Raw genomic sequence first — 144,179 nt, forward strand, 5'->3', positions numbered from 1 at the left:
CAATCACTAATAAAATGTAATAACCCCTAATCCACCATCCCCCACATCGCAAACACCTAATTAAAGTATTAGCGCCTAAACTGCCAACCCCTCACAATTATTAAACTAATAACTAAGCCCCCTTACCTAACACCCCTAACTTAAATCCAATTAAAATACACTTAAAAAAAAAATAAAGCAAATACCCCTAACATTGCAAACCCCCACACACACCCCAATCCCCCAGAATAAAAAAACTAAAAACTAAAAAAAAAGCCTAATCTACCCATTGCCTAGAAAAGGGCATTTGTATAGACATTGCTCTTAAAAGGGCATTAAGCTCTTTTTAAGCCCATCTAAAATAAAAATCTTTAAAAAAAAAAGCCCAAACCCCAAAAATAATAAAAATAGCCCAAAACTATCCCCAAAATCTGTACTCACCATTGCTGAAGTCCGGTGATCAATATTCATCCAATTGGCTTCATCTTCATCCATCGCAGGTCAATCTTCTATCTTCATGGCGGAGGCGGATTGGTTGGCAAAGGTTGAGTGGTTGGCAGAGGTCATCAGCGACACGAAGGTCCTCTTCATGCAATCGTCTGCCACACACTGAAGATTGAATGCAAGGTACCCCTTTTATATGGGGGTACCCTTGCATTCCTATTGGCTAACAAATTCAAATACGCCAATAGGATGAGAGCTGCTTACATCAAATTTTCGCATTACCCATTAAAGTCTATGGAGAAAAGAAAGTTTTACAAAAACCCAATACCCTAACTTAAGCCCCTAGTCTAGTAACCCATAAACTGCCTCCCCCCCCATCGCCAACACTAAATAAACCTATTAACCTCTAAACTGCCGTCACCACATCTCTAGAGGGGAATACGTGCATGAGAAAGCCGAATCGGAACTTGGATTTAGTGCGGTATGCGGCTTACCGCACTATACCGCACAAGAAAAGAAAGTATTATGGTGACTTGTAATGGCAAAGCAATGGAAATTGCAGTACAGCCTCATTGCATGTGGTGTGTACGCAACGGGTTTACCGCACAACTTGTAATCCGGGCCATGAAGAATTACTAATCTTACATCATGTTATTGAAATATTACATATTGTAATGTATCTGGGTATGCGCCTTTAAGGTAACGTCCTCCTCCTCCCTTTATCAAGTAAACTTAAATGTTTAATAGTTATTTAAGTTTACTTGATAAAGACCAGAGAGTGCTGTTATATTTTTATGTAATATTTCAATAACACAATGTAAGATTAGTGATTCTTCATGTGCGTTAACTCAACACCGCGTTAGACCTAAATTGCGAAACATGAATCAAGTTATGCATATTTTACATTCCTTTGTTCTTTACATAGAATTTTTTTATTTTTTTATTATTAAATATATATTTCTTTATATATATGTGATTCTATTAAGGTAAAATAGATATCTTTATCTATATTTCTATAGGAATAGATATACAGGTATAGGTATATAGAAATATGTATTTACAATAAAAAATATATTATCCTGTATGTGAAGAACATTGGAATGTTAAATATGTTCAGTAAAACACAAATACATATGTACACACATACGTATATATATATATATAAATTATAGCCATTTGCAGTCAAACAACTTGTTATATACAACATACAAATGCATTTATATCACAGCGTTTTCAGACACGCTAACTCAATGGCTGTGAAATGTGATTGCGTTCCTGTGATTGTGTTTTCTTTCAATGTGTAATACGCTCACTATCTCTGTCACATGCAAAATGATGAAAAAACCCAACATCACTCACACTTAAAAGTTATCTTGCCCCTTAATCTAATCCTAAGGGGTTATGAGCCCCAGAACTAATATAGAACATTAATAAAAGCATTTGCTTTCCTCAGTTACATGATGGACCACATAGCACCAGGCTCTGATACCCAGAAAACTACTAGCGCCCCCTGATTTGCTGATAATGAGACTGTAAGAATTATTTCTGTGCATTTAGTTATTCTATTTACATGTATATTTGCAAATAAAAAAAAACATTGCTCTGTGAGTTACTGGCAAAGCATGGGTTAAATTAGGGCTTTGTGTTAAACTGGCATATTTAGGTTTAACTCCCTGACCCAATCTGACATAGCCCATTGTACCGCATGCTGTATATATACGTTGTGTGGTACATAGCCCATCGTACCAGGTGCTTTATATATACATCATGTGGTGCATAGTCCATCGTACTGCGTACTGTATATATACATCATGTGGTACATAGCCCAACATACCGCATACTGTATATATACGTCATGTGGTACATAGCCCATCATACCACGTGCTTTATATATACATCATGTGGTGCATAGTCCATCGTACCACATGATGTATATATACGTCATATGGTACATAGCCCATCGTACCACGTACTGTATATATACATCATGTGGTACATAGCCCATCGTACCGTGTTCTGTATATATACGTCATGTGGTACATAGCCCATCGTACTGCATACTGTATATATACATCATGTGGTACATAGCCCATCATACCGCATGTTGTATATATACCTCATGTGGTACATAGCCCATCATACCACGTGATTTATATATACATCATGTGGTGCATAGTCCATTGTACTGCATGTTGTATATATACCTCATGTGGTACATAGCCCATCATACCACATGCTTTATATATACGTTATGTGGTGCATAGTCCATCGTACCGCATGTTGTATATATACGTCATGAGGTACATAGCCCATCGTACCGCATGCTGTAAATAAATGTCAGCCCTTCAGAAACTCCAGCAGTCTCGGTTGTCAAGTGACAAGAGATACAGTACATGATCTGCTGCAGATAACTGCCATTATATGGTACCAGAGCACAATCAGTGCTCTGTTACTGTTTGGGTGCAGACTGGCTGATCGTTACAGACAGTGATATGGTCAGTGTCACTGTCTGCAATGATCTCTGTTTATGCCAGTGGGAGGTTCAGGAGTGATGGAGGGAGGCGGGTGACCGGCACAGCGGTGGAGGGGGGAGCGAGTGGGAGAGAGGAGCGGAACCCTATTTTACAGAATATACTGTGGATGGGAGAGGGAGGGAAGGGACACTACACTATAGAAAAAAATGAGGAATCAGGGTGGGGGACCCTACAGTAGTTATCACAGGGAGGGGGGAGGTGGGGGTCCATACATTAGTGATCACAAAGAAGGGGGAAGTGGGGGACCACTACACTACATAAAATTGTAAAATATAATACATAAGAATAAATAAATATAAATCCATGAACTGGTTACTGGCTAACACCATTAGGAGAGCTATTTGGGAGAGATCAAGGAGGTAGGAGGGTAAGGGGGGATCCTACACTGCAGAAAATAAATAAATACATAGTATTTATTTAAAACAACAAATAAAGCAAACCGTAAAATGTAATACTGGCAGACTGTCTGCCAGTACCTAAGATGGTGGTCAGTGTTATGCAGTGGCGGCTGGTGAATTTTTAAGATGGTGGTGCACAAGACCCTGCGCCTTTGATAAAGTCCCATCCCTTTGAGAAAGCCACGTCCCTTTGAGAAAGCCACGCCCCTCAAATGGCAATATTCAGCCCCGGCATAACTTCAACTTGTAGGTAAGTAGCTTTGCAGCTGTTATAAAATATATAACTTGTAGGTGAGTAGCTTTGCAGCTGTTATAAAATATATAACTTGTAGGTAAGTAGCTTTGCAGCTGTTATAAAATATATAACTTGTAGGTAAGTAGCTTTGCAGCTGTTATCAAATATATAACTTGTAGGTAAGTAGCTTTGCAGCTGTTATGAGGTATACAACTTGTAGGTAAGTAGCTTTGCAGCTGTTATAAAATATATAACTTGCAGGTAAGTAGCTTGGCAGCTGTTATAAAATATATAACTTGTAGGTAAGTAGCTTTGCAGCTGTTATGAGGTATACAACTTGTAGGTAAGTAGCTTTGCAGCTGTTAAAAAAAGATTATGTCTAAGTATCTGCTAATTTAAAACTAAACTAAGGGCTCAATGATTGAAAGCTCTCTGGGCTGGCGTGATTATTAAAGAATGCTCGCCAGTCCTTCTATTTCCCTTGTGAAATGATCTAAAGCCATTTTTTACCCTGAAAACAGGGTGTCTCGCTAAGGGGCGTATACTGCATTTTCATATGAAATGTGCACAACAAAATTCGTATTTTAAACATTATACAAAACAAATATTTGAATCATTCACACAAAAATAAGCAGGGAAAAATTGTATTGTTAAGGTGCATCAAAAATCGTAACAAAATTCTTCACCAAAAATCATATGTTAACAAAAACGTAAAATTAGTATCTAATTTACACAGGAATAAATCAAATTAAATATTCACAGCGTAAATTGTAATTGTAGTACACTGAATGTGCAAAAATCAAACAGAAATTTGAATTTATAAATACAAAATGTAAAGCGTAATTGTTGTGTTTTTGTAAAATGGGCTGAACATAGGCGTTCCATGGGCGTATATAAAAATGTCTCAGTAATCCCAGCGTAATTCTATAAAGATTTTCGCACTGCAGATATCACAGTTTTTTCTCGCCAACTAAAAGGTGGCGAGCTTTTGTCAAAACAATACGAACACTTATAACCCCAATAGAAAAACAAATGCATACGAACATATAGGCGAATGTAAGATGCTATAAGCAGAAAGCAGCGTAATGTGAGTTATATTGGCTGCAGGATTTTAATTTTAAAGTGCTCCCCCTGCTCTCTGCTAACTTCGCACTAAGGAGCGAAGTTTCCCTATCCAGCGAGCTCCATTACTTTTAATAGGAGCCATCTCGCAACTCGCAGGGACTGCCCCTTTTTTACGATCATTGCACCGGGGCAGCCCGGCGAGTGTCAGCGAGAAAATAAGGTTTGAGCTGGCGAACAATATATCATCGAGCCCTGAGTCTTTTTGTAAATTGTCACTGTCTACTACAGTCTACTTTGACTCTGACTAACTGTTCAGGGCCCCAGGCATGCAGCCTCTCTCAAAATCAAAATAAACTAATTACTAAGCTAATTTTTTTTTTCAAAAAATTCTGCCCAAGTTCCAACTTCCTCCACTCCCTCTAATATGTTAATAATTTCAAAGCAAATCTGGATGGAATATATATTATATATATATATTAATATCTCTCTGGCAAGTGGCACTGAGCTCTTAGTATTAGCTCCTCTCCACTCAACGGCTATCTCCACAATGAGATTTTTGCGTTGTTGAGGGGGAAGTGCCTCGTGGCCATGACATTGTGCACTGTGCAGTGTATCACACAGAGACAAAGCACAGGCTGAAGTCCTACTCTCACAGTTCAGCCTGTGCGATGAAGCGTCTATAGGGATGGGATTTAGGCTGGGAGAAAAGCCTGCAGTGAGAACAATAGATCACTGTGACAGGCATAGGTGAAACTGGGACCTTCTGGTGTGGTGCCTGCGGGGGTGTGGTCAGGGGCATGGTCAAGGGGGCATTGTGATTGTCGATCGGAACTGATTTTCCAGAGAGGGTTGCTATACAGAGACAAATATGGTAAATAGCCCTACAATTAGTGATTAATCTTTGTGATCACTGCCTATCACAAAGGGCTGCTTTTGGTAAGCAGTTCCGCAGAATGTGATCTATCTGCACAAGCTCATTATTACACAGCATTGTACCATATAATATGCCAGGCGGGAAATGTCCCCATTACAGAGCAGCACCCAATGCACATATTACAGAGGTAATGCGTAACTTACAACAGGCACTTACCTAGTACACAGACTCCGCACACGTGTGAACACTTAACCCGGAAGTGATCTGCTAAGGCAAATGTCATAAATGGCGGCACTCTGTTACTGTTGCTATGGAAACGACTAAGCATACAGTGGAAATGTTTTCTAATGTTCACATAGCTTTATTGTAAACATAACACACCTGTGCACTGTACACACAATAAATAATGTTACATATATAGCTATTTACAAAGTGTCTGCTACTGAGTGCATCTAGCTGCTGCTATTGCAATGCCTGCACAGTGAACAGCAGTAGCCCTTGGCTTGCAGCCTGATGCTCATTATGTGACCGTAAAGTCATGTGGTCCAGGAAAAGAAAAGAAAAAGGGAAATACAAAAAACACTATTTCCATAGGGGGCACTTCCTCCAAACAAATCTTAAAAGAAATAAAACCCAAAAGCAATATATAGGTACACCTATCACATTGGTGTGAGCTACCAGAAGAGCTCAACAAGAGTATGTAAACAAACGCATAGAATACAGTAAGTCCTTATAATCAGCACTCTGTCAGAAGGATGGTCAGTATGTACACAGAGGCGCTAACATGGCCTATTAACGTCTATACACTAGAAAAACAAGTGAAGTAGAATGATACTCACTCAGTGAGCAGAGGAAGCCCAGAGAGACAGGACTGGGAGAATCCTGCAGTTTGCAAGCACACAATAATCTGTTTTATTCACACATCAGAAATAGCGCATGTATTATAAATTAACAATAAACCTGTTCAAACTAGTGCAATTGTGAATTGTGCTCATCGGGATAGCCTGACTGGAGAGCATGCATAAAGAATAGGATTTCTGTTTTTCATCTGAGCATATCCCCTGTGAGCATTCAGTGAGCTGTACCACTGCTAATTGAGCCAGTCTGCATGATTGGCACTTTTGGGTGCTCTTTATTTGTGAGTATCATTCTACTTCACATTGTTTTTCTAGTGTATAGACGTTACTAGGCCATGTTGGCACCTCTGTGTCTTCTTTTTGCCAGGAAAATACCCTGCCCTAGTCACTGGCACTGCTGGGGTTAATGTGTCACCCGGGGTGGATGTTTAGCATCTTGCTACCATGGCAACTGCATGTCCCATAGTGCTGTGTACCTCACATGATGCCTACCCTCACACTTGCCGCACATTATGTGACTGACGTCACTCACTTCTGCACTATTCAGCGCTACGCTACTTAGCTACTTAACTCTGTATTTTTATTTTTGGTGTTAAAAATAAAATATAATTTTTCTAATAGGGGGCTATTTGAAAAAATTAAATTTTATTTAGCAAAAAGTTTTTTTTTTCTCTTCTTGCCTGGGGGTTCACGTGCAGAAGTGCACAAATGGAGGAGCCTCCACTGGTGTTATGGAGTTATTGTGCATATACTGTGACTCTGTTTATGGTAACATTGCATTGCCTTATACTTCCTATTTCTTGTTCCTACCTCTGACCTGGATAAAGTTCTATAGTGCAACATGGTTCCTTACACTAACAACTTGCAGTGTTGTTATTTCTATACATGGAACATGGTGTCAGAGTGACTAGAATCAGGACTGAGCCTCTTATTTGGAGAACAGCAGCTTTTGGATAAAGCACAGCTTTGTGAGTTACAGCCTAAAAAGTTTTTTTGTGTGGATTTTCAGATATTTGAGAGCTTAGAGGCTTAAAGACAATATGACTGCCATGAATTACATACCTCCCCCAGAGGAAATGAGAATCAGTGAGGATTGCAGCAGCAATTGGGAAACTTTCAGAGCTGAATTTGAAGAATACTCCCTGGCTACAAGGTTAAATGAGAAATCTGCAGCAGTGCAGGCAGCAACTCTGAGAAGAGTCATGGTGGGATACTTATCAAGCTGTCAACCGCAAATACGCTGGAATTCCGCAGCATAATTGTGGTGAGCTTGATTCAACCTAGTTATCGGCAAAAGTTGAAATTTGTGACGTAACATACGATCCGCCGGCCTCAATCCGACAGAGATCGATGCTTTTGTCATTACAGATGTTCTGAATACAAATTTGGCAGTATTTGACACTTTTTCAAAGTTATCAAATAGTTAACTGGTATGTTGCGGCTATTCCGGACCAGCGTACCTGGTTTCAAATCCGCCACCCTGGTGGCCGCGGATGACATAGGACTCAATGGGAGTCTGAAAGCAGCGAAAGCTCATGTTCGATGCTGCCATATATCCCATTGATTTCTGTGGTAGAAAACCAGTAACGTTCACACCTAACATAAGCCCCAAGTCTAAACGTCCCTAATCTGCCGCCCAGACATCGCTGCCACCTACATAATGTTATGGGAAAAAAAAACCACAGTATCAAAAATAAAAACTAATTACATCTAATCTAATAGCCCTATCAAAATAAAAAGTCCCCCCCAAAATAAAAAAAACCTAGCCTACAATAAACTACCAATGGCCCTTAAAAGGACCTTTTGTGGGGCATTGCCCCAAAGAAATTAGCTCTTTAATCTGTAAAAAAAAATACAAACACCCCCCAACGGTAAAATCACCGACCCAGCCCTAGTGAGCTACTGGTGCAACGCGGCCCCCTGCAGATTTGCGGACAATCGGCCGCTAGCAGGGGGGAGTCAATCACCCCGATCATACTCGATCGGGTTGTTTTGTGGCGATGTCTGTCCGCCTGCTCAGAGCAGGTGGACAGGGTTATGGAGCAGCGGTATTTAGTGAAAACAGGTACGCTGGGCCGGAATAGTGGCGAGCGTACCTGTTAGATGTTTGATAAATGGCAAAAGTTGTCAGATAGTACTTTTGCCGGTCTGTAGGCTTTGATAAATGGATCAAATCAAGCTCGCCACAATTACGCTGTGGAATTCCAGCGTATTTGCGGTTGACGGCTTGATAAAAATCCCTCATGGGCAGTAAATGCAGCATGTGTATAAGCACAATATGATTCTCACAGCAGTGCACACAGCTGAGAAGAGTCATGGGCAGTGAATCCAGCATGTGTATAAGCACAATCTAATACTCACAGCAGTGCAGGCAGCTGAGAAGAGTCATGGGCAGTGAATGCCGCTTGTGTATAAGCACAATCTAATACTCAGAGCAGTGCAGGCAGCTGAGAAGAGTCATGGGCAGTGAATGCAGCATGTGTATAAGGACAATCTGATAGTCACAGCAGTGCAGGCAGCTGAGAAGAGTCATGGGCAGTGAATGCAGCATGTGTATAAGCACAATCTGATACTCACAGCAGTGCAGGCAGCTGAGAAGAGTCATGGGCAGTGAATGCAGCTTGTGTATAAGCACAATCTGATCCTCACAGCAGTGCACGTAGCTGAGAAGAGTCATGGGCAGTGAATGCAGCATGTGTATAAGCACAATCTAATACTCACAGCAGTGCAGGCAGCTGAGAAGAGTCATGGGCAGTGAATGCAGCATGTGTATAAGCACAATCTGATACTCACACCAGTGCAGGCAGCTGAGAAGAGTCATGGGCAGTGAATGCAGCTTGTGTATAAGCACAATCTAATACTCACAGCAGAGCAGGCAGCTGAGAAGAGTCATGGGCAGTGAATGCAGCATGTGTATAAGCACAATCTGACCCTCACAGCAGTGCACACAGCTGAGAAGAGTCATGGGCAGTGAATGCAGCTTGTGTATAAGCACAATCTGATCCTCACAGCAGTGCATGCAGCTGAGAAGAGTCATGGGCAGTGAATGCAGCATGTGTATAAGCACAATCTGATACTCACAGCAGTGCACGCAGCTGAGAAGAGTCATGGGCAGTGAATGCAGCATGTGTATAAGCACAATCTGACAATCACAGCAGTGCACACAGCTGAGAAGAGTCATTGGCAGTGAATGCAGCATGTGTATAAGCACAATCTGATACTCACAGCAGTGCACGCAGCTGACAAGAGTCATGGGCAGTAAATGCAGCATGTGTATAAGCACAATCTGATACTCACAGGAGTGCACGCAGCTGAGAAGAGTCATGGGCTGTGAATGCAGGCATGTGTATAAGCACAATCTGATTCTCACAGCAGTGCAGGTAGCTGAGAAGAGTCATGGGCAGTGAATGCAGCTTGTGTATAAGCACAATCTGATACTCACAGCAGTGCAGGCAGCTGAGAAGAGTCATAGGCAGTGAATGCAGCATGTGTATAAGCACAATCTGAAACTCACAGCAGTGCACGCAGCTGAGAAGAGTCATGGGCAGTGAATGCAGCATGTGTATAAGCACAATCTGATACTCACAGCAGTGCAGGCAGCTGAGAAGAGTCATGGGCAGTGAATGCAGCATGTGTATAAGCACGATATGATCCTCACAGCAGTGCACGCAGCTAAGAAGAGTCATGGGCAGTGAATGCAGCATGTGTATAAGCACAATCTGACCCTCACAGGAGTGCACGCAGCTGAGAAGAGTCATGGACAGTAAATGCAGCTTGTGTATAAGCACAATCTGATACTCACAGCAGTGCAGGCAGCTGAGAAGAGTCATGGGCAGTAAATGCAGCATGTGTATAAGCACAATCTGATCCTCACAGCAGTGCACGCAGATGAGAAGAGTCATGGGCAGTGAATGCAGCTTGTGTATAAGCACAATCTGATACTCACAGCAGTGCACGCAGCTGAGAAGAGTCATGGGCAGTGAATGCAGCATTTGTATAAGCACAATCTGATCCTCACAGCAGTGCAGCTGAGAAGAGTCATGGGCAGTGAATGCAGCATGTGTATAAGCACAATCTGATCCTCACAGCAGTGCACACAGCTGAGAAGAGTCATGGGCAGTAAATGCAGCTTGTGTATAAGCACAATCTGATACTCACAGCAGTGCACACAGCTGAGAAGAGTCATGGGCAGTGAATGCAGCTTGTGTATAAGCACAATCTGATACTCACAGCAGTGCACGCAGCTGAGAAGAGTCATGGGCAGTGAATGCAGCATGTGTATAAGCACAATCTGATACTTACAGCAGTGCACACAGCTGCGAAGAGTCATGGGCAGTGAATGCAGCATGTATAAGCACAATCTGATACTCACAGCAGTGCATGCAGCTGATAAGAGTCATGGGCAGTGAATGCAGCATGTGTATAAGCACAATCTGATACTCACAGCAGTGCACGCAGCTGACAAGAGTCATGGGCAGTGAATGCAGCATGTGTATAAGCACAATCTGATACTCACAGCAGTGCAGGCAGCTGAGAAGAGTCATGGGCAGAGAATGCAGCTTGTGTATAAGCACAATCTGATCCTCACAGCAGTGCACGCAGCTGACAAGAGTCATGGGCAGTGAATGCAGCATGTGTATAAGCACAATCTAATACTCACAGCAGAGCAGGCAGCTGAGAAGAGTCATGGGCAGTGAATGTAGCATGTGTATAAGCACAATCTGACACTCACAGCAGTGCACGCAGCTGAGAAGAGTCATGGGCAGTGAATGCAGCATGTGTATAAGCACAATCTGACCCTCACAGCAGTGCAGGCAGCTGAGAAGAGTCATGGGCAGTAAATGCAGCATGTGTATAAGCACAATCTGATCCTCACAGCAGTGCACGCAGCTGAGAAGAGTCATGGGCAGTGAATGCAGCTTGTGTATAAGCACAATCTGATACTCACAGCAGTGCATGCAGCTGAGAAGTCATGGGCAGTGAATGCAGCATGTGTATAAGCACAATCTGACCCTCACAGCAGTGCACGCAGCTGATAAGAGTCATGGGCAGTGAATGCAGCATGTGTATAAGCACAATCTGACCCTCACAGCAGTGCAGGCAGCTGAGAAGAGTCATGGACAGTGAATGCAGCATGTGTATAAGCACAATCTGATCCTCACAGCAGTGCACGCAGCTGAGAAGAGTCATGGGCAGTGAATGCAGCATGTGTATAAGCACAATCTGATCCTCACAGCAGTGCACGCAGCTGAGAAGAGTCATGGGCAGTGAATGCAGCATGTGTATAAGCACAATCTGATACTCACAGCAGTGCATGCAGCTGATAAGAGTCATGGGCAGTGAATGCAGCATGTGTATAAGCACAATCTGATACTCACAGCAGTGCACACAGCTGAGAAGAGTCATGGGCAGTAAATGCAGCTTGTGTATAAGCACAATCTGATACTCACAGCAGTGCACACAGCTGAGAAGAGTCATGGGCAGTGAATGCAGCTTGTGTATAAGCACAATCTGATACTCACAGCAGTGCACGCAGCTGAGAAGAGTCATGGGCAGTGAATGCAGCATGTGTATAAGCACAATCTGATACTTACAGCAGTGCACACAGCTGAGAAGAGTCATGGGCAGTGAATGCAGCATGTGTATAAGCACAATCTGATACTTACAGCAGTGCATGCAGCTGATAAGAGTCATGGGCAGTGAATGCAGCATGTGTATAAGCACAATCTGATCCTCACAGCAGTGCACGCAGCTGACAAGAGTCATGGGCAGTGAATGCAGCATGTGTATAAGCACAATCTGATCCTCACAGCAGTGCAGCTGAGAAGAGTTATGGGCAGTGAATGCAGCATGTGTATAAGCACAATCTGATCCTCACAGCAGTGCACACAGCTGAGAAGAGTCATGGGCAGTAAATGCAGCTTGTGTATAAGCACAATCTGATACTCACAGCAGTGCACACAGCTGAGAAGAGTCATGGGCAGTGAATGCAGCTTGTGTATAAGCACAATCTGATACTCACAGCAGTGCACGCAGCTGAGAAGAGTCATGGGCAGTGAATGCAGCATGTGTATAAGCACAATCTGATACTTACAGCAGTGCACACAGCTGAGAAGAGTCATGGGCAGTGAATGCAGCATGTGTATAAGCACAATCTGATACTTACAGCAGTGCATGCAGCTGATAAGAGTCATGGGCAGTGAATGCAGCATGTGTATAAGCACAATCTGATCCTCACAGCAGTGCACGCAGCTGACAAGAGTCATGGGCAGTGAATGCAGCATGTGTATAAGCACAATCTGATACTCACAGCAGTGCAGGCAGCTGAGAAGAGTCATGGGCAGAGAATGCAGCTTGTGTATAAGCACAATCTGATCCTCACAGCAGTGCACGCAGCTGACAAGAGTCATGGGCAGTGAATGCAGCATGTGTATAAGCACAATCTAATACTCACAGCAGAGCAGGCAGCTGAGAAGAGTCATGGGCAGTGAATGTAGCATGTGTATAAGCACAATCTGACACTCACAGCAGTGCACGCAGCTGAGAAGAGTCATGGGCAGTGAATGCAGCATGTGTATAAGCACAATCTGACCCTCACAGCAGTGCAGGCAGCTGAGAAGAGTCATGGGCAGTAAATGCAGCATGTGTATAAGCACAATCTGATCCTCACAGCAGTGCACGCAGCTGAGAAGAGTCATGGGCAGTGAATGCAGCTTGTGTATAAGCACAATCTGATACTCACAGCAGTGCATGCAGCTGAGAAGTCATGGGCAGTGAATGCAGCATGTGTATAAGCACAATCTGACCCTCACAGCAGTGCACGCAGCTGATAAGAGTCATGGGCAGTGAATGCAGCATGTGTATAAGCACAATCTGATCCTCACAGCAGTGCAGGCAGCTGAGAAGAGTCATGGACAGTGAATGCAGCATGTGTATAAGCACAATCTGATCCTCACAGCAGTGCACGCAGCTGAGAAGAGTCATGGGCAGTGAATGCAGCATGTGTATAAGCACAATCTGATCCTCACAGCAGTGCACGCAGCTGAGAAGAGTCATGGGCAGTGAATGCAGCATGTGTATAAGCACAATCTGATACTCACAGCAGTGCATGCAGCTGATAAGAGTCATGGGCAGTGAATGCAGCATGTGTATAAGCACAATCTGATACACCTATCACATTGGTGTGAGCTACCAGAAGAGCTCAACAAGAGTATGTAAACAAACGCATAGAATACAGTAAGTCCTTATAATCAGCACTCTGTCAGAAGGATGGTCAGTATGTACACAGAGGCGCTAACATGGCCTATTAACGTCTATACACTAGAAAAACAAGTGAAGTAGAATGATACTCACTCAGTGAGCAGAGGAAGCCCAGAGAGACAGGACTGGGAGAATCCTGCAGTTTGCAAGCACACAATAATCTGTTTTATTCACACATCAGAAATAGCGCATGTATTATAAATTAACAATAAACCTGTTCAAACTAGTGCAATTGTGAATTGTGCTCATCGGGATAGCCTGACTGGAGAGCATGCATAAAGAATAGGATTTCTGTTTTTCATCTGAGCATATCCCCTGTGAGCATTCAGTGAGCTGTACCACTGCTAATTGAGCCAGTCTGCATGATTGGCACTTTTGGGTGCTCTTTATTTGTGAGTATCATTCTACTTCACATTGTTTTTCTAGTGTATAGACGTTACTAGGCCATGTTGGCACCTCTGTGTCTTCTTTTTGCCAGGAAAATACCCTGCCCTAGTCACTGGCACTGCTGGGGTTAATGTGTCACCCGGGGTGGATGTTTAGCATCTTGCTACCATGGCAACTGCATGTCCCATAGTGCTGTGTACCTCACATGATGCCTACCCTCACACTTGCCGCACATTATGTGACTGACGTCACTCACTTCTGCACTATTCAGCGCTACGCTACTTAGCTACTTAACTCTGTATTTTTATTTTTGGTGTTAAAAATAAAATATAATTTTTCTAATAGGGGGCTATTTGAAAAAATTAAATTTTATTTAGCAAAAAGTTTTTTTTTTCTCTTCTTGCCTGGGGGTTCACGTGCAGAAGTGCACAAATGGAGGAGCCTCCACTGGTGTTATGGAGTTATTGTGCATATACTGTGACTCTGTTTATGGTAACATTGCATTGCCTTATACTTCCTATTTCTTGTTCCTACCTCTGACCTGGATAAAGTTCTATAGTGCAACATGGTTCCTTACACTAACAACTTGCAGTGTTGTTATTTCTATACATGGAACATGGTGTCAGAGTGACTAGAATCAGGACTGAGCCTCTTATTTGGAGAACAGCAGCTTTTGGATAAAGCACAGCTTTGTGAGTTACAGCCTAAAAAGTTTTTTTGTGTGGATTTTCAGATATTTGAGAGCTTAGAGGCTTAAAGACAATATGACTGCCATGAATTACATACCTCCCCCAGAGGAAATGAGAATCAGTGAGGATTGCAGCAGCAATTGGGAAACTTTCAGAGCTGAATTTGAAGAATACTCCCTGGCTACAAGGTTAAATGAGAAATCTGCAGCAGTGCAGGCAGCAACTCTGAGAAGAGTCATGGTGGGATACTTATCAAGCTGTCAACCGCAAATACGCTGGAATTCCGCAGCATAATTGTGGTGAGCTTGATTCAACCTAGTTATCGGCAAAAGTTGAAATTTGTGACGTAACATACGATCCGCCGGCCTCAATCCGACAGAGATCGATGCTTTTGTCATTACAGATGTTCTGAATACAAATTTGGCAGTATTTGACACTTTTTCAAAGTTATCAAATAGTTAACTGGTATGTTGCGGCTATTCCGGACCAGCGTACCTGGTTTCAAATCCGCCACCCTGGTGGCCGCGGATGACATAGGACTCAATGGGAGTCTGAAAGCAGCGAAAGCTCATGTTCGATGCTGCCATATATCCCATTGATTTCTGTGGTAGAAAACCAGTAACGTTCACACCTAACATAAGCCCCAAGTCTAAACGTCCCTAATCTGCCGCCCAGACATCGCTGCCACCTACATAATGTTATGGGAAAAAAAAACCACAGTATCAAAAATAAAAACTAATTACATCTAATCTAATAGCCCTATCAAAATAAAAAGTCCCCCCCAAAATAAAAAAAACCTAGCCTACAATAAACTACCAATGGCCCTTAAAAGGACCTTTTGTGGGGCATTGCCCCAAAGAAATTAGCTCTTTAATCTGTAAAAAAAAATACAAACACCCCCCAACGGTAAAATCACCGACCCAGCCCTAGTGAGCTACTGGTGCAACGCGGCCCCCTGCAGATTTGCGGACAATCGGCCGCTAGCAGGGGGGAGTCAATCACCCCGATCATACTCGATCGGGTTGTTTTGTGGCGATGTCTGTCCGCCTGCTCAGAGCAGGTGGACAGGGTTATGGAGCAGCGGTATTTAGTGAAAACAGGTACGCTGGGCCGGAATAGTGGCGAGCGTACCTGTTAGATGTTTGATAAATGGCAAAAGTTGTCAGATAGTACTTTTGCCGGTCTGTAGGCTTTGATAAATGGATCAAATCAAGCTCGCCACAATTACGCTGTGGAATTCCAGCGTATTTGCGGTTGACGGCTTGATAAAAATCCCTCATGGGCAGTAAATGCAGCATGTGTATAAGCACAATATGATTCTCACAGCAGTGCACACAGCTGAGAAGAGTCATGGGCAGTGAATCCAGCATGTGTATAAGCACAATCTAATACTCACAGCAGTGCAGGCAGCTGAGAAGAGTCATGGGCAGTGAATGCCGCTTGTGTATAAGCACAATCTAATACTCAGAGCAGTGCAGGCAGCTGAGAAGAGTCATGGGCAGTGAATGCAGCATGTGTATAAGGACAATCTGATAGTCACAGCAGTGCAGGCAGCTGAGAAGAGTCATGGGCAGTGAATGCAGCATGTGTATAAGCACAATCTGATACTCACAGCAGTGCAGGCAGCTGAGAAGAGTCATGGGCAGTGAATGCAGCTTGTGTATAAGCACAATCTGATCCTCACAGCAGTGCACGTAGCTGAGAAGAGTCATGGGCAGTGAATGCAGCATGTGTATAAGCACAATCTAATACTCACAGCAGTGCAGGCAGCTGAGAAGAGTCATGGGCAGTGAATGCAGCATGTGTATAAGCACAATCTGATACTCACACCAGTGCAGGCAGCTGAGAAGAGTCATGGGCAGTGAATGCAGCTTGTGTATAAGCACAATCTAATACTCACAGCAGAGCAGGCAGCTGAGAAGAGTCATGGGCAGTGAATGCAGCATGTGTATAAGCACAATCTGACACTCACAGCAGTGCACACAGCTGAGAAGAGTCATGGGCAGTGAATGCAGCTTGTGTATAAGCACAATCTGATCCTCACAGCAGTGCATGCAGCTGAGAAGAGTCATGGGCAGTGAATGCAGCATGTGTATAAGCACAATCTGATACTCACAGCAGTGCACGCAGCTGAGAAGAGTCATGGGCAGTGAATGCAGCATGTGTATAAGCACAATCTGACAATCACAGCAGTGCACACAGCTGAGAAGAGTCATTGGCAGTGAATGCAGCATGTGTATAAGCACAATCTGATACTCACAGCAGTGCACGCAGCTGACAAGAGTCATGGGCAGTAAATGCAGCATGTGTATAAGCACAATCTGATACTCACAGGAGTGCACGCAGCTGAGAAGAGTCATGGGCTGTGAATGCAGGCATGTGTATAAGCACAATCTGATTCTCACAGCAGTGCAGGTAGCTGAGAAGAGTCATGGGCAGTGAATGCAGCTTGTGTATAAGCACAATCTGATACTCACAGCAGTGCAGGCAGCTGAGAAGAGTCATAGGCAGTGAATGCAGCATGTGTATAAGCACAATCTGAAACTCACAGCAGTGCACGCAGCTGAGAAGAGTCATGGGCAGTGAATGCAGCATGTGTATAAGCACGATATGATCCTCACAGCAGTGCACGCAGCTAAGAAGAGTCATGGGCAGTGAATGCAGCATGTGTATAAGCACAATCTGACCCTCACAGGAGTGCACGCAGCTGAGAAGAGTCATGGACAGTAAATGCAGCTTGTGTATAAGCACAATCTGATACTCACAGCAGTGCAGGCAGCTGAGAAGAGTCATGGGCAGTAAATGCAGCATGTGTATAAGCACAATCTGATCCTCACAGCAGTGCACGCAGATGAGAAGAGTCATGGGCAGTGAATGCAGCTTGTGTATAAGCACAATCTGATACTCACAGCAGTGCACGCAGCTGAGAAGAGTCATGGGCAGTGAATGCAGCATTTGTATAAGCACAATCTGATCCTCACAGCAGTGCAGCTGAGAAGAGTCATGGGCAGTGAATGCAGCATGTGTATAAGCACAATCTGATCCTCACAGCAGTGCACACAGCTGAGAAGAGTCATGGGCAGTAAATGCAGCTTGTGTATAAGCACAATCTGATACTCACAGCAGTGCACACAGCTGAGAAGAGTCATGGGCAGTGAATGCAGCTTGTGTATAAGCACAATCTGATACTCACAGCAGTGCACGCAGCTGAGAAGAGTCATGGGCAGTGAATGCAGCATGTGTATAAGCACAATCTGATACTTACAGCAGTGCACACAGCTGAGAAGAGTCATGGGCAGTGAATGCAGCATGTGTATAAGCACAATCTGATACTTACAGCAGTGCACGCAGCTGATAAGAGTCATGGGCAGTGAATGCAGCATGTGTATAAGCACAATCTGATCCTCACAGCAGTGCACGCAGCTGACAAGAGTCATGGGCAGTGAATGCAGCATGTGTATAAGCACAATCTGATACTCACAGCAGTGCAGGCAGCTGAGAAGAGTCATGGGCAGAGAATGCAGCTTGTGTATAAGCACAATCTGATCCTCACAGCAGTGCACGCAGCTGACAAGAGTCATGGGCAGTGAATGCAGCATGTGTATAAGCACAATCTAATACTCACAGCAGAGCAGGCAGCTGAGAAGAGTCATGGGCAGTGAATGTAGCATGTGTATAAGCACAATCTGACACTCACAGCAGTGCACGCAGCTGAGAAGAGTCATGGGCAGTGAATGCAGCATGTGTATAAGCACAATCTGACCCTCACAGCAGTGCAGGCAGCTGAGAAGAGTCATGGGCAGTAAATGCAGCATGTGTATAAGCACAATCTGATCCTCACAGCAGTGCACGCAGCTGAGAAGAGTCATGGGCAGTGAATGCAGCTTGTGTATAAGCACAATCTGATACTCACAGCAGTGCATGCAGCTGAGAAGTCATGGGCAGTGAATGCAGCATGTGTATAAGCACAATCTGACCCTCACAGCAGTGCACGCAGCTGATAAGAGTCATGGGCAGTGAATGCAGCATGTGTATAAGCACAATCTGACCCTCACAGCAGTGCAGGCAGCTGAGAAGAGTCATGGACAGTGAATGCAGCATGTGTATAAGCACAATCTGATCCTCACAGCAGTGCACGCAGCTGAGAAGAGTCATGGGCAGTGAATGCAGCATGTGTATAAGCACAATCTGATCCTCACAGCAGTGCACGCAGCTGAGAAGAGTCATGGGCAGTGAATGCAGCATGTGTATAAGCACAATCTGATACTCACAGCAGTGCATGCAGCTGATAAGAGTCATGGGCAGTGAATGCAGCATGTGTATAAGCACAATCTGATACTCACAGCAGTGCACACAGCTGAGAAGAGTCATGGGCAGTAAATGCAGCTTGTGTATAAGCACAATCTGATACTCACAGCAGTGCACACAGCTGAGAAGAGTCATGGGCAGTGAATGCAGCTTGTGTATAAGCACAATCTGATACTCACAGCAGTGCACGCAGCTGAGAAGAGTCATGGGCAGTGAATGCAGCATGTGTATAAGCACAATCTGATACTTACAGCAGTGCACACAGCTGAGAAGAGTCATGGGCAGTGAATGCAGCATGTGTATAAGCACAATCTGATACTTACAGCAGTGCATGCAGCTGATAAGAGTCATGGGCAGTGAATGCAGCATGTGTATAAGCACAATCTGATCCTCACAGCAGTGCACGCAGCTGACAAGAGTCATGGGCAGTGAATGCAGCATGTGTATAAGCACAATCTGATCCTCACAGCAGTGCAGCTGAGAAGAGTTATGGGCAGTGAATGCAGCATGTGTATAAGCACAATCTGATCCTCACAGCAGTGCACACAGCTGAGAAGAGTCATGGGCAGTAAATGCAGCTTGTGTATAAGCACAATCTGATACTCACAGCAGTGCACACAGCTGAGAAGAGTCATGGGCAGTGAATGCAGCTTGTGTATAAGCACAATCTGATACTCACAGCAGTGCACGCAGCTGAGAAGAGTCATGGGCAGTGAATGCAGCATGTGTATAAGCACAATCTGATACTTACAGCAGTGCACACAGCTGAGAAGAGTCATGGGCAGTGAATGCAGCATGTGTATAAGCACAATCTGATACTTACAGCAGTGCATGCAGCTGATAAGAGTCATGGGCAGTGAATGCAGCATGTGTATAAGCACAATCTGATCCTCACAGCAGTGCACGCAGCTGACAAGAGTCATGGGCAGTGAATGCAGCATGTGTATAAGCACAATCTGATACTCACAGCAGTGCAGGCAGCTGAGAAGAGTCATGGGCAGAGAATGCAGCTTGTGTATAAGCACAATCTGATCCTCACAGCAGTGCACGCAGCTGACAAGAGTCATGGGCAGTGAATGCAGCATGTGTATAAGCACAATCTAATACTCACAGCAGAGCAGGCAGCTGAGAAGAGTCATGGGCAGTGAATGTAGCATGTGTATAAGCACAATCTGACACTCACAGCAGTGCACGCAGCTGAGAAGAGTCATGGGCAGTGAATGCAGCATGTGTATAAGCACAATCTGACCCTCACAGCAGTGCAGGCAGCTGAGAAGAGTCATGGGCAGTAAATGCAGCATGTGTATAAGCACAATCTGATCCTCACAGCAGTGCACGCAGCTGAGAAGAGTCATGGGCAGTGAATGCAGCTTGTGTATAAGCACAATCTGATACTCACAGCAGTGCATGCAGCTGAGAAGTCATGGGCAGTGAATGCAGCATGTGTATAAGCACAATCTGACCCTCACAGCAGTGCACGCAGCTGATAAGAGTCATGGGCAGTGAATGCAGCATGTGTATAAGCACAATCTGATCCTCACAGCAGTGCAGGCAGCTGAGAAGAGTCATGGACAGTGAATGCAGCATGTGTATAAGCACAATCTGATCCTCACAGCAGTGCACGCAGCTGAGAAGAGTCATGGGCAGTGAATACAGCATGTGTATAAGCACAATCTGATCCTCACAGCAGTGCACGCAGCTGAGAAGAGTCATGGGCAGTGAATGCAGCATGTGTATAAGCACAATCTGATACTCACAGCAGTGCATGCAGCTGATAAGAGTCATGGGCAGTGAATGCAGCATGTGTATAAGCACAATCTGATACTCACAGCAGTGCACACAGCTGACAAGAGTCATGGGCAGTGAATGCAGCATGTGTATAAGCACAATCTGATACTCACAGCAGTGCAGGCAGCTGAGAAGAGTCATGGGCAGTGAATGCAGCATGTGTATAAGCACAATCTGATACTCACAGCAGTGCAGGCAGCTGAGAAGAGTCATGGGCAGTGAATGCAGGGATGTGTATAAGCACAATCTGATACTCACAGGAGTGCACACAGCTGAGAAGAGTCATGGGCAGTGAATACAGCATGTGTATAAGCACAATCTGATCCTCACAGCAGTGCAGGCAGCTGAGAAGAGTCATTGGCAGTGAATGCAGCATGTGTATAAGCACAATCTGATCCTCACAGCAGTGCACGCAGCTGAGAAGAGTCATGGGCAGTGAATGCAGCATGTGTATAAGCACAATCTGATACTCACAGCAGTGCACGCAGCTGAAAAGAGTCATGGGCAGTGAATGCAGGGATGTGTATAAGCACAATCTGATACTCACAGCAGTGCACACAGCTGATAAGAGTCATGGGCAGTGAATGCAGCATGTGTATAAGCACAATCTGATACTCACAGCAGTGCACGCAGCTGAGAAGAGTCATGGACAGTAAATGCAGCTTGTGTATAAGCACAATCTGATCCTCACAGCAGTGCACGCAGCTGAGAAGAGTCATGGGCAGTGAATGCAGCATGTGTATAAGCACAATCTGACCCTCACAGGAGTGCACGCAGCTGAGAAGAGTCATGGGCAGTGAATGCAGCATGTGTATAAGCACAATCTGATCCTCACAGCAGTGTACGCAGCTGAGAAGAGTCATGGGCAGTGAATGCAGCATGTGTATAAGCACAATCTGATACTCACAGCAGTGCAGGCAGCTGAGAAGAGTCATGGGCAGTGAATGCAGCATGTGTATAAGCACAATCTGACCCTCACAGCAGTGCAGGCAGCTGAGAAGAGTCATGGGCAGTGAATCCAGCATGTGTATAAGCACAATCTGATCCTCACAGCAGTGCACGCAGCTGAGAAGAGTCATGGGCAGTGAATCCAGCATGTGTATAAGCACAATCTGACCCTTACAGCAGTGCAGGCAGCTGAGAAGAGTCATGGGCAGTGAATGTAGCATGTGTATAAGCACAATCTGACCCTCACAGCAGTGCAGGCAGCTGAGAAGAGTCATGGGCAGTGAATGTAGCATGTGTATAAGCACTATCTGATACTCACAGCAGTGCAGGTAGCTGAGAAGAGTCATGGGCAGTGAATGTAGCATGTGTATAAGCACTATCTGATACTCACAGCAGTGCAGGCAGCTGAGAAGAGTCATGGGCAGTGAATGCAGCATGTGTATAAGCACAATCTGATACTCACAGCAGTGCACGCAGCTGAGAAGAGTCATGGTCAGTGAATGCAGCATGTGTATAAGCACAATCTGATACTCACAGCAGTGCACGCAGCTGAGAAGAGTCATGGGCAGTGAATGCAGCATGTGTATAAGCACAATCTGATACTCACAGCAGTGCACACAGCTGAGAAGAGTCATGGGCAGTGAATGCAGCATGTGTATAAGCACAATCTGATCCTCACAGCAGTGCACGCAGCTGAGAAGAGTCATGGGCAGTGAATCCAGCATGTGTATAAGCACAATCTGATCCTCACAGCAGTGCACACAGCTGAGAAGAGTCATGGGCAGTGAATGCAGCTTGTGTATAAGCACAATCTGATACTCACAGCAGTGCACGCAGCTGAGAAGAGTCATGGGCAGTGAATGCAGCATGTGTATAAGCACAATCTGATACTTACAGCAGTGCACACAGCTGAGAAGAGTCATGGGCAGTGAATGCAGCATGTGTATAAGCACAATCTGATACTTACAGCAGTGCATGCAGCTGATAAGAGTCATGGGCAGAGAATGCAGCTTGTGTATAAGCACAATCTGATCCTCACAGCAGTGCACGCAGCTGACAAGAGTCATGGGCAGTGAATGCAGCATGTGTATAAGCACAATCTGATCCTCACAGCAGTGCACACAGCTGAGAAGAGTCATTGGCAGTGAATGTAGCATGTGTATAAGCACAATCTGACACTCACAGCAGTGCACGCAGCTGAGAAGAGTCATGGGCAGTGAATGCAGCATGTGTATAAGCACAATCTGACCCTCACAGCAGTGCACGCAGCTGAGAAGAGTCATGGGCAGTAAATGCAGCATGTGTATAAGCACAATCTGACCCTCACAGCAGTGCAGGCAGCGGAAAAGAGTCATGGGCAGTGAATGCAGCATGTGTATAAGCACAATCTAATACTCACAGCAGTGCACGCAGCTGAGAAGAGTCATGGGCAGTGAATGCAGCTTGTGTATAAGCACAATCTGATCCTCACAGCAGTGCACGCAGCTGAGAAGAGTCATGGGCAGTGAGTGCAGGCATGTGTATAAGCACAATCTGATACTCACAGCAGTGCACACAGCTGAGAAGAGTCATGGGCAGTGAATGCAGCATGTGTATAAGCACAATCTGATACTCACAGCAGTGCACACAGCTGAGAAGTGTCATGGGCAGTGAATGCATCTTGTGTATAAGCACAATCTGATCCTCACAGCAGTGCAGGCAGCTGATAAGAGTCATTGGCAGTGAATGCAGCATGTGTATAAGCACAATCTAATACTCACAGCAGTGCAGGCAGCTGAGAAGTGTCATGGGCAGTGAATGCAGCATGTGTATAAGCACAATCTAATACTCACAGCAGTGCACGCAGCTGAGAAGTCATGGGCAGTGAATGCAGCATGTGTATAAGCACAATCTGATCCTCACAGCAGTGCACGCAGCTGAGAAGAGTCATGGGCAGTGAATGCAGCATGTGTATAAGCACAATCTGATACTCACAGCAGTGCACGCAGCTGAGAAGAGTCATGGGCAGTGAATGCAGCATGTGTATAAGCACAATCTGATACTCACAGCAGTGCACGCAGCTGAGAAGAGTCATGGGCAGTGAATGCAGCTTGTGTATAAGCCCAATCTGATACTCACAGGAGTGCACGCAGCTGAGAAGAGTCATGGGCAGTGAATGCAGCATGTGTATAAGCACAATCTGATACTCACAGCAGTGCACGTAGCTGAGAAGAGTCATGGGCAGTGAATGCAGCATGTGTATAAGCACAATCTGATCCTCACAGCAGTGCAGGTAGCTGAGAAGAGTCATGGGCAGTAAATGCAGCATGTGTATAAGCACAATCTGATACTCACAGCAGTGCACGCAGCTGAGAAGAGTCATGGGCAGTGAATGCAGCATGTGTATAAGCACAATCTGATACTCACAGCAGTGCAGGCAGCTGAGAAGAGTCATGGGCAGTAAATGCAGCATGTGTATAAGCACAATCTGATCCTCACAGCAGTGCACGCAGCTGAGAAGAGTCATGGGCAGTGAATGCAGCATGTGTATAAGCACAATCTGATACTCACAGCAGTGCACGCAGCTGAGAAGAGTCATGGGCAGTGAATGCAGCTTGTGTATAAGCACAATCTGATACTCACAGCAGTGCACGCAGCTGAGAAGAGTCATGGGCAGTGAATGCAGCATGTGTATAAGCACAATCTGATACTCACAGCAGTGCAGGCAGCTGAGAAGAGTCATGGGCAGTGAATGCAGCATGTGTATAAGCACAATCTGATACTCACAGCAGTGCAGGCAGCTGAGAAGAGTCATGGGCAGTGAATGCAGCATGTGTATAAGCACAATCTGATCCTCACAGCAGTGCATGCAGCTGAGAAGAGTGATGGGCAGTGAATGCAGCTTGTGTATAAGCACAATCTGATACTCACAGCAGTGCACACAGCTGAGAAGAGTCATGGGCAGTGAATGCAGCATGTGTATAAGCACAATCTGATACTCACAGCAGTGCAGGCAGCTGAGAAGAGTCATGGGCAGTGAATGCAGCATGTGTATAAGCACAATCTGATCCTCACAGCAGTGCATGCAGCTGAGAAGAGTCATGGGCAGTAAATGCAGCATGTGTATAAGCACAATCTGATCCTCACAGCAGTGCATGCAGCTGAGAAGAGTCATGGGCAGTGAATGCAGCTTGTGTATAAGCACAATCTGATACTCACAGCAGTGCAGGCAGCTGAGAAGAGTCATAGGCAGTGAATGCAGCATGTGTATAAGCACAATCTGAAACTCACAGCAGTGCACGCAGCTGAGAAGAGTCATGGGCAGTGAATGCAGCATGTGTATAAGCACAATCTGATACTCACAGCAGTGCAGGCAGCTGAGAAGAGTCATGGGCAGTGAATGCAGCATGTGTATAAGCACGATATGATCCTCACAGCAGTGCACGCAGCTAAGAAGAGTCATGGGCAGTGAATGCAGCATGTGTATAAGCACAATCTGACCCTCACAGGAGTGCACGCAGCTGAGAAGAGTCATGGACAGTAAATGCAGCTTGTGTATAAGCACAATCTGATACTCACAGCAGTGCAGGCAGCTGAGAAGAGTCATGGGCAGTGAATGCAGCATGTGTATAAGCACAATCTGATCCTCACAGCAGTGCACGCAGCTGAGAAGAGTCATGGGCAGTGAATGCAGCTTGTGTATAAGCACAATCTGATACTCACAGCAGTGCACGCAGCTGAGAAGAGTCATGGGCAGTGAATGCAGCATTTGTATAAGCACAATCTGATCCTCACAGCAGTGCAGCTGAGAAGAGTTATGGGCAGTGAATGCAGCATGTGTATAAGCACAATCTGATACTCACAGCAGTGCAGGCAGCTGAGAAGAATCATGGGCAGTGAATGCAGCATGTGTATAAGCACAATCTGATCCTCACAGCAGTGCATGCAGCTGAGAAGAGTGATGGGCAGTGAATGCAGCATGTGTATAAGCACAATCTGACCCTCACAGCAGTGCACGCAGCTGAGAAAAGTCATGGGCAGTGAGTGCAGCATGTGTATAAGCATAATCTGTTACTCACAGCAGTGCAGGCAGCTGAGAAGAGTCATGGGCAGTGAATGCAGCTTGTGTATAAGCACAATCTGATACTCACAGCAGTGCACACAGCTGAGAAGAGTCATGGGCAGTGAATGCAGCTTGTGTATAAGCCCAATCTGATACTCACAGCAGTGCACGCAGCTGATAAGAGTCATGGGCAGTGAATGCAGCTTGTGTATAAGCACAATCTGATACTCACAGCAGTGCACACAGCTGAGAAGAGTCATGGGCAGTGAATGCAGCATGTGTATAAGCACAATCTGATACTCACAGCAGTGCACACAGCTGAGAAGAGTCATGGACAGTGAATGCAGCATGTGTATAAGCACAATCTGACCCTCACAGCAGTGCACGCAGCTGATAAGAGTCATGGGCAGTGAATGCAGCATGTGTATAAGCACAATCTGATCCTCACAGCAGTGCACGCAGCTGAGAAGAGTCATGGGCAGTGAATCCAGCATGTGTATAAGCACAATCTGATCCTCACAGCAGTGCAGGCAGCTGATAAGAGTCATGGGCAGTGAATGCAGCATGTGTATAAGCACAATCTGATACTCACAGGAGTGCACACAGCTGAGAAGAGTCATGGGCAGTGAATGCAGCATGTGTATAAGCACAATCTGATACTCACAGGAGTGCACGCAGCTGAGAAGAGTCATGGGCTGTGAATGCAGGCATGTGTATAAGCACAATCTGATCCTCACAGCAGTGCAGGTAGCTGAGAAGAGTCATGGGCAGTGAATACAGCATGTGTATAAGCACAATCTGATACTCACAGGAGTGCACGCAGCTGAGAAGAGTCATGGGCTGTGAATGCAGGCATGTGTATAAGCACAATCTGATCCTCACAGCAGTGCAGGTAGCTGAGAAGAGTCATGGGCAGTGAATGCAGCATGTGTATAAGCACAATCTGATCCTCACAGCAGTGCAGGTAGCTGAGAAGAGTCATGGGCAGTGAATGCAGCGTGTGTATAAGCACAATCTGATACTCACAGCAGTGCAAGCAGCTGAGAAGAGTCATGGGCAGTGAATACAGCATGTGTATAAGCACAATCTGATACTCACAGCAGTGCAGGCAGCTGATAAGAGTCATGGGCAGTGAATGCAGCTTGTGTATAAGCACAATCTGATACTCACAGCAGTGCAGGCAGCTGAGAAGAGTCATGGGCAGTGAATGCAGCATGTGTATAAGCACAATCTGATACTCACAGCAGTGCAGGCAGCTGATAAGAGTCATGGGCAGTGAATGCAGCATGTGTATAAGCACAATCTGATACTCACAGCAGTGCAGGCAGCTGAGAAGAGTCATGGGCAGTGAATGCAGCATGTGTATAAGCACAATCTGATACTCACAGCAGTGCACACAGCTGACAAGAGTCATGGGCAGTGAATCCAGCATGTGTATAAGCACAATCTGATCCTCACAGCAGTGCACGCAGCTGATAAGAGTCATGGGCAGTGAATGCAGCTTGTGTATAAGCACAATCTGATACTCACAGCAGTGCAGGCAGCTGATAAGAGTCATGGGCAGTGAATGCAGCATGTGTATAAGCCCAATCTGATACTCACAGACGTGCACGCAGCTGAGAAGAGTCATGGGCTTTAAATGCAGCATGTGTATAAGCACAATCTGATCCTCACAGCACACAGCTGAGAAGAGTCATGGAGGCCTATCTATCAAGCCATCAACTATGCTGCATTCGCCGGCACCAATACGCTCGCCTAACACAGCCGCGGACCTGAATACGCTCTCCATATTTATAAAAAAAGCCGTCAAAAAGCTGTGCACCAAGTACGGGGCAATGAGCAGTGAGCGGACTGTTGTTAACTAACAGTCATTGATCTCGCTGCTTTATTTATACCCTGTCACTAAGCACCGCCACTATACTAAAATGTTTAACCCCTATCCTGCCGCTCCCGGACCCCGCCGCAACTAAATAAAGTTATTAACCCCTATCCCGCTGCTCCCGGACCCCTCCGCAACTAAACAAAAGTATTAACCCCTATCCCGCCGCTCCCGGATACCGCTGCAACTGTAATAAAATTATTAACCCCTAAACCCCTGGCCTCCCACATCACTACCACTAACTAAACCGATTAACCCCTAAACCGTCAACCCCCCACATCACCATAAACTAAATTAAGCTATTAACCCCTACACCTAACAACCCGCTAACTTTACATTATAATTACCTCATCCCTATCTTATAATAAATTTAAACTTACCTTCAGAATTAATAAACTATATTAAACTATGAATGAACCTACCCTAACTATTATACTAAAATTACATTAAACTATATTAAACTATTAATTATCTACCCTAACTATTATACTAAAATTTCATTAAACTAACAATTAAATTAACTATACTACATATTTAAAAACCTAATCCTACTCAAATTATTTAAATCTACAATTAAAAATTACTAAATTACAAAAAAATAACAACTAAGTTACAAAAAATAAAAAATACTAAGTTACACAAAATAAAAAAGAAATTATCAAATATTTAAACTAATTACACCTAATCTAATAGCCTATCAAAATAAAAAAAGCCTCCCCAAATAAATAAAACCCTAGCCTACAATAAACTATTGGAATAGCCAATAGAATGCAAGCTCAATCCCATTGGCTGATTGGATCAGCCAATAGGATGTCTTGAAGATGGACCCGCTCCGCCCCGGATGGATGAAGATAGAAGATGCCGTGCCGTCTGGATGAAGACTTCAGCCCGCTTGGATGAAGACTTCTGCTGGCTTCGATGAGGACTTCTGCCGCTTGAATGAGGATGGATGTCCGTTCTTCGAAAACTGTAAGTGGATCTTCGGGGGTTAGTGTTAGGTTTTTTTAAGGGTTTATTGGGTGGGTTTTAATTTTAGCTTAGGGACTTTGGGCAGTAAAAGAGCTAAATGCCTTTTTAAGGGCGATGCCCATACAAATGCGCTTTTCAGTGTAATGGGAGCTTAAGTTTTTTAGATAGTTTTTTATTTGGGAGTTTTTGTTATGTGGGTGGTGGGTTTTACTGTTGGGGGAGAGTTTGTATTTTTTTTTACAGGTAAAAGAGCTGATTTCTTTTGGGCAATGCCCCGCAAAAGGCCCCTTTAAAGGCCATTGGTAGTTTATTGCAGGCTAGAAGTTTTTTTTTATTTTGATAGGGCTATTAAATTAGGTGTAATTAGTTTAAATATTTGATCATTTGTTTTTTATTTTGTTTAATTTAGCGTTTTTTATTTTTTGTAACTTATGGCTAGATTTCGAGTTGTGCGTTAGGGTAAAAAAGTTGCGTTAAGAGGTCCTAACGCTGCTTTTTTATGCCCACTGCTATTTTTTTTTTTTAAACAAACTTGAAAGGTGCTTTGACAATGAACAATGATGGTACATTGAATAAAAGTAGAGGAACACATATTTCTTGAGATACATCAATATAGAGATCTACTTGAAAACCTTAAGTTAGATAAAAGTTCCTATACTCAGAATAGCACCATATCTACTTTGCTTGCTTATAGCGAGAGCTCGGGGGCTCTCCGCTATACAATTATAATAAAGGATAACATTTATTAGATTAATTGTTGACATCAAACTGATAACATTTAACTCTTTCTTCCATCACAGCCTACTTAAATCACACAGCTGTGGCTTGATAATAGTTTGATATCTTCACCTTTATATGGGTAAGTAACAGAGTGGAATAATAAGAAGGTTAGTAAAAGTAGGAGAGAGGTAGGTAGAAAAGGAGTAAAGAAAAGGAGAGAAAAAAAAGGGGGTGGGGGGGAGGGGGGTAGATATGTCGCGGAACGACCCAGAGGCATACTCGTGTTAATCCCAATTTTAGTACCATTGCAAGATTCTTAAACGCCTTTCCCCTCCCACGTGAGAGACATCATCTCATGTGTTCCTATTTTCCCAGCTTTCAAATAGTGATATCTTTCAAGGCCCAGGAGTTTCCCTACCCTGGTTCTCCACTCTGCATAGCTTGGGACCTGCTGTTTCTTCCAATAAACTGGTATTAGGCCTTTTGCCCCGTTTAACATAAGGAGCAGGAGGAGATATTTATCCTCTCCCACAAGCTTTGGTAGGTCATGGTATATCAAGTAGCTGGGTTTGGGGGGAATTATAGTCTTAAGCAGATGGCTCATCTCTCCCAGAACTCTTTCCCAAAAGGGCATGATGAGTGGACATGTCCACCAAATGTGGACAAGAGTCCCCCTCCTCGCCGCATCCCCTCCAACATCTACCATTCGCCGTCGGATATATCCTATGCAGTCTCTGGGGGGTAAGATACCACCGACTCAACAATTTGTAATGTGTTTCTTGTAGCCGCATAGACACAGATGCCTTTTTAGCTTTTTGGAAGATTTTGAGCAATTCTTTTGGGTCAATCTCTAGTCCCAAATCCCTCTGCCAAGCAGAAGTGAATCCGGGGAGAGCATTTTCCTTGTTAGTCAGTAACAGTTTATATAGGTTCGAGACCAGACGTGGTGCGGTTTGTTTCGCCGTGCATGTGGTTTCGAATGGGGTTCTAGCTCTAAGTAGGTCGGTTATTTTTTTACATGAGTTAAAATAATGAGAGATCTGCACGTATCTGAACCAGGATGTGAAAACATCAGGGTTCCAGTTTATTAGGTCTGCATGTGTTAGAAGTCGGTCCTGGTGAGTTACATTACTAAAGGAGATGTCGGCTAGCGCGTGAGATTTGCCTGGGGTCCAAGCAAAGGTCCCCAATCCAAACTCAGCTCCGGGTTATCTCTGATTTGTGTCAGTGGAGAAATCTCAGTAGAGATACCAGAGTTCCCCTTTATCAGTCCATCCCAGGTCTGGAAAACATCCCCTATAATGGTATATTTTTTTATAACGTCCGGGCGCGCCGAGGGAGAGATCCACGCCAGGGACCCAACGTTACCCCTTCTCAGTATTTCCCCATCAATTTGTGTCCAAGCCTTAGTGCCCGAGTTTACACACCACTCAACCAATCTCTGTAATGAGATTGCCCTTTGATATTCCCTAAAGTGCGGTATTCCCAGTCCCACCCTGTCGCTAGGCAAATATGTAGTGCTTTTTTGAATTCTTGGTTTTTGTCCCTTCCATATATATGTCTCTATAGCCGTCTGTAAATGTTGGATATAATGGGAGGAGGGACGGATCGCTATTGTTTGCATTATGTATAAAAGTCTCGGCAAGATGTTCATTTTGACAACCCCGATCCGCCCCATCCATGATATTGTCTTATTATTCCAGTTGGCCAGATCCCTCTACACTTCATCCCTAATGTTTCTAAAGTTTAAATCTACCATTTCTGATACATTGGGTGTGGCAAGGATGCCTAGATATTTTATTGATGTCCTGGCTACTTTTATCGGGCAATCCTGCGCTAAGGCCTCAAAGCTATCTTGCGGCTCTGTTATATTTAAGATCTCGGATTTTGAGGGGTTCAATAAAAAGTTTGACACTTTACCAAAACTCGCAAATTCCTTCATCGCTTCCCCTAAGGATCTTGCGGAGTCAGATAATGTCAGCAGAAGGTCATCAGCATACATTGCGAGCTTGTGCTCAGTTTTCCCAATGGTGATACCTTTGATCGATGGGTTACTCCTAATTTTTTCAGCTAATACTTTTATTGTGATGGCGAACAAGAGGGGCGATAGGGGGCAGCCCTGCCTAGTCCCGTTGCTAATGTGAAACGCTTCTGATAGCGTTCCATTAACTCTCACCTTTGCATTAGGTGTTGAATATAATGACATCATATTATTAATAAAATTAGGGCCAAATCCGAATTTAACAAGAGTTTGCAGCATAAAAGAACAGCTAACCCGGTCGAATGCTTTTTCAGCATCTGTTGTGACCAATGACAATGGGGACCCACTAACGCAGGCGGGTGTTATAATCTGAATAACTTTAAGGGTATTATCCCTTGCTTCGTGTGTAGGGATGAATCCTACTTGATCCAATGAGATTATTTTTGGAAGGAGCTTGTTAAGTCGGTTAGCCAATGCCTTGGCCAGGATTTTGTCATCCGAATTCAGCAGGGATATGGGCCTATTCCTTCATCGCTTCCCCTAAGGATCTTGCGGAGTCAGATAATGTCAGCAGAAGGTCATCAGCATACATTGCAAGCTTGTGCTCAGTTTTCCCAATGGTGATAACTTTGATCGATGGGTTACTCCTAATTTTTTCAGCTAATACTTTTATAGTGATGGCGAACAAGAGGGGCGATAGGGGGCAGCCCTGCCTAGTCCCGTTGCTAATGTGAAACGCTTCTGATAGCGTTCCATTAACTCTCACCTTTGCATTAGGTGTTGAATATAATGACATCGTATTATTAATAAAATTAGGGCCAAATCTGAATTTAACAAGAGTTTGCAGCATAAAAGAACAGCTAACCCGGTCGAATGCTTTTTCAGCATCTGTTGTGACCAATGACAATGGGGACCCACTAACGCAGGCGGGTGTTATAATCTGAATAACTTTAAGGGTATTATCCCTTGCTTCGTGTGTAGGGATGAATCCTACTTGATCCAATGAGATTATTTTTGGAAGGAGCTTGTTAAGTCGGTTAGCCAATGCCTTGGCCAGGATTTTGTCATCCGAATTCAGCAGGGATATGGGCCTATAATTTTCAGGCTTATCCGGGGACTTTCCCGGTTTAGGAATCACCGCAATGTGTGCCTCCAACATGGTAGGAGGCAGACACAGGGACCTCGGCAAGTAATTAAAAATATTAACTTATTCTGGAGCTAGTATATAAGCAAACTTTCGATAATATTGCATCCCGAAGCCATCAGGGCCTGGGCTTTTACCTGCCGAAAGGTCTCTTATCGCTCATTTAATTTCCTCGATAGTGAAAGGGTCTCTAGGGATTCCCTATCAGATTCCGCAATTTCAGGCAGTTTGTATAATACAATTTTTAACCCATAATCTGCTGCTCCGGACACTGCCGCCACCTACATTATATTTATGAACCCCTAATCTGCTGCCCCCAACATCGTCAACACCTACATTATATTTATTAACCCCTAATCTGCCGCCCCCAATGTCACCGCCACCTACCTACACGTATTAAACCCTAATCTGCCGCCCCATCGCCACCACTATAATAATCATATTAACCCCTAAACCGATGCACTCCCGCCTTGCAAACATTAGTTAAATATTATTAACCCCTAATCTGCTTTCCGTAACATCGACCCCACCTACCTACATTTATTAACCCCTAATCTGCCGCCCCCAACATCGCCACCACTATACTAAATGTATTAACCCCTAAATCTAAGTCTAACCCTATCCCTAACACCCCCTAACTTATATATTATTTAAATAAGTCTAAATAAAATTCCTATCTTTAACTAAATTATACCTATATATACTATAAAACTAAATACTTACCTATAAATTAAACCCTAAGCTAGCTACAATATAACTAATAGTTACATTGTATCTAGCTTAGGGTTTATTTTTATTTTACAGGCAAGTTTGTATTTATTTTAACTAGGTAGAATAGTTATATATTAAATAGTTATTAACTATTTACTAACTACCTAGCTAAAATAAATACAAATTTACCTGTAAAATAAAACCTAAAATAAGTTACAATAACACCTAACATTACACTATAATTAAATAAAGTAACTAAATTAACAGCAATTAAATCAATTAAATTAAATTAGCTAAAGTACAAAAAAACCCCCACTAAATTACAGAAAATAATAAACAAATTACAATATATTTAAACTAATTACACCTAATCTAAAAGCCCTATCAAAATAAAAAAAAGCTCCACAAAATAAAAAACCCTAGCCTAAACTAAACTACAAATAGCCCTTAAAAGGGCCTTTTGCGGGGCATTGCCCCAAAGTAATCAGTTCTTTTACCTGAAAAAAACGGGAGAAGTCTTCATCCATGCCTGGCCGAAGTCCTCAACAAAGCCGGGAAAAGTCTTCATCCAAGTCGGGCGAAGTGGTCCTCCAGACGGGCAGAAGTCTTCATCCAGATGGCATCTTCTATCTTCATCCATCCGACGCGGAGCGGGTCCATCTTCAAGACATCCGGTGCGGAGCATCCTCTTCAATAAACTTCTTCATACTAAATGACGGTTCCTTTAAAGGGACACTCAAGTCAAAATTAAACTTCATGATTCAGAAAGAGCATGTAATTTTAAACAACTTTCCAATTTACTTCCATTAACACAATGTGCACAGTATTTTTATATTTACACTTTTTGAGTCACCAGCTCCTACTGAGCATGTGCAAGAATTCACAGCATATACGTATATGCATTTGTGATTGGCTGATGGCTGTCACATGATACAGGGGGAGTGGAAATAGACATAATTTTGCAAATTATTTAACAAAACTCTACTACTCATTTGAAGTTCAGACTAAGTGCTATTGCATTGTCTTCTTATCATGCATTTGTTGATTATGCAAATGTACAGTGTTGACTGGTCCTTTAACGTCATCCAAGATGGCGTCCCTTAGATTCCGATTGGCTGATAGAATTCTATCAGCCAATCGGAATTAAGGTAGAAATAATCCTATTGGCTTATGCAATCAGCCAATAGGATTGAGCTCGCTTTCTATTGACTTTTCCAATCAGCCAATAGAATGTGAGCTCAATCCTATTGGCTGATTGGATCAGCCAATAGGACTGAATTTCAATCCTATTGGCTGATTGCATCAGCCAATAGGATTTTTTCTACCTTAATTCTGATTGGCTGATAGAATTCTATCAGCCAATCAGAATTGAAGGGACGCCATCTTGGATGACGTTGCTTAAAGGAACCGTCATTTAGTAAGAAGACTTTGTTGGAAGAGGATGCTCCGCGCCGGATGTGTTGAAGATGGACCTGCTCGGCGCTGGATGGATGAATATAGAAGATGCCATCTGGATGAAGACTTCTGCCCATCTGGAGAACCACTTCTGCCCGGCTTGGATGAAGACTTCTGCCCGTCTGGAGGATCACTTCACCCGGCTTGGATGAAGACTTCTCCCGGCTTCGTTGAGGACTTCGGCCCAGTTGGATGAAGACTTCTCCCGGGAAGGTGATCTTCAAGGAGTTAGTGTTAGGTTTTTTAAGGGGGTATTGGGTGGGTTTTATAGTAGGGTTGGTTGTGTGGGTGGTGGATTTTAATGTTGGGGGGGATTTGTCTTTTTTTTACAGGTAAAAGAGCTGATTACTTTGGGGCAATGCCCCGCAAAAGGCCCTTTTGTAATTTAGTGTAGGGTAGGGCTTTTTTTATTTGGGGGGGCTTTTTTATTTTGTTAGGGGGATTTGATTAGGTGTAATTAGTTTAAAAATCTTGAAATTTGTTTATTATTTTCTGTAATTTAGTGTTTGTTTTTTTTGTACTTTAGATAATTTTATTTAATTGTGTTTAATTGTATTTAATTTAGGGAATTAATTTAATTATAGTGTAGTGTTAGGTGTAATTGTAACTTAGGTTAGGTTTTATTTTACAGGTACTTTTGTATTTATTTTATCTATGTAGTTATTAAATAGTTAATAACTATTTAATAACTATTCTACCTAGTTAAAACTTGCCTGTAAAATAAAAATAAACCCTAAGCTAGATACAATGTAACTATTAGTTATATTGTAGCTAGCTTAGGGTTTATTTTGTAGGTAAGTATTTAGTTTTAAATAGGAATTATGTAGTTAATGATAGTAATTTTATTTAGATTTATTTAAGTTGTATTTAAGTTAGGAGGTCTTAGAGTTAGACGGTTTAGGGGTTAATAAATTTAGAATAGTGGCGGCGATGTTGGGGGCGGCAGATTAGGGGTTAATAAATGTAGGTAGGTGGCGGCGATGTTAGGGATGGCAGATTAGGGGTTAATAATCTTTAACTAATGTTTGCGATGCGGGAGTGCGTTGGTTTAGGGGTTAATATGTTTATTATAGTGCCGGCGACGTTGGAGGCGGCAGATTAGGGGTTAAGAAGTGTAGGTAGGTTGCGGCGACATTGGGGAAGGCAGATTGGGGGTTAATAAATATAATGGAGGTGTCGGCGATGTTGGGGGCATCAGATTAGGGGTTCATAAGTATAATGTAGGTGGCGGCGGTGTCCGGAGCGGCAGATTAGGGGTTAATAATATAATGTAGGTTGCGGCGATGTTGGGGGCAGCAGATTAGGGGTTAATAAGTGTAATATTAGGGGTGTTTAGACTCGGGGTTCATGTTAGGGTGTTAGGTGTTACGTTAGTGTTAGGTGTTAACGTAAGCAGCGCTGGTATTGCAGTGTGGTAATGAGCTAAATTTAGCTCAACGCTCATTTTTTGTCTGGTTTGTAAGTGAGTGGTGAGCATTGTAACGGTACCAACCGGATACCAAGGGTTAACACCAGGGAACAATGTCCTGCATAGGGAATCAGCAGTTCACAACCCAGCCAGTTTTCAGGTTTTAAACAGAATGAATTTTATTAAGGCTCATATGCCCAGTATTTATGCAGGTCTGACCCCCCCCAGAAGGGGGGTTGAAAGAATGTTGTACATTAGATGGAGGGAACACGCCCTTTTACATGATACAATAGAATACCTTGCTCAAGCTGATAACAATTTAAACACAGACACACACTTGGCTTTCCTTATCATCTAGGGTCTGCTCTCTGAGGTTGATTAAACAATGGACTGTGTATCAATAACATTAATGACAGTGCATAATAGCTGAGGCTAAAGCTGAACACAGTTAACTCTTTCAGTGCTGACAGAAGGGTCTGTCACATCTACATAGCACAATATACAGCCTATAGACAACCTTTCTTACGTTATAGTCCAGAAGTGGCTAGGTTTGCCACAATGCTCCCCCAGAACCAAGCCGGCATACACAGTCTGATCCCAACGGATCGGCTTGGGGATGTCTGGGGCAACAACTTTCGGCTCAAGTAAGCTACGGGGTGTTCTCCGCCATCTGCTCCAACTTGGCTCAGTACTGCCCCCACCCCAAACATGGAAGCGTCTCTTCCCGGAGGGACTGGGCTTGGGTAGTCACAGGGTTAACATCAGCGGGATCCATGGGAGCATAGGCAGAAACAAGGGGGGCCAAGTCATTTCCAAGGAGAACATCAGCAGGTAAGTCCTTCTTGACCCCCACATTCACAAGTCTAGCGCCCACTCCCCAATCCAAATGTACCCTGGCAACAGGTAGGCGGAACACAGTGCCCCCTGCTACCCTCACAGCCACAGTGTCTCCAGTGTGCTGTTTCTCAGGCACCAAGTTCTCTTGAAGCAAGGTCATGGTAGCACCAGTATCCCGTAGACAACTGACCTCCTTCCCATTCACTTTAACCCGTTGCCGGTTATTCCGGTGGGCAGCTTGCACGGGGTCTGCTTCATGTAGGCTGCCCCAGCATTCTGGCGCCTCTACGTAGCGGGCCACAGGCTGAGGATTATGTGGGATTCCGCCAGCGGGTCTTCTCCAGGACTGTGCTTGATTCGCTGCGTTTAGGGGACACTCTGGTCTTTTGTGCCCTAGTTGCTTACATCCAAAGCACCGAATAGGTTGTGAGTAGCCCCGCGAATTGAACCGGGCTCTCTGAGGGTAGTTCGTGGCCGGAGGCCGTGTGGTATAGCGGTGCGCCGGGGGGTTGGTAACTGGCAGCTGCTGGGGTGACTGGGGGTCTGTACTCCACTCTAGCAGTGGGCAATCGGTATACTGCTCCCCCTGCCCCTCGTACTGCCACGGATCCGCCAGTGGGTGCTGTATCCGGCACCAAATGGGGAGCTATCAGGGTTAAAGTAGCTCCCGAATCCCGAAGTCCCCGGACCGACATCACCTCATGCAGAATTCCCAGGGGTTCCTCGGCTTGGGTGCTCAACACCTCATGAGCGGCTGGCTCCGTTTGGTAATGGTGAGCAGCCGCCCTTGGGGCCAGGTTCTGTCTGACCTGGTTCCAAGCTTGTCTGCTCCGATTTTGGGTGCACTCACGTGCCATATGTCCCCACTGCTTGCAGGTGTGGCATTGTATATTAGCCCGTCCGTTGTTAGGCTGTAGTCCATGGTGCCTCCTGGCATCAAAATGCTGGTCTGCTAATCTGGCTGCTTCGGTTAAGGTGAGGGGTTTTCGATCTCTCACCCATTCTTGGGCTTCTGGGGACAAGCCGTTAAAGAATTGCTCCAACAGCATCAGTTGTCGCAATTCTTCCATGGTGGTAGCTTGGCTGGCCTGTATCCACCCCTGAGATGCTTGATCCAGCTTGTGGGCCCACTCTGCATGGGAATCTCTTTCTGGCTTGCGCAGGCCTCTAAACTTGCGCCGGTATGCCTCTGAGGTAATGGCATATCTTTCCAAGATCGCTCTCTTCACTTTAGCGTAATCCTTGCTGTCCTCCCTGGGTACAGCGCGATACGCTTCCGCTGCCCTACCGGCTAGCTTGCCTGCTAGCACCGGCACCCATACGGACTGCTCCAAATCATGTAACTCGCACAGTCTCTCAAAATCCTGTAAATACCCATCAATCTCATCCTTCTCCTCACAAAACATTTTAAATGCATGGTATGGGATTTTGGGTCTTACTGGGTTGCTGAGTGCGTCCAAAATGGATTCTGCTCAGGAGGATGCATTCCGCGGACTGTGTGCCATCACGTACTCCTGCACATCTGCCATTACCACGGATAGCATATCCCGTGGTACAGGTTGGGGTAAAAATTCCAGCCTGGTCCTCATTTCCCTCTGGTATAGGGTCTCCTCCATGGCTGCTGGAGGCGTAGCGCTGCGAGCTCTGTCTCCCTCCATCAGCTCAGCAATTAATATAGCCTTGGGTTTGCTGCTGCCTATCTTTCCCCTGGCTTCTAGCAGTTCCTTTTACGTTTGTCTCTTTAGCTTAGAATAATCCATCTCCATTCACTTCGGTCCCTGGTACTCCTTCCATCTTAGTCAGTATTGTAGTAATCCCCCTCTTCCTGAGGTTACTGGCTTGTGTAGTTGCTCTTCTGGGCGATAAGGTTCATTCCGTCGCTTGCCACCAATTGTAACGGTACCAACCGGATACCAAGGGTTAACACCAGGGAACAATGTCCTGCATAGGGAATCAGCAGTTCACAACCCAGCCAGTTTTCAGGTTTTAAACAGAATGAATTTTATTAAGGCTCATATGCCCAGTATTTATGCAGGTCTGACCCCCCCCAGAAGGGGGGTTGAAAGAATGTTGTACATTAGATGGAGGGAACACGCCCTTTTACATGATACAATAGAATACCTTGCTCAAGCTGATAACAATTTAAACACAGACACACACTTGGCTTTCCTTATCATCTAGGGTCTGCTCTCTGAGGTTGATTAAACAATGGACTGTGTATCAATAACATTAATGACAGTGCATAATAGCTGAGGCTAAAGCTGAACACAGTTAACTCTTTCAGTGCTGACAGAAGGGTCTGTCACATCTACATAGCACAATATACAGCCTATAGACAACCTTTCTTACGTTATAGTCCAGAAGTGGCTAGGTTTGCCACAAGCATAAACTGCTCGTTAGCACTGCATAGCCTCTAACGCAAAACTCGTAACCTAGGTGTATGTATGATATTTGATTTTGTCTGACTCCTATTTTTTTTTTAAATGTATCATGAATTGGTTTATAATTAAATATAAATTAACTAAATAATTCCTATTTAAAACTAAATACAAACTTATTTGTAAAATAAAACCTTATGGCTAGATTTAGAGTTCTGCGGCCAAAGGGGTGCGTTAACTACGCGTGCTTTTTTCCCCCCGCACCTTTTAAATACCGCTGGTATTTAAAGTTCACAGAATGGCTGCGTTTAAAGGAACCGTCATTTGGCGAGTAGGCGTCGGTAGAAGAGGATGTTCCGCGTCGGCTGGAAGATGATGGCTCCGGAAGAAAGAAGATTGAAGATGCTGCTTCATAGAAGACTTCATCCCGATGATGGACTTCTTCAGCGCCCGCTTGGATCCAGACTTCAGCCTGAGGATGGACGTCACTCTTCAGCCCCCCGCTTGGGCTTGGATCAAGACATCGGAGGCTCTTCTGGACATATCGGGACCCGGTGTGGTGAAGACAAGGTAGGGAGATCTTCAGGGGCTTAGTGTTAGGTTTATTTAAGGGGGGTTTGGGTTAGATTTAGGGTATGTAGGTGGTGGGTTGTAATGTTGGGGGGGGTATTGTATGGTTTTTTTTTACAGGCAAAAGAGCTGAATTCTTTGGGGCATGCCCTGCAAAGGGCCCTGTTCAGGGCTGGTAAGGTAAAAGAGCTTTTCTATTTTAATTTTAGAATAGGGTAGGGCATTTTTTTATTTTGGGGGGCTTTGTTATTTTATTAGGGGGCTTAGAGTAGGTGTAATTAGTTTAAAATTGTTGTAATATTTTTCTAATGTTTGTAAATATTTTTTTATTTTTTGTAACTTAGTTCTTTTTTATTTTTTGTACTTTAGTTAGTTTATTTCATTGTATTTATTTGTAGATATTGTATTTAATTAATTTATTGATAGTGTAGTGTTAGGTTTAATTGTAGATAATTGTAGGTAGTTTATTTAATTTATTTATTGATAGTGTAGTGTTAGGTTTAATTGTAACTTAGGTTAGGATTTATTTTATAGGTAATTTTGTAATTATTTTAACTAGGTAACTATTAAATAGTTATTAACTATTTAATAGCTATTGTACCTGGTTAAAATAAATACAAAGTTGCCTGTAAAATAAATATTAATCCTAAAATAGCTACAATATAATTATAATTTATATTGTAGCTATATTAGGGTTTATTTTACAGGTAAGTATTTAGCTTTAAATAGGAATAATTTATTTAATAAGAGTTAATTTATTTAGTTAGAATAAAATTATATTTAACTTAGGGGGGTGTTAGGGTTAGGGTTAGAATTAGCTTTAGGGGTTAAAAAATTTATTAGAGTAGCGGTGAGCTCTGATCGGCAGATTAGGGGTTAATACTTGAAGTTAGGTGTCGGCGATGTTAGGGAGGGCAGATTAGGGGTTAATACTATTTATTATAGGGTTATTGAGGCGGGAGTGAGGCTGATTAGGGGTTAATAACTTTATTATAATAGCGGCGCGGTCCGGTCGGCAGATTAGGGGTTAATAAGTGTAGGTAGGTAGCGGCGACGTTGGGGGCGGCATATTAGGGGTTAATAAATATAATATAGGGGTCGGCGGTGTTAGGGGCAGCAGATTAGGGGTTCATAGGGATAACGTAGGTGGCAGCGGTGTGCGGTCGGCAGATTAGGGGTTAAAAAAAATTAATAGAGTGGCGGCGATGTGGGGGGACCTCGGTTTAGGGGTACACAGGTAGTTTATGGGTGTTAGTGTACGTTAGAGCACAGTAGTTAAGAGCTTTATAAACCGGCGTTAGCCTAGAAAGCTCTTAACTACTGACTTTTTTCTGCGGCTGGAGTTTTGTCGTTAGATTTCTAACGCTCACTTCAGCCAAGACTCTAAATACCGGCGTTAGAAAGATCCCATTGAAAAGATAGGATACGCAATTGACGTAAGAGGATCTGCGGTATGGAAAAGTCGCGGCTGGAAAGTGAGCGTTAGACCCTTTCCTGACTGACTCCAAATACCAGAGGGCGGTAAAAACCAGCGTTAGGAGCCTCTAACGCTGGTTTTGACGGCTACCGCCCAACTCTAAATCTAGCCGGTAGCTAGCTACAATATAACTAATAGTTATATTGTTGTTAGCTTAGGTTTTATTTTTATTTCACAGGCAAGTTTGTATTTATTTTAACTAGGTAGACTAGTTAGTAAATAATTATTAACTATTTACTAACTACCTAGTTAAAATAAATACAAAATTACCTGTGAAATAAGACCCAAGTTACCTTACACTAAAACCTAAAATTACAAAAAATAAAAAAACCTACCATTACAAAAATAAAACGAAATTATCAAAAAAATTAAAATTATTCCTATTCTAATACCCTTTAAAAAAAAAAAGCATCCCAAAATAAAAAAGCCTAACCTAGAATAAACTACCAATGGCCCTTAAAAGGGCCTTTTGTAGGACATTGCCTTAAATTAAACAGCTCTTTTGCAACAACAAAAAAAACACCCCATAACAGTATACAAACCCCCCCCAAACTACCAAGGGCCTTTTGGGGGGCCCTTAAAAGGGCCTTTTGCAGTGCATTGCCCTAAGTTAAACTGCTCTTTTGCTACAAAAAACAAACACCCCCTAAAAATATACATTAAATAAAATAACAAACACATTATCAAAAATAATAAAAAATATTCTTATTCTAATACCCATTAACAAAAAACACCCCAAAATAAAAAAAACTAATCTAGAATAAACTACCAATGGCCCTTAAAAGTGCCTTTTGTAGGGCATTGTCCTAAAGATATCAACTCTTTTTGTGAAAAAAAAAACATACAAATACCCACTAACATTACAAACCCCCACCCCCGCAAACCCACAAAATAAAAAAAATATCTAAAAAAAACCTAAGCTACCCATTGCCCTGAAAAGGGCATTTAACTCTTTTGCTGCCCAAACCCTAATCTTAAAAACAAACACCCTAAAAACCCTTAAAAAACCTAACACTAACCCCCGGCGATCCATTTACAGTTTTTGAAGTCCCACTTGAACGATATTCATCCCGTTCAAAATCAGCCAATAGAATTTAAGCAATTGGCAGCTAGTACTCTAGTGGCAAATGATATCACTACAATACTTATAAGAGGCGCCTAGGAGTAATACAATGCACTTGAAAAATAAAAAACACTTGTAAATAGACAGATATATGATATACAGATAAAAAGCTACATTTGACAATATAGACAATATAAAAGGACTAGGATATACAAACTCTTAGTCCAATAGATAGTGATAGATGGTAAGGAAGTCCTTAGAAACAGTGATGAATGGTCCCAGATGATGTGTATCCAAAACAATAGGCCGCTCCTCTAGGGTGTCATGCCACGACACAGGTCAAAGGGATCTAAACAAATCAGAATAGAGGGCGCCACATAGTGCAGATCATAAGGTAACTTTTAATATGGTGCAGAAATGACATAAGAATCCTACTCACAAGATGTAAAGCACAGATGTGCAGTACCAGCAGTCCGGAACCGCTTGTCGTCCGGTAGACCAATGGATAATGTCACAAAGGGGGATCCTCGTCTCACCAGGGAGAGTCCAGAGATACCACAGGCGGGGGTCTGCACAGCAATGATCAGTCCCACAGATCCAGCAGCTTGAATGATGAATTAAACAGCTCCAAAATGGTAGATAAAACACCCAATAGGGTAAATGATAGGTCAGCAGCAGATGGAGATTATGAGAAACTTTAAAAGTTTTATTAAAATAGTAAAAACAACAGCAACGCGTTTCTCAGTGTAACACACTGTTTCATCAGGCTATCTAATTGTATTGGATGATGAATCAGCCAATAGAATGAGAGCTGCTTAAATCCTATTGGTTGATTTGAACAGCCAATATGATTTTAGTCACTCTAATTCCTATTGGCTGATTCAAATCTTTCAGCCAATAGGAATGCAAGGGATGCCATCTTGAATCGCGAACTTTGCATTGAAGATTCAGTATACGGCAGTGACCATATGAAGAGGATGCTCCAAGCTGGATGTCTTCAGGATGGACCCGCTCCATGCTGCCGGGATCAAGATAGAGGATGCCACCTGGATGAAGATTGAAGAGGCTGCCTGGATGAAGACTTCTCGCCGCTTGGGTGAGGACTTCGCCGCCGGGATGAAGATTGAAGAGGCCACCTGGATGAAGACTTCTCGCCGCCTGGATGTGGACTTCTCCGCCGGGATGAAGATCATTCAAGCGGGACTTCAAAAACTGTAAGTGGATCGTGTGTTAGTTTTTTTTTTATGGGTTTTTTGGGTGTTTTTTTTAGATTAGAGTTTGGCCATGTAAAAGAGCTAAATGCCCTTTTAAGGGCAATGCCCATACAAATGTCCTTTTCAGGGCAATGGAGAGCTTAGGTTTTTTTAGATTTAGGTTTTTTATTTTGGGGGGATGGTTGGGTGGTGTGTGTTACTGTTGGGGGGTCTATGTATTTTTTTTAAAAGGTAAAAGAGCCGTTTAACTTAGTGCAATGCCTTACAAAAGGCCCTTTTAAGGGCCATCGGTAGTTTATTGTAGGCTATATTTTTTTTTATTTTGGGTGGGCTTTTTTATTTTGATAGGGCTATTAGATTAGGTGTAATTCTTTTTTATTTTTGATAATTTCGTTTGTTATTTTCCATAATTTAGTGTTTGTTATTTTTTGTAATTTAGTCTCTTTTTTTTGTAATTAGATACTTACAGTAGTGTTAGGATTTTTGTAATGTGTAGTTTAGTTTATTTAATTGGTAGTTACTTTAATTTTAGTTTAATCATTTTATTAGTTTAATTGTTAGTTTAAACTTTTTATTTGAAAATAAGTTTAAATTTAATTTAAGCTAAGGAAATTGTAATTTTAATTTAACGTCAGGTGGGTGTTAGGTTTAGGGGTTGCTAGTTTAAATTAGTTTATTGACTTTCAGTTTAGGGGTTAATACTTTAATTTATTATATTTCGTTGTGGGGGGCTTTCAGTTTAGGGGTTAATAGGTTTATTATAGTGGCAGCGGTGTAGGGCTTAATAACTTTAGTATAGTGGGGGTGACGTGGGCGGACGGCAGATTAGGGGTTAACAATATTTAAATAGTGTTCGCGATGTAGGAGGGCGGTGGTTTAGGGGTTAATAACTTTATTATAGTGGTGACGATGTTGGGGGAGTGGCAGAATAGGGGTTAATACATTGTTTTAGTGGTGGCAATGTCGGGAGTGGCAGATTAGGGGTTAATACATTTATTATAGTGTTTGCAATGCGGGAGGGCCTTGTTTTAGGGTTAATAGGTAGCTTATGGGTGTTAGTGTACTTTTTAACACATTAGTTATGAGTTTTATGTTACTGCTCTCAGATGGCGTTACGGATCTTGTCGTTTTAGAGTGTAACGCTTGCTTTTTAGCCTCCCAGAAAAACTTGTAATACCAGCGCTATGGGAATCCCATTAAAAACATCATTTTTACAAGTGTGGTACCGACATTGCGTTACAGGCTAAAAGGCTTGCGTTACACCTATACCGACAAGACTTGTAATGACTGCGGGGCTGTTTTAACAATTAAAAGACCATATTTTCAGCGTTAAGAGCCGTAACGCACAACTATAATCTAGCTGTATATTAGCTATTTAACTTTCAGGGGTTAACACTTTGTGTGGCATCATATTTAGATATCTCAGCAACTTAAAATGAGTATTAAATGAGTGCTTTGAGAGTAATTTGCTAGCAGTGAGTTTTGTGCAGGACACACAATGATAAATATCGCTGTCACAGTCTTTGTGTTTGTCATACAAATCATTTGAACTAATTAATTCCATCAGTTCAGCAGAACCTGCGCAGCATTTTGATTTGGTGCATAAAACTGAAGGAGATATTTGGTGAAAATCCCCCTTTTGTAATGCGACTTACCAGCTTTTATCTTAGAGAACTCTGTGTTGTACATGACAATACCAATTCTTGTGCTGTACATGACAATACCAATTCTTGTGCTGTACATGACAATACCAATTCTTGTGCTGTACATGACAATATCAATTCTTGTGCTGTACATGACAATACCAATTCTTGTGCTGTACATGGCAATACCAATTCTCGTGCTGTACATGACAATACCAATTCTTGTGCTGTACATGACAATACCAATTCTTGTGCTGTACATGACAATACCAATTCTTGTGCTGTACATGACAATACCAATTCTTGTGCTGTACATGACAATACCAATTCTTGTGCTGTACATGACAATACCAATCCTTGTGCTGTACATGACAATACCAATTCTTGTGCTGTACATGACAATACCAATTCTTGTGCTGTACATGACAATACCAATCCTTGTGCTGTACATGACAATACCAATTCTTGTGCTGTACATGACAATACCAATTCTTGTGCTGTACATGACAATACCAATTCTTGTGCTGTACATGACAATACCAATTCTCGTGCTGTACATGACAATACCAATCCTTGTGCTGTACATGACAATACCAATCCTTGTGCTGTACATGACAATACCAATCCTTGTGCTGTACATGACAATACCAATTCTTGTGCTGTACATGACAATACCAATTCTTGTGCTGTACATGACAATACCAATTCTCGTGCTGTACATGACAATACCAATTCTTGTGCTGTACATGACAATACCAATTCTTGTGCTGTACATGACAATACCAATTCTTGTGCTGTACATGACAATACCAATTCTCGTGCTGTACATGACAATACCAATTCTTGTGCTGTACATGACAATACCAATTCTTGTGCTGTACATGACAATACCAATTCTTGTGCTGTACATGACAATACCAATTATTGTGCTGTACATGACAATATAAATTCTTGTGCTGTTGACCTATTACAAAAAAATGTATTTCTTTATTTTATTATAAAGAGATTATTAACTTATGTGGAGAGATCTCTCACGGCATAATGCATATGCGCTTTAGTCTTTTATAGAAAAAGGAAAACTTTTTCATTGGGAAGACCTCTCCATTTAAACTCACCTACTTAGGGCAAGATTACAAGTGGAGTGGCGTATTCCCCGATAGAAGTGAATGAAGCAAAAATAGTGGGGAAAAAACTAAAACCCGACATGAAAATATGAATATTTCACATTCCAATGTTCTTCACATAGCAGAATATGTTCTATTTATTCATAAATATATATTTCTACGTATATCTCTAAATAAATACATAGAACATATTTTGCTATGTACAGAACATTGGAATGTGAAACATTTACAGTAGATACACAGTATAACACTTTATTAAACATGAATATTGCATAATTATGTTTTCACATGTTTTCCTTAAGTACCCCCAACAGTCCTGGTTTTCATTATAGCTGAACTAGAGCACAGGGGAAATAATCAGCTGATGGATGAGAGCAGGTTGGTTACTGATCAGCTGATTACTTCACCTGTGCATTGGTTCAGCTATAATGAAAACCAGGACTGTTGGGGGTACTTGAGGACCGCGGTTGTGAAACACTGATCTACATAACTGCAAAGGGCTCCAATGCACTATATATATATATATATACATACACATATATATATATATATATATATATATATATATATATATATATATATATATATATGTGTGTGTGTGTGTGTATACATATGTATTTATGTGTTTATATCTGTATACAAACACACACACATATATATAATATACATAATAAATAATAAATAATGATAGATACAGCATCAATTCACAAGTTTGCAGTCAATTTTCAAACATGAGTGCACGAACATCTGAGAGTTCTGCAGCTCCTCTCATATGTAGTAAGGAAGAACAAAAGTGACGTCAGCACAGTATCTTCCTAGAAAAATAATCTTTATTTAAATTACATGAAGGTAAAAACAGTGACATTTTTACCTGACCCTTAATCATGCTTGGTTGACATGTTTTTACCTTCATGTCACTTAAATAAAGATTATTTTTCTACGAAGACACTGTGCTGACGTAAATTTAGACATGTACAGTATCTCACAAAAGTGAGTACACCCCTCACTTTTTTGTAAATATTTTATTATATCTTTTCATGTGACAACACTGAAGAAATGACACTTTGCTACAATGTAAAGTAGTGAGTGTACAGCCTGTATAGCAGTGTCAATTTGATGTCCCCTCAAAATAACTCAACAAACAGCCATTAATGTCTAAAACATTTGCAACAAAAGTAAGTACACCCCTAAGTGGAAATATCCAAATTGGACCCAAAGTGTCAATATTTCGTGTGGCCACCATTATTTCCAGCACTGCCTTAACCCTCTTGGGCATAGAGTTCACCAGAGCTTCACAGGTTGCCACTGGAGTCCTCTTCCACTCCTTCATGATGAAATGACGGAGCTGGTGGATGTTAAAAACCTTTCTCTCCCCCCACCTTCAGTTTGAGTATACCCCACAGATGCTCAATAGGGTTTAGGTCAGGACACATGCTTGGCCAGTCCTTCACCTTTACCCTCAGCTTCTTTAGCAAGGCAGTGGTTGTCTTGGAGGTGTGTTTGGAGTCGTTATCATGTTGGAATACTGCTCTGTGGCCCAGTCTCCAAAGGGAGGGGATCATGCTCTGCTTCAGTATGTCACAGTACATGTTGGCATTCATGGTTCCCTCAATGAACTGTAGCTCCCCAGTGCTGGCAGCACTCATGCAGGCCCAGACCATGACACCCCCACCACCATGCTTGACTGTAGGCAAGACACACTTGTCTTTGTACTCCTCACCTGGTTGCCATGACACACGCTTGACACCATCTGAACCAAATAAGTTTATCTTAGTCTCATCGGACCACCGGACATGGCTCCAGTAATCCATGTCCTTTGTCTGCTTGTCTTCAGCAAACTGCTTGCGGGCTTTCTTGTGCACCATCTTTAGAATAGGATTCCTTCTGGGACAACAGCCATGCAGACCAATTTGATGCAGTATGCGGCGTATGGTCTGACCCTCCACCCCTTCAACCTCTGCAGCAATGCTTGCAGCACTCATACTTCTATTTCCCAAAGACAACCTCTGAATATGACGCTGAGAACGTGCACTCAACTTCTTTGGTCGACCTTGGCGAGGCCTTTTCTGAGTGGAACCTGTCCTGTGAAACCACGGTATGGTCTTGCCCACTGTGCTGCAGCTCAGTTTCAGGGTCTTGGCAATCTTCTTATTGCCTAGGCCATCTTTATGCAGCGCAACAATTATTTTTTCTGATCCTCAGAGAGTTCTTTGCCATGAGGTGCCATGTTAAACTTCCAGTGACCAGTATGAGAGAGTGTGAGAGCGATAACACCAAATTTAACACTCCTGCTCCCCATTCACACCTGAGACCTTGTAACACTAACGAGTCACATGACACCAGGGAGGGAAAATGGCTAATTGGGCCCAATTTGGATATTTCCACTTAGGGATGTACTCACTTTTGTTGCCAATGGTTTAGACATGAATGGCTTTGTGTTAAGTTATTTTGAGGGGACAGCAAATTTACACTGTTATACAGGCTGTACACTCACTACTTTACATTGTAGCAAAGTGTCATTTTTTCAGTGTTGTCACATGAAAAGATATAATAAAATATTTACAAAAATGTGAGGGGTGTACTCACTTTTGTGAGATACTGTATATGTGTGTATCCCTATGTTAAAGTCTTTTGCAGCCTTTTTTCTAACACCTGAGACCTAATATCTTTGAGCCCTTATAACTTTTTTGTGCAATATTTTTTTTTAAATATTTTTTATTAAATGGTGTTATTATGAGTGTGTACTTTAAAATGTATTTTTCATGTGTTTTGTAACACTTTTTTGTTTTGCAAAACAGTTAACCAGAGCTCTGAGGTTGTGCTATCCCAAAATGCATTAACTTTTATTGCGCTCATGCAATCGTGTTTACTTTCAACTTGTAATATAAGAGATATGCGCATACAGCCGTGATAAACCCGATAACACTTATGCCTAACTGTTAGCTCGCCACTCATCTACTCTTTCAACATCTTCCGGTCCTGAAGCAGATTTATTACAACTATCAGTATGAATAGGAAGCTTACCAAAGGATTTTCAAAATCGGTACGGGAAGCAACATTTTCAGAATTACTTTGATGGCTTTAGACAATATTAGTTTGTCAGATACATAAGAGTTAAACCTCCCATTTCATCATTCTCTTTGATTGACCAAGGAATTACAAACCAGGCGCACTCAGGCTTTTACTCATTGGTACCTTCTAAACTATATAACCTACCAGCATATAAATCAAACACAGATCCAGGAACTGGAGTGAAGACCAAACATGGGCCCATTTATTGAATGACAAGATGATAACATTCAAAACTAATAATTTGCGGTGACAAATGAGTTCCATAACAAAACTAAACTGCTAAGACGTCTTTGACACAGCTCGTTAACATAGAGCTACCTTTAAGCTCCATCAAAGTGCTGCGGAATCTGTTGGCGCTCTACAAATAACCGATAATAATAATAATCAAACACACAGCCAAAGAAGATAGTGAATCATGTCCGCCTGCCATTTGATAAATCGGCCCCAAATCTCTAAAGCACCTTTGCTATTTGTCAAAACAAGTTGGAATACCTAAAATTCTTATCACCGGTTCTGTGCTTACTTCATTCCGTGGCCCTATAAGCATTCTGGGTCAATTCAAAGATCTTGACAAACTTTTGTTGCTTTGATCTTTTTACCTAATATGAGTTTTAAATGGGAATGTAAAGGTTGTATTGGGCTCAGGTAAATATACACAATGGCGTTGTACTCTAGTAGACACGCCCACCTGCATCCGCACACCTGCTTTGGCTTTTGCAAAGTTGAACAAGCTGAGGTTACAGCTTTTCTTTTATTTACTACTAAGCTTCATTGCTATGAAAAAGAGGATTTCTTTTTTTACCCTGCAATATTTCTTTAACTTAACTGACAATCCACAGCTCCAGAAAATAGAATAACTTTATGATACAGTGCGAAATACCTTTTAAAGATTTCCCATGCAGAAATGTAAATATAAACTAGATTAATTCCCTTTGATTTGTTTATCTTTATCGTGATATAATTATGATTTAATGTAAGTTCTTTACACACTGTTTGAGGTGATTAAAACATTTTGACGTATTCTCAGTCATGATTTTGTCTTGTTTAAACCAACCCTTCTTTGCAACTTTGCAATATTCTTATTCATAAATGAAACCGATTTAATGAATCAAGAATTGGTGATGTCCATTCAGCAGCAGTGCACATCAATTAGTAGCCTGGTACCCCACCATAATAAGGAAAGGGGGTACATTAATTGCAAAGAACATTACATTTTTACACTGAAATTTCCCTTTAGCTTTGTTTAAAATCAACAACTCCAAAATATATAGGCCTTGATCACAATTTATTGGCTGAAAAATGTTTTGGCTCTTTTTATGGCTGAAAGGGCTACTTTATGATTCAGCGTAATCACAATAGCCAGTTTTTGGCCTTTTTAACATTTTCTTTGAGGCTAGTTTTGCCTTTTTGAATGTGATACCTCAAGGCACTTGATAAGTCCTCAAAAAGGCATTTTGGACATTTTTACTACTGTTTCACGGCTATTTGCAAAAGTCTATTAACTTGTAGATAGGTAAAAAAACCTCTGAAATGGCCACAGGAGACAAAGAGCAGGGGTGTTCAATGTTGGTGCTCCAGAGGTATTGGAACTACATTTCCAATTTCGCTCAGACACTGAGCATCATCTGGCTGAGCATCATGGGAAATGTAGCTCCAAAACCTCTGGAGCAGATCATTTGAGCACCCCTGTTCTAGAGCTTTATTGACATACATGGTATCAATTCATTAAAACTCCATTCATCAACAAATGGTGTGGTTTTATTTTTCATTTTAATAATTGTTTAAAAGTCAGTGGGATTGCACAATTGTGACTTTAATAAAATAAACAGACAAATGAAACTGCAAACACATAATCTCAAGTTCAATATTTAAGAAAAGTCCTCTCCATATATCTGGATGCTTCTTGCTTCAGTCTCTTCCCAGATCATAGAAATGAAGAAGTCCAAATGGATGGCACAGATCCAGTAAGGGGTAAAAAATCCAATTTTTGTAGAGATGGCTGTAAATGAGGATTCACAATAGTGTAATCTGTATAACACAATAAAAGCACGAATGGAAAATACTCAAAGGGAGTCAAGTGCCATAAATCAAGTAGTTTATTTCATGAAGAGGAAATATGCAGCCATATCTCTTCTCATCAGTTTTATTCTATAACAGTTAGAACAATGTGTACAAAGCTCTAATAAAGTAAATAAATGCTCAATGTGTTTAAGCAAATTAATCACCTTTCTATAGAGCAACCACAATATAAAACATAAAGGGCGAGATTACAAGTCGCGGGCAAATCTAAATTTACTGTTAGGGAAAACGCCGCTAGCGATATTGTTTTTGTGATTCTCGGGATACGGTCATATTACAAGTTAAAAAAAAAAATGTTTTTTCCGCTAGCGGTAGCCTGAGAATCGCAAACATCGCTAGCTGAGTTTTGGCATGCACGTGCATGTGTTCTACCATAGAAATCAATGACGAAAAAAGAGTGGAAAAAAAACCCCTAAACACCGACTCGTGAAAACGACAATAAAAGTGAAAATCCTAACACCCTACCATAAGCACCTAGCCTAATAACCCCTAATCCACCATCCCCCCACATCGCAAACACTAAATAAAAGTATTAACCCCTGAGCCACCATCCCCACATTGCAAACACTAAATAAAATTGCTAACCCCTAAACCATCATCACCCACAATGCAAACACTTAATAAAACTGTTACCCCCCAAACCGCCATCCCCCACAACACAAACTATATAAAAAAAACTATGTACCCCTAAACCGCCATCTTCCCACATCGCAAAGTATTAAACTAACAACTAAACCCCCTAACCTAACACCCCCTAACTTAACCCCAAATAAAATACCCATAAATTAAATATAAACTGCCTTAAACAAATAAAAACTTACCTGTAAAATAAAATTTAAACTAAGCTTACCTTAAAAAACTTTTAAAAAATTTACAAAAAATATTAAAACTAACATTACCAAAAACAAACTTCCCTCTACAAACCCCCCCCCCCTAACATTTACACAAAAAATAAAAACATACCCTTACAAAAAATAACAAACTAAATAATACAAATTATTCCTATTCTAATAGCCCCAAAATAAAAAAAAGCTTAAACTACCCATTACCCCGAAAAGGGAATTTATTTGGATGGGCATTCAGCTCTTTTTCTGCCCATAAAAAACCTTTCAAAAAACACTGCTCCCCCCCAAAAAAACTAACTCTAACCCTAAAAATTGGTACTCACCAATGATGATGGACGGTGCTCCATCTTCATCCCGCCTGCACTTTATCTTCATCCATCTTAGGTCCATCTTCTTCCATCTTCATCCCGGCTGTGGTCCATCTTCTATCTTCATCTCGGTAGCAGCGGTGAGGTCATCGTCGATGGCGGCGTCAACGTCGGCCCTCATATTAAGCCCAGCGACATGGAGCTCCCTCTTCATGTGGTCTCCAGTCGCACACTGAAGATTGACTGCAAGGGACCTCAACTGCACTGCTCCCCCCTACATCTCAGACCTTGTCTCCAGATACTCTCCCTCCCGTCCCCTTCGCTCTGCTCATGACCTTCTACTCTCCACCTCTCTTGTCACCTCATCACACTCCCGTTTACAGGACTTCTCCAGACTGGCTCCCATCTTGTGGAACTCTCTGCCTCGCTCCACAAGACTCTCTTCTAGTTTTAAAAGCTTCAAGTGCTCCCTAAAGACTCTACTGTTCAGGGACGCATACAACCGACGGTAACCTTTCTTTATACCAGTTCCTCTCCTCCCCTGCAATCCCCTGCACCCCCTTAGCATGTAAGCCTAAAAGTCCAGCTGTTTGTAGATCACCTTCTTAAGAGCTGAGTACAACAGTGCAACTCTTGGCAGGGCCCTCTACCCTATAATTGTTTTGTTGTACTCCCCCTTTGTTTATAGCGCTGCAGAATCTGTTGGCGCTCTACAAATAACCGATAATAATAAAGATGTAATGTAAATGATCCCTTTAGACAGTATTAAATCACAATCAGCTAGATTACGAGTTTTGAGCGCTATAGGGATTTTAACGACCGCCACAAAAGCGGCGTTATTTCACCTCCCTATACTGCTGGTATTACGAGTTTTAAAAAAGCAGGCTTTTGCAGGCGAAATGGTTGCAATGAGCTCCATACCGCACCGAAAAAAAGCGCTGCTTTAACGTGCTCATGCACGATTTCCCCATAGACATCAGTGGGGAGAGCCGACAAAAAAAAGCCAAACACCTGCGATCGCGGAATGAAAAGCTCCGTAATGCAGCCCCATAAATATCTATGGGGAAAAAAAAGTTATGTTTAAACCAAACACCCTAACATAAACCCGAGTCTAAACCCCTAATCGTCTGCCCCCGACATCGCCGCCACCTAAATACAGTTATTAACCCCTAATCTGCCGCCCCCAACATCGCTGCCACCTACATAAAACGATTAACCCCTAATCTGCCGCCCCCAACATCGCTGCCACCTGCATAAAACTATTAACCCCTAATCTGCCGCTCCTGATGTCGCCGCCACTATACTAAAGTTATTAACCCCTAAACCTCTGGCCTCCCACATCACTACCACTAAATAAATCCATTAACCCTCAAACCTAACCCTAACGTAACCCTAACCCTAACGTAACCCTAAGCCTAACACCCCCTAACTTAAACATAATTAAAATACAGCTAAACTAAAGTTACAATTATTAACTAAATAATACCTATTTTAACCTTTTAACACCGTTATGCCATTCTATTCTGAGGCTATTGGCTGTTCCCATCAGCCAATAGGATGAGAGCTCAATCCTAGTGGCTGATTGGAACAGCCTATAGAATTTTAGCAGCTCTAATCCTATTGGCTTTTCAGGGCAATGGGGAGCTTAGGTTTTTTTAGATAGTTATTTTATTTGGGGGGGTTGGTTGTGGGGGTGGTGGGTTTTACTGTTGGGGAGGTGTTTGTATTTTTTTTACAGGTAATTGAGCTGTTATCTTTGAGGCAATGCCCCACAAAAGGCCCTTTTAAGGGCCATTGGTAGTTTATTGTAGGCTAGGGTTTTTTTTTATTTTGGGGGGCTTTTTTATTTTGATAGGGCTATTAGATTAGGTGTTATTCTTTTTTATTTTTGATAATTTGTTTCTTATTTTTTGTAATTTAGTGTTTGTTTTTTTTGTAACTTAGTTGTTTTTAAATTTTTTTGTAATAAGATACTTTTTGTAATTTTTAGAGTAGTGTTAGGATTTTTTTAATCTGTAGTTTAGTTTTATTTAATTAGTAGTTAGTTTAATTGTAGTTTAATAATAATCTTAGTTTAATTGTTAGTTTTAAATTAATTTATTTAATTTGACAGGTAAGTTTTAATTTGATTTAAGATAGGGAAATAGTAATTTTAATATAAAGTTAGGGGGGCATTAGGTTTAGGGGTTAATAGTTTATTTGAGTATATTCCATTGTGGGGGCTTTCGGTTTAGGTGTTAATAGTTTATTTTAGTATATTTCGTTGTGGGAGGCTTGCGGTTTAGGGGTTTACAGGTTTATTATAGCGGCGGTGTGGGCGGATGGCAGATTAGGTGTTAATAATATTTAAATAGTGTTTGCAATGTGGGTGGGTGGCGGTTTAGGGGTTAATAGGTTTATTATAGTGGCGACAATGTCGGGGAGCGGCGGAATAGGGGTTAATTCATTTATTATAGTGTTTGCAAGGGGGAGGGCCTCGGTTTAGGGGTTAATAGGTAGTTTATGGGTGTAAGTGTACTTTTTAAAGGGACAGTCAAGTCCAAAAAAACCTTTCATTTTTCAAATAGGGCATGCAATTTTACAACTTTCCAATTTACTTTTATCACCAATTTTGCTTTGTTCTCTTGATATTCTTAGTTGAAAGCTAAACCTAGGAGGTTCATATGCTAATTTCTTAGACCTTGAAGGCCGCCTCTAATCTTAATGCATTTTGATAGTTTTTCACCACTAGAGGGCATTAATTCACGTGTTTCATATAGATAACATTGAGCTCATGCACGTGAATTTACCATGGAGACAGCTCTGATTGGCTAAAATGCAAGTCTGCCAAAAGAACTGAAATAAGCGGGCGGTCTGCTGCTGCTTAGTTACAAGATAATTACAGAGGTAAAAGGTGTATAATTATAACTGTGTTGGTTATGCAAAACTGGGGAATTGGTAATTAAGGGATTATCTATTTTTTAAAACAACAAAAATTCTGGTGTTGACTGTCCCTTTAACACTTTAGTTATGAGTTTTATGCTACAGCTTTGTAACGTAAAACTCAGAATTACTGACTTTAGATTGCGGTACAGATCTTGTTGGTATAGGGTGTACCGCTCACTTTTTGGCCTCCCAGGCAAAATCTTAATACCGGTGCTATGTGAGTCCCGTTTTAAAAGTGCGGTACTGACATTGTGTGACAGGCTAAAAGGTGTGCGGTACGCCTATACCGACAAGACTTGTAATAGCAGCGTTAGAGAAAATGAAGCGTTATGGGCCATAACTCTGCTTTTTCACTCATAACACCAAACTTGTAATCTAGCTGAATATAATTTACATGTGTCACTGAAACTCGACCCGTTTTGTTACAATAAAATAGTGATACTATGACATCAATAATACACCTATAAATACTTCCTATGCAGAAATGTCTAAACTGACAATTTAAACAAATTTACATTTTTGTTTACCTTAATCACACAATTGTTTTTAATTGAATAGGGTCTATATACATTGTTGAAAGTGAATAAAATCTGTGTTTTGTATTATTTAGTTTAGCCCTTCTTTGCAAGTTTGTAGAAGAAACAATGTAACGTAGTATTTAAGGAATCAAACATTAACTGTTTACATTCTGCAGCTGTTGTATGTTTGCCCTCATATCACTAGATCAATAGTCCAGTATCTAATCATAATCAGGAACGGCTACTTGCATTGCCCACACTTACCCTATTAATACCTTTCAAAGACATTTCTTTTTTTTTACTTTTTTAAGAGGACTGTGACCATATCCAGGGCTTATTTGTCACAAATGATTACAAAAGCTCAGACACAGAATATATCTCCATTCTGAATTTCCCCCTAGCTCTGTACAACACCAGACAACAGCAATGCCGGCTGCTCAGCTGCAACTCTTCCAAGACGAATAATTACAACTTGTCAGAAATAATTAATTTTCCCATTTCTCATAAAGATGTGTAAAAATTACCATGTTATTATACATTGACACTCTCTGGAGGCAGAAACAAAATTTAATTTTGAATTCTTTCCGCATATTAAATTAAATCCATAAATAAGAGTTTAGGCACTCACTCGGAAGCATATGTTCATCGTGAGCTAAAGCCAACAGGAGCGCCACTGTAATGGCTGTTGTAACGTTTTAATAGCTCGCTTCTTCTAAGCACCAATAAATTTACATGATCATAACAGTCGTGGGCATACAACAAGCGCATTACTGTCTGGGCACAGGCTGCAGTCTTAACAGGATGGAAAAATGGAAAAAGAGAAAAAAAAGAAGAAATAAAATTAGTCAACTGCACTTGTCAGCTGCTCCTTGATTGAATTTTTAATATTGTGGTCAATTGGACAAAACAAATAATGGGCTAAATGCATTTATATTGGTAAAATCTGCTTCTATTTATGTGCTCTTAACACACAGTTTCAGCATTTTACTTTACAAAAATGTGTCTATAGATATTTCTACACCTACTCTATGGGGTCAATTTATTATAGTGCGAGCGGACATGATCCGATGTAGTGTATCATGTCCGCCGCACATCGATAAATGCCGACAACATACGCTGTCTGCATTTATCAATGCACAAGTAGTTCTTGTGACCGGCTGGTGCAATACCTCCCCCTGCAGATTTGCGGCCAATCAGCCACTAGCAAGGGGTGTCAATCAACCCGATCGTATTCGATCGGGTTGATTTCTGTCAGTCGACTCAGTCGCCTCAGAGCAGGCGGACAAGTTATGAAGCAGCGGTCCGTATGGAGCTTGATAAATTGACCATCAGGTGTATCTCTATAGAGCTATCTATTATCTATATGTCTATTATCTATCTGTCTATTATCTATCTATCTATCTATCTATCTATCTATCTATCTATCTATCATCTATCTATCTATCTATCTATCTATCTATCTATCTATCTTCTATCTATAATCTATGTATCATCTATCTATCTATTTATCTATCTATCTTCTATCTATCCATCTATCTTCTATTTATCTATCATCTAACTATCTATCTATCTATCTAATTTCTATCTAGCATCTATCTATCTATCTATCTATCTATCTATCTATTGTCTATCTATCTATCTATCTATCATCTACAGTATCTCACATAAGTGAGTACACCCCTCACATTTTTGTAAATATTTTATTATATCTTTTAATGTGACAACACTGAAGAAATGACACTTTGCTACAATGTAAAGTAGTGAGTGTACAGCCTGTATAACAGTGTAAAGTAGTGAGTGTACAGCCTGTATAACAGTGTAAAGTAGTGAGTGTACAGCCTGTATAACAGTGTAAAGTAGTGAGTGTACAGCCTGTATAACAGTGTAAAGTAGTGAGTGTACAGCCTGTATAACAGTGTAAAGTAGTGAGTGTACAGCCTGTATAACAGTGTAAAGTAGTGAGTGTACAGCCTGTATAACAGTGTAAAGTAGTGAGTGTACAGCCTGTATAACAGTGTAAAGTAGTGAGTGTACAGCCTGTATAACAGTGTAAAGTAGTGAGTGTACAGTCTGTATAACAGTGTAAAGTAGTGAGTGTACAGCCTGTATAACAGTGTAAAGTAGTGAGTGTACAGTCTGTATAACAGTGTAAAGTAGTGAGTGTACAGTCTGTATAACAGTGTAAAGTAGTGAGTGTACAGCCTGTATAACAGTGTAAAGTAGTGAGTGTACAGCCTGTATAACAGTGTAAAGTAGTGAGTGTACAGCCTGTATAACAGTGTAAAGTAGTGAGTGTACAGCCTGTATAACAGTGTAAAGTAGTGAGTGTACAGCCTGTATAACAGTGTAAAGTAGTGAGTGTACAGTCTGTATAACAGTGTAAAGTAGTGAGTGTACAGTCTGTATAACAGTGTAAAGTAGTGAGTGTACAGCCTGTATAACAGTGTAAAGTAGTGAGTGTACAGTCTGTATAACAGTGTAAAGTAGTGAGTGTACAGTCTGTATAACAGTGTAAAGTAGTGAGTGTACAGCCTGTATAACAGTGTAAAGTAGTGAGTGTACAGCCTGTATAACAGTGTAAAGTAGTGAGTGTACAGCCTGTATAACAGTGTAAAGTAGTGAGTGTACAGCCTGTATAACAGTGTAAAGTAGTGAGTGTACAGTCTAAGTGGAAATATCCAAATTGGGCACAATTAGCCATTTTCCCTCCCCGGTGTCATGTGACTCGTTAGTGCTACAAGGTCTCAGGTGTGAATCGGGAGCAGGTGTGTTAAATTTGGTGTTATCGCTCTCACACTCTCTCATACTGGTCACTGGAAGTTAAACATGGCACCTCATGGCAAAGAACTCTCTGAGGATCTGAAAAAAATTGTTGCTCTACATAAAGATGGCCTAGGCTATAAGAAGATTGCCAAGACCCTGAAACTGAGCTGCAGCACTGTGGGCAAGACCATACAGCGGTTTCACAGGACAGGTTCCTCTCAGAACTGGCCTCGCCATGGTCAACCAAAGAAGTTGAGTGCACGTGCTCAGCATCATATCCAGAGGTTGTCTTTGGGAAATAGACGTATGAGTGCTGCTAGCATTGCTGCAGAGGTTGAAGGGGTGGGGGGTCAGCCTGCCAGTGCTCAGACCATACGCCGCACACTGCATCAAATTGGTCTGCATGGCTGTCGTACCAGAAGGAAGCCCCTTCTAAAGATGATGCACAAGAAAGACTAATAAAGGACATGGATTACTGGAACCATGTCCTGTGGTCCGATGAGACTAAGATAAACTTATTTGGTTCAGATGGTGTCAAGCGTGTGTGGTGGCAACCAGGTGAGGAGTACAAAGTCAAGTGTGTCTTGCCTACAGTCAAGCATGGTGGTGGGAGTGTCATGGTCGGGGCCTGCATGAGTGCTGTCAGCACTGGGGAGCTACAGTTCATTGAGGGAACCATGAATGCCAACGTACTGTGACATACTGAGGCAGAGCATGATCCCCTCTTCGGAGACTGGGCCGCAGGGCAGTATTCCAACATGATAACGACCCCAAACACACCTCCAAGATGACCACTGCCTTACTAAAGAAGCTGAGGGTAAAGGTGATGGACTGGCCAAGCATATCTATCTATCTATTTATCTTTTATTATCTATCTTCTAATATCTATCTTCTATCTATCTATATATCTATCTATATATCATCTATCTATCTATCTTCTATTATCCATCTATCTATCTATCTCTATCTATCTATCATCTATCTTCTAATATCTATCTTCTATCTATCTATATATCTATCTATATCATCTATCTATCTATCTATCTATCTATCTATCTATCTATCTATCTATCTATCTATCTATCTATCTATCATCTATCTTCTATCTCTATATATCTATCTATCATCTATCTATCTATCTATCTATCTATCTATCTATCTATCTATCTATCTATCATGTATTTATCGATCTATCTTTCTATCTATCTATCTATCATCTATCTATCTATCTATTTATCTATCTATCTATCTATCTATCTATCTATCTATCTATCTATCTATCTATCTATCTATCTATCTTCTATTATCTATCTTCTATCTATCTAACTATCTATCTATCAATCAATCATCTATCTATCTATCTATCTATCTATCTATCTATCATCTATCTTTCTGTCTATCTATCTATCTATCTATCTATCTATCATCTATCTGTTATCTATCTATCTTTCTATCTATCTATCTATCTATCTATCTATCTATCTATCTATCTATCTATCTGTCTATTATCTATCTATCTATCTATCTATCTATCTATCTATCTATCTATCTATCTAATCTCAACTTATCATCTATCTATCTATATATCTATTTAATCTTTATATATATAATTTATCAATCTATCTATTATTTATCTATCTAATATTTATCTACAGTATCTATCTGTCTATCTATCTATATAGCTATATATCAATCTTCTATCTATCTATTTTTTATCTATCCATCTATTATCTAACTATCTATCTATCTATCTATCTATCTATCTATCTATCTATATATATATATATTATCTATCTAACCATCTATCATCTATCTATCTATTATCTATCTATCAATCTATCTATCACTCTTCTATCTACCTATCTATCATATATCTATTATCTATCTATCTTTCTATCTATCTCTCATCTATCTATCTTTCCATCTATCTATTATCTATCTATCTATCATCTATCTATTATCTATCTAGCTAGCTATCTAGCTATCTAATCATATATCTATATATCTATCTATATATCTATTTAATCTTTATATATATAATGTATCAATCTATCTATCTATTATCTATCTAATATCTATCTACAGTATCTATCTATCTGTCTATCTAACTATATATCTTTTATCTATCTATCTATCTATCTATATCTATCTATCTATCAATATTCTATCTATCTATTTTTTATCTATCTATCTATCTATCTATCTATCTATCTATCTATCTATCTACAGTATCTATCTATCTGTTTATTTATATATCTACCTATCTATATATCAATCTTCTATCTATCTATCTATCTATCTATCTATCTATCTATCTATCTATCTATCTAATCTCTATCTATCATCTATCTATCTATCTATCTATCATCTATTTACACTATCTATCTATCTGTTTATCTATCTATCTATCTATCTATTTATCTATCTATCTTGTATCTATCTATCTATCTATCTACCTACCTATCAATCAATAAATCTTCTATCTATCTATTTATCATCTATCTTTCTATCTATCTATCTATCTATCATCTATCTATCTATCTATCTATCTATCTATCTATTTATCTATCTATCTATCATCTATCTATCTATCTATCTATCTATCTATCTTCTATTATCTATCTTCTATCTATCTATCTATCAATCAATCATCTATCTATCTATCTATCTATCATCTATCTTTCTGTCTATCTATCTATCTATCTATCTATCTATCTATCTATCTATCTATCTATCTATCTATCATCTATCTGTTATCTATCTATCTTTCTATCTATCTATCTATCTGTCTATTATCTATCTATCTAATCTCTACTTATCATCTATCTATCTATTTATCTATTTAATCTTTATATATATAATTTATCAATCTATCTATTATTTATCTATCTAATATTTATCTACAGTATCTATCTGTCTATCTATCTATATAGCTATATATCAATCTTCTATCTATCTATTTTTTATCTATCCATCTATTATCTAACTATCTATCTATCTATCTATCTATCTATCTATCTATATATATATATTATCTATCTAACCATCTATCATCTATCTATCTATAATCTATCTATCAATCTATCTATCACTCTTCTATCTACCTATCTATCATATATCTATTATCTATCTATCGTTCTATCTATCTCTCATCTATCTATCTTCCCATCTATCTATTATCTATCTATCTATCTATCATCTATCTATTATCTATCTAGCTAGCTATCTAGCTATCTAATCATCTATCTATATATCTATCTATATATCTATTTAATATTTATATATATAATGTATCAATCTATCTATCTATTATCTATCTATCTAATATCTATCTACAGTATCTATCTATCTGTCTATCTAACTATATATCTTTTATCTATCTATCTATCTATCTATCTATCTATCTATCTATCAATATTCTATCTATCTATTTTTTATCTATCTATCTATCTATCTATCTATCTATCTATCTATCTATCTATCTATCTATCTACAGTATCTATCTATCTGTTTATTTATATATCTACCTATCTATATATCAATCTTCTATCTATCTATCTATCTATCTATCTATCTATCTATCTAATCTCTATCTATCATCTATCTATCTATCTATCTATCTATCATCTATTTACACTATCTATCTATCTGTTTATCTATCTATCTATCTATCTATCTATCTATCTATCTATCTATCTATCTATCTTGTATCTATCTATTATCTATCTATCTATCTATCTATCTATCTATCTATCTACCTACCTATCAATCAATAAATCTTCTATCTATCTATTTATCATCTATCTATCTATCTATCTATCTATCTATCTATCTATCTATCTATCTATCTATCTATCTATCTATCTATCTGTCTATCTAATCTTTATATCTATCATTTATCAATCTATCTTTCTATCTATCTATCTATCTATCTATCTATCTATCTATGTATCTATCTATCTATCAATCTTCTATCTATCTATCATCTATCCATCTATCTATCTATCTATCCATCTATCTATCTATCTTTCTATCATCTATCTGTCTATCTCATCTATCTATCCATATATCTATCTATTATCTATCTATCTATCTATCTATCTATCTATCTGTCTATCAATCTATCTATCTATATATTATTTAACTATCTATCTATCTATCTATCTATCTATCTATCTATCTATCTATCTATCTATTATCTCTATATAAATATATCTATTATCTATCTAACCATCTATCCATCTATCTATCTATCTATTATCTATCTATCTAATTTTTATCTATCTATCTATCTATCTATCACTCTTCTATCTATCTATCTATCTATCTATCTATCTATCTATCTGTCTATCTATTTTTATATCTATCATCTCTCTATCTTCTATTTATCTCTCTATCTATCTATCTATCTATCTATCTATCTCTCTGTCTATCTATCTATCTATCTATCTATCTATCTATCTGTCTATCAATCTATCTATCTATATATTATTTAACTATCTATCTATCTATCTATCTATCTATTATCTCTATATAAATATATCTATTATCTATCTAACCATCTATCCATCTATCTATCTATCTATCTATCTATTATCTATCTATCTAATTTTTATCTATCTATCTATCTATCACTCTTCTATCTATCTATCTATCTATCTATCTATCTATCTATCTGTCTATCTATTTTTATATCTATCATCTCTCTATCTTCTATTTATCTCTCTATCTATCTCTCTATCTCTCTATCTATCTATCTATCTATCTATCTATCTATCTATCTATCTAGCCCTGTTTTTCAGGTGTCTATATAGCTTTTTTGTATTTTTTTAGGTTACTAACTATTGCAATAATGTTGCTATTTCCCCACAAATTAACAATGAAACAATTAGCAGAACATACAGCAAAAAGGCTTAACTAATGGTTGAAATGAAAACAAATGGGTTTTTGTGTGCTGGACACTAGGTACAGTTAGTGTAAGTTCCAACTGAAATCTGGCTATAAATAGTTCTAAATGACTATAAAGTACAAAGCAGCCCTAGAGTTATAACCAGAGGGGACTTACTGTGCAAACTGCATAACCACAACACCATTATCCGCCCATCTAAACCACTGGCAACATTAACACAGATATTTCACTGTTTCCAGGTCTATGTTTCTTTTATATCTCATTTTGAATAACATTTTTGTTTTTGTTTTTTTATACAGGAGGAAAAAAATATTCTTCTCTTAAAATTGGATTTTTAAGAGTTTGACGTAAACTTGAGAGAAGTGGTACAATATTCTATGGGCAGCAGCATATGTTTTAATTACTTTTATATTTATTTATTGATTGATTTTGAAGTACATTAAGGGCTCCATTTAACAACAGTCAAGCGGACATAATTTGCTGTAGCATACACTGCCCACATTTAACATTGCACAAGCAATTCACCAGAAATACTTGTGCAATACCGCACCCTCCTCACTGGTGGCCAAGAGGCCACTAGAAGGGGCTGTTAATCATCCATGGTTGGATCAGGATGATTTAAATCCGCATCCTTTTAGGTGGCAGACGGGTTAAGAAGCAGTGGAATTAACGCTGTTGCTTATTAATTTTTATTTCAGGTGAGGCTGAAACGATGGACCTCTGAGACAGCAACCATTGCTTGATAAATGGAGTCCTACATCTTGATTGAGATCACTAACGGCTAGATTACGAGTTTTGCGTTAGAAGATATGCGGTGCTAACGAGCAGTTTTCTCTCACCGCTCAGTTACCTGCAGCACTGGTATTAAGGGTTTTTACAAACCCGTCGTTAAAAGACAAGAAGTGAGCGTTGCGCAAAATTTTGCTCATTACCGCACTTCAATACCAGCGCTGCTTAGGTCAGCGGTGACCTGGTCGTACGTGCTTGTGCACTATTTCCCCATAGGGATCAACGGGGAGAGCGGGCTGAGAAAAAGTCTAACACCTGCAAAAAAGCAGCGTAAATCTCAGTAACCCAGCCACATTGATTCCTATGGGGAAACAAAAGTTATGTCTACACCTAACACCCTAACACGAACCCCGAGTCTAAACACCCCTAATCATACACTTATTAACCCCTAATCTGTTGCCCCCAACATCGTCGACACCTACATTATATTTATTGACCACTAATCTGCCGCCCCCAATGTCGCCGCAACCTACCTACACTTATTAACCCCTAATCTGCCGCCCCCTACATCGCTGCCACTATAATAAACATATTAACCCCTAAACCGCCATACTCCCGCCTCGCAAACATTAGTTAAATATAATTAACCCCTAATCTGCGGTCCCTAACATCGCCGCCACCTACCTACGTTTATTAACCCCTAATCTGCCGACCCTAACGTTGCCACCATTATACTAAATGTATTAACCCCTAAACCTAAGTCTAACACTAACCCTAACACCCCCTAACTTAAATATAATTTAAATAAATCTAAATAAAACTCCTATCATTAACTAAATAATTCCTATTTAAAACTAAATACTTGCCTATAAAATAAACCCTAAGATAGCTACAATATAACTAATAGTTACATTGGGGCATATGTATCAAGCTCCAACCCCCGTGTTTCTAGCGAGCCTGCAGGCTCACCAGAAACAGCAGTTATGAAGCAGCGGTCACAAAGACCGCTGCTCCATAACCTGTCCGCCTGCTCTGAGCAGACGGACACACATCGACACAATGCAACCTGATCGAGTATGATCGGGTTGATTGACACCCCCTGCTGGCGGCCCATTGGCCGCGAGTCTGCAGGGGGCGGCGTTGCACCAGCAGCTCTTGTGAGCTGCTGGTGCAATGCTGAATACGGCGAGCGTATTGCTCGCCGTATTCAGCGAGGTCTGGCGGACCTGATCCGCAGTGTAGGATCAGGTCCGCCAGACCTTGATAACTAGAGGCCATTGTAGCTATCTTAGGCCTAGATTTAGAGTTTGGCGGTAGCCGTCAAAACCAGCGTTAGAGGCTCCTAACGCTGGTTTTTACCGCCCGCTGGTATTTGGAGTCAGTCAGGAAAAGGTCTAACGCTCACTTTGCAGCCGCAACTTTTCCATACCGCAGATCCCCCTACGCCATTTGCGTATCCTATCTTTTCAATGGGATCTTTCTAACGCCGGTATTTAGAGTCGTGGCTGAAGTGAGCGTTAGAAATCTAACGACAAAACTCCAGCCGCAGAAAAAAGTCAGGAGTTAAGAGCTTTCTGGGCTAACGCCGGTTTATAAAGCTCTTAACTACTGTGCTCTAAAGTACACTAACACCCATAAACTACCTATGTACCCCTAAACCGAGGTCCCCCCACATCGCCGCCACTCTATTAAAATGTTTTAACCCCTAATCTGCTGCTCCGTACACCGCCGCAACCTACATTATACCTATGTACCCCTAATCTGCTGCCCCTAACACAGCCGACCCCTATATTATATTTAGTAACCCCCTAATCTGCGGCCCCCAACGTCGCCTCCACCTACCTACAATTATTAACCCCTAATCTGCTGACCGAACCACACCGCTACTATAATAAATGTATTAACCCATAAAGCTAAGTCTAACCCTAACACTAACACCCCCCTAAGTTAAATATAATTTAAATCTAACTAAATAAATTAACTCTTATTAAATAAATTATTCCTATTTAAAGCTAAATACTTACCTGTAAAATAAACCCTAATATAGCTACAATATAAATTATAATTATATTTTAGCTATTTTAGGATTAATATTTATTTTACAGGTAACTTTGTATTTATTTTAACCAGGTACAATAGCTATTAAATAGTTAAGAACTATTTAATAGCTAAAATATCTAAAATAATTACAAAATTACCTGTAAAATAAATCCTAACCTAAGTTACAATTAAACCTAACACTACACTATCAATAAATAAATTAAATAAACTACCTACAATTACCTACAATTAAACCTAACACTACACTATCAATAAATTAATTAAATACAATACCTACAAATAACTACAATTAAATAAACTAACTAAAGTACAAAAAATAAAAAAGAACTAAGTTACAAAAAATAAAAAAATATTTACAAACATTAGAAAAATATTACAACAATTTTAAACTAATTACACCTACTCTAATCCCCCTAATAAAATAACAAAGGCCCCCAAAATAAAAAAATGCCCTACCCTATTCTAAATTTAAAAAGTTCAAAGCACTTTTACCTTACCAGAACTGAAAAGGGCCATTTGCGGGGCATGCCCCAAAGAATTCAGCTCTTTTGCCTGTAAAAAAAACACATACAATACCCCCCCCCAACATTACAACCCACCACCCACATACCCCTAATCTAACCCAAACCCCCCTTAAATAAACCTAACACTAAGCCCCTGAAGATCTTCCTACCTTATCTTCACCATGCCAGGTTCACCGATCCATCCTCCGAAGTCTTCATCCAAGCCCAAGCGGAGGCTGGCGATCCATAATCCGGCTGAAATCTTCTATCAAGCGGCGGCTGAAGAGGTCCAGAAGAGGCTCCAAAGTCTTCATCCTATACGGATCCAAGCAGGAACCTTCTATCTTCATCCGATGACGAACTGCTCCATCTTGAAGACCTCCAGCGTGGATCCATCATCTTCTTCCGACGTCCAACTGAAGAATGAAGGTTCCTTTAAGGGACGTCATCCAAGATGGCGTCCCTCGAATTCAGATTGGCTGATAGGATTCTATCAGCCAATCGGAATTAAGGTAGGAAAATTCTGATTGGCTGATGGAATCAGCCAATCAGATTCAAGTTCAATCCAATTGGCTGATCCAATCAGCCAATCAGATTGAGCTCGCATTCTATTGGCTGTTCCGATCAGCCAATAGAATGCAAGCTCAATCTGATTGGCTGATCCAATCAGCCAATCGGATTGAACTTGAATCTGATTGGCTGATTCCATCAGCCAATCAGAATTTTCCTACCTTAATTCCGATTGGCTGATAGAATCCTATCAGCCAATCGGAATTCGAGGGACGCCATCTTGGATGACGTCCCTTAAAGGAACCTTCAATCTTCAGTTGGACGTCGGAAGAAGAAGATGGATCCGCGCTGGAGGTCTTCAAGATGGAGCCGTTCATCATCGGATGAAGATAGAAGATGCAGCTTGGATCAAGATGCTTGCCGGTCCGGATCTCCTCTTCTTCCCGGATAGGATGAAGACTTTGGAGCCTCTTCTGGACCTCTTCAGCCGCCGCTTGATAAAAGATTTCAGCCGGATTATGGATCGCCAGCCCCCACTTGGGCTTGGATGAAGACTTCGGAGGACGGATCGGTGAACCTGGCATGGTGAAGATAAGGTAGGAAGATCTTCAGGGGCTTAGTGTTAGGTTTATTTAAGGGGGGTTTGGGTTAGATTAGGGGTATGTGGGTGGTGGGTTGTAATGTTGGGGGGGGGGTATTGTATGTTTTGTTTTACAGGCAAAAGAGCTGAATTCTTTGGGGCATGCCCCGCAAATGGCCCTTTTCAGGGCTGGTAAGGTAAAAGAGCTTTGAACTTTTTAAATTTAGAATAGGGTAGGGCATTTTTTTATTTTGGGGGTCTTTGTTATTTTATTAGGGGGCTTAGAGTAGGTGTAATTAGTTTAAAATTGTTGTAATATTTTTCTAATGTTTGTAAATATTTTTTTATTTTTTGTAACTTAGTTCTTTTTTATTTTTTGTACTTTAGTTAGTTTATTTAATTGTAGTTATTTGTAGGTATTGCATTTAATTAATTTATTGATAGTGTAGTGTTAGGTTTAACCCCTTAATGACAACTGACGTACCAGGTACGTCCTGCAAAAACTAGCAGTTAGTGACAATGGACGTACCTGGTACGTCAGTTGTCTAAGAGAGTGCTGGAAGCGATCGCAATCGCTTCCAGCAGCTCTCAGGGTATTGCAGTGATGCCTCGATATTGAGGCATCCTGCAATACCCTTTAAAAAGCATCCGATGCAGAGAGAGCCACTCTGTGGCCCTCTCTGCACCGGTAGCGATGGGGCCGTTCATTGGTGGGTGGGAGCTTACAAGGGAGGAGGGTGGGCGGCCCATCGCTACCCGGCATCCGGTTCCTACAAGTGCATTGTGCACGCCGGATGCCGGGAGCGAGCGGAAAGGGGGCCTGCGTGCGCGCGCGCGCGTGCGTGCGTGTGTGTGTGTGTGCGCGCGCGTGCAGCAAACACTGCCACCAATGAATTTTGTTAAGAGGGAAGGGGGGCAGCAAACTGTAAAAAAATTAATAATAATAGGATCTGGTAGGGTTAGGGGGGTGGGGGTACTGGGGGGGGGGCAGCTACACTACAGAAAAAATGAAAAAAACATTTAAAAATAAAAAAAAACACACTTTATTTTTTGGGGAAAACTGGGTACTGGCAGACAGCTGCCAGTACCCAAGATGGTGGCAAATAGGTAGGTGGGGAGGGTTAGAGAGGTGTTTGGGGGGATCAGGGAGGTTGGGGGTTAAGGCAGGGGTCCATCACAGCTGAATAATTAAAAAAAACAAAAACAAAAAAAAAAACACCTTTTATTTTAGTACTGGCAGACTTTCTGCCAGTACTTAAGATGGCAGGGACAATTGTGGGGTGGGGGAGGGAAGAGAGCTGTCTGGGAGGGATCAGGGGGTGGGATGTGTCAGGTGGGAGGCTAATCTCTACACTAAAGCTAAAATTAACCCTGCAAGCTCTCTACAAGCTACCTAATTAACCCCTTCACTGCTGGGCTTAATACAAGTGTGGTGCGCAGCAGCATTTAGCGGCCTCCTAATTGCCAAAAAGCAACGCCAAAGCCATATATGTCTGCTATTTCTGAACAAAGGAGATCCCAGAGAAGCATTTACAACCATTTGTGCCATAATTGCACAAGCTGTTTGTAAATAATTTAAGTGAGAAACCTAAAATTGTGAAAAATTTCACTTTTTTTTTTATTTGCTCGCATTTGGCGGTGAAATGGTGGCATGAAATATACCAAAATGGGCCTAGATCAATACTTTGGGTTGTCTACTACACTACACTAAAGCTAAAATTAACCCTTCAAGGTCCCTACAAGATCCCTAATTAACCCCTTCACTGCTGGGCATAATACACGTGTGGTGCACAGCTGCATTTAGCGGCCTTCTAATTACCAAAAAGCAACGCCAAAGCCATATATGTCTGCTATTTCTGAACAAAGGGGATCCCAGAGAAGCATTTACAACCATTTGTGCCATAATTGCACAAACTGTTTGTAAATAATTTCAGTGAGAAACCTAAAGTTTGTGACAAAATTTGTGAAAAAGTGAACAATTTTTTTTATTTGCTCGCATTTGGCAGTGAAATGGTGGCATGAAATATACCAAAATGGGCATAAATCAATACTTTGGGTTGTCTTCTAAAAAAAAATATATACATGTCAAGGGATATTTAGGGATTCCGGGCAGATATCAGTGTTCCAATGTAACTAGCGCTAATTTTGAAAAAAGTGGTTTGGAAATAGCAAATTTCTACTTGTACTTATTGCCCTATAACTTGCAAAAAAAGCAAACAACATGTAACCATTGGGTATTTCTAAACTCAGGACAAAATTTAGAAACTATTTAGCATGGGTGTTTTTTGGAGGTTGTAGATGTGTAACAGATTTTGGAGGTCAAAGTTAGAAAAAGTGTGTTTTTTTCCATTTTTTCCTCATATTTTATATATTTTTTATATTAAATTATAAGATATGATGAAAAAAATGGTATCTTTAGAAAGTCCATTTAATGGCGAGAAAAACGGTATATAATATGTGTGGGTACAGTAAATGAGTAAGAGGAAAATTACAGCTAAACACAAACACTGCAGAAATTTAAAAATAGCCATTGTCATTAAGGGTAAGAAAACTGAAAAATGGTCCGGTCATTAAGGGGTTAATTGTAGGTAATTGTAGGTAGTTTAATTTATTTATTGATAGTGTAGTGTTAGGTTTAATTGTAACTTAGGTTAGGATTTATTTTACAGGTAATTTTGTAATTATTTTAACTATTTTAGCTATTAAATAGTTCTTAACTATTTAATAGCTATTGTACCTGGTTAAAATAATTACAAAGTTGCCTGTAAAATAAATATAAATCCTAAAATAGCTACAATATAATTATAATTTATATTGTAGCTATATTAGGATTTATTTTACAGGTAAGTATTTAGCTTTAAATAGGAATAATTTATATAATAAGAGTTAATTTATTTCGTTAGATTTAAATTATATTTAACTTAGGGGGGTGTTAGTGTTAGGGTTAGACTTAGCTTTAGGGGTTAATCCATTTATTAGAGTAGCGGCGAGATCCGGTCGGCAGATTAGGGGTAGCTGGCGGAGACGTTGTGGGGGGCAGATTAGGGGTTAGGGGTTATTAAATATAATATAGGGGTCGGCGGTGTTAGGGGCAGCAGATTAGGGGTACATAGGTATAATGTAGGTTGCGGCGGTGTACGGAGCAGCAGATTAGGGGTTAAAAAAAATATGCAGGTGTCAGCGATAGCGGGGGTGGCAGATTATGGGTTAATAAGTGTAAGGTTAGGGGTGTTTAGACTCGGGGTTCATGTTAGAGTGTTAGGTGCAGACGTAGGAAGTGTTTCCCCATAGAAAACAATGAGGCTGCGTTAGGAGCTGAACGCTGCTTTTTTGCAGGTGTTAGGTTTTTTTTCAACTCAAATGGCCCCATTGTTTTCTATGGGGGAATCGTGCACGAGCACGTTTTTGAAGCTGGCCGCGTCCGTAAGCAACGCTGGTATTTAGAGTTGCAGTGGCGGTAAATATGCTCTACGCTCCCTTTTTTGGAGCCTAACGCAGCCATTCTGTGAACTCTAAATACCAGCGGTATTTAAAAGGTGCGGGGGGAAAAAAGCATGCGTAGCTAACGCACCCCTTTGGCCGCAGAACTCTAAATCTAGCCGTTAGGGTTTATTTTTATTTTACAGGCAAGTTTGTATTTATTTTAACTAGGTAGAATGGTTATTAAATAGTTATTAACTATTTAATAACTACCTAGCTAAAATAAATACAAAAGTGCCTGTAAAATAAAACCTAACCTAAGTTACAATAACACCTAACACTACACTACAATTAAATAAATTAACTAAATTAAATACAATTACCTAAATTAAATTAAATTACTTAAAGTACAAAAACAAACAAAACACCAAATTACAGAAAATAATAAACAAATTCCAAGATATTTAAACTAATTACACCTAATCTAATAGCCCTATCAAAATAAAAAAGCCCCCCCAAAATAAAAAAAAACCCTAGCCTAAACTAAACTACCAATAGCCCTTAAAAGGGCCTTTTGCGGGGCATTGCCCCAAAGTAATCAGCTCTTTTACCTGTAAAATAAAATACAAACAACCCCCCAACAGTAAAACCCACCACCCACACAACCAACCCCCCAAATAAAAGCCTAACTAAAAAAACCTAAGCTCCCCATTGCCCTGAAAAGAGCATTTGGATGGGCATTGCCCTTAAAAGGGCAGTTAGCTCTTTTGCGGCCCAAAGTCCCTAACCTAAAAATGAAACCCTCCCAATACACCCATAAAAAAACCTAACCCTAACCCCCTGAAGATCGACTTACTGTTCTGAAGATCCGACATCCATCCTCAAGGAAGCGGCAGAAGTCTTCATCCAACCGGGTCAAAGTCCTCAACGAAGCTGGGAGAAGTCTTCATCCAAGCCGGGCGAGGTGGTCCTCCAGATGGGCAGAAATCTTCATCCATACGGCATCTTCTATCTTCATCCATCCGATGCGGAGCGGGTCCATCTTCAAGACATCCGATGCAGAGCATCCTCTTCATCCAATGACTACCCGACGAATGAAGGTTCCTTTAAGTGACGTCATCCAAGATGGCGTCCCTTAGATTCCGATTGGCTGATAGAATTCCATCAGCCAATCAGAATTAAGGTAGAAAAAATCCTATTGGCGGATGCAATCAGCCAATAGGATTGAAGTTCAATCCTATTGGCTGATCCAATCAGCCAATAGGATTGATCTTGCATTCTATTTGCTGTTCCAATCAGCCAATAGTATGCAAGCTCAATCCTATTGGCTGATTGCATCAGCCAATAGGATTTTTTCTACCTTAATTCCAATTGGCTGATAGATTTCTATCAGCCAATCGGAATTTAAGGGATGCCATCTTGGATGACATCACTTAAAGGAACCTTCAGTCGTCAGGTAGTCGTCGGATGAAGAGGATGCTCCGCGTTGGATGTCTTGAAGATGGACTTGCTCTGCGTCGCATGGATGAAGATAGAAGATGCCGTCTGGATGAAGACTTCTGCCCGTCTGGAGGACCACTTCGCCCGGCTTGGATGAAGACTTCTCCTGGCTTCGTTGAGGACTTCAGCCTGGTTGGATGAAGACTTCTGCCGCTTCCTTGAGGATGGATGTCGGATCTTCAGAACTGTAAGTCGATCTTCAAGGGGTTAGTGTTAGGTTTTTTTAAGGGTGTATTGGGTGGGTTTTATTTTTAGGTTAGGGTTTGGGCCTGCAAAAGAGCTAACTGCCCTTTTAAGGGCAATGCCCATCCAAATGCCTTTTGCAGGGCAATGGGGAGCTTAGGTTTTTATAGTATTTTTTTGGGGGGGTTGTTTGTGTGGGTGGTGGGTTTTACTGTTGGGGGGGTTGTTTGTATTTTTTTTACAGGTAAAAGAGCTGATTACTTTGGGGCAATGCCCCGCAAAAGGCCCTTTTAAGGGCTATTTTAGTTTAGTTTAGACTAGGGTTTTTTTTTATTTTGCGGGGGCTTTTTTATTTTGATATTAGATTAGGCGTAATTAGTTTAAAGATCTGTAATTTGTTTATTATTTTCTGTAATTTAGTGGGGTTTTTTGTACTTTAGCTAATTTAATTTAATTTATTTCATTGTATTTAATTGAGTTCATTTATTTAATTGTATTTAATTTAGTTAATTTATTTAATTATAGTGTAGTGTTAGGTGTTATTGTAACTTAGGTTAGGTTTTATTTTACAGGCACTTTTGTATTTATTTTTGCTAGGTAGTTATTAAATAGTTAATAACTATTTAATAACTATTCTACCTAATTACAATAAATACAAACTTGCCTGTAAAATAAAAATAAACCCTAAGATAGCTACAATGTAACTATTAGTTATATTGTAGCTAGTTTAGGGTTTATTTTATAGGTAAGTATTTAGTTTTAAATAGGAATAATTTAGTTAATGATAGTAATTTTATTTAGATTTATTTAAATTATATTTAAGTTAGGGGGTGTTAGGGTTAGACTTAGGTTTAGGGGTTAATACATTTAGTATAGTGGCAGCAACGTTAGGGCCAGGGGTTAATAAATGAAGATAGGTGGCGACGATGTTAGGGACGGCAGATTAGGGGTTAATAATATTTAACTAATGTTTGCAAGGCGGGAGTGTGGCAGATTAGGAGTTAATATGTTTATTATAGTGTCGGCGACATTGGGGGCGGCAGATTAGGGGTTAATAAGTGTAGGTAGGTTGCAGTGACATTGGGGGCAGCAGATTAGGGGTTAATAAATATAATGTAGGTGTCGGCGATGTTGGGGGCAGCAGATTAGGGGTTCATAATTATAATGTAGGTGGCGGCGGTAGATTAGGGGGTTAATAATTTTATTATAGTGTTTGCGATGTGGGAGGGCCTCGGTTTAGGGGTTATTAGGTAGTTTATGGGTGTTAGTGTACTTTTTAGCACTTTCGTTATGAGTTTTATGTTACGGCGTTGTAGTGTAAAACTCATAACTACTGACTTTTTTAAATGCGTTAGGACTCTTGATGGGGTAGGGTGTACCGCTCACTTTTTGGCCTCCCAGGACAGACTCGTAATACCGGCGCTATGGAAGTCCCATAGAAAAAAGACTTTACGAAGTTTACGTAAGTCGTTTTGCGGTAAGGCCAAAGAAGTGTGTGGTGACTCTAAACCTTCAATACTCGTAATAGCAGTGGGCATAAAAAAGCAGCGTTAGGACCTCTTAACGTTTTTTACCTTAACGCACAACTCGTAATCTAGCCATAAATTAACTGTGCAGGTAATGTAGCAAGAGTTGCAGATGAGAAAATATAGAATACATTTACTTTACTGGTCATGAACAACTACATTTGAATCCGTGTACAACGCCCCTCTTCTCCAGCCTCCAATGAGCTTGTGATTTCTTTATACCAGTACAAACATTTCCCACAATGCAGTTATTTTGCAGATGTTGTTAGGTTTGTATATTCTCCTAGCCTATCGTAGGCCAAGGCTGAGAGTTTTATGAACTTGGACAAACTGTTTCTGAATTGATTTTTTCTCCCATGATATTAAAATAGCAAACAGGAAAACTTCTCTTATTTCACTTTGGTACAATAAATTGCATTTTTGTCACTCTTTGTGAATGTATTTGATGGTTAGATTTTACACTGCTGATTGTATTTGTTTGTTCATTGTCATCAGATACCTTTTGCAACACAAATAATTCCTTGTATATATATATATACTATTATATTTATTCTAATCTAGCCCCCTTCAAGCACATCTGTGCGTGCCACTCTGTGCAGTGTTAGGGGAACTCCTTAGCTGGTTTTGGGGGCTTATCCCTAGGGCTCTATTTGTTCTCTAGTTTCTTATTATTATTTAAGGTACCATTTCCTACATAATCCTGGCATCGTGAGTTTATTAATTAAAATAGGGACTCCCTTACACTTCACAAACATAGAACACAAAACTTTTTAGTGGCTTATAAGTGAAGTAAAATAACTGCACCAGGATTTTCGTCAAACTGACGTCTACCTAGGCTTCCAACCTCTCTATATATGTAAAGTTCACTGGGCTGGGAGCTTACAATTCACCAGGGTTAGTCTTGCAAGGAATTTCTCCTGAATACAACTGACAGATCCTCTTAGTATCCTGCAATATTCAAGGCATATTCCTATGTCTCACAGTTACACCTACACTATGTTTATTTCAGCTGACAGATTGTAGTGAAGCCAACAGATTGAGACAGATGGGCATTACATTGGGCAAATACCATGAAAGCTCTACCATGCACAGGCTATACCATGATGTAGCATTCATCTACTAGTATGTGAAGAACTTTGTACCTCATGTTGGGGTTTCAGAGGAAGCTGTGGAGCACTTTGCAAAAAGATCAGAAATTGAAGGTTTATTAATTTGCCTAATGAACAAAAAAACAACATGGCACCAAGTGGAGCTAATCCAAAAAACAACAACATGGCACCAAGTGGAGCTAATCCAAAAACAACAACATGGCACCAAGTGGAGCTAATCCAAAAAACAGCAACATGGCACCAAGTGGAGCTAATGCAATAAAACAACATGGCACCAAGTGGAGCTAATGCAATAAAACAACATGGCACCAAGTGGAGCTAATGCAAAAAAACAACATGGCACCAAGTGGAGCTAATCCAATAAAAACAACATGGCACCAAGTGGAGCTAATGCTATAAAACAACATGGCACCAAGTGGAGCTAATCCAAAAAAACAACATGGCACCAAGTGGAGCTAATGCTATAAAACAACATGGCACCAAGTGGAGCTAATCCAAAAAAACAACATGGCACCAAGTGGAGCTAATGCTATAAAACAACATGGCACCAAGTGGAGCTAATGCAATAAAACAACATGGCACCAAGTGGAGCTAATGCAATAAACCAACATGGCACCAAGTGAAGCTAATGCTATAAAACAACATGGCACCAAGGGGAGCTAATGCAATAAAAACAACATGGCACCAAGTGGAGCTAATGCAATAAACCAACATGGCACCAAGTGGAGCTAATGCTATAAAACAACATGGCACCAAGTGGAGCTAATGCAATAAAAACAACATGGCACCAAGTGGAGCTAATGCAATAAAACAACATGGCACCAAGTGGAGCTAATGCAATAAAAACAACATGGCACCAAGTGGAGCTAATGCAAAAAAACAACATGGCACCAAGTGGAGCTAATCCAAAAAAACAACATGGCACCAAGTGGAGCTAATGCAATAAAAACAACATGGCACCAAGTGGAGCTAATCCAAAAAAACAACATGGCACCAAGTGGAGCTAATCCAAAAAAACAACATTGGACCAAGTGGAGCTAATGCAAAAAAACAACATGGCACCAAGTGGAGCTAATCCAAAAAAACAACAGGGCACCAAGTGGAGCTAATGCTATAAAACAACATGGCACCAAGTGGAGCTAATGCAATAAAACAACATGGCACCAAGTGGAGCTAATGCAATAAACCAACATGGCACCAAGTGGAGCTAATGCTATAAAACAACATGGCACCAAGTGGAGCTAATGCAATAAAAACAACATGGCACCAAGTGGAGCTAATGCAATAAACCAACATGGCACCAAGTGGAGCTAATGCTATAAAACAACATGGCACCAAGTGGAGCTAATGCAATAAAAACAACATGGCACCAAGTGGAGCTAATGCAATAAAACAACATGGCACCAAGTGGAGCTAATGCAATAAAACAACATGGCACCAAGTGGAGCTAATGCAATAAAACAACATGGCACCAAGTGGAGCTAATCCAATAAAACAACATGGCACCAAGTGGAGCTAATGCAATAAAAACAACATGGCACCAAGTGGAGCTAATGCAAAATAAAACAACATGGCACCAAGTGAAGCTAATGCAATAAAACAACATGGCACCAAGTGGAGCTAATGCAATAAAACAACATGGCACCAAGTGGAGCTAATGCTATAAAAACAACAACATGGCACCAAGTGGAGCTAATGCAATAAAACAACATGGCATCAAGTGGAGCTAATGCAATAAAACAACATGGCACCAAGTGGAGCTAATACAATAAAACAACATGGCACCAAGTGGAGCTAATGCAATAAAACAACATGGCACCAAATGGAGCTAATACAATAAAACAACATGGCACAAAGTGGAGCTAATGCAATAAAACAACATGGCACCAAGTGGAGCTAATACAATAAAACAACGTGGCACCAAGTGGAGCTAATACAATAAGACAACATGGCACCAAGTGGAGCTAATGCAATAAAACAACATGGCACCAAGTGCAGCTAATGCAATAAAACAACATGGCACCAATTGGAGCTAATGCTTTAAAACAACATGGCACCAAGTGGAGCTAATGCTATAAAAACAACATGGCACCAAGTGGAGCTAATGCAATAAAAACAACATGGCACCAAGTGGAGCTAATACAATAAAACAACATGGCACCAAGTGGAGCTAATGCAATAAAAACAACATGGCACCAAGTGGAGCTAATGCAATAAAAACAACATGGCACCAAGTGGAGCTAATGCAATAAAAAAACAACATGGCACCAAGTGGAGCTAATACAATAAAACAACATGGCACCAAGTGGAGCTAATGCAATAAAACAACATGGCACCAAGTGGAGCTAATGCAGTAAAACAACATGGCACCAAGTGGGGCTAATGCAATAAAAACAACATGGCACCAAGTGGAGCTAATACAATAAAACAACATGGCACCAAGTGGAGCTAATGCAATAAAACAACAACATGGCACCAAGTGGAGCTAATGCAATAAAAAAACAAAATGGCACCGAATGGAGCTAATGCAATAAAACAACATGGCACCAAGTGGAGCTAATGCAATAAAACAACATGGCACAAAGTGGAGCTAATGCAATAAAACAACATGGCACCAAGTGGAGCTAATACAATAAAACAACATTGCACCAAGTGGAGCTAATACAATAAGACAACATGGCACCAAGTGGAGCTAATGCAATAAAACAACATGGCACCAAGTGGAGCTAATGCTATAAAACAACATGGCACCAAGTGGAGCTAATGCTATAAAACAACATGGCACCAAGTGGAGCTAATGCAATAAAACAACATGGCACAAAGTGGAGCTAATGCAATAAAACAACATGGCACCAAGTGGAGCTAATACAATAAAACAACATTGCACCAAGTGGAGCTAATACAATAAGACAACATGGCACCAAGTGGAGCTAATGCAATAAAACAACATGGCACCAAGTGGAGCTAATGCTATAAAACAACATGGCACCAAGTGGAGCTAATGCAATAAAACAACATGGCACCAAGTGGAGCTAATGCTTTAAAAACAACATGGCACCAAGTGGAGCTAATGCAATAAAAACAACATGGCACCAAGTGGAGCTAATACAATAAAACAACATGGCACCAAGTGGAGCTAATGCAATAAAAACAACATGGCACCAAGTGGAGCTAATGCAATAAAAACAACATGGCACCAAGTGGAGCTAATGCAATAAAACAACATGGCACCAAGTGGAGCTAATGCAATAAAAACAACATGGCACCAAGTGGAGCTAATGCAATAAAACAACATGGCACCAAGTGGGGCTAATGCAATAAAACAACATGGCACCAAGTGGAGCTAATGCAATAAAACAACATGGCACCAAGTGGAGCTAATGCAATAAAAACAACATGGCACCAAGTGGAGCTAATGCAATAAAACAACATGGCACCAAGTGGAGCTAATGCAATAAAAACAACATGGCACCAAGTGGAGCTAATGCAATAAAACAACATGGCACCAAGTGGAGCTAATACAATAAAACAAGATGGCACCAAGTGGAGCTAATGCAATAAAACAAGATGGCACCAAGTGGAGCTAATGCAATAAAACAACATGGCACCAAGTGGAGCTAATGCAATAAAAACAACATGGCACCAAGTGGAGCTAATGCAATAAAACAACATGGCACCAAGTGGAGCTAATACAATAAAACAACATGGCACCAAGTGGAGCTAAGTGGAGTATTTCAGTGTTTGGAACATACTGTGGGGAACGGACCCATTTTGTTCTGAAAGAAAGAATTTCATTAGAAAGACCTTTGGGCTCAGAGTACTGCTCTATACATAGTTTAGTGATCCCTGCAATAGTTCTGCACACCCTGGACAGGGGTAATCGTTTCCAGTTGCTGACAGTGCGTTTCTGTTGTGCCTCGATTACCTGGTGGAGGGAGCCACACAACAGCTTTAGTGTACTGTCAGAATCAGTTTTGTTAATAAGGCTAATTGCTATTTCTTACACTTTTTTATCAAGGGGCAACCACCATCACCACTTAAGTTAAAGGGACACTGATCCCAAATTTGTTCATTTGTAATTCAGATAGAGCAGCAATTTTAAGCAACTTTCTAATTTACTTCTATTATCATTTTTTCTTCGTTCTCTTGCTATCATTTTTTTAAAAAGAAGGCATCTAAGCTATTTTTTTGGTTTCAGAACTCTGGACAGCACTTTTTTATTGGTGGAGGAATTTATCCACCAATCAGCAAGGACAACCCAGGTTGTTCACCAAAAATGGGCCGGCATCTAAACTTAAATTCTTGCATTTCAAATAAAGATACCAAGAGAATGAAGATAATTTGATAATAGGAGTAAATTCGATATTTGCTTGAAATTTCATGCTCAATCTGAATCACGAAATTACATTTTTGGGTACAGTGTCCCTTTAACTGAGGAAACTCTGAAGTATACTCTTCCAATTCTCATAGAAATCAGAAAACATTTTTTGAGAAGTGTTAATAAAAAGCATGCACAAGCATGTTATTTAATGGGACAATATACATTTTGAGAAGTGTTAATAAAAAGCATGCACAAGCATGTTATTTAATGGGACAATATACATTTTGAGAAGTGTTAATAAAAAGCATGCACAGGCATGTTATTTAATGGGAAAATAAACATTTTGAGAAGTGTTAATAAAAAGCATGCACAAGCATGTTATTTAATGGGACAATAAACATTTTGAGAGTGTTAATAAAAAGCATGCACAAGCATGTTATTTAATGGGACAATATACATTTTGAGAAGTGTTAATAAAAAGCATGCACAGGCATGTTATTTAATGGGACAATAAACATTTTGAGAGTGTTAATAAAAAGCATGCACAAGCATGTTATTTAATGGGACAATATACATTTTGAGAAGTGTTAATAAAAAGCATGCACAGGCATGTTATTTAATGGGACAATAAACATTTTGAGAGTGTGATATATAATATTTAATTGTCAGTATTAAAAAGCCTTTGCAATTTAATTTCATTATTTATTTTGCCAAACCCTGCTACGGATCCGTCTCTAACTGGCCCCAGCAGAGATGATAAGATAAGAAAATGCAACACAATGAATATTTTGCTGACCAAATGACAGTGGCACTTGATAACACCCACAGATCGACCAGTAACAAACATTGGATAAACGATAACCAATCTGCTCATGCTCAGACCCAAAAAAAGCAAGATGATACCAATAGTGCTAAGAGCCCATTTTGATGATGATCGAATCTGGCCAAATAAAAATAATACTTAATACATCATCAATACCTAAATGTAACAACATGAAGTAAACATTTCTAAACGCTATAAAGAAGCGAAATGCAGAGAGTGCAGGAGCAGCAGAATGAGGCCTTGTGGGTAGCCTGGAGCAATATTTATTTGTGTATTGATCGGTTTTTCAGGGCCTGATCTATAAAATTCACCAGCTTACACTGGTTTTCCAGACTAACACGTGCAAGGGCAGCCCTCATAGAATTCTATATAAAAGGGTTGTCTCTTGAATGGTGAGACGTCTCCTAGAAATATAATGAAAGTTCTCTGTTACATAAAAGATCGCAATACGGGACAAAGTACAGAGACCCCGGCATATATTTAATCTTTATATTAAACCTAATACAAATCCAATTATGCTGATTTCAGTGCACTTCTCACTGTTATTTTTGTATGCATAGGTTTTCCTTTCAAGGTAATTAGTGTTTTGAGTATTTTGATAAAAACTTGCCACCTTTAATTTGCAACAAAAAACAGTGATTTTTTTACAGAAAATTACGCTGGGATTTGAGAAAAAATGTCATATACTCCCATGGAACTCCAATGCTCAGCCCATTTTACAGGAAAATAACAATTACTCTTGTTGTATTAGTCTGATGAAAGAACCCTCAAGAGGCTGAGAAACAAGTTGCTTTTGTTTTTAATAAAACTTTTTTTAATTGTTCTCCGCCTAACATGTTGTTTATTGGTGATTGCCTGTTTTATGCTGTTCCTGAGGTTCCTGTTTTACCTGGATATCAGTAAGATGGGGCCACTGCAAAGTTCCAGTCTGTGCCTAATGACCAGGAGGTGCTCTAATGGTGCGAGTGTTCCTCTGTACACATTCTCTTGGTTTACTTGTCCCTCTGGTGTACTGTGTCTTTTATTTAGAAGACTGTATATAAGAAGATCCGCCCTTTGGGATCTGACCCTGATGACATTTAGACCCTGCCTATTTATATAATACCATATGGTGAATACTGAATGCGAGTACTGCTGTTTTTTCTTGGGAGAGGTGGACCTTTGCCTTTAACAAGTAGCTGCCATATTGCTATCAGATTTGGACTTACATATTCTACATACTTATCTTTATTATCTGTATATATTTTTTATAGAGTGCCCCTATATTTAAAGCTATACTTGCAATTTTTGATGCTCGTGTTTATAATTATATATATCATTTTTTTAACAATTAAAGCAAAACAGAAAACTAACTACCTAGAGAGGACCCTTATCTGAAGGAGCACAGACATCCCTCTAAAGGGGATTCATGTTCATCTGATTTCCAATTAACTGATGTGACACACTCTGTGGATACTGTAGTGAAAATTATGTAGATATAACTAATTTCTGTCTAATGCTGCAATGGGTAAAATAAATAATTGGCTAAATTTTCTCATCAACAAGGTCACAAGCTGTAATCACAGGCAGAGAGTTGCAAGAAGAGATCTGAACTATACAGAAATGTCACCACTCATAGCATCCTGCAGTGACAATGCTGACATCCAATAGCTAAGTGATAAATGTGTGGTGACTCTGTTGTAGAATGGGTTAGAGTTAACATTTTTGCATGACAGAGAGGACAGCTACATGTTGACATTCAAGAGGTTAATAGGAGGATGCACCAACAGCAAAAAAATTCCCTGTGCACTAATGCACGAGCCACATTGCTTTGGTCACATAATGTTAATCACAACATTGTGGCAGTGGCAATGTCTGGGGTTGGTTCTAGAATATAACTCTGGAGGCTGGTGTCTGAGTAAGGGAGGCCAATGGCGACTGCACTAAACATCCACATGTCACATGTGTCTGCTGTTATTCCTTCCAAATCTTTTTTTTTTAAATTGGGTTCACCCAAAAGCACACATTTTTAATTCAACTTTTTTCTGGGGTCACAAAAACTATTGCACACATTCGGCTAGATTATGAGTTTTGCGTTATGAGTGAAAAAGCTTCATAATACTGCTTTTTCACTACTGCTTGTATTACGAGTTTTGCAGGTATATCTGTACCGCACACTTTTTTGGCCTGGGACTTCCACAACGCCGGTATTACGAGTTCTTCTCCCGGCTTCGTTGAGGATGGATGTCTTCAAAAACTGTAAGTGGATCTTTGGGGGTTAGTGTTAAGTTTTTTTTAAGGGTTTATTGGGTGGGTTTTATTTGTAACTTAGGGTTTGGGCTGAAAAAGAGCTAAATGCCCTTTTAAGGACAATGCCCATCCAAATGCCCTTTTCAGAGCAATTGGGAGCTTAGGTTTTTTTAGATAGGATTTTATTTGGGGTGTTTGATTGTGTGGGTGGTGGGTTTTACTGTTGGGGGGTTGTTTGTATTTTTTTTTTTTACAGGTAAAAGAGCTGATTTCTTTGGGGCAATGCCCTGCAAAAGGCCCTTTTAAGGGCTATTGCAGTTTAGTGTAGGCTAGGGTTTTTTTATTTTGGGGGGGCTTTTTTATTTTGATAGGGCTATTAGATTAGGTGTAATTAGTTTACATATTTGATAATTTCTTTTTCTTTCTTTCTTTTGTGTAATTTAGTGTTTATTTATTTTTTGTAATTTAGTTAATTGTATTTCATTAATGTGATTGATTTAATTGTAGTGTAATGTTAGGTGTTAGTGTAAGACAGGTTAGGTTTTATTTTACAGGTAAATTTGTATTTATTTTAACTAGGTAGCTAGTAAATAGTTAATAACTATTTACTAACTAGTCTACCTAGTTAAAATAAATACAAACTTAGCTGTGAAATAAAAATAAGATCTAAGATAGCTACAATGTAACTATTAGTTATATTGTAGCTAGCTTAGGGTTTATTTTACAGGTAAGTATTTAGTTTTAAATAGGAATTATTTAGGTATTAATTGTAATTTTTATTTAGATTTATTTTAATTATGTTAAAGTTAGTGGTGTTAGGGTTAGGGTTAGACTTAGGGTTATGTCTAGGGGTTAATAACTTTAGTATAGTGGCGGCGACATTGGGGGCGGCAGATTAGGGGTTAATAAGTGTAGGTAGGTGGCGGCGATGTTGGGGGCGGCAGATTTGGGGTTAATAACTGTAATATAGGTGGCGGCGACATTGGGGGCGGCATATAAGGGGTTAATAACTGTATTGTGGGTGTTGGCGGTGTTGGGGCGGCAGATTAGAGGTTAAAAAGTGTAATATAGGCGGTGGCGATATCAGGGGTGGCAGACTAGAGGTTAATAAGTGTAATGTAGGTGGCGGCGATGTCGGGGGCGGCAGATTAGAAGTTAATAAGTGTAAAGTAGGTGGCGGCGATGTCGGGGGCGGCAGATTAGGGGTGTTTAGGGTTTATGTTAGGGTGTTAGGTGTAAACATACATTTTCTTTCCCCAATAGGAATCAATGGGGCTGCGTTACTGAGCTTTACGCTCTTTTATTGCAGGTGTTAGGCTTTTTTTTAGCCGGCTCTCCCCATTGATTTCTATGGGGAAATTGTGCACGAGCACGTAAAACCAGCTCAAAGCAGCGCTGGTATTTGGGTGCGGTATGGAGCTAAACGCTGACATATTGCCTGCTAACGCCGGGTTTTTGCAAACCTGTAATAGCAGCGCTATAGGGAGGTGAGTGGTGGAAATAACTTGCAAGTTAGCACCGAGCTGCTCTTAACACAAAACTTGTAATCTAGCCGATTGTTAGTTCTGCTTTACCTAGGGACCACAAAAACTAGTGCAGCGGTAACACGTAGCACTAGGCCTGCCAGTTATCCATTTGCGACCTACATAGCAAACAAATCAACACCTCAGAACCTAACACCAATCCGAAAGGTCAAACACTCCATGACCTCCATAGCAAAAATCACCAACATCCCATCACCCAATCATCCAAAGGTCATATGCTTCCTGACCTCCAGAGCAAATTCACTAACACCACAGCATATAACACACATCCAAAGGTCATACACTCCATGACCTGCATAGCAAAGTCAGACAGCCCAGGACCTAATACCCATCCAAAGGTCATACACTCCATGACCTCCATAGCAAAGTCACCAACATCCCAGCGCCCACTCATCCAAAGGTCATACACTCCATGACCTGCATAGCAAAGTCAGCAACACCCCAGCACCTAACACCAATACAAAGGCCATACGCTCCATGACCTCAATAGCAAAGTTACCAACATCCCATCAGCCACTAATGCAAAGGTCATATGCTCCATGACCTCCATAGTGAAGTCACCAACACCACAGCATCTGACACCCATCCAAAGGTCATACACTCCATGACTTGCATAGCAAAGTCAGACAGCCCAGCACCTAATACCTATCCAAAGGTCATACACTCCATGACCTCCATAGAAAAGTCACCAACACCCCAGCAACTAACATCCATGCAAAGGTCATACACTCCATGACCTCCATAGCAAAGTCACCAATATCCCAGCAACTAACACCCAACTAGATACATAGGGACGGATTTAACAAGCTACTCTCTCCATCCCCAAGTTTCTGGCTTGTTGAAAACTTAAGTTGAGAACCAGCGGTCATAAGACAGCTGCTCCTTAACGTGTCCGCCACCTTTTAGGTAGACTGCAATCATCCTGATCCAATTTGATTGGGTTGATTGACACCCCTGCTAGCGGCTGATTAGCCACAAATGTGCAGGGGGTGGCATTGCACAAGCATTTCAACATGAAATGCCTATGAAATGTTAAATGCCAACAGCATTTAGCGAATCATATTTAGAAAATCATGTCATAAGACAGCTGCTCCTTAACGTGTCCGCCACCTTTTAGGTAGACTGCAATCATCCTGATCCAATTTGATTGGGTTGATTGACACCCCTGCTAGCGGCTGATTAGCCACAAATGTGCAGGGGGTGGCATTGCACAAGCATTTCAACATGAAATGCCTATGAAATGTTAAATGCCAACAGCATTTAGCGAATCATATTTAGAAAATCATGTCCACTTGACATTTAATAAACTGACCCCTAAGGGTCCTTCCCTGTATAACCCACCTCCTAGTATCCTAACCCTAACTCCTAATCCTAAACCCTAAATAGCATCTATAAATACCTGTCACCATGAAAAAAGAACTTGACATTCCACACTAATGTTAATTTTTAGACATTAATCCTTATTCTGGTAATGTTATGCTGTTCCAACTTCAAAAAGTTCCCTTCAATTCTCTTACTCTGCAAATCTGGGAGTGTTTTAGATTAATCAATATTTATCCTTTCTAAAATGTGATTGGTTAGTGAAAGAATGTCAGAATTTAATCTCCATGGCTTCTTCTCTTCTTATTGCTACAAAGATAACAGCAGTGAGGGGGCTACACAGTTAAATAGGCAGCAGATGATCTGGGGGATCACATAATCTGTTTAGAGTGGGGTTATATTATTATAGGTATCAGCAAGTATTTATTACATGCTTTCTATTCTGCAGCATGGATCATAGGGCCCCTATTGTATAGCATCACCACTAAATAAAAAGAGGAGACATTTGTAACTGGGGAACAAAAATACTGAACAAGGATGCAGCTAAGGCACAATAAAAAAAAACAAACATTTTTTAAAGGGATATTCTAAATCAGAAATGACTTATTATTATTATTATTATTATTATTAAGTATTTGTAGAGCTCCAACAGGTTCCGCAGTGCTAATGCTTCAATTTTCTTAACACGTCACTTGTATGCAATACTGAGCTTGGCTAACTATGGCCTAGACCATCATATCTCACAGGAAATGTGCTGCAATATCACAACTGAAAACTGGCAATTCAAATATATTATTACCTGTTCCTTGTGACATACGCATGCTATGAGCGACCATCCATTATAAGGAATGGAGAATTATCTGTTGTGTAACTGTTCACCTCTCAGCACGTATTGAAGGGCACCAACATCACAAAAATGCATACTAAACATTACACAGCGAAAAAAATTAAAGAAAAAAAACCTCCCTGTTTAAAACAGTCCCTCTAAAATATGAAAAAAGAAAATTTGAAAACAGAGAAACGAAATCAAAATAATGAAACAACCTTATCGGCTTTGAAATAGTGAGACCTGACCACAAGATGAGATATTTCACAGGACAATAGAGTCGTTATGATTTTGGCGAGCTGGGCTGAGATGTTGGGGAAAAATTCCAACTCTGCCTCTAGTGGGCTCCAGAGTGCACAATGATAGTCGCTAGAGACAGCTTTGGTTCTATACAGCAAGACTAGATTTAAAAACGGTTTCCTAGGTGTTGCAGTTGTAAATATTGTTTTTCTTTGCTAGTGGTTCCCATTTGATGTGCAAGATATTGTGTACTGGGCACCTCACAGAACTATAGATGTTAATGAGAAGATCGATCCACTTACGAAACACTGCAAAATATAGGTGAAGTGATGCTAAATGAATTTCAAACTTAATCTCCCAATGAGGAACCTCTGGCAACCTGATTAGCATGAATGACTCTAGACCTATGTGTTTAAACCCTGGAAATTGGGTAAACACATAAATGCAAGCTCAGATGTTGTGAGAATTACAGCTCCAGAGCAGAACAAGCAGCTACATATTGGGCTCATATTACTGTTGCTTTTGATTGGCTTGACAGTAGTTTGCTGTTCAGGAGCTACAATGCTTGAGTATACCAAATGGAACTTTACTTATGTGTTTAACCCATTTGCAGGGGATAAACATACAACTAGTATCAGTAATGTGAAAAGATCATATACTTTTTTTCATTAGTATGTCCCTTTAACAAATGCTCCATTAAGCTGTTAGACTGAGTCTCTTTAATTATATTACCCAGAAAACTGTCTGACATTGTTTGGTAAATATCAGTCCTACCTAATTAGACAGTGCACAATACAATAAATATCAGTCTTATCTAATTAGACAGTGCACAATACAATAAATATCAGTCTTATCTAATTAGACAGTGCACTATACAATAAATATCAGTCTTATCTAATTAGACAGTGCACAATACAAGAAATATTCCAGGTATGTCATTAATGCTAAGCTACCATTTTAGTGCGACTATAAAGTCAGGGATGCAATAATACCAGAGTAAATAGTCAGAGAATATTTCTTCTTTGAGAATCAGGTAAAGTCTAACAGAACTATGAAAATGAATCTGCTTTTTTCAGACCGGCTAATGCTCCCTGTAACTTTGAAGGCAAATCTAGAGACCATCTTTCCAAAATGCTTTCATGTACATCAAACAACGCTCTCCTTTTCGCTGCTCACAGATTTGAGGCACTAGTTAGATTCATCGTCAGCTCTGAGAAGGTTAAAAGTTCCACAAACACATTGATGCGCAGATCATAATGAATCCTTCCTCTGTTTGAGGTGAGCAAGGCCCATAACAAATTTTACAAAACAATAATATATTTACGCTATTTTGCATTTGTTTTAAGACTTTTGGCTGCTAGATCACAAGCTGAAGAAAAGTTTCTTTGACATGGGTTGTTAAAATGTTCAGTTTCTTGATGATGATATAAAAAAAAATAAAAAATACGAAAACATTCCTTGATGTGACAGCACAGTCCTCCGGGCGTTAAACTTGCCGCTCACTGTTTGAAAGACAGTGTCTTCCAAACCATTCAAACAGAGTAAAACAAGTGTGATATTCCATAGTTTCCAACTAGAATGATGCCTTCAAGCCTGGGTTGGTTGCGCAAGAACTTCTCATTGAAGTCGGTTTAATTAGAAAGTAGAAAACGGTTTCAACAAAATCCTTTTTTTAAGCAAAAGCGTGTGGAGTTTTGGGGCAAAAAAAAAAAAAAAAGTGAAAAAAAGAAATAAAATCGTTGCATCTTTGGTCTTTTGAGCAAAGTTTATAGACAGACAAAGACTGCTCTGAAGATCTGACCAAGAAAAAAATATCAGTGTTACAAAGTGATAGAAAAAAACATTTCTCTGCAACAGATTAAATGATATTCACAGGAGTGAATTTCATTAGCTGATCTGAGATCCAGCATCAAGCAGAAGAGATTAGCATCACCCCCTAACAGGTATTTACTATACCAGCGAACAGCATCTGCTCCATGTATCTGTTTATTGAGTTTTGTAGGTTTAACACAAATATTACTTGGGCAGATAAAGTTACTGAGCCTGAAAGTTAGAGTTAGTTAATGGCCCAAATATAATATCACAGGTTACCTAGGGTGAGAATAGGATATTTTATTCCCGTAAAAATGGGAACTTCCCTTAAAATAGATTATTAGTTAATTGATTTCCGTCATACACACACAATAAAAATGTGCTATTGTATTTATCTATAGTCACAATAATGAATAAATTAAAACTGGCTGGGATGGAACAAGCATGTAAGAGATAATGTAGCATACTGCAATATCTTCCAATTACTTTGTGTAATGTCTGTGTGTTCACAAATGTGGTAGAGCAGAGGTGTCCAACATTTTCACCTAAGGGGCTGAACTGGTATTTTTCTCCTTATTTAAATGGGCGGTTAGAAAAAAATGAGAAATTCCACTTATAGAACCAGTAATATATACTGTACTTTATCATTTATATTCTACACGTAATCAATGCTTTATCTAAATGTAGACATGCTATTTGCTTGCAAATTGAATTCATTAATATTGGACAAATTTGTTATTTGTAGTAATTGTTTGTATATATCTACTAGATGTATAGTTTTTAAATCTCCCTCTCCCCTATTTTCTGTCTGCTACACCTGAAATAGCACTAATTTTCTGCTTAAAAAGAAATATTATTATATTAAGCACCGGCAAATTCTTCGCTGTTTTAGGCAAATACATTATTTGGTCTGTTAAAGCAGACAGATAAAATGCATTGGAGGTTGGATGAGTCTTGGCTTAAAGAGACAGACTACATCAGAATTGTTATTGTTTAAAAAGATAGACAATCCCTTTATTACCCATTCCCCAGTTTTGCATAACCAACACTGTTATATTAATATAATTTTTACCTCTGTGATTATCTTGTATCTAAGCCTCTGCAGACTACCCCTTATCTCAGTTCTTTTGACAGATATGCATTTTAGCCAATCAGTGCTGACTCATAAGTAATAGGAGTGAGCAAAATGTTAACTATATGGCACACACGAACTAGCACTGTCTAGCTGTGAAAACTTTCAAAATGCATTGAGATAAGAGGCGGCCTTCAAGGGCTTAGAAATTAGCATATGAGCCTGCCTAGGTTTAACTTTCAACAAAGAATACCAAGAGAACAAAGCAAATTTGATTATAAAAGTAAATGGGAAAGTTGTTAAAAATTGCATCTCCTATCTGAAGCATGAATGTTTAATTTTGACTAGACTGTCCCTTTAAATGTTTGTATATTGGTCCTTACAGAAAAATGTATAATATGATAAAACCTGAACAGTTGTCTACAAATCAGACTGAATTTATTGCCTCTCCTATATCACAAGAAGTGATGGGATACAATGATATGATCTTTATGTTAGTCTAACGAAATGATTATTTAGTAAAATGGGAGGTGGGGGTGGGAAACTGGCTTTGTTCTTGCCATTCTGGCAGGACCCCTAACTTCGAAACATTGAAACATTAAAGAGATGTGGTAAACAGGAATTTGTATGACCCAAATAAAGGGGCTGGGTTTTGAAAGCAGTGTGGTATTTGGATGACCCAGACGTTTGGCTCCTCTAGGGCGGGACTCACACATAGCAGTGGTAACTGCTGCCAGGTGCTTGTTACAAGAGTGGGTACGAAGGGAGCAGGATAAAAATGTAGCTCAGAAGACTCTGTTTAGAATCACTCCTATAATATGTAAAACAATGCACTTTATACTAACATAAGGACTGTGGCTAGCCATCTTGTCTGCAGACTCAAGCCTGGAGTAAGGCGAAGGGTTACTGGAGTTTCATTATTGAAAAACAAAATGAATGTTAAAACTCTGTTAATAGCAAGACGACAGATATGTCCTGTAATTAGAAGGTGTTTACTGACTGTTTAAGTATAGGACCAGCAAACAGATCATGTCTGCAGCTCTTAACATGCTGATGATAACAAACAATACAGTGTGATAAACCCTTACATGCTGATATAAACAAACAATACAGTGTGATAAACCCTTACATGCTGATAACAAACAATACAGTGCGATAAACCCTTACATGCTGATAACAAATAATACAGTGTGATAAACCCTTACATGCTGATGATAACAAACAATACAGTGTGATAAACCCTTACATGCTGATAACAAACAATACAGTGTGATAAACCCTTACATGCTGATGATAACAAACAATACAGTGTGATAAACCCTTACATGCTGATGATAACAAACAATACAGTGTGATAAACCCTTACAAGCTAATGAAAACAAACAATACAGTGTGATAAAGCCTTACATGCTGATAACAAACAATACAGTGTGATAAACCCTTACATGCTGATAACAAACAATACAGTGTGATAAACCCTTACATGCTGATAACAAACAATACAGTGTGATAAACCCTTACATGCTGATAACAAACAATACAGTGTGATAAACCCTTACATGCTGATAACAAACAATACAGTGTGATAAACCCTTACATGCTGATAACAAACAATACAGTGTGATAAACCCTTACATGCTGATAACAAACAATACAGTGTGATAAACCCTTACATGCTGATAACAAACAATACAGTGTGATAAACCCTTACATGCTGATAACAAACAATACAGTGTGATAAACCCTTACATGCTGATAACAAACAATACAGTGTGATAAACCCTTACATGCTGATAACAAACAATACAGTGTGATAAAGCCTTACATGCTGATAACAAACAATACAGTGTGATAAAGCCTTACATGCTGATAACAAACAATACAGTGTGATAAACCCTTACATGCTGATAACAAACAATACAGTGTGATAAACCCTTACATGCTGATAACAAACAATACAGTATGATAAACCCTTTCATGCTGATGATAACAAACAATACAGTGTGATAAACCCTTACATGCTGATAGCAAACAATACATTGTGATAAACCCTTACATGCTGATGATAACAAACAATACAGTATGATAAACCCTTTCATGCTGATGATAACAAACAATACAGTGTGATAAACCCTTACATGCTGATAACAAACAATACAGTGTGATAAACCCTTACATGCTGATAACAAACAATACAGTGTGATAAAGCCTTACATGCTGATAACAAACAATACAGTGTGATAAAGCCTTACATGCTGATAACAAACAATACAGTGTGATAAAGCCTTACATGCTGATAACAAACAATACAGTGTGATAAACCCTTACATGCTGATAACAAACAATACAGTGTGATAAACCCTTTCATGCTGATGATAACAAACAATACAGTGTGATAAACCCTTACATGCTGATAACAAACAATACAGTATGATAAACCCTTTCATGCTGATGATAACAAACAATACAGTGTGATAAACCCTTACATGCTGATAGCAAACAATACATTGTGATAAACCCTTACATGCTGATGATAACAAACAATACAGTGTGATAAACCCTTACATGCTGATAACAAACAATACAGTGTGATAAAGCCTTACATGCTGATAACAAACAATACAGTGTGATAAACCCTTACATGCTGATAACAAACAATACAGTGTGATAAACCCTTTCATGCTGATGATAACAAACAATACAGTGTGATAAACCCTTACATGCTGATAGCAAACAATACATTGTGATAAACCCTTACATGCTGATGATAACAAACAATACAGTGTGATAAAGCCTTACATGCTGATAACAAACAATACAGTGTGATAAACCCTTACATGCTGATAGCAAACAATACATTGTGATAAACCCTTACATGCTGATGATAACAAACAATACAGTGTGATAAAGCCTTACATGCTGATAGCAAACAATACATTGTGATAAACCCTTACATGCTGATGATAACAAACAATACAGTATGATAAACCCTTTCATGCTGATGATAACAAACAATACAGTGTGATAAACCCTTACATGCTGATGATAACAAACAATACAGTGTGATAAACCCTTACATGCTGATAACAAACAATACAGTGCGATAAACCCTTACATGCTGATGATAACAAACAATACAGTGTGATAAACCCTTACATGCTGATAACAAACAATACAGTGTGATAAACCCTTACATGCTGATGATAACAAACAATACAGTGTGATAAAGCCTTACATGCTGATAACAAACAATACATTGTGATAAACCCTTACATGCTGATAACAAACAATACAGTGTGATAAACCCTTACATGCTGATAGCAAACAATACATTGTGATAAACCCTTACATGCTGATGATAACAAACAATACAGTATGATAAACCCTTACATGCTGATGATAACAAACAATACAGTGTGATAAACCCTTACATGCTGATGATAACAAACAATACAGTATGATAAACCCTTTCATGCTGATGATAACAAACAATACAGTATGATAAACCCTTTCATGCTGATGATAACAAACAATACAGTGTGATAAACCCTTACATGCTGATGATAACAAACAATACAGTATGATAAACCCTTTCATGCTGATGATAACAAACAATACAGTATGATAAACCCTTTCATGCTGATGATAACAAACAATACAGTATGATAAACCCTTTCATGCTGATGATAACAAACAATACAGTGTGATAAACCCTTACATGCTGATGATAACAAACATTACAGTGTGATAAACCCTTAAATTTTGTAAGTCAATTGTACAGTCTCTTAAAATTGCTCGCTCTTTCTAAACCATTAAAGAGACATAATAGTCAAAAAAGAGAGGCTCTAATTTGTTATTTAATTTTACTTTATCATTACAGTGACATTAAAATATATTGTACTATATTAAAGGGAGATGAACATCAAAATGAAATGTTAAAGGGCCATAATAGTTTGAAAACTACATATAAAATTCATTTGAACGTGAAATTGTAAGAAGTGACCCTGCACTGCTATGTGTTTAACCCCCATAAAGCGGTCAGCAGTGCTACACCACACTATTTAGAACTAGCACTGCTGATTGGCTCAGCAGCGGTTTCTGCCTTGGAGTAGCATTTCTCTGCGGGAACTTCTACTGTGTGTTTAAAGGGCCATTATACACTCATTTTTTCTTTGCATAAATGTTTTGTAGATGATCTATTTATATAGTCCATAAAGTTTTTTTTTTTTTAAAAAATGTATAATTTTGCTTATTTTTAAAGAACATTACTCTGATTTTCTGACTCTTAACCAAGCCCCAAAGTTTTATTTGAATACCGACAGCTACCTTCTCCAGCTTGCTCCTGTTTGTGTAAAGAGTATTTTCATATGCAAAAGAAGGAAGGGGGGGGAGTGTCTTATTTGCCACTTGCAGTGGGCTTTCCAACTACCTTTTCAACAGAGCCAAACTGACAGCTTCTAAGTAAGTTTTTAATAATTTTATACTGGATTTTTATATCAGTATCTGTGCATCTTATTCTTTATAGTAGTGTCTATTACATGCAGTTATATGAAAATGAGTATATACTGTCCCTTTAAGGGAAATTTGGGTACGTAATTTGGGAATTTGGCTATATAATTTTTCAACTATAATGGCCCTTTAGTTTCATTTTGATTTCTACTCCCTTTAATTGCTGATATATACTAAAAATAATGTCCCTTTAATGTCTATGTCAGAACATGAATAATAAAGTAATACTAAGCATCTTCCCTATCGTGCTCCTCTCTATTCCGCTGTGAAAGTTATTGTGATACTTTATGCACTTTCACAAATCAGCCCTCGATGGAAATGCAGAAAATATCTGATAATGATCACCTAGATATCTTTATTCTCATTTTGATGGTTTCCAGAGACACTAAACCCTGAGAATAGCAGGAAATGTAACAGTTAAACAACTGCTGCTAAATTATATAATGAGCAGACAATTATGTAAAAAAGAAGACAATAGTGCCTTAGTGCACTTCTGCGAACATTAAAAAAGAAAGAGCAATCATATCTAATTAGTGTTGAAATAAGGTTCCCCTTTGAAATATTTAATTAGCTGTGTTTTATTACACAAACATTCTTGATGCAGAACATACTGTGTCAGGAGAATCTGATGAGTTAAACAGCGCAGAGTGCTCTGACTCCCAGCGAGGGGCAAAACCTTACAAGGAGTGGTTGTTGTTAGCAGATGTCTTGGACCATCAGTGAGACCACGCTGCGTGCTGCAAACAGCAGGCTATCCTTCCAACCTTTGTTGCTTTAACTGAAACCTCCTATTGTGCTTTCAATTTAACAGCATCAGAACCAGACAAAAGAAATTTCTTCCAATATGCCCTTCAGCCCAGAGACAGATTCTATTAAAGCTTGTGTAACCTTGTGTAATGTATTAGTTATTATTGCCATTTCTGCATTCAGTAGTATGAAACTGTGACTTCTGCAGGGGCCTGTGGTCTTTAGATGGATCAAGCAAGACCAGATTTGCTGGCACAGTACAGCGAAATGCAATTATCCTTATTGGAATTATGGATAGTTTGACAATGACATCACATTTTGGATACACTTGTTCAGCTGCCGTTTGTACACTGTTTGGTTTGTTTTCCAATGAATGGAGCAGATTAGGTGAATATTAATATGAGCTGAGCATTTATTGTCCTTTTTAGTAATCTTAATGGTATACGTAGGCTGCACAAAAAAATGCACTTATGTGAGTATGTACATGCCTTTAATGGGTGGTGTTATGTTTCAAGAAATCCAGTACAAATTATGGTTTTGTTTCAAATTTATGCTCTGCTCTGTGATGTAAGAGAGGAATTCAAATCTGTATCTTATATCATTTTTGAGCATAAAGGTTTGACATTTTCAAAAAGCCTCAAATTATTTGGCTTCAATGAATATGCAAAAATGTTTTGAGATAGTTAACATTTCAGGGTCAAATCTGAAAAAATATTTGGAAAAACAAATAGATTTTTTTTTAATTATGTGTTTGTTCCTAGATAGCTTAAAGGGACACTGTACCCAAAATTTTTCTTTCGTGATTCAGATTGAGCATGAAATTTTAAGCAACTTTCTAATTTACTCTTATTATCAAATTTTCTTCATTCTCTTGGTATCTTTATTTGAAATGCAAGAATGTAAGTTTAGATGCCGGCCCATTTTTGGTGAACAACCTGGGTTGTCCTTGCTGATTGGTGGATAAATTCATCCACCAATAAAAAAGTGCTGTCCAGAGTACTGAAACCAAAAAAAAGCTTGGATGCCTTCTTTTTCAAATAATGATAGCAAGAGAACGAAGAAAAATTGATAATAGGAGTAAATTAGAAAGTTGCTTAAAATTGCATGCTCTTTCTGAATTACAAAAGAAAAAATTTGGGTACAGTGTCCCTTTAAGTTTAATCTATATTTAGAGGACAATTAAACGCTTTAGTAGAAAAATAATTTACACCCTAGATAAAAAACTGAGTGCACAGACATAAAACTATAATATACATTTATTATCATAGTTGTAGAAAATATCAGGATAAAGTACAGTATATTAAATAGTTAGCTTGCTAGTTTAATTCACTTTCTTAAAGGGACATTCAACACTGCCCACAACATTAATCTATGTTTCAAAACTAAATAAAAAGATCAAGCTCCAAGGTGCCCCCTTTCTCTTACTTACCGCCTTCACTGTTGAATCGTCATTGTTATCTTCCAAATTGGTGTCCTAACATGTCTTCCTAACTCCCCCCACCGTGACGTCTTTGCCTTCTTTCTCAAACTAGCAGCCAATGAGAGCCCATTCCCCGGACTGAAATCCAAGCGCGTTCACGGCCGTTAGCGCATGCGCAATATACTAGGAACACTAAAAGCGGAACCAAAATAATCCAAGTTGTTTCCGTTCCGCTTATATTACGTAATGGAGTACTATAAGTAAGATAATCGGAACGGAAACAACTTGGGTTATTATGGTTCCGCTTTAAATGTTCCTATTGTATCGCGCATGCGCTAACGCCCGTGAACGCGCTGGGATTGAAGTAGGAGAAATAGGATATAACTGCCAGCTAGTTTGAAGAAGACGAGCTATACGTCACAGTGGGGGGAGTTAAGCAGCCATATTAGGAGACAAATTTTGAAGTTATCGATGAAGATTGAACAGTGAAGGCAGTAAGTAAGAGAAAGGGGGAACGTTGAAGCTTGCTCTTTATACTTAGTTTACAAACATAGATTATTGTTGTGGGCAGTGTTGAATGTCCCTTTAAATAAATAATGTAACTTTTTGGTTGATCTTCCTGTCAGTGTTTTTCATTGTAGCAGACATCTTTTTTGGATTATGCTGTAGTTTTGGGCTGGGTTAGTTCTTGGTTCAACTCATGTTCTAACTTTATTTCTTGCCACTTTAGCAGTTTCACACCTCTCAACATCTCCTGGATGCGATTCCAGGTCAGGGAGATGAGGTGTTGCTTAAGAAGGGGCACACCCTCTAGTCAGGGCATACCTGGGAGGAACTGTGCAGCCCCTAGAAGCAATAGACCTCTACAGAGATGCTGCAGGCGTGTAAGGCAATAGTAAATGTCTATCCAGAAAAGGGCCCAGAGGCTGAGAAGTGGCTTATAAGCAACACTGTCCCAACCTGCTGTGCGAAACCTAGGACTTGACTCTCAATAAGAAAATAAAGAGAGTAAAGAATACTGTAGAGAAGTCGGGAAAGCCAAGAATGCTCGTCACAGGCAAATGTAGTGAATTACACCAGGCTAAAAGTACTCAGGATAAGCAGAGGTCGGAAATCCAAATGGGCCAAAAAAGGTACAAATCTTCAGACAAAAGAGTTGTCAGGGGCAGGCAGAGGGCAGTATGCAGGCAGACAAAAGATGTGCCAAAACAGCAAACCAATAGTAGACAAACACAGTCTAAAAGGTCAGGGTAAGCGGCAGGCAGAGAGGAATCCAATAAACAAGAAGAAGTTGGCAACAAAGTATCCAAAAGTAGAAATAGTGCACACAAGAACAAACTGAACCATATATACGGGCAAGGAGTAAAGTCGAAGCGAGCTATTTAAACCGTTTAGCATGGGAGACAGCGCAGAAGTAAACTGATGTGCAAAACTGAAGGACCTGAGGCGCTATAGAGAAAGCTATGTTGTGTTCCCTAACAAGGTGAGAAAGTGAGCGGAACTTCCAACCCATGACAATACCACAGGTTTTTATCTATTCGCTCAGTGAGTGTACTATAGACCAAGCTATGTTGTATGCTGTGAAAAGGCGAGAAAGTGAGCAGAACTTCCAACCCATGACAATACCACAGGTTATTATCTATTTGCTCTGTGAGTGCAGTCTAGACCAAGCTACATTGTGTTCTGTGACAAGGCGAGAATGTGAGCAGAAATTCCAACCCATGAATATACCACAGGTTATTATATATTCACTCGGTGAGTGCACTCTAGGCCAAGCTACGTTGTGAGCTGTGGCAAGGCGAGAAAGTGAGCAGAACTTCCAACCCATTACAATACCAAAAGTTATTATCTATTGACTCAGTTACTGCTCACTAGATCATGCTACGTTGTGTGCTCTGACAAGGCGAGAAATTGAGTAGAACTTCCAAACCATGACAATACCACAGGTTGTTATCTATTCGCTTGGTAAGTGCAGTCTAGATCACGCTACGTTGTGTGCTGTGACAAGGTGAGAATGTGAGCAGAACTTCCAACCCATGACAATAGCACAGATTATGTTCTATTTGCTCAGTGAGTGCTCTCTAGATCACGCTACGTTTTCAGCTCTAACAAGGAAAGAAAGTGAGCAGAACTTCAAACCCATGACAATTCCTCAGGTTATTATCTATTTGCTCGGTGAGTGCTCTCTAGATCATGCTACATTGTGTGCTCTAGAAAGGCGAGAACATGAGCAGAACATCCAACCCATGACAATACCACAGGTTATTATCTATTTGCTCGGTGAGTGTACTCTAGACCAAGCTACGTTGTGTGCTGTGCAAAGGCGAGAAAGTGAGCAGAACATCCAACCCATGACAATACCACAGGTTATTATCTATTTGCTCAGTGAGTGCTCTCTAGATCACGCTACGTTGTGTTCTGTGACAAGGCGAGAATATGAGCACAACATCCGACCCATGACAACACCACAGGTTATTATCTATTTGCTCGGTGAGTGCTCTCTAGACAAAGCTACGTTGTGTGCTGTGACAAGGTGAGAATGTGAGCAGAACTTCCAACCCATGACAATACCACAGGTTATTATCTATTTGCTCGGTGAGTGCTCTCTAGATCACGCTACGTTGTGTTCTGTGACAAGGTGAGAAAGTGAGCAGAACTTCCAACCCATGACAACACCAAAGGTTATTATCTATTTGCTCAGTGAGTGCTCTCTAGATCAAGCTACGTTGTGTGCTCTAGCAAGGCGAGAATGTGAGCTGAACTTCCAACCCATGACAATACCACAGATTATTATCTATTTGCTCAGTGAGTGCTCTCTAGATCAAGCTACGTTGTGTGCTCTGACAAGGTGAGAATGTGAGCAGAACTTCCAACCCATGACAACACCACAGGTTATTATCTATTTGCTCAGTGAGTGCTCTCTAGATCAAGCTACGTTGTGTTCTGTGACAAGGTGAGAAAGTGAGCAGAACTTCCAACTCATGACAACACCACAGGTTATTATCTATTTGCTCTGTGAGTGCTCTCTAGATCACGCTACGTTGTGTTCTGTGACAAGGTAAGAAAGTGAGCAGAACTTCCAACCCATGACAACACCACAGGTTATTATCTATTTGCTCAGTGAGTGCTCTCTAGATCAAGCTACGTTGTGTGCTCTGACAAAGTGAGAAAGTGAGCAGAACTTCCAACTCATGACAACACCACAGGTTATTATCTATTTGCTTCGTGAGTGCTCTCTAGATCACGCTACGTTGTGTTCTGTGACAAGGTGAGAATGTGAGCAGAACTTCCAACCCATGAAAATAGCACAGATAATGTTCTATTTGCTCAGTGAGTGCTCTCTAGATCATGCTATGTTGTCAGCTCTAACAAGGAAAGAAAGTGAGCAGAACTTCAAACCCATGACAATTCCACAGGTTATTATCTATTTGCTTGGTGAGTGTACTCTAGACCAAGCTACGTTGTGTGCTGTGCAAAGGCGAGAAAGTGAGCAGAACATCCAACCCATGACAATACCACAGGTTATTATCTATTTGCTCCGTGAGTGCACTCTAGATCATGCTACGTTGTGTGCTTTGCAAAGGCGAGAAAGTGAGCAGAACATCCAACCCATGACAATACCACAGGTTATTATCTATTTGCTCAGTGAGTGCTCTCTAGATCATGCTACGTTGTGTTCTGTGACAAGGCGAGAATATGAGCACAACATCCGACCCATGACAACACCACAGGTTATTATCTATTTGCTCGGTGAGTGCTCTCTAGACAAAGCTACGTTGTGTGCTGTGACAAGGTGAGAATGTGAGCAGAACTTCCAACCCATGACAATACCACAGGTTATTATCTATTTGCTCGGTGAGTGCTCTCTAGATCACGCTACATTGTGTTCTGTGACAAGGTGAGAAAGTGAGCAGAACTTCCAACCCATGACAATACCACAGGTTATTATGTATTTGCTCGGTGAGTGCTCTCTAGATCACGCTACGTTGTGTTCTGTGACAAGGTGAGAAAGTGAGCAGAACTTCCAACCCATGACAACACCACAGGTTATTATCTAATTGCTCAGTGAGTGCTCTCTAGATCAAGATACGTTGTGTGCTCTAGCAAGGCGAGAATGTGAGCAGAACTTCCAACTCATGACAACACCACAGGTTATTATCTATTTGCTCAGTGAGTGCTCTCTAGATCAAGCTACGTTGTGTGCTCTAGCAAGGCGAGAATGTGAGCAGAACTTCCAACCCATGACAACACCACAGGTTATTATCTATTTGCTCAGTGAGTGCTCTCTAGATCACGCTACGTTGTGTGCTCTGACAAGGTGAGAATGTGAGCAGAACTTCCAACCCATGACAACACCACAGGTATTATCTATTTGCTCAGTGAGTGCTCTCTAGATCAAGCTACGTTGTGTTCTGTGACAAGGTGAGAAAGTGAGCAGAACTTCCAACTCATGACAACACCACAGGTTATTATCTATTTGCTCCGTGAGTGCTCTCTAGATCACGCTACGTTGTGTTCTGTGACAAGGTGAGAATGTGAGCAGAACTTCCAACCCATGACAATAGCACAGATTATGTTCTATTTGCTCAGTGAGTGCTCTCTAGATCACACTATGTTGTCAGCTCTAACAAGGAAAGAAAGTGAGCAGAACTTCAAACCCATGACAATTCCACAGGTTATTATCTATTTGCTCGGTGAGTGCTCTCTACATCATGCTACATTGTGTGCTCTAGCAAGGCGAGAACATGAGCAGAACATCCAACCCATGACAATACCACAGGTTATTATCACTTTGCTCGGTGAGTGTACTCTAGACCAAGCTACGTTGTAAGCTGTGCAAAGGCGAGAAAGTGAGCAGAACATCCAACCCATGACAATACCACAGGTTATTATCTATTTGCTCCATGAGTGCACTCTAGATCACGCTACGTTGTGTGCTGTGCAAAGGCGAGAAAGTGAGCAGAACATCCAACCCATGACAGTACCACAGGTTATTATCTATTTGCTCAGTGAGTGCTCTCTAGATCATGCTACGTTGTGTTCTGTGACAAGGCGAGAATATGAGCACAACATCCGACCCATGACAACACCACAGGTTATTATCTATTTGCTCGGTGAGTGCTCTCTAGACAAAGCTATGTTGTGTGCTGTGACAAGGTGAGAATGTGAGCAGAACTTCCAACCCATGACAATACCACAGGTTATTATCTATTTGCTCGGTGAGTGCTCTCTAGATCACGCTACGTTGTGTTCTGTGACAAGGTGAGAATATGAACACAACATCCGACCCATGACAATACCACAGGTTATTATCTATTTGCTCAGTGAGTGCTCTCTAGATCACACTATGTTGTGTGCTCTGACAAGGTGAGAAAGTGAGCAGAACTTCCAACCCATGACAATTCCACAGGTTATTATTTATTTGCTCGGTGAGTGCTCTCTAGATCATGCTACATTGTCTGCTCTAGCAAGGCAAGAACATGAGCAGAACTTCCAACCCATGACAATTCCACAGGTTATTATCTATTTGCTCCGTGAGTGCACTCTAGATCTTGCAACATTGTGTGCTGTGCAAAGGCGAGAAAGTGAGCAGAACATCCAACCCATGACAATACCACAGGTTATTATCTATTTGCTCAGTGAGTGCTCTCTAGATCATGCTACGTTGTGTTCTGTGACAAGGCGAGAAAATGAGAACAACATCCGACCCATGACAACACCACAGGTTATTATCTATTTGCTCGGTGAGTGCTCTCTAGACAAAGCTACATTGTGTGCTGTGACAAGGTGAGAATGTGAGCAGAACTTCCAACCCATGACAATACCACAGGTTATTATCTATTTGCTCCGTGAGTGCACTCTAGATCACGCTACGTTGTGTTCTGTGACAAGGTGAGAAAGTGAGCAGAACTTCCAACCCATGACAATACCACAGTTTATTATCTATTTGCTCGGTAAGTGCTCTCTAGATCACACTACGTTGTGTTCTGTGACAAGGTGAGAAAGTGAGCAGAACTTCCAACCCATGACAACACCACAGGTTATTATCTAATTGCTCAGTGAGCGCTCTCTAGATCATGCTACGTTCTGTTCTGTGACAAGGCGAGAATATGAGCACAACATCCGACCCATGACAACACCACAGGTTATTATCTATTTGCTCGGTGAGTGCTCTCTAGACAAAGCTACGTTGTGTGCTGTGACAAGGTGAGAATTTGAGCAGAACTTCCAACCCATGACAATACCACAGGTTATTATCTATTTGCTCCGTGAGTGCACTCTAGATCACGCTACGTTGTGTTCTGTGACAAGGTGAGAAAGTGAGCAGAACTTCCAACCCATGACAACACCACAGGTTATTATCTAATTGCTCAGTGAGTGCTCTCTAGATCAAGCTACGTTGTGTGCTCTAGCAAGGCGAGAATGTGAGCAGAACTTCCAACCCATGACAACACCACAGGTTATTATCTATTTGCTCAGTGAGTGCTCTCTAGATCAAGCTACGTTGTGTGCTCTAGCAAGGCGAGAATGTGAGCAGAACTTCCAACCCATGACAACACCACAGGTTATTATCTATTTGCTCAGTGAGTGCTCTCTAGATCACGCTACGTTGTGTGCTCTGACAAGGTGAGAATGTGAGCAGAACTTCCAACCCATGACAACACCACAGGTATTATCTATTTGCTCAGTGAGTGCTCTCTAGATCAAGCTACGTTGTGTTCTGTGACAAGGTGAGAAAGTGAGCAGAACTTCCAACTCATGACAACACCACAAGTTATTATCTATTTGCTCCGTGAGTGCTCTCTAGATCACGCTACGTTGTGTTCTGTGACAAGGTGAGAATGTGAGCAGAACTTCCAACCCATGACAATAGCACAGATTATGTTCTATTTGCTCAGTGAGTGCTCTCTAGATCACGCTATGTTGTCAGCTCTAACAAGGAAAGAAAGTGAGCAGAACTTCAAACCCATGACAATTCCACAGGTTATTATCTATTTGCTCGGTGAGTGCTCTCTACATCATGCTACATTGTGTGCTCTAGCAAGGCGAGAACATGAGCAGAACATGGAAGCAAATACATCAAAACGGTAGATTTTAGTAAATGTATGCAAAGAAGACCAAGTTGCTGCTTTGCAAATCTGATCAACTGAAGCTTCATTTTTAAAAGTAGAAAGAGCTGTAATTGTCTGAGGCGGGGTCTAACCCGACTCCAAATACGCCTGATGAATCAAATCTTTAACCAACATGCCAAGGAAATGGCAGAAGACTTCTGACTTTTTCTAGAACCAGAAAAGACAACAAATAGACTTGGAGTCTTCCTGAAAACTTTAGTAGCTTCAACATAATATTTAAAAGCTCTTACAACATCCAAAAAATGTAAGGATCTCTCCAAAGAATTTTTAGGATTAGGACACAAAGGAACAACAATTTCTCTATTAAGAGAAATAAAAAACAGAGGGGCGCCTCATGTGTGGTATAGTCTGATTGAAGACATAACAAAAAGCAACAGAATAGCCAAATGAGTACTCACATACTCCACGAGCACACTCATGTGCTGGTAGGGGCAGGCTGTAGATTTAGATGGGTGTGACAGCTCACCCGTTCAAGGATACTTCCAATACTGTAGTTCTGCAACAGGTGTAAAACAAACAGAGAGCACTATATGTGCAGACCATTAAGGATGATACATAAAAATGTGCTTTATAGTATAAAGTGGGTACTCACATACTCCCAAAGCACACCAATGTGCTGGTAGATACAGGCTGCAGATTCAGGCAGGTGTGTCGGCTCACCCAAACAAACAATCTTTTGGTATTGATGCAGTGAAAACAAAGGCAGGTTTAATGCTTCTCAGTAGCTGTGCACTTAGTAGTGATTGCAGGCAGACGGTAGGAAATGAGATCCACTCCAAAAGTAAAAATTTGCAAATATTTATTAAAAACAAAAATTTAAAAACAACACCAGGGTTGTTATACAAAGTGGATTACAGGGTCATCCAGTTGGCCCCAATGATTGCAACGCGTTTCTCGGTTGGCAAACCGTTTCATCAGGCATATCATAATCATTCCTACCTCTGCCTTTTATACCCTACAAACAAACAATTGTGTCCATTCTAAGGGGTGTGTTCCTAATTGATTCTCACCTGTGTGAGCTATCAGGTGTCTCTGAGGCTAATTGGTTGTTCACTAGAAAAATATACTTTGCAACAAAAAAATTGACTTTGCAAAATAAAAAAATGAAATATTCACCCTTTTGTGTATACCAAGTTGTGCATTCATGTGTTACATGTAGAAGAAAAGAAAGAAAGAAAAAATGTGTAGTAAAATAATACATATATTCCAGTTATGTTACCAATCAATAATATGGCAATCCCTTTTCTGCTAATGCACACAGAAAAATCGCAAAGGGCAGCTGCATAAAAGGCTGCTGTCTATGTGTGTTTTTTTGGCATTTATATTTCAATAACAAACTGAATATAAACTTCTTAGTATGTTATAATATTTTTAGTAGGTTGGACAGCAAATGCGCGATCTTGTCCTATTGTGGGATATAGAACGTGAGCAGTTTAGTCAGAAGTCTTTAAATAGTCACTTGTGCAGCAATGTGAAAGAAAAAAAAAACAAAAAAAAAAAACAGTGGAAGTGGAACTGTGATAATACTGTAAGTAGTGTCTTCTATAGAGTCAGTGCCCTAAAAAGGTGACATTAATATTAATATATGACCATTGATATGGGCCTAAAAGAAAAAAGATGAAAAGAAAAAAGAAATAAGAGCAAATCCTACGTGTGTGTGTCTATGTGCTTAACAAAGCCAATTTTGCTCAGAACTGCAAAAAAACACAGTTCTACACTACATTCTTTTGAAGATTATAGAATTTAGTGTAATGTAAGTTATGATTACAAAGGCCCTAATGGAGGGTCACTAATATATTAAGACTAATTGATGGATAGAGAATAGTGCTATTTGGATCTATGGGTGGATAATGTTACGACCCATACTCTTAGGGATAAGATAAAGGGGGATGATATATGACTGGATAGCTGAATAATAGAAGATGGTGGTGCCTTCTAAAAGGCCGCCAAATCTAATACTTTGTTAAGGCCAGAGGGAAACAAAGACTGGAACTTGAAGATCCAGTATGTCTCCCTCTGGCGCAAACAAGTATATCTATTGGTTCCCATTTTAGAAGGGATGAATTCCAGTGGAGTGATGCAAAAAGTATGATGGTGTCCTTGATGCTGAACAGTTACTAAAAACAGAGAATAGACATTGGTGGGACGTAGATACCCTTAAAAAATACAAAGATAAGAAACAGATCCCTAGAGGCTTAAGGGTGTTCAAAAATTGTTCCTTTAAGAATGATGACACACTTTTAAGTAAATGGTTCTCTATTTTGGATAATTGTTCCTTTCAACTCATTGACCTTCTGATTAGTCACAGACAACAATTGGTAGATGACACAGCTAAAGAAATTGAAAAAGTCCAAAATGAGCTTGATAAATTAAAGGGACATTCTGAATACTCTAGACTCAACAGTCAAACGATAAAATCATCTGATGACTACCAGAGGGAACTGATTGAGAGGAAAAATTCCAAACTAGCCAGAGACGAGGAAGATTACAATAAAGGTATTGTGTATACATACAATAAGAAATAAATAAGGATTCTGATTGGAAAATAGTACAGAATAAAAACAACAGGAGAAAAAAACAAATGACCAATGGTCAGAATTGGACCCCTAAGAATTTAGGTAATTCCCATCAGAATCAATATTATCCGAATAGACAAAACTCTAATAGATATCAGACACCAAATCACTATGGGAACAATGATAGTCCTGGCCATAGAAATAATAATTGGGGACAACAGGAATATCCCTCTAATAATACACATTACAATAAACAGACAGTACAACAACACTGGAAAACAAGAACTCACCAAGATCAAAATAGAATGTCACATAATTACAACCATAATAATGGGACATATCATACACCATCAACCAGACAAAATGAATACCAACATTCAGAATATCACAATAGACACCCTACCAGAACCAATTTTGGACAAGGTAATGACAATCAGTGGGAACACAATAAAAGACACACTGAAACTTCCCCAGTTTATTATGAAACCCCTATACAAAACAGATTTCATGTATTATCTAATGACAACGATAATCCAATATATGACAAGAAAGACCATCAACCTCAGCTGGTAACCATATTTTAGGGGAGAGACCACTGGCCCCTCTGTGGGACAAAACGAAAGTACAAATAAACCACAAAAAAAGGTCATTTCCAAACGAGGGAGGAGAGGGAGAGGGAACACCCTCAAAAAACAAAACTACAGAAATTAAAAGAAGGGATTTTTAATCTCTCATCTCACACATTGTCAGATGATGAAATTAGAATTTTAGGTAGAGGTTTGTCATTCTGTCCCCCCAATCAACCCAACATATTTAATTTGTTTATAGATATTAACTCTTTTACTAGAAAGCTTTCTCTACAAAGATATTTTGCTGCCAAACAACTAAGAAAACACAAATTAGATGGTACGCCGGTACTAACAGACGAAATGAATCCTAGAAACCTAACTCAAACCATCTATGCAGATCCTTCAGATCTAAAAAATTATCTATTTGAACAGATTACACATACCAATCTTGCACCACCATCTACACTCAATCCTCCTAGGGAAGAGGGGTCTTACATAGATCTCTTCCAGCAGTTAGTGTTAGATGATTTTAAAAAATTATTCCAGACAAGAAACAGAAATCTTAAACAAAATAGAACTAATTCACAACACATCAGAATGTGGCCTAATGAACAAAAAGCTTTAAACAATTTAATGGCTAATAAAAATTTGATCATAAGCCAAGCAGACAAAGGCGGAGGAATAGCCCTTCAGGACTATCCGGATTATATTGCCGAAGCCAAACATATAGTATTAGACACCGAATACTATAAAAAATTAGATAATGATCCAACAACAAAATTCAGTATAACTCTTAAAAATGTAATATTAGATGGTTTCCACAAAGGAATTCTAAACAAAAAAGAGAAACAATACCTCCTACCAGATCATCCCAGCATCCCGTTTTACTATCACTTACCGAAAATCCATAAAAATCAGACCCAACCCCCAGATAGACCTATAATTTCAGGGATCAATAGTCTTACTGATCGACTATCAGACTATATTGATTTATTATTACAAAAGTATGTAACTAAGTTGTCTTCTTATATTAAAGACACAACAGATCTACTTAATAAATTACAGAATGTCAAAAGAGGTAAAACATCATTCTGGCTCACCTGTGATGTTGGGGCACTGTACTCCAACATTGACCATACATTAGGATTAAATGCTATAAGAAGTTATCTAGATAATGACATCTATCTTCCCCTCCCACAACAAGAGTTCATTCTTATTTGCATAAAACATATTTTAAAACACAATTACTTTCAATTTCTCAATGATTACTATCTACAAGTCAAGGGTACGGCCATGGATACCAGGTTTGCCCCCAGTTTTGCCAACCTCTTCATGGGTATGTTTGAGGAACAATACATCTATAACACAAACTGGGAGGCAAACCTGGTATTCTATGGCCGGTATATAGACGACCTCATCTTCATCTGGGAGGGAACAAGAGATGAGGCCCTCCTTTTCATTAATCATTTAAATTCCAATAATTTGGATTTATCATTTTCACACAACCTACAGATGGAACAGATTGAGTTTTTGGACATCTGTCTAGGATGGAATGAGATGGGGGATGTTGTGTCTTCCACCTATTTTAAAGAAGTAGATAGCAATATTTTTTTACATTTTGCAAGCAATCATCTTAATAGCTGGAAGACCAACATCCCCTATAGTCAATTTAGACGTATAAGAAGAAACTGTAGTACGCTCACCCTCTATGAACAACAATCAGAAGTCCTTTTTAATAGGTTTAAAGAAAAGGGTTATCCTATTACATTAATAGAAGATAGCTTCTTAAGAGCAAAGAATGAGGACAGAAGCACTATCCTCTCCGCAAAATTGGAAGACCCCTTTAAACAAGATAATACTCACCTTAAAGACCCTCTTTTTATTACCCAATTTAACTCCAAACATAGTCTTATTAAAAAAAACTTTAAATAAACATTGGCCAATACTTCTCAAAGACCCCATTCTAAAGAATAATATCAAAAATACCCCACAAGTAGTGTTTCGAAGAGCACCAACTCTCAAGCAAAAACTGGCACCACGTAAAATAGTAATATCTAAAAGAAACCCTATACACAATGGTACATCATATATTGATAGGAAAGCAAAACCAGGAGCTTATAGATGCAATAAGTCAAGATGCCATATGTGCAGCATCATTACTCATGGACACACCTCTGTCAAATGTCACACAACAGGAGAAATATTTCCCATTAAAAATAGGATTGATTGTAGTACTGAGTATGTTATCTATGTCCTCACCTGCAGATGTGGCCTGCAATATTTGGGACGCACTTGCAGGAGGATACGTACCAGATGGAGTGAGCATTTAAGAAACATCAAAAAAACAATCACTTAAACATAGCATATCGCGCCACAGCACTGTTCAGCATCAAGGACACCATCATACTTTTTGCATCACTCCACTGGAATTCATCCCTTCTAAAATGGGAACCAATAGATATACTCGTTTGCGCCAGAGGGAGACATACTGGATTTTCAAGTTCCAGTCTTTGTTTCCCTCTGGCCTTAACAAAGTATTAGATTTGGCGGCCTTTTAGAAGGCACCACCACCTTCTATTATTCAGCTATCCAGTCATATATCATCCCCCCTTATCTTATCCCTAAGAGTATGGGTCGTAACATTATCCACCCATAGATCCAAATAGCACTATTCTCTATCCATCAATTAGTCTTAATATATTAGTGACCCTCCATTAGGGCCTTTGTAATCATAACTTACATTACACTACATTCTATAATCTTCAAAAGAATGTAGTGTAGAACTGTGTTTTTTTGCAGTTCTGAGCAAAATTGGCTTTGTTAAGCACATAGACACACACACACGTAGGATTTGCTCTTATTTCTTTTTTCTTTTCATCTTTTTTCTTTTAGGCCCATATCAATGGTCATATATTAATATTAATGTCACCTTTTTAGGGCACTGACTCTACAGAAGACACTACTTACAGTATTATCACAGTTCCACTTCCACTGGTTTTTTTTTTTTGTTTTTGTTTTTTTCTTTCACACTGCTGCACAAGTGACTATTTAAAGACTTCTGACTAAACTGCTCACGTTCTATATCCCACAATAGGACAAGATCGCACATTTGCTGTCCAACCTACTAAAAATATTATAACATACTAAGAAGTTTATATTCAGTTTGTTATTGAAAAAAAATGCCAAAAAAACACACATAGACAGCAGCCTTTTATGCAGCTGCCCTTTGCGATTTTTCTGTGTGCATTAGCTGAAAAGGGATTGCCATATTATTGATTGGTAACATAACTGGAATATATTTATTATTTTACTACACATTTTTTCTTTCTTTCTTTTCTTCTACATGTAACACATGAATGCACAACTTGGTATACACAAAAGGGTGAATATTTCATTTTTTTATTTTGCAAAGTCAATTTTTTTGTTGCAAAGTATATTTTTTTCTAGTGAACAACCAATTAGCCTCAGAGACACCTGATAGCTCACACAGGTGAGAATCAATTAGGAACACACCCCTTAGAATGGACACAATTGTTTGTTTGTAGGGTATAAAAGGCAGAGGTAGGAATGATTATGATATGCCTGATGAAACGGTTTGCCAACCGAGAAACGCGTTGCAATCATTGGGGCCAACTGGATGACCCTGTAATCCACTTTGTATAACAACCCTGGTGTTGTTTTTAAATTTTTGTTTTTAATAAATATTTGCAAATTTTTACTTTTGGAGTGGATCTCATTTCCTACCATCTGCCTGCAATCACTATTAAGTGCACAGCTACTGAGAAGCATTAAACCTGCCTTTGTTTTCACTGCATCAATACCAAAAGATTGTTTGTTTGGGTGAGCTGCCACACCTGCCTGAATCTGCAGCCTGTGTCTACCAGCACATTGGTGTGCTTTGGGAGTATGTGAGTACCCACTTTATACTATAAAGCACATTTCTATGTATCATCCTTAATGGTCTGCACATATAGTGCTCTCTGTTTCTTTTACACCTGTTGCAAAACTACAGTATTGGAAGTATCCTTGAACGGGTGAGCTGTCACACCCATCTAAATCTACAGCCTGCCCCTACCAGCACATGAGTGTGCTCGTGTAGTATGTGAGTACTCATTTGGCTATTCTTTTGCTTTTTCTTATGTCTTCAATCAGACTATACCACACATGAGGCGCCCCTCTGTTTTTTATTTCTCCGAGTTCTTGCCTGGATCATCCGGTTGAGAGGAGGCAGCCGCTGCTCAGCTATCAACTTATTTGTAAAAAGAGACATTTTCTTTCCTGTATACTCCAAAAGGGATTTATATAACCTTATATTGATATATTTTTCAACTCATAAGATAACATTAGTTTGTTTAAGTTTTAAATTGTCTTTAAGGGTTATCAATAACTACCATCTGAATTGTATACCATTCTGCGCCCCCTCCACTGTGATTTTATCACGTATTAAATTTCTCTATTAATGTTGTTAGAATTCACAACCTTAGGTAGAAATTTAAATGAAGTCCGCAAAACTGCCTTATCCTGATGGAAAATCAGAAAAGGAGATTCAAAAGAAAGAGCAGATAATTCTGAAACTCTTCTAGCAGAAGAGTTTGCCAAAAGGGACAACACTTTCCAAGAAAGAAGTTTAATGTCCAAAGAATGCATAGGCTCAAAAGGAGGAGCCTGTAAAGCCTTCAAAACCAAATTAAGACTCCAAGGAGGAGAGATTGATTTAATGACAGGCTTGATATGGACCAAAGCCTCTGCAAAACAGTGAATATGAGGAAGCTTAGCAATCTTTCTGGGAAATAAAACAGAAAGAGCAGAAATTTGTCCTTTCAAGGAACTTGCAGACAAACCTTTATCCAAACCATCCTGAAGAAACTGTAAAATTTTAGGAATTCTAAAAGAATGCCAGGAGAATTTAGGAGAAGAACATTATGAAATATAAGACTTCCAAACTTGATAATAAATCTTCCTAGAAACAGATTTACGAGCCTGTAACATAGTATTAATCACTGAGTCAGAGAAACCTCTATGACTAAGCACTAGGCGTTCAATTTCCATACCTTCAAATTTAATGATTTGAGATCCTAATGGAAAAACTGACCTTGAGAGAGATGGCCTGGTCTTAAAGGAAGTGGCCAAGGTTGGCAACTGGATATCCGAACAAGATCCGCATATCAAAACCTGTGAGGCCAGGCTTGAGCTACCAACAACACAAATGATTGTTCCATGATGATCTTGGAAATCACTCTTGGAAGCATAACTAGAGGCGGGAAGATATAAGCAGGTTGGTAACACCAAGGAACTGCTAACGCATCCACCGCCTTGCCTGAGGATCCCTGGACCTGGACAGGTAACTGGGAAGTTTCTTGTTTAGATGGGAAACCATCAGAAATATTTCTGGAAGACCCAACATCTGAACAATCTGAAAAAACACATCTGGATGGAGCGACCACTCCCCCGTATGTAAAGTCTGACGGCTGAGATAGTCCGCTTCCCAATAGTTTACACCTGGGATATGAACCACAGAAATTAGACAGGAGCTAGATTCTGTCCAAGAAAGTATCTGAGATACTTCTTTCATAGCTTGGGGACTGTGAGTCCCACCCTGATGATTGACATATGCCACAGTTGTGATATTGTCTGTCTGAAAACAAATGAACGGTTCTCTCTTTGACAGAGGCCAAACCTGAAGAGCCCTGAAAATAGCACTGAGTTCTAAAATATTTATTGGTAACCTCGCCTCTTGAGATTTCCAAACCCCTTGTGCTGTAGCAGAGATCCCCAGACAGATCCCTAACCTGAAAGACTTGCATCTGTTGTGATCACAGTCCAGGTTGGACGAACAAAAGAGACCCCTTGATCTAACCACCAAGTCAGATAAAGTCGAACATTGGGATTTAAGGATATTAATCGTGATATCTTTGTATAATCCCTGCACCATTGATTCAGCATACAAAGCTGGTGAGGTCTCATATGAAAGCGAGCAAAGGGGATCGCGTCCAATGCTGCAGTCATGAGGCCTAAAACTTCCTAGGAAGGGAATGATTGAGACTGAAGGTTCCGACAAGCTGAAACCAATTTTAATCATCTCTTGTCTGTTAGAGACAGAGTCATGGACACTAAATCTATCTGGAAACATAAAAAGGTGACCCTTGTCTGAGAAATCAAGGAACTTTTTGGTAAATTGATCCTCCAACCATGTCTTTGAAGAAACAACACTAGTTGATTTGTGTGAGATTCTGCAGAATGTAAAGACTGAGCTAGTATCAAGATATCTTCCAAATAAGGAAACACCACAATACCCCATTCTCTGATTACAGAGAGTAGGGCACCGAGAACCTTTGAAAAGATTCTTGGAGCTGTTGCTAGGCCAAATGGAAGAGCGATAAATTGGTAATGCTTGTCTATAAAAGAGAATCTCAGAAACTGATAGTGGTCTGGATGAATCAGAATATGAAGATATGCATCCTGTAAGTCTATTGTGGACATATAATGACCTTGCTGAACAAAAGGCAGAATAGTCCTTATAGTCACCATTTTGAAAGTTGGCACTCTTACAAAACGATTCAAAATTTTCAGATCCAGAAATTTTCTTTCTTTGGGACAATGGGGCCTATCTATCAAGCTCAGAATGGAGCTTGAGGCCCCGTGTTTCTGGTGAGCCTGCAGGCTCACCAGAAACAGCAGTTATGAAGCAGCAGTCTAAAGACCACTGCTCCATAACCCTCTCCGTCTGCTCTTAGCAGGTGGACACACATCGCTGGAATTCAAGCTGATTGAGTATGATTGGGTTGATTGACACCACCCTGCTGGCAGCTAATTGGCCGTGAGTCTGCAGGGGGCAGCATTGCACCAGTAGCTCACAAGAGCTGCTGGTGCAATGCTGAATACGGAGAGCGTATCGTGGACCTGATCCGCACTGTTGAATCAGGTCCACAAGACCTTTAATAAATAGGCCCCTATGAATAGATTTGAATAAAACCCCAGACCCTGTTCCTGAAACGGAATTGGTATGATTACCCCTGAAAGCTCCAGGTCTGAAACACACTTCAGAAAAGCCTGAGCCTTTACTGGATTTGCTGGGATGCGTGAGAAAAAAAATCTTCTCACAGGAGGTCTTACTCTGAATCCTATCCGGTACCCTTGAGAGACAATACTCTAAATCCATTAATTTTGGACAGAATCTGCCCAAATACTTTGGAAGAATCTTAATCTGCCCCCTACCAGCTGAGCTGGAATGAGGGCTGCACCCTCATGCAGACTTGGGGGCTGGCTTTGGTTTCTTAAACGGCTTGGATTTATTCCAACATGAAGAAAGTTTCCAATTGGAAAAAGATTCTTTGGGGGAAGGATTGGGTTTCTGTTCCTTATTTTGTCGAAAGGAACGAAAATGGATAGCAGCTTTAGATTTACCCTTAGGTCTTTTATCCTGAGGCAAAAAACTCTCTTCCCCCCCAGTGACAGTTAAAATAATTGAATCCAATTATTACCTTGGAAAGAAAGAGATATTAATCTAGATTTAGATACCATGTCAGCATTCCAATATTTGAATCACAAAGCTCTTCAAGCTAAAATAGGTAAAGACATAGATTTAACATCAATGTTGATGATATAAAAAATGGCATCACAGATAAAATGAAGCAAGCGAACAATGCTAGACAAATCAGGATCTGTTTCCTGTTGCGCTAAACTTTCCAACCAAAAAGTTGATGCAGCTGCAACATCAGCCATAGAAATAGCAGTCCTGAGAAGATATCCAGAATATAAATAAGCTTTGCTTAGATAAGATGCAAGTTTCCTATCTAAAGGGTCCTTAAAGGAAGTACTATCTTCCATAGGAATAGTAGTAAGTTTTGCAAGAGTAGAAATAGCCCCATCAACTCTGGGGATCTTTTCCCAAAACTCCAAACTAACTGCTGGCAAATGATACCATTTTTTAAACCTGGAAGAAGGGATAAAATAAGTACCAGGCCTATTCCATTCCTTAGAAATCATATCATAAATAGAATCAGGAACTGGAAAAACCTCTGGAGCAACCACAGGAGGTTTATAAACAGAATTTAAACGTTTACTAGTTTTAATATCAAGAGGACTAGTTTCCTCAATATCCAACGTAATCAACAAGGAATGAAAATACACCATTTTAAATAAATAAGTAGATTTGTCAGTGTCAATATCTGAAGTAGGATCTTCTGAATCAGATAGATCCTTATCAGAGGAGGATAATTCAGTATGTTGTCGGTCATTTGAAATTTCATCAACTTTATGAGAAGTTTTAAAAAGAAGTTTTAAAAGACCTTTTATGTTTATTAGAAGGCGGAATAGCAGACAAAGCCTTCTGAATCGCATCAGCAATAAAATCTTTTATATTCACAGATATATCATGTACATTAGATGTTGAAGGAACAACAGGCATTGTACTATTACTGATGGATACATTCTCTGCATGTTAAAGGTTATCATGACAACTATTACATACTACAGCTGGAGATATAATCTCCACAAATTTACAACAGATACACTTAGCTTTGGTAGAACTGTTATCAGGCAGCAGGGTTCCAACAGTGGTTTCTGAGACAGGATCAGATTGAAACATCTTGCAAATGTAAGAGAAAAAAACAACATATAAAACACAATTATCAATTTCCTTATATGGCAGTTTCAGGAATGGGAAAAAAATGCAAACAGCATAGCCCTCTGACATAGAAAAAGGCAAGAGGCACATAGGAATGGGGTTTTAAATAATTAAATTATTTGGCGGCAAGTATGACGCACAATGCAAAATTAATTTTTTTTTGGCGCTAAAAACATCTGGAAATGACACATTTGCGTCATTGCAGAAGGAACTCGGCGTCAACTAAGATGCCGGAAATGACGAACTTGCGTCACCGGACGTAACCAAAAAATTCTCGCTACAAGAATTATGCAATAAACATCAGCATTTTGTGCTCGCGAGCCTAATTTAGCCTGCGAAAATTTAATAGAAAAGCAGTCAATTTGAAAAAAAGACTAAACCCCAGGTATGAAAAATATTTTTCTATATATGTTTTTTCCCAAATATGAAAACTGATAGTCTGCAAAAGGAAATATACATAAACCTGACTCATGGCAAATATAAGTACAATACATATATTTAGAAAATTATATTAATACATAAAGTGCCAAACCATAGCTGAGAGTGTCTTAAGTAATGAAAACATAATTACTGAAAGACACCCATCCACATATAGCAGATAGCCAAACCAGTACTGAAACAGTTATCTTTAGAGGTAATGGAATATGAGAGTATATCGTCAATCTGAAAAAGGGAGGTAGGAGATGAATCTCTATGAACGATAACAGAGAACCTATTTCCGCGAGGAAAACCATTGCATTCAATAGGTGATACTCCCTTCACATCCCTCTGACATTCACTGTACTCTGAGAGGACTCAGGCTTCAAAATGCTGAGAAAATGAAGCACAAAATTACTTCACCACCTCCATAGGAGGCAAAGACTGAATTGTGGGTGTGGTGAGGGGTGTATTTATAGGCATTTTGAGGTTTGGGAAACTTTGCCCCTCCTAGTAGGATTGTATATCCCATACGTCACTAGCTCATGGACTCTTGCCAATTACATGAAAGAAATGTACTTTTAGCACTCCTTACCTGTGATCTAGAGAGAGAAAGACATGGGAGTTAGTTGCACTGGTAGGAATTTGGTTGTTTATTGAGCTAGGTAGAGTTGGGCAGAGATTTATTTTATATCATTTATTGTTATTGTAGGCCACATAATAGGTACACACACCTATACATCCATTTATTAGTTAATATACACACATTACTTTGCACAAACACACACACACACATACTTACACACACACATACATACATACATACATACATACATACATACATACATACATACAATCATATGCAAAAGTTTAAGCATCCCTGACAATTTCCATGATTTTCATTTATAAATAATTGGTTGTTTGTATCAGCAATTTCATTTTGATCTATCAAATAACTGAAGGACACAGTAATATTTCAGTAGTGAAATTAGGTTTATTGGATTAACAGAAAATGTGCATCAAAATGAAAGTAGACTGTGCAATATGCATCAAAACGAAATTAGACAGTGCATAAATTTGGGCACCCCAACAGAAATATTGCATCAATATTTAGTAGAACCTCCTTTAGCAGAAATAACAGCCTCTAGACGCTTCCTATAGCCTGTAATAAGTGTCTTGATTCTGGATGATGGTATTTTGGACCATTCCTCCTTGTAAAACATCTCCAGTTCAGTTAGGTTTGATGGTTCCGAGCATGGACAGCCCGCTTCAAATAACCCCACAGATTTTCAATGATATTAAGGTCTGGGGACTGGGATGGCCATTCCAGAACATTGTACTTGTTCCTCTGCATAAATGCCAGAGTAGATTATGAACAGTGTTTTGGGTTGTTGTCTTGTTGAAATATCCAGCCCCGGCGTAAATTCAACTTTGTGACTGATTCCTCAACATTACTCTCAAGTATCTGCTGATATTGAATGGAATCCATGCATAAACGTTTGCATATGATTGTATATATGTATGTATGTATGTGTGTGTGTGTGTTTGTGCAAAGTAATGTGTGTATATTAACTAATAAATGGATGTATAGGTGTGTGTACCTATTATGTGGCCTACAATAACAATAAATGATATAAAATAAATCTCTGACCAACTCTACCTAGCTCAATAAACAACCAAATTCCTACCAGTGCAACTAACTCCCATGTCTCTCCCTCTCTAGGCGATCACAGGTAAGGAGTGCTAAAAGTAAATTTATTTCATGTAATTGGCAAGAGTCCATGAGCTAGTGACGTATGGTATATACAATCCTACCCTTAACTTTAACAAGATTGCCAGTACTGGCACTGACCACACAGCCCCACAGCATGATGGAACATTCACCAAATTTTACTGTGGGTAGCAAAAGTTTTTCTTGGAACTCTGTGTTCTTTTGCCACCATGCATAACGCCCCTTGTTATGACCAAATAACTCAATCTTTGTTTCATCAGTCCACAGCACCTTTTTCCAAAATGAAGCTGATTTGTCCAAATGTGCGTTTGCATACCCCAATTATTTATAAATGAAAATCATGGAAATTGTCAGGGGAGCCTAAACCTTTGCATACAACTGTACATACACACACACACATACACATCTTAATCCTATCAGCCAATCGGAATTCGAGGGATGCCATCTTGGATGACGTCACTTAAAGTAACCTTCATTCGTCGGGAGTCGCCGGAAGAAGAGGATGGATCCGCGTCGGCTGCTTCAAGATGGTCCCGCTCCGTGCCGGATGGAAGAAGATAGAAGGTGCCGCCTGGATGAAGATGTCTACCAGTCCGGATGCCCTCTTCTTGACGGATAGGATGAAAACTTCGGACCCTCTTCTGGACCTCTTCTTGCCGGATAGGATGAAGACTTCGGACCCTCTTCTGGACGGATCGGTGATACCCGGCGTGGTGAAGATAAGGTAGGAAGATCTTCAGGGGCTTAGTGTTAGGTTTTTTAAGGGGGGGTTTGGGTTAGATTAGGGGTATGTGGTTGGTGGGTTGTAATGTTGGGGTGGGTATTGTATGTTTATTTAAATGCAAAAGAGCTGTTTTCTTTGGGGCATGCCCCGCAAAAGGCCCTTTTAAGGGCTGGTAAGGTAAAAGAGCTGTTAAATTTTTATTTTAGAATAGGGTAGGGCATTTTTTTATTTTGGGGGGCTTTGTTTATTTAGGGGGCTTAGAGTAGGTGTAATTAGTTTAAAATTCTTGTAATCTTTTTTTATTTTTTGTAATTTAGTGTTTGTTTTTTTTAATTTAGTTTAGTTGATTTAATTGTAGATAATTGTAGGTAGTTTATTTAATTAATTTATTGATAGTGTGGTGTTAGGTTTAATTGTAACTTAGGTTAGGATTTATTTTACAGGTAATTTTGTAATTATTTTAACTAGGTAGCTATTAAATAGTTATTAACTATTTAATAGCTATTGTAACGAGTTAAAATAAATACAAAGTTGCCTGTAAAATAAATATAAATCCTAAAATAGCTACAATATAATTATTAGTTATATTGTAGCTATATTAGGGTTTATTTTACAGGTAAGTATTTAGCTTTAAATAGGAATACTTTAGTTAATAAGATTTATTTTAATTTGTTAGATTTAAATTATATTTAACTAAGTAGGGTGTTAGTGTTAGGGTTAGACTTAGCTTTAGGGGTTAATACATTTATTAGTGTAGCGGTGAGGTCCGGTCGGCAGATTAGGGGTTAATAAGTGTAGGTAGGTAGCGGCGACGTTGGGGGGGAGCAGATTAGGGGTTAATAAATATAATATAGGGGTCGGCGGTGTTAGGGGCAGCAGATTAGGGGTACATAGGGATAACGTAGGTTGCGGCGGTGTACGGAGCGGCAGATTAGGGGTTAAAAATAATATGCAGGGGTCAGCGACAGCGGGGCGGCAGATTAGGGGTTAATAAGTGTAAGGTTAGGGGTGTTTAGACTCGGGGTACATGTTAGGGTGTTAGGTGCAGACTTAGGAAGTGTTTCTCCATAGGAAACAATGGGGCTGCGTTAGGAGCTGAACGCTGCTTTTTTGCAGGTGTTAGGTTTTTTTTCAGCTCAAACTGCCCCATTGTTTCCTATGGGGGAATCGTGCACGAGCACGTTTTTGAAGCTGACCGTGTCCGTAAGCAACGCTGGTATTAAGAGTTGCAGTTTCGGTAAATATGCCTGTACGCTCCTTTTTGGAGCCTAACGCAGCCCTTCATAGAACTCTAAATACCAGCGTTGTTTAAAAGGTGCGGGGGAAAAAAAGCATGCGTAGCTTACGCACCCCTTCTAACGCAAAACTCTAAATCTAGGCGTATGTTTCTATCCAGGAATGAATCCAAACCATTTTTAAATTTATCTAAGGCATAGGCATTTACTACCTCCTTTGGTAATGATTTCCACAATTCTTTTTGCTCTTACAGTGCAAAAATATTTCCGTTGCAGGAGATTAAATCTCTTTTCCTCCAGCCTTAAAGGGATAGGAAAGTCAAAATTAAACTTGCATGATTCAGATAGAGTATGTCATTTTGAGACACCTTTAAATTCACTTCTATTTTCAAGTGTGCTTTGTTCTCTTGTTATCCCTTGTTGAAAAGGAATATGCACATATCCTACACTAGTGGGAGCTAGCTGCTGATTGGTGCTGGCACACATTTGTCTCTTGTGATTGGCTAACTAGAAGTGTTCATTTAGCTGTCAATAGAGCAGTGCTGTTCTTTCCACAAAGGATAACAAGAGAATGAAGCAAATTTTATAATAGACGCTAACTGGAAAGTTGTTTAAAATTATATGTTCTATCCAAATCATGAAAGAAAATTTTGGAGTTTCCTGTCCCTTTAAATTGTGACCTTGTGTCACAAACAATTTTCTTGGAATGAACAGAGCTTCTACCATCTCTGTATATGGGCCTTGAATATATTTATGTAAAGTAATCACGTAACCTCTTGGACGCCTTTTGTTGTTGTTGAGAAAACAGGCCCAGTTTTGGCTAACCTTTCCTCATAGCTTAAATTCTTCATTCCCCTTATTAGCTTTGTGGCCTTTCCCTGAACATTTTCTAGGTCTAACAAACATCATCCTGGATAGGAAAAGAGAAAGAGGCACCCAATAGTGTAGTAACGTAACAGCCTGATGAAACAGCATTATCGCTGAGAAACGCGTTGCTGTGCTCGTGTGATGTTTTAACTGTTTTAAAAAAAATAAAAACATTTTCTACCTACACATTGCTTGTTGGATCTCGGATATCTGTTCTATGATTGACATCTGAATCGCAGCTGCTTGCTCGCACTACACTGCATTATTTTGCAGACTCTTTTGGGATACGCTTTGGAGAAACAGCTTTCTCAGCTGCCTTTCCAATGGGGATTGAGTCAGCCTAGCGGCTCTGAAGCTTCGGCCTGCTGAGTATTGCACCGGATGTGCAACTTGTCTTGTGAGTATTTACTATGGCACCAATGCTCCAATTACCAAATCCAGACTTCCAATACATCCTAGAAGTGGATGCATCTGACTACGCTTTTGGGGCTATCCTATCTCAAAGGAAGACTTCTTATTATCCACTCCATCTTGTTGCCTCCTTCTCTAGAGCTTTGACACCTTCTTAGATTAACTATCTAATGGGTGAAAAATAGTTACTAGCCATAAAAAACTTTTTTTTAAATTGGAGACACCTTCTGGAAAGTTCTATCCAGCCCAAAATGATCTACTCAGACCATAAACATTTGGAATTTCTTTGTAACATTAAAACCTTATCTACACTGAAGGTAAGATGGAGTCTTCATTTTGAAAGATTCAACAGCATCAAAAGTACAGACCTAGCTCTAAAAATGGTAAAGCTGACTCCCTTTCTCATCAAGACCCTAAAGCCCCAACAGCAATTATACCACCTCATCAAATTGTTGGTCTGCCCACAGATTTATCCACTGCTATTCACAAGGAACTTAAAAACTGAACAGGATATTCCTTTTCTAAACCTCCATAAAGGAAATGATGGGTTGTTATACAAAGATGAACTCCTCTACATTCCATCCAAATTAAGAATACCTGTTCTAAAGATGATTCACAACTCACCCCTCTTTGGACATCAAGGTATAGAAAAGACCTATAATTTATTAAAGAGACAATTTTGGTGGCCTTTCATAAGAGAAAAACAGAGGAATATGTAACCACCTGTTCCACCTGTGTACAGAATACATTTGAAAGGAAGCATCCTTATGGCCTCTTAACATCTTTCCCAATTCCTAACAGGCCTTGAAAAAGCATTTCAATGGATTTCATTGTTGACCTCCCACCTTCAAACCATCATAAAACCATTCTTGTAATTGTCGACCACTTCTCCAAGATGGTGCATTTCTTCCCCTAAAAGCCTTATCATCAGAATACAAGACAGCTCAAATCTTCATTGGCAACATTATCAAACTCCATGGTTTGCCAACCAGTATCACCTCGGAAAGAGAGATGCAATTCACTTCCAAATTCTGGAAAGATTTGTGCAAATTACTTTAACATAGAACATATAATGCCTCTTTTGGCCAAACATCATTAGAAGCAGCCTCCTCCAAGGATTCATATGACACAACAGCAGCAGCAGCATGCTCCAGTGCCTCACATGACACCACAGCAGTAGCAGCATCCTCCTCTAATGCCTCACATGGCACCACAGCAGTAGCAGCATCCTCCTCTAATGCCTCACATGGCACCACAGCAGTAGCAGCATCCTCCTCTAATGCCTCATATGGCACCACAGCAGCAGCAGCATCCTCCTCTAATGCCTCACATGGCACCACAGCAGTAGCAGCATCCTCCTCTAATGCCTCACATGGCACCACAGCAGTAGCAGCATCCTCCTCTAATGCCTCACATGGCACCACAGCAGTAGCAGCATCCTCCTCTAATGCCTCACATGGCACCACAGCAGTAGCAGCATCCTCCTCTAATGCCTCATATGGCACCACAGCAGCAGCATCCTCCTCTAATGCCTCATATGGCACCACAGCAGCAGCATCCTCCTCTAATGCCTCACATGGCACCACAGCAGTAGCAGCATCCTCCTCTAATGCCTCACATGGCACCACAGCAGTAGCAGCATCCTCCTCTAATGCCTCACATGGCACCACAGCAGTAGCAGCATCCTCCTCTAATGCCTCACATGGCACCACAGCAGTAGCAGCATCCTCCTCTAATGCCTCACATGGCACCACAGCAGTAGCAGCATCCTCCTCTAATGCCTCATATGGCACCACAGCAGCAGCATCCTCCTCTAATGCCTCATATGGCACCACAGCAGCAGCATCCTCCTCTAATGCCTCACATGGCACCACAGCAGTAGCAGCATCCTCCTCTAATGCCTCACATGGCACCACAGCAGTAGCAGCATCCTCCTCTAATGCCTCATATGACACCACAGCAGCAGCATCCTCCTCTAATGCCTCATATGGCACCACAGCAGCAGCAGCATCCTCCTCTAATGCCTCACATGGCACCACAGCAGCAGCAGCATCCTCCTCTAATGCCTCATATGGCACCACAGCAGCAGCAGCATCCTCCTCTAATGCCTCATATGGCACCATAGCAGCAGCATCCTCCTCTAATGCCTCATATGGCACCACAGCAGCAGCATCCTCCTCTAATGCCTCATATGACACCACAGCAGTAGCAGCATCCTCCTCTAATGCCTCACATGGCACCACAGCAGTAGCAGCATCCTCTAATGCCTCATATGGCACCACAGCAGAAGCAGCATCCTCCTCTAATGTCTCATATGGCACCACAGCAGTAGCAGCATCCTCCTCTAATGCCTCATATGGCACCACAGCAGCAGCAGCATCCTCCTCTAATGCCTCATATGGCACCACAGCAGTAGCAGCATCCTCCTCTAATGCCTCACATGGCACCACAGCAGTAGCAGCATCCTCTAATTCCTCATATGGCACCACAGCAGTAGCAGCATCCTCCTCTAATGCCTCATATGGCACCACAGCAGTAGCATCCTCCTCTAATGCCTCACATGGCACCATAGCAGTAGCATCCTCCTCTAATGCCTCATATGGCACCACAGCAGCAGCAGCATCCTCCTCTAATGCCTCACATGGCACCACAGCAGCAGCATCCTCCTCTAATGCCTCACATGGCACCACAGCAGCAGTAGCATCCTCCTCTAATGCCTCATATGGCACCACAGCAGCAGCAGCATCCTCCTCTAATGCCTCATATGGCACCACAGCAGTAGCATCCTCCTCTAATGCCTCATATGGCACCACAGCAGTAGCAGCATCCTCTAATGCCTCATATGACACCACAGCAGTAGCAGCATCCTCCTCTAATGCCTCACATGGCACCACAGCAGAAGCAGCAGCATCCTCCTCTAATGCCTCACATGGCACCACAGCAGTAGCATCCTCCTCTAATGCCTCATATGACACCACAGCAGTAGCAGCATCCTCTTCTAATGCCTCATATGGCACCACAGCAGTAGCATCCTCCTCTAATGCCTCATATGACACCACAGCAGTAGCAGCATCCTCTTCTAATGCCTCATATGGCACCACAGCAGTAGCATCCTCCTCTAATGCCTCATATGACACCACAGCAGTAGCAGCATCCTCCTCTAATGCCTCATATGGCACCACAACAGCAGCATCCTCCTCTAATGCCTCATATGACACCACAGCAGTAGCAGCATCCTCCTCTAATGCCTCACATGGCACCACAGCAGTAGCAGCATCCTCCTCTAATGCCTCATATGGCACCACAGCAGCAGCATCCTCCTCTAATGCCTCACATGACACCACAACAGCAGCATCCTCAACTAATGCCTCATATGGCACCACAGCAGTAGCATCCTCCTCTAATGCCTCATATGGCACCACAGCAGAAGCAGCAGCATCCTCCTCTAATGCCTCACATGGCACCACAGCAGTAGCAGCATCCTCCTCTAATGCCTCATATGGCACCACAGCAGAAGCAGCATCCTCCTCTAATGCCTCATATGGCACCACAGCAGCAGCAGCATCCTCCTCTAATGCCTCACATGACACCACAGCAGTAGCAGCATCCTCCTCTAATGCCTCATATGGCACCACAGCAGTAGCATCCTCCTCTAATGCCTCATATGGCACCACAGCAGTAGCATCCTCCTCTAATGCCTCATATGGCACCACAGCAGCATCCTCCTCCTCTAATGCCTCATATGGCACCGTAGCAGCAGCATCCTCCTCTAATGCCTCATATGGCACCACAGCAGCAGCAGCATCCTCCTCTAATGCCTCATATGGCACCACAACAGCAGCATCCTCCTCTAATGCCTCATATGGCACCACAGCAGAAGCAGCATCCTCCTCTAATGCCTCATATGGCACAACAGCAGCAGCATCCTCCTCTAATGCCTCACATGGCACCACAGCAGTAGCATCCTCCTCTAATGCCTCATATGGCACCACAGCAGTAGCAGCATCCTCCTCTAATGCCTCACATGGCACCACAGCAGCAGCATCCTCCTCTAATGCCTCACATGGCACCACAGCAGCAGCAGCATCCTCCTCTAATGCCTCATATGGCACAACAGCAGCAGCATCCTCCTCTAATGCCTCACATGGCACCACAGCAGTAGCATCCTCCTCTAATGCCTCATATGGCACCACAGCAGTAGCAGCATCCTCCTCTAATGCCTCACATGGCACCACAGCAGCAGCATCCTCCTCTAATGCCTCACATGGCACCACAGCAGAAGCAGCAGCATCCTCCTCTAATGCCTCACATGACACCACAGCAGTAGCAGCATCCTCCTCTAATGCCTCATATGACACCACAGCAGTAGCAGCATCCTCCTCTAATGCCTCACATGGCACCACAGCAGTAGCAGCATCCTCCTCTAATGCCTCACATGGCACCACAGCAGTAGCATCCTCCTCTAATGCCTCATATGACACCACAGCAGCAGCAGCATCCTCCTCTAATGCCTCATATGACACCACAGCAGTAGCAGCATCCTCCTCTAATGCCTCATATGACACCACAGCAGTAGCAGCATCCTCCTCTAATGCCTCACATGGCACCACAGCAGAAGCAGCATCCTCCTCTAATGCCTCATATGGCACCACAGCAGTAGCAGCAGCATCCTCCTCTAATGCCTCATATGACACCACAGCAGTAGCAGCATCCTCCTCTAATGCCTCATATGACACCACAGCAGTAGCAGCATCCTCCTCTAATGACTCACATGGCACCACAGCAGAAGCAGCATCCTCCTCTAATGCCTCATATGGCACCACAGCAGTAGCAGCAGCATCCTCCTCTAATGCCTCATATGACACCACAGCAGCAGCAGCATCCTCCTCTAATGCCTCATATGGCACCACAGCAGCAGCATCCTCCTCTAATGCCTCATATGGCACCACAGCAGCAGCATCCTCCTCTAATGCCTCATATGACACCACAGCAGTAGCAGCATCCTCCTCTAATGCCTCACATGGCACCACAGCAGAAGCAGCATCCTCCTCTAATGCCTCATATGGCACCACAGCAGTAGCAGCATCCTCCTCTAATGCCTCACATGACACCACAGCAGAAGCAGCAGCATCCTCCTCTAATGCCTCATATGACACCACAGCAGCAGCATCCTCCTCTAATGCCTCATATGACACCACAGCAGCAGCATCCTCCTCTAATGCCTCACATGACACCACAGCAGCAGCATCCTCCTCTAATGCCTCACATGACACCACAGCAGTAGCAGCATCCTCCTCTAATGCCTCATATGACACCACAGCAGTAGCAGCATCCTCCTCTAATGCCTCATATGGCACCACAGCAGTAGCAGCATCCTCCTCTAATGCCTCACATGACACCACAGCAGTAGCAGCATCCTCCTCTAATGCCTCATATGGCACCACAGCATTAGCAGCATCCTCCTCTAATGCCTCATATGGCACCACAGCAGAAGCAGCAGCATCCTCCTCTAATGCCTCACATGACACCACAGCAGTAGCAGCATCCTCCTCTAATGCCTCATATGGCACCACAGCAGAAGCAGCATCCTCCTCTAATGCCTCATATGGCACCACAGCAGAAGCAGCATCCTCCTCTAATGCATCATATGGCACCACAGCAGTAGCAGCATCCTCCTCTAATGCCTCACATGGCACCACAGCCGTAGCATCCTCCTCTAATGCCTCATATGGCACCACAGCAGCAGCAGCATCCTCCTCTAATGCCTCACATGGCACCACAGCAGAAGCAGCTGCATCCTCCTCTAATGCCTCATATGACACCACAGCAGCAGCAGCATCCTCCTCTAATGCCTCACATGGCACCACAGCAGTAGCAGCATCCTCCTCTAATGCCTCATATGGCACCACAGCAGTAGCAGCATCCTCCTCTAATGCCTCACATGACACCACAGCAGCAGCATCCTCCTCTAATGCCTCATATGGCACCACAGCAGCAGCATCCTCCTCTAATGCCTCATATGACACCACAGCAGTAGCAGCATCCTCCTCTAATGCCTCATATGGCACCACAGCAGTAGCAGCATCCTCCTCTAATGCCTCATATGACACCACAGCAGCAGCAGCATCCTCCTCTAATGCCTCACATGACACCACAGCAGAAGCAGCAGCCTCCTCCTCTAATGCCTCATATGACACCACAGCAGTAGCAGCATCCTCCTCTAATGCCTCACATGACACCACAGCAGCAGCAGCATCCTCCTCTAATGCCTCACATGGCACCACAGCAGAAGCAGCAGCATCCTCCTCTAATGCCTCACATGACACCACAGCAGTAGCAGCATCCTCCTCTAATGCCTCATATGACACCACAGCAGTAGCAGCATCCTCCTCTAATGCCTCACATGACACCACAGCAGTAGCAGCATCCTCCTCTAATGCCTCATATGGCACCACAGCAGTAGCAGCATCCTCCTCTAATGCCTCACATGACACCACAGCAGTAGCAGCATCCTCCTCTAATGCCTCATATGGCACCACAGCAGTAGCAGCATCCTCCTCTAATGCCTCATATGGCACCACAGCAGTAGCAGCATCCTCCTCTAATGCCTCTCATGACACCACAGCAGTAGCAGCATCCTCCTCTAATGCCTCACATGACACCACAGCAGTAGCAGCATCCTCCTCTAATGCCTCACATGACACCACAGCAGTAGCAGCATCCTCCTCTAATGCCTCATATGGCACCACAGCAGTAGCAGCATCCTCCTCTAATGCCTCACATGACACCACAGCAGTAGCAGCATCCTCCTCTAATGCCTCATATGACACCACAGCAGTAGCAGCATCCTCCTCTAATGCCTCACATGGCACCACAGCAGAAGCAGCAACATCCTCCTCTAATGCCTCACATGACACCACAGCAGCAGCAGCATCCTCCTCTAATGCCTCATATGACACCACAGCAGTAGCAGCATCCTCCTCTAATGCCTCATATGGCACCACAGCAGAAGCAGCAGCATCCTCCTCTAATGCCTCACATGACACCACAGCAGTAGCAGCATCCTCCTCTAATGCCTCATATGGCACCACAGCAGAAGCAGCATCCTCCTCTAATGCCTCATATGGCACCACAGCAGCAGCAGCAGCATCCTCCTCTAATGCCTCACATGACACCACAGCAGCAGCAGCATCCTCCTCTAATGCCTCATATGGCACCACAGCAGCAGCAGCATCCTCCTCTAATGCCTCACATGACACCACAGCAGTAGCAGCTGCATCCTCCTCTAATGCCTCACATGACACCACAGCAGCAGCAGCATCCTCCTCTAATGCCTCATATGACACCACAGCAGTAGCAGCTGCATCCTCCTCTAATGCCTCACATGACACCACAGCAGTAGCAGCATCCTCCTCTAATGCCTCATATGGCACCACAGCAGAAGCAGCAGCATCCTCCTCTAATGCCTCACATGACACCACAGCAGTAGCAGCATCCTCCTCTAATGCCTCATATGGCACCACAGCAGAAGCAGCAGCATCCTCCTCTAATGCCTCATATGACACCACAGCAGTAGCAGCTGCATCCTCCTCTAATGCCTCACATGACACCACAGCAGCAGCAGCATCCTCCTCTAATGCCTCATATGGCACCACAGCAGAAGCAGCATCCTCCTCTAATGCCTCATATGGCACCACAGCAGCAGCAGCAGCATCCTCCTCTAATGCCTCACATGACACCACAGCAGCAGCAGCATCCTCCTCTAATGCCTCATATGGCACCACAGCAGCAGCAGCATCCTCCTCTAATGCCTCACATGACACCACAGCAGTAGCAGCTGCATCCTCCTCTAATGCCTCACATGACACCACAGCAGCAGCAGCATCCTCCTCTAATGCCTCATATGACACCACAGCAGTAGCAGCTGCATCCTCCTCTAATGCCTCACATGACACCACAGCAGTAGCAGCATCCTCCTCTAATGCCTCATATGGCACCACAGCAGAAGCAGCAGCATCCTCCTCTAATGCCTCACATGACACCACAGCAGTAGCAGCATCCTCCTCTAATGCCTCATATGGCACCACAGCAGAAGCAGCATCCTCCTCTAATGCCTCATATGGCACCACAGCAGCAGCAGCAGCATCCTCCTCTAATGCCTCATATGGCACCACAGCAGTAGCAGCATCCTCCTCTAATGCCTCATATGGCACCACAGCAGCAGCAGCATCCTCCTCTAATGCCTCACATGACACCACAGCAGCAGCAGCATCCTCCTCTAATGCCTCACATGACACCACAGCAGCAGCAGCATCCTCCTCTAATGCCTCATATGACACCACAGCAGCAGCATCCTCCTCTAATGCCTCACATGGCACCACAGCAGCAGCAGCATCCTCCTCTAATGCCTCATATGGCACCACAGCAGCAGCAGCATCCTCCTCTAATGCCTCATATGACACCACAGCAGTAGCAGCATCCTCCTCTAATGCCTCACATGACACCACAGCAGTAGCAGCATCCTCCTCTAATGCCTCATATGGCACCACAGCAGCAGCAGCATCCTCCTCTAATGCCTCACATGGCACCACAGCAGCAGCATCCTCCTCTAATGCCTCACATGGCACCACAGCAGCAGCAGCATCCTCCTCTAATGCCTCATATGGCACAACAGCAGCAGCATCCTCCTCTAATGCCTCACATGGCACCACAGCAGTAGCATCCTCCTCTAATGCCTCATATGGCACCACAGCAGTAGCAGCATCCTCCTCTAATGCCTCACATGGCACCACAGCAGCAGCATCCTCCTCTAATGCCTCACATGGCACCACAGCAGCAGCAGCATCCTCCTCTAATGCCTCATATGGCACCACAGCAGCAGCATCCTCCTCTAATGCCTCACATGGCACCACAGCAGTAGCATCCTCCTCTAATGCCTCATATGGCACCACAGCAGTAGCAGCATCCTCCTCTAATGCCTCACATGGCACCACAGCAGCAGCATCCTCCTCTAATGCCTCACATGGCACCACAGCAGAAGCAGCAGCATCCTCCTCTAATGCCTCACATGACACCACAGCAGTAGCAGCATCCTCCTCTAATGCCTCATATGACACCACAGCAGTAGCAGCATCCTCCTCTAATGCCTCACATGGCACCACAGCAGTAGCAGCATCCTCCTCTAATGCCTCACATGGCACCACAGCAGTAGCATCCTCCTCTAATGCCTCATATGACACCACAGCAGCAGCAGCATCCTCCTCTAATGCCTCATATGACACCACAGCAGTAGCAGCATCCTCCTCTAATGCCTCATATGACACCACAGCAGTAGCAGCATCCTCCTCTAATGCCTCACATGGCACCACAGCAGAAGCAGCATCCTCCTCTAATGCCTCATATGGCACCACAGCAGTAGCAGCAGCATCCTCCTCTAATGCCTCATATGACACCACAGCAGTAGCAGCATCCTCCTCTAATGCCTCATATGACACCACAGCAGTAGCAGCATCCTCCTCTAATGACTCACATGGCACCACAGCAGAAGCAGCATCCTCCTCTAATGCCTCATATGGCACCACAGCAGTAGCAGCAGCATCCTCCTCTAATGCCTCATATGACACCACAGCAGCAGCAGCATCCTCCTCTAATGCCTCATATGGCACCACAGCAGCAGCATCCTCCTCTAATGCCTCATATGGCACCACAGCAGCAGCATCCTCCTCTAATGCCTCATATGACACCACAGCAGTAGCAGCATCCTCCTCTAATGCCTCACATGGCACCACAGCAGAAGCAGCATCCTCCTCTAATGCCTCATATGGCACCACAGCAGTAGCAGCATCCTCCTCTAATGCCTCACATGACACCACAGCAGAAGCAGCAGCATCCTCCTCTAATGCCTCATATGACACCACAGCAGCAGCATCCTCCTCTAATGCCTCATATGACACCACAGCAGCAGCATCCTCCTCTAATGCCTCACATGACACCACAGCAGCAGCATCCTCCTCTAATGCCTCACATGACACCACAGCAGTAGCAGCATCCTCCTCTAATGCCTCATATGACACCACAGCAGTAGCAGCATCCTCCTCTAATGCCTCATATGGCACCACAGCAGTAGCAGCATCCTCCTCTAATGCCTCACATGACACCACAGCAGTAGCAGCATCCTCCTCTAATGCCTCATATGGCACCACAGCATTAGCAGCATCCTCCTCTAATGCCTCATATGGCACCACAGCAGAAGCAGCAGCATCCTCCTCTAATGCCTCACATGACACCACAGCAGTAGCAGCATCCTCCTCTAATGCCTCATATGGCACCACAGCAGAAGCAGCATCCTCCTCTAATGCCTCATATGGCACCACAGCAGAAGCAGCATCCTCCTCTAATGCATCATATGGCACCACAGCAGTAGCAGCATCCTCCTCTAATGCCTCACATGGCACCACAGCAGTAGCATCCTCCTCTAATGCCTCATATGGCACCACAGCAGCAGCAGCATCCTCCTCTAATGCCTCACATGGCACCACAGCAGAAGCAGCTGCATCCTCCTCTAATGCCTCATATGACACCACAGCAGCAGCAGCATCCTCCTCTAATGCCTCACATGGCACCACAGCAGTAGCAGCATCCTCCTCTAATGCCTCATATGGCACCACAGCAGTAGCAGCATCCTCCTCTAATGCCTCACATGACACCACAGCAGCAGCAGCATCCTCCTCTAATGCCTCATATGGCACCACAGCAGCAGCATCCTCCTCTAATGCCTCATATGACACCACAGCAGTAGCAGCATCCTCCTCTAATGCCTCATATGGCACCACAGCAGTAGCAGCATCCTCCTCTAATGCCTCATATGACACCACAGCAGCAGCAGCATCCTCCTCTAATGCCTCACATGACACCACAGCAGAAGCAGCAGCCTCCTCCTCTAATGCCTCATATGACACCACAGCAGTAGCAGCATCCTCCTCTAATGCCTCACATGACACCACAGCAGCAGCAGCATCCTCCTCTAATGCCTCACATGGCACCACAGCAGAAGCAGCAGCATCCTCCTCTAATGCCTCACATGACACCACAGCAGTAGCAGCATCCTCCTCTAATGCCTCATATGACACCACAGCAGTAGCAGCATCCTCCTCTAATGCCTCACATGACACCACAGCAGTAGCAGCATCCTCCTCTAATGCCTCATATGGCACCACAGCAGTAGCAGCATCCTCCTCTAATGCCTCACATGACACCACAGCAGTAGCAGCATCCTCCTCTAATGCCTCATATGGCACCACAGCAGTAGCAGCATCCTCCTCTAATGCCTCATATGGCACCACAGCAGTAGCAGCATCCTCCTCTAATGCCTCACATGACACCACAGCAGTAGCAGCATCCTCCTCTAATGCCTCACATGACACCACAGCAGTAGCAGCATCCTCCTCTAATGCCTCACATGACACCACAGCAGTAGCAGCATCCTCCTCTAATGCCTCATATGGCACCACAGCAGTAGCAGCATCCTCCTCTAATGCCTCACATGACACCACAGCAGTAGCAGCATCCTCCTCTAATGCCTCATATGACACCACAGCAGTAGCAGCATCCTCCTCTAATGCCTCACATGGCACCACAGCAGAAGCAGCAGCATCCTCCTCTAATGCCTCACATGACACCACAGCAGCAGCAGCATCCTCCTCTAATGCCTCATATGACACCACAGCAGTAGCAGCATCCTCCTCTAATGCCTCATATGGCACCACAGCAGAAGCAGCAGCATCCTCCTCTAATGCCTCACATGACACCACAGCAGTAGCAGCATCCTCCTCTAATGCCTCATATGGCACCACAGCAGAAGCAGCATCCTCCTCTAATGCCTCATATGGCACCACAGCAGCAGCAGCAGCATCCTCCTCTAATGCCTCACATGACACCACAGCAGCAGCAGCATCCTCCTCTAATGCCTCATATGGCACCACAGCAGCAGCAGCATCCTCCTCTAATGCCTCACATGACACCACAGCAGCATCCTCCTCTAATGCCTCACATGACACCACAGCAGCAGCAGCATCCTCCTCTAATTCCTCATATGACACCACAGCAGTAGCAGCTGCATCCTCCTCTAATGCCTCACATGACACCACAGCAGTAGCAGCATCCTCCTCTAATGCCTCATATGGCACCACAGCAGAAGCAGCAGCATCCTCCTCTAATGCCTCACATGACACCACAGCAGTAGCAGCATCCTCCTCTAATGCCTCATATGGCACCACAGCAGAAGCAGCAGCATCCTCCTCTAATGCCTCATATGACACCACAGCAGTAGCAGCTGCATCCTCCTCTAATGCCTCACATGACACCACAGCAGTAGCAGCATCCTCCTCTAATGCCTCATATGGCACCACAGCAGAAGCAGCAGCATCCTCCTCTAATGCCTCACATGACACCACAGCAGTAGCAGCATCCTCCTCTAATGCCTCATATGGCACCACAGCAGAAGCAGCATCCTCCTCTAATGCCTCATATGGCACCACAGCAGCAGCAGCAGCATCCTCCTCTAATGCCTCATATGGCACCACAGCAGTAGCAGCATCCTCCTCTAATGCCTCATATGGCACCACAGCAGCAGCAGCATCCTCCTCTAATGCCTCACATGACACCACAGCAGCAGCAGCATCCTCCTCTAATGCCTCACATGACACCACAGCAGCAGCAGCATCCTCCTCTAATGCCTCATATGACACCACAGCAGCAGCATCCTCCTCTAATGCCTCACATGGCACCACAGCAGCAGCAGCATCCTCCTCTAATGCCTCATATGGCACCACAGCAGCAGCAGCATCCTCCTCTAATGCCTCATATGACACCACAGCAGTAGCAGCATCCTCCTCTAATGCCTCACATGACACCACAGCAGTAGCAGCATCCTCCTCTAATGCCTCATATGGCACCACAGCAGCAGCAGCATCCTCCTCTAATGCCTCACATGGCACCACAGCAGTAGCATCCTCCTCTAATGCCTCATATGGCACCACAGCAGTAGCAGCATCCTCCTCTAATGCCTCATATGGCCCCACAGCAGTAGCAGCATCCTCCTCTAATGCCTCATATGGCACCACAGCAGTAGCATCCTCATCTAATGCCGCACATGGCACCACAGCAGTAGCATCCTCCTCTAATGCCTCATATGGCACCACAGCAGCAGCATCCTCCTCTAATGCCTCACATGGCACCACAGCAGTAGCAGCATCCTCCTCTAATGCCTCATATGGCACCACAGCAGTAGCAGCATCCTCCTCTAATGCCTCACATGGCACCACAGCAGTAGCAGCATCCTCCTCTAATGCCTCACATGACACCACAGCAGTAGCAGCATCCTCCTCTAATGCCTCATATGGCACCACAGCAGCAGCATCCTCCTCTAATGCCTCATATGACACCACAGCAGCAGCATCCTCCTCTAATGCCTCACATGGCACCACAGCAGCAGCAGCATCCTCCTCTAATGCCTCATATGGCACCACAGCAGCAGCAGCATCCTCCTCTAATGCCTCATATGACACCACAGCAGTAGCATCCTCCTCTAATGCCTCATATGGCACCACAGCAGTAGCAGCATCCTCCTCTAATGCCTCATATGGCACCACAGCAGCAGCATCCTCCTCTAATGCCTCACATGGCACCACAGCAGTAGCAGCATCCTCCTCTAATGCCTCACATGGCACCACAGCAGTAGCAGCATCCTCCTCTAATGCCTCATATGGCACCACAGCATTAGCAGCATCCTCCTCTAATGCCTCATATGGCACCACAGCAGAAGCAGCAGCATCCTCCTCTAATGCCTCACATGACACCACAGCAGTAGCAGCATCCTCCTCTAATGCCTCATATGGCACCACAGCAGAAGCAGCATCCTCCTCTAATGCCTCATATGGCACCACAGCAGAAGCAGCATCCTCCTCTAATGCATCATATGGCACCACAGCAGTAGCATCCTCCTCCTCTAATGCCTCACATGGCACCACAGCAGTAGCATCCTCCTCTAATGCCTCATATGGCACCACAGCAGCAGCAGCATCCTCCTCTAATGCCTCACATGGCACCACAGCAGAAGCAGCTGCATCCTCCTCTAATGCCTCATATGACACCACAGCAGCAGCAGCATCCTCCTCTAATGCCTCACATGGCACCACAGCAGTAGCAGCATCCTCCTCTAATGCCTCATATGGCACCACAGCAGTAGCAGCATCCTCCTCTAATGCCTCACATGACACCACAGCAGCAGCAGCATCCTCCTCTAATGCCTCATATGGCACCACAGCAGCAGCATCCTCCTCTAATGCCTCATATGACACCACAGCAGTAGCAGCATCCTCCTCTAATGCCTCATATGGCACCACAGCAGTAGCAGCATCCTCCTCTAATGCCTCATATGACACCACAGCAGCAGCAGCATCCTCCTCTAATGCCTCACATGACACCACAGCAGAAGCAGCAGCCTCCTCCTCTAATGCCTCATATGACACCACAGCAGTAGCAGCATCCTCCTCTAATGCCTCACATGACACCACAGCAGCAGCAGCATCCTCCTCTAATGCCTCACATGACACCACAGCAGTAGCAGCATCCTCCTCTAATGCCTCACATGACACCACAGCAGTAGCAGCATCCTCCTCTAATGCCTCATATGGCACCACAGCAGTAGCAGCATCCTCCTCTAATGCCTCACATGACACCACAGCAGTAGCAGCATCCTCCTCTAATGCCTCATATGACACCACAGCAGTAGCAGCATCCTCCTCTAATGCCTCACATGGCACCACAGCAGAAGCAGCAGCATCCTCCTCTAATGCCTCACATGACACCACAGCAGCAGCAGCATCCTCCTCTAATGCCTCATATGACACCACAGCAGTAGCAGCATCCTCCTCTAATGCCTCATATGGCACCACAGCAGAAGCAGCAGCATCCTCCTCTAATGCCTCACATGACACCACAGCAGTAGCAGCATCCTCCTCTAATGCCTCATATGGCACCACAGCAGAAGCAGCATCCTCCTCTAATGCCTCATATGGCACCACAGCAGCAGCAGCAGCATCCTCCTCTAATGCCTCACATGACACCACAGCAGCAGCAGCATCCTCCTCTAATGCCTCATATGGCACCACAGCAGCAGCAGCATCCTCCTCTAATGCCTCACATGACACCACAGCAGTAGCAGCTGCATCCTCCTCTAATGCCTCACATGACACCACAGCAGCAGCAGCATCCTCCTCTAATGCCTCATATGACACCACAGCAGTAGCAGCTGCATCCTCCTCTAATGCCTCACATGACACCACAGCAGTAGCAGCATCCTCCTCTAATGCCTCATATGGCACCACAGCAGAAGCAGCAGCATCCTCCTCTAATGCCTCACATGACACCACAGCAGTAGCAGCATCCTCCTCTAATGCCTCATATGGCACCACAGCAGAAGCAGCAGCATCCTCCTCTAATGCCTCATATGACACCACAGCAGTAGCAGCTGCATCCTCCTCTAATGCCTCACATGACACCACAGCAGTAGCAGCATCCTCCTCTAATGCCTCATATGGCACCACAGCAGAAGCAGCAGCATCCTCCTCTAATGCCTCACATGACACCACAGCAGTAGCAGCATCCTCCTCTAATGCCTCATATGGCACCACAGCAGAAGCAGCATCCTCCTCTAATGCCTCATATGGCACCACAGCAGCAGCAGCAGCATCCTCCTCTAATGCCTCATATGGCACCACAGCAGTAGCAGCATCCTCCTCTAATGCCTCATATGGCACCACAGCAGCAGCAGCATCCTCCTCTAATGCCTCACATGACACCACAGCAGCAGCAGCATCCTCCTCTAATGCCTCACATGACACCACAGCAGCAGCAGCATCCTCCTCTAATGCCTCATATGACACCACAGCAGCAGCATCCTCCTCTAATGCCTCACATGGCACCACAGCAGCAGCAGCATCCTCCTCTAATGCCTCATATGGCACCACAGCAGCAGCAGCATCCTCCTCTAATGCCTCATATGACACCACAGCAGTAGCAGCATCCTCCTCTAATGCCTCACATGACACCACAGCAGTAGCAGCATCCTCCTCTAATGCCTCATATGGCACCACAGCAGCAGCAGCATCCTCCTCTAATGCCTCACATGGCACCACAGCAGTAGCATCCTCCTCTAATGCCTCATATGGCACCACAGCAGTAGCAGCATCCTCCTCTAATGCCTCATATGGCACCACAGCAGTAGCAGCATCCTCCTCTAATGCCTCATATGGCACCACAGCAGTAGCATCCTCATCTAATGCCGCACATGGCACCACAGCAGTAGCATCCTCCTCTAATGCCTCATATGGCACCACAGCAGCAGCATCCTCCTCTAATGCCTCACATGGCACCACAGCAGTAGCAGCATCCTCCTCTAATGCCTCATATGGCACCACAGCAGTAGCAGCATCCTCCTCTAATGCCTCACATGGCACCACAGCAGTAGCAGCATCCTCCTCTAATGCCTCACATGACACCACAGCAGTAGCAGCATCCTCCTCTAATGCCTCATATGGCACCACAGCAGCAGCATCCTCCTCTAATGCCTCATATGACACCACAGCAGCAGCATCCTCCTCTAATGCCTCACATGGCACCACAGCAGCAGCAGCATCCTCCTCTAATGCCTCATATGGCACCACAGCAGCAGCAGCATCCTCCTCTAATGCCTCATATGACACCACAGCAGTAGCATCCTCCTCTAATGCCTCATATGGCACCACAGCAGTAGCAGCATCCTCCTCTAATGCCTCATATGGCACCACAGCAGCAGCATCCTCCTCTAATGCCTCACATGGCACCACAGCAGTAGCAGCATCCTCCTCTAATGCCTCACATGGCACCACAGCAGTAGCAGCATCCTCCTCTAATGCCTCACATGGCACCACAGCAGCAGCAGCTGCATCCTCCTCTAATGCCTCACATGACACCACAGCAGTAGCAGCATCCTCCTCTAATGCCTCACATGGCACCACAGCAGCAGCAGCATCCTCCTCTAATGCCTCACATGGCACCACAGCAGTAGCAGCATCCTCCTCTAATGCCTCACATGGCACCACAGCAGCAGCAGCAGCATCCTCCTCTAATGCCTCATATGGCACCACAGCAGTAGCAGAATCCTCCTCTAATGCCTCACATGGCACCACAGCAGTAGCAGCATCCTCCTCTAATGCCTCACATGGCACCACAGCAGTAGCATCCTCCTCTAATGCCTCATATGGCACCACAGCAGCAGCATCCTCCTCTAATGCCTCACATGGCACCACAGCAGTAGCAGCATCCTCCTCTAATGCCTCACATGGCACCACAGCAGTAGCAGCATCCTCCTCTAATGCCTCATATGGCACCACAGCAGTAGCAGCATCCTCCTCTAATGCCTCATATGACACCACAGCAGCAGCAGCATCCTCCTCTAATGCCTCATATGGCACCACAGCAGCAGCAGCATCCTCCTCTAATGCCTCATATGGCACCACAGCAGCAGCAGCATCCTCTAATGCCTCACATGGCACCACAGCAGCAGCATCCTCCTCTAATTCCTCATATGGCACCACAGCAGTAGCAGCATCCTCCTCTAATGCCTCATATGGCACCACAGCAGTAGCATCCTCCTCTAATGCCTCACATGGCACCACAGCAGTAGCATCCTCCTCTAATGCCTCATATGGCACCACAGCAGCAGCAGCATCCTCCTCTAATGCCTCATATGGCACCACAGCAGTAGCAGCATCCTCCTCTAATGCCTCATATGGCACCACAGCAGCAGCAGCATCCTCCTCTAATGCCTCATATGACACCACAGCAGTAGCATCCTCCTCTAATGCCTCATATGGCACCACAGCAGCAGTAGCATCCTCCTCTAATGCCTCATATGGCACCACAGCAGCAGCAGCAGCAGCATCCTCCTCTAATGCCTCATATGGCACCACAGCAGTAGCAGCATCCTCTAATGCCTCATATGGCACCACAGCAGCAGTAGCATCCTCCTCTAATGCCTCATATGGCACCACAGCAGCAGCAGCATCCTCCTCTAATGCCTCATATGGCACCACAGCAGTAGCAGCATCCTCTAATGCCTCATATGGCACCACAGCAGCAGCATCCTCCTCTAATGCCTCACATGGCACCACAGCAGTAGCAGCATCCTCCTCTAATGCCTCATATGGCACCACAGCAGTAGCATCCTCCTCTAATGCCTCATATGGCACCACAGCAGCTGCATCCTCCTCTAATGCCTCATATGACACCACAGCAGTAGCAGCATCCTCCTCTAATGCCTCACATGGCACCACAGCAGTAGCAGCATCCTCCTCTAATGCCTCACATGGCACCACAGCAGAAGCAGCATCCTCCTCTAATGCCTCACATGGCACCACAGCAGTAGCAGCATCCTCCTCTAATGCCTCATATGGCACCACAGCAGAAGCAGCAGCATCCTCCTCTAATGCCTCACATGGCACCACAGCAGTAGCAGCATCCTCCTCTAATGCCTCATATGACACCACAGCAGTAGCAGCTGCAACCTCCTCTAATGCCTCATATGGCACCACAGCAGAAGCAGCATCCTCCTCTAATGCCTCACATGGCACCACAGCAGCAGCAGCATCCTCCTCTAATGCCTCACATGGCACCACAGCAGAAGCAGCATCCTCCTCTAATGCCTCATATGGCACCACAGCAGCAGCAGCATCCTCCTCTAATGCCTCACATGGCACCACAGCAGTAGCATCCTCCTCTAATGCCTCATATGGCACCACAGCAGCAGCATCCTCCTCTAATGCCTCATATGGCACCACAGCAGAAGCAGCATCCTCCTCTAATGCCTCATATGGCACCACAGCAGCAGCAGCATCCTCCTCTAATGCCTCACATGGCACCACAGCAGTAGCATCCTCCTCTAATGCCTCATATGGCACCACAGCAGTAGCAGCATCCTCCTCTAATGCCTCACATGGCACCACAGCAGTAGCAGCATCCTCCTCTAATGCCTCATATGGCACCACAGCAGCAGCAGCATCCTCCTCTAATGCCTCACATGGCACCACAGCAGAAGCAGCTGCATCCTCCTCTAATGCCTCATATGACACCACAGCAGCAGCAGCATCCTCCTCTAATGCCTCACATGGCACCACAGCAGAAGCAGCAGCATCCTCCTCTAATGCCTCACATGACACCACAGCAGTAGCAGCATCCTCCTCTAATGCCTCATATGACACCACAGCAGTAGCAGCATCCTCCTCTAATGCCTCATATGACACCACAGCAGTAGCAGCATCCTCCTCTAATGCCTCACATGGCACCACAGCAGTAGCATCCTCCTCTAATGCCTCATATGACACCACAGCAGCAGCAGCATCCAGCTCTAATGCCTCATATGACACCACAGCAGTAGCAGCATCCTCCTCTAATGCCTCATATGGCACCACAGCAGTAGCAGCATCCTCCTCTAATGCCTCACATGGCACCACAGCAGTAGCAGCATCCTCCTCTAATGCCTCACATGGCACCACAGCAGAAGCAGCATCCTCCTCTAATGCCTCATATGGCACCACAGCAGTAGCAGCAGCATCCTCCTCTAATGCCTCATATGACACCACAGCAGCAGCAGCATCCTCCTCTAATGCCTCACATGGCACCACAGCAGCAGCATCCTCCTCTAATGCCTCATATGGCACCACAGCAGTAGCAGCATCCTCCTCTAATTCCTCACATGGCACCACAGCAGCAGCATCCTCCTCTAATGCCTCATATGGCACCACAGCAGCAGCATCCTCCTCTAATGCCTCATATGGCACCACAGCAGCAGCATCCTCCTCTAATGCCTCACATGACACCACAGCAGTAGCAGCATCCTCCTCTAATGCCTCATATGACACCACAGCAGTAGCAGCATCCTCCTCTAATGCCTCATATGGCACCACAGCAGTAGCAGCATCCTCCTCTAATGCCTCACATGACACCACAGCAGTAGCAGCATCCTCCTCTAATGCCTCACATGACACCACAGCAGCAGCAGCATCCTCCTCTAATGCCTCATATGGCACCACAGCAGTAGCAGCAGCATCCTTCTCTAATGCCTCATATGACACCACAACAGTAGCAGCAGCATCCTCCTCTAATGCCTCACATGACACCACAGCAGTAGCAGCATCCTCCTCTAATGCCTCACATGACACCACAGCAGCAGCAGCATCCTCCTCTAATGCCTCATATGGCACCACAGCAGTAGCAGCAGCATCCTCCTCTAATGCCTCATATGACACCACAGCAGCAGCAGCAGCAGCATCCTCCTCTAATGCCTCATATGGCACCACAGCAGCAGCAGCATCCTCCTCTAATGCCTCACATGGCACCACAGCAGCAGCAGCATCCTCCTCTAATGCCTCACATGACACCACAGCAGCAGCAGCATCCTCCTCTAATGCCTCACATGACACCACAGCAGTAGCAGCATCCTCCTCTAATGCCTCATATGACACCACAGCAGTAGCAGCATCCTCCTCTAATGCCTCATATGGCACCACAGCAGCAGCAGCATCCTCCTCTAATGCCTCATATGGCACCACAGCAGCAGCAGCATCCTCCTCTAATGCCTCATATGGCACCACAGCAGCAGCATCCTCCTCTAATGCCTCACATGACACCACAGCAGTAGCAGCATCCTCCTCTAATGCCTCATATGGCACCACAGCAGCAGCAGCATCCTCCTCTAATGCCTCACATGGCACCACAGCAGCAGCAGCATCCTCCTCTAATGCCTCATATGGCACCACAGCAGCAGCAGCATCCTCCTCTAATGCCTCACATGACACCACAGCAGTAGCAGCATCCTCCTCTAATGCCTCATATGACACCACAGCAGCAGCATCCTCCTCTAATGCCTCATATGGCACCACAGCAGTAGCAGCATCCTCCTCTAATGCCTCATATGGCACCACAGCAGCAGCAGCATCCTCCTCTAATGCCTCATATGGCACCACAGCAGCAGCAGCATCCTCCTCTAATGCCTCATATGGCACCACAGCAGCAGCATCCTCCTCTAATGCCTCATATGGCACCACAGCAGCAGCAGCATCCTCCTCTAATGCCTCACATGGCACCACAGCAGTAGCAGCATCCTCCTCTAATGCCTCATATGGCACCACAGCAGCAGCAGCATCCTCCTCTAATGCCTCATATGGCACCACAGCAGCAGCATCCTCCTCTAATGCCTCACATGGCACCACAGCAGCAGCATCCTCCTCTAATGCCTCATATGGCACCACAGCAGCAGCATCCTCCTCTAATGCCTCATATGGCACCACAGCAGTAGCAGCATCCTCCTCTAATGCCTCATATGGCACCACAGCAGTAGCAGCATCCTCCTCTAATGCCTCATATGGCACCACAGCAGCAGCAGCATCCTCCTCTAATGCCTCACATGGCACCACAGCAGCAGCATCCTCCTCTAATGCCTCATATGGCACCACAGCAGTAGCAGCATCCTCCTCTAATGCCTCATATGGCACCACAGCAGTAGCAGCATCCTCCTCTAATGCCTCACATGGCACCACAGCAGCAGCAGCATCCTCCTCTAATGCCTCATATGGCACCACAGCAGTAGCAGCATCCTCCTCTAATGCCTCACATGGCACCACAGCAGTAGCAGCATCCTCCTCTAATGCCTCATATGGCACCACAGCAGTAGCAGCATCCTCCTCTAATGCCTCATATGGCACCACAGCAGCAGCAGCATCCTCCTCTAATGCCTCATATGGCACCACAGCAGAGCAGCATCCTCCTCTAATGCCTCATATGGCACCACAGCAGCAGCAGCATCCTCCTCTAATGCCTCATATGGCACCACAGCAGTAGCAGCATCCTCCTCTAATGCCTCATATGGCACCACAGCAGCAGCATCCTCCTCTAATGCCTCATATGGCACCACAGCAGCAGCAGCATCCTCCTCTAATGCCTCATATGGCACCACAGCAGCAGCATCCTCCTCTAATGCCTCACATGACACCACAGCAGTAGCAGCATCCTCCTCTAATGCCTCATATGGCACCACAGCAGTAGCAGCATCCTCCTCTAATGCCTCATATGGCACCACAGCAGCAGCATCCTCCTCTAATGCCTCATATGGCACCACAGCAGCAGCAGCATCCTCCTCTAATGCCTCATATGGCACCACAGCAGCAGCATCCTCCTCTAATGCCTCATATGGCACCACAGCAGTAGCAGCATCCTCCTCTAATGCCTCATATGGCACCACAGCAGCAGCAGCATCCTCCTCTAATGCCTCACATGGCACCACAGCAGCAGCAGCATCCTCCTCTAATGCCTCACATGGCACCACAGCAGCAGCAGCATCCTCCTCTAATGCCTCATATGGCACCACAGCAGTAGCATCCTCCTCTAATGCCTCATATGGCACCACAGCAGCAGCATCCTCCTCTAATGCCTCATATGACACCACAGCAGTAGCAGCATCCTCCTCTAATGCCTCATATGGCACCACAGCAGTAGCAGCATCCTCCTCTAATGCCTCACATGGCACCACAGCAGTAGCAGCATCCTCCTCTAATGCCTCATATGGCACCACAGCAGTAGCAGCATCCTCCTCTAATGCCTCATATGGCACCACAGCAGCAGCATCCTCCTCTAATGCCTCATATGGCACCACAGCAGCAGCAGCAGCAGCATCCTCCTCTAATGCCTCATATGGCACCACAGCAGCAGCAGCATCCTCCTCTAATGCCTCATAAGACACCACAGCAGTAGCAGCATCCTCCTCTAATGCCTCATATGGCACCACAGCAGTAGCATCCTCCTCTAATGCCTCATATGGCACCACAGCAGCAGCAGCATCCTCCTCTAATGCCTCACATGACACCACAGCAGTAGCAGCATCCTCCTCTAATGCCTCATATGGCACCACAGCAGTAGCAGCATCCTCCTCTAATGCCTCACATGGCACCACAGCAGCAGCATCCTCCTCTAATGCCTCATATGGCACCACAGCAGCAGCAGCATCCTCCTCTAATGCCTCATATGGCACCACAGCAGTAGCAGCATCCTCCTCTAATGCCTCACATGGCACC

This window comes from Bombina bombina, chromosome 6 (assembly GCF_027579735.1).
Source record: "Bombina bombina isolate aBomBom1 chromosome 6, aBomBom1.pri, whole genome shotgun sequence".
NCBI lineage: Eukaryota > Metazoa > Chordata > Amphibia > Anura > Bombinatoridae > Bombina > Bombina bombina.